This window comes from Lemur catta, chromosome 1 (genome assembly GCF_020740605.2).
Source record: "Lemur catta isolate mLemCat1 chromosome 1, mLemCat1.pri, whole genome shotgun sequence".
Classification (NCBI taxonomy): Eukaryota; Metazoa; Chordata; class Mammalia; order Primates; family Lemuridae; genus Lemur; species Lemur catta.
In genome coordinates this window covers 118,956,313-119,069,059 of record NC_059128.1, presented here as the reverse complement: position 1 = coordinate 119,069,059, position 112,747 = coordinate 118,956,313, and the positions used below count along the sequence as shown (strand labels likewise).

Genomic DNA, 112,747 nt, shown 5'->3' with positions numbered 1-112,747 from the left:
CCACTGCCCTGTGCAGGACACAGGTATGAGGATGTGCCAGGGGCTTTGCTGAGAGCCAGCCTGGCCCATGGGGACCCTGGGGGGAGCCTGGCATGCCCTGTTCTGGCTGGGGGCGGGGCAGGCACACACCTGGGCATGAAGGCCACTTGAGGATTCGCTGAGATGCAGTGTGAGGAGCAGCCGCTGGCCGAGGCCCTCTGTGCTCCTCACATCTATCTGCCTCCTGACACTGTCGCTCTGGCCACAGGAGCACTTTGCCCACCTGTGCAGCCGGCTGGAAGTGCCAGGTCAGTGATACCCACAGGAGCCCTAGGGATGCCCACTGTCGGACATTGTCCCCGGGCGGGAGCGCTCTGAGGCATGAGCTCTGTGCTGGCTCTCCCAGCCTGCTTGTTGGTGCCACCTACAGGGCCCTTTCTCTCCCTGTCTCATGTCCCCACCCCCACCAGGGCTTCCTGGGGTCACCTTGTCTTGGGGTCAGCTCCTGGGGGCTCCCAAACTAACACAGGCCCCAAAGCTACTACTGAATACAAACAGTGACTGAACGACACACCACGTGGCCTGGATCCATTCATTCTTTCAACAGTTACTTTTTAGTTTTTAATTTTTTAATTTATTTTTATTTTTTTGAGACAGGATCTCATTCCATCACCCAGGTTAGAGTGCAGTGGCATCATCACAGCACACTGCAACCTCAAACTCCTGGGCTCAAGCAATCCTCCTGCCTCAGCCTCACCAGTAGCTGGGACTACAGGTGCCACCATGCCTGGCTAATTTTTCTATTTTTTTTGGAGAGATGGGGTCTCATTATGTTGCCCAGGCTGGTCTTGAACTCCTGGACTCATGTGATCCTCCTGCCTTGGCCTCTCAAAGTGCTGGGATTATGGGTGTGAGTCACTGCGCCAGGCCAGTCATTTAAAAAGGAATCCATGCCACCTCGCACACACACGCCTGGCCAGGCCCACCCTGTCTCCAGAGCATTTCGACCCCCCCAAGCTCAGCACCATCACCCTATGTCACAGTTGCAGAAACTGAGCCCAAGGTAAGTGGCGGCCAACACAGGCCTGGCTGGAGACCCTTCCCCACTCCCTAATTCTTCCCAATGGCCCAATTTGTGTGGGGCTCAGGGCCTGAGTTGGGGGTGAGGTGTCTTATGGGGAGGTAGGTAGGTGGCACTGAGGGTAGTCAGGCCGGCCTGGGCTTGACTCCAGGCTGGCACTTCATTTCCAGATGGTTCTACACTCCCTGGCTGGGGAAGACTGAAGGTTGGCTTGTGGTCCACCATACTCATTAAACTGCAGGGAAGTAAGTCCCAGTTCCCTCCTGCCCTGCCCAGCCCCTATAGGGAAAACCTTCTAGCAGGAGGAGATGGGAGAGCCCCCCTCTGCCTACCCAGCTCCCCCAGCCCCTCTGCAGCAGTCTGCTCGTCCTCAAAAGCGCCAAGCACATCCCAGCCTCCCGGCCTCACCTGGGCAGGGCCCTCTCCTCTGGGATCACCTTACATCTGCCCAAGGCTCTGGTCCTAGCCTGTAGCGGCCACAATAATGTCCAAAGAGTGAGGGTGGACCAGTGGGGTGACTGAGTAGTTGTTGATACTACGAGAAGGAAAAAAATCCCCATTTCGAAGCATCTACTCTGTGCTGTCTCCACACCCAGACCTATGATGCGCCAGAACCTTGAAGGTCCATTTCACAGATGAGGAAACTGAGGCTCAGGGCTGGTTCCTGCCCCTCCCCAAGCCGCCAACTTCTCCATCAGCCGGTCCTCCCCAACACCTGCCTGTTTCCGCCTCTCCTCTCCTGGGCGAACTGAGGGAGCGAACCCAAACATTTCTTGAGCATGGGCGGTACGCCGGGGGCTCCACCTGCATCCCCACAGTCGTCCTCCCGCTGGGAGAGGGCTCACTGAGGCACGGCGTAGTTAAGGCACTTGCCCAGGGCCACACAGCTGGGAAGTGAGGGGGTGGGTTTTGAGAAGGGGGCTTGACCTGCACTCATTGCACAGAGGGGAAAACAGGTTCAGAAAGGTGAAGTGCCACACCTGGGATCACACAGCAAGGACACGCCGCCCGCAGGGCCAGGTTTGAGGGCGAGGCTAGTCCTGCGTCCACCGAATAGAAGGGGAAGGTGAGGCACAAAGAAAGTCAGCGAGGTGTCCAAGGCGATGTAGCGACCAACAGTGAGGAGTGGGCTTGAACTTGGGATAGGCCTGGTGGGGCGGGGCGGTCCTTATCGAGGGGGCAGGGCCGGGGCGGAGGATGGGCTTCGGGGCGTGGCTAGAGGCTGGGTTGCGCCTTGTGGGCGGGACGGGGCGGGCAGAGCGGTGGAAGAGCCCGCTGGTGCCAAGCGCTCAGGAATAGACGATGGGCTGCGGTGCCTGTAATCCTAGACCACGGTCCAAAGAGCCTCCCCGCTCCACAGTTTTAAATCCTGATCGTTCTACAAACAAATATAAACCTGGCCTGTACCTCCCCCGGTGCAGTAGGATAATTGCGAATGGACCAGAGGTGTAAACACATACCCTGCAAATACTGGAAGAGGAAGTATGCACGTTCCTCTCTGGTCTGGGAAGGCAAAGAGCTTTCCTACCGCTCATTCGGAGCACAGGAGCAAGAAGGGAAAGGATGTGTGCCTTCATACATGTATGTGTGTGTGAACATGTGAAATAAAACTTTTGCATGTCCGCAGACATCCTTAGCGATATAAAATGATAAATGATGAAGTGAGGAAAGTACAACTTACATTACAGAGAAATGATTAATGTATCTAATATATAAAGAGTTTCCAAAAATAAAGAAGAAAATTGACTATCCTGTATAAAAATAACAGACAAGAGATCACAGTAAATAAATGCAAATAGCCCCTGAAAACCTGCCCCACCTCTCCTTAATAAAAGAAGTGCAAATTGAAACTACATAGAGGACATCCTTTTTGCTAGTCTCCTGATCCTTTCCTCCTTCCTGCCTAGAATGCAGATGGGATGGTTGGAGTTGAAGCAGCCATCATGGGCCATGAGATGTTAGGCATGGCAGCCAAGATGGAAAGAGGCTGGAGCCCAGAGGACTTTGGAGTGGTTATCATGCCTGCCTTAGATCATCTACATTTGAAGTTTTATAAGATAGAAATTAAATTTCTGTTTTGTTTGAAAAATAATACATGAAGATAGAAGGGTGACCCTACATCCTTGGTGAGGCTGTGGAAAAATGATACTCTTGTCCGTTACTGGTGGGAATGCAAAATAGTGTGACAGCATGGTGATGGAGAGGGATGTGGAAGTATCTAGCAAATCTACATGTTCACTTGCCCTTTGAACCAGCAGTCATACTTCTAGGGATCTATTTCAAAGAGATGTGTGTGCAAAATACATTGTAATAACAGAGACTGGAAGCAACTTAGGGGGTCGGTGGAATGAACCACCCATCTGTCTGCCCAATAGAGCACCACACAGCTGCACAAAGCCTGTCTGAGCTCTATATTACTGGAACAATCTCCACGGAATGTTACCAAATGCAAAGCACAAGGTAAAGTGCATATAACATGCTATAGTTTATCTAGGGAGAATATGAATGTATGTTTATTTGCTTATATTTAAAATGGAAGAATATAAACCTCAAAATTTAAAAAGAAAAGCAGAATGAAAGCCACAGACTAAAATCCGGACATGTCTGGATTTATCTTGTTTCGTAAATGTGACTCTGGAAAAATGTAAATGTCTTGCACGGTTATAAAACAAAGTTAAATGAGAGAGAACCAAAAAAACTTGAAATCAAAATGAGACAAGTGAATCTATTATATTTTTTGAGTCAATGGCTTAACCACATTAACAGTTCTTTCAGGTGACTTTAAAACAGTGATTTGAACACAATACATTCCTTGGTGAAATTTACTCCAAGGACAAAAAGAATTGCAAAGAAATCTTAAGATGTTTTTGACAATCATGGTGCTAGTAATAATACCAGCGTTGCTGTTCTGAAACTATTATATATATTTTTGGATAAAGCAAATAAGTGATGTTGTTAGTGTTGTTAGAAACCAAGATTCTCTGTTAGAAGAAAGATGTATAAATATAGGCCAGTTGCATTGGCTCACACCTGTAATCCTAGTACTTTTGGAGGCCCAGGTGGGAGGATCGCTGGAGCCCAGAAGTTCGAGACCAGCCTGGGCAACATAGCGAGACCCCATCTCTACAAAAAATAGAAAAATTATCTGGGTATAGGGGCACGCGCCTCTAGTCCCAGCTATTCAGGAGGCTAAGCCAGGAGGATTGCTTAAGCCCAGCAGTTCGAGGCTTCAGTGAGCTATGATTCTGCCACTACATTTCAGCCTGGGTGACAGAGCAAGACCTTGTCTCAAAAAACAAAAAAAAATACTGAGAAGGAAATGGGGGATGGTATGGAGAGCATCTGGGGGTGGAGGCTATATCTCTGGGATGGGCAGGGAGGCCCTCATTTCAGCTGATACCCAAAAGAGGAGAAGGAACCAGACATGCATAGAGATCAGGAGGGAGGGGACAGCACATGAAAGGCCCTGAGGGGGCAGCTGGGTGTGTCTGAGGACGGTGCTGGGGGGAGGGAGGGGGAGGAGCACCTAGGGAGATGGGTAGCTGCTGCAGGGAATAGGAGGGAGGGTCTACTGATATTGCAGGATGATGGTTCTATTGTAGGAGGTTCTATTGTAGGAGCCACAGGTGGGTTTTGAACTTGTGGTTGTTAAATTCTGGAATGCTCCCATGGCTGCCGTAGGGAGAAGGGTCTAGGGGACAGTGGTGCCAGAGAGACCCAGGATGATCTGGGGCAGCCTCCAGGGAGCAATGGGCTGCCTGGGGGAAGGGGGCATGAGAAGTTGGCCAAGTGGGGGAATGTTCTGGAGGCTGAGGGAGGAGACTATGGAGACTACTGGATTTTGCGAGTGCTTGACGGAGCTTCCCCTTGACTTGGGAAGACTTGGGGAACACTGGGAAGGTTTGAGAGTAGCCTGGGAGCTTGGCTATGCCCTGCAATCCTGACCCTTTGGGACAGACGATCAGGTTGTGGTGCCAGGCCTGAGGTTGGGGCAGTTCTCCTGGTGGATTATCTCCCAGTGGACAAAGGCACTGGTCGTGGGTATGAGCTTAAACTTCCCTTGGCAAGGACCTCCCACATGGGGAATGCACACACACAGCCTTCTCCCTTGGAAGAAGGCAGGAAAAGGAAAACAATATTAATATAAAAAGGTGGGGTCACGGTGGCAGCAGACAAAATGGGACATGCGGCCATTCATGCAGGAAGGAAGCTTGGAGCTGACCAGTGCCTTCCACCCTGCTTCCTCTGGTAAACACTTGTGACTTTAAAAATATTCTGTTTTGCTGATGTGGCAAAGCATGCTCAGCTGCCTGTTAGGACAGGCCCACTAGGGACTTGGGGAATGTTCCAGATTGAATCCAGTGGATATGGCTGGAATCCCTGCTATGTCTCCGGTTATCTGCTTGAGCTTGGACAAGGATGGGCTTTTCAATATATTGTTCTGGAGCAACTGGATGAACCTTGATCCCTACCTCACGCCATATACGAAAAAAATTCAACATTGGAGAAAGCCCTTTCTCATTGTGAGCATCCTCTGGGAAATGGTCCTTAACTCACAGAGTTGTTATGGGATCGGGTCCCAGCAAGCCTGTTGAACACCTGGCAAAAAATAACTCCAAGCTGGGTATGGTAGCTTGTGCTTATAGTCTCAGGGCTTTGGGAGGCCCAAGCAGGATGACCACTTGAGGCCAGGAGTTTGAGACCTGCCTGGGCAACATAGCAAGACCCTATCTCTTTAAAAAATGAAAATAAATTAGCTGGGCATGGTAGTGTACACCTATAGTCCCAGCTCCTTGGGAGGCTGAGGCAGGAGGATCACTTGAGCCCAGGAATTCGAGCCTGCACTGAGCTATGATTGTGCCACTGCACTCCAGCCTCAGTGACAGAGCGAGACCCTGTCTCAAAAATAAAAATAAAAATAAACAAAATATTGCATATTGAAAATAATAGAAAACAGTAAATATCATTTTGTAAAGAGGGGAAAGCCATGATGAAGATATTCATAATAGGCCGGGTGTGGTGGCTCACGCCTGTAATCCTAGCATTCTGGGAGACCGAGGTGGGAGGATCGTTTGTGCTCAGGAGTTGGAGACCAGCCTGAGCAAGAGCTAGACCCCGTCTCTACTAAAAATAGAAAGAAATTATCCGGACAACTAAAAATATATATAGAAAAAATTAGCCGGGCATGGTGGCGCATGCCTGTAGTCCCAGCTACTCGGGAGGCTGAGGCAGGAGGATCACTTGTGCCCAGGAGTTTGAGGTTGCTGTGAGCTAGGCTGACGCCATGGCACTCTCTCTAGCCCGGGCAACAGAGCGAGACTCTGTCTCAAAAAAATAAAAAATAAAATAAAAAATAATAACTTTAGCACAGAGATTTTGCTGATGCAAGATACAATGAAAAGATGAGAGCATCTGAATCTGTTAATACTTTTTTTTTTATCTGTGCAATAAACCCTTCATGTTTTCCTGTCGTGGAAGGTACACCATCTGTACATACACTCACTAAATTCACCAAATTCAGTCCAACTTTATAACATTTATTTTGAAAGTTGTTGAAGATATCTATTCCCTGAGTTCTGTTTGCAAGAGTGCCAAAAGTGAGTGACTCTTTGTAGCAAAGAAAATCTTCTGTCATGACCCGAATGAAGTATAAAACCTGCACTGAGTCAGTAGTCTCAGTTGATTCATCCAAAGCGATTGAATAATATATATTTTCCTTCTGAAGTATTGCATGAAGTTGATCTGTTAAGTTGAAGGCTAATTCGCGCTGCTGATCAGTTATGGGTCTCCTTGAAAGAGGCAGTTGTTTGTACTTTGAAACATTATTGGGGTCTACAACTTCAACAATGCATTTTTTTCACCATTTCTACATCAGTGAATGGCTTCCCCCCCGCCCCCCCCCCCCGCAGTATACAAGCTAGTTTATAAATTGCTTCAGTGGCATTATTTCCCAGTCTTCTCGATGCTTGAAAGAATGGCCTTTGGTTTTGCTTTTCATCTTTTAATTTCTGCACTACAACCTTCTGTGCCTCTCCCTCTAATCTAAACTATTTGTGGTCCTTATGAGTTATAATGCTGATGAGCATTGAATTTCTTTAATGTTGATATTGCAGTATCACAAAGCAAGCAAATCAACTTATCTTTAGCAGAAACAAGACAATATCGCAATTTCCAATCCTCATGAAAAAATCTGTTTCCTTCCTTCAGTGTTCTCCTGGTCTTCTTTGACATGATGGGCTGTTCAGCAGACAGAATTAAAAATTACTGTCGAGCTGTACAACTATTCACAAATTCTACTTCAGACAGAAACACAGTGCACTGTTGTCAAAAGCTGGTAATGAACTGGTGTACTTGACCCCGATAAACTCTCACCAACCAGCCTCATGTGGCAGTGGTGTCAGTCAGGTGGGGGAAGTTAGGTCTAAATCACGAGCGTAGCAGCCGTCAACTTAGCCCTTACGGCTTACTGATGTTCTAATTGTGCCGGTCAATCTGGGAGGATTATTTTGTTGAAACTTATTTTATTCTTTGGTATTTAGAATACATTCATTTAAAAAATAAAATAAAATATAAAAGACGAACAAAAATGTATTAATAAAAATAAAAAGATTTGTTCTGTAAAATTTGGATTTAGTCAAAAGGCCACCCTTAATTAAGAACCTAGAAAGCCACATGTGGCCTTAAGGCTGCAGGTTCCCCACCCCTGGATTAGTGTCTGCATGACAGACCATGGTGTGCCCAGGGGAGGGCTGGAAACAAAACTATCCACACAGGTAGGAGACCACGCCCAGAGTAGCAACTCCACTTCTGGGGATGCGCCCAACAGAAATGTGACCTTCGTTCACCAAAGGACATGGACAAAAATGTTCACAGCAGCACCATTCATAGTCACTCCAGCTAGAAACCACCCAAACGCCATTGAATGAGGACAGAGATATTGTGTTTGAGTGATACTGTGGAATACTCTACAGGCATGAAAAAGGGCACACCGTTGACCCATGACAGTGACATTGTCCTCATGGTCATTAGGCCAAGGAGCCAATGCTTCCATTTATATGAGAGTCTACTGTGGGTAAAACTAATCCACATACAAAAATTGATTGATGTAATATACCACCTTAACAGAATGGAGGAGAAAAACCACACCATCCTATCAATCGATGAAGAAAAAGCATTTGACAGCCGGGCGCAGTGGCTCACACCTGTAATCCTAGCTCTCTGGGAGGCTGAGGCAGGTGGATCGCTCAAGGTCAGGAGTTCGAGACCAGCCTGAGCAAGGGCGAGACCCCGTCTCTACTAAAATATAGAAAGAAATTCTCTGGCCAACTAAAATATATATATAGAAAAAATTAGCCGGGCATGGTGGCACATGCCTGTAGTCCCAGCTACCCGGGAGGCTGAGGCAGGAGGATTGCTTAAGCCCAGGAGTTTGAGGTTGCTGTGAGCTAGGCTGATGCCACGGCACTCACTCTAGCCCGGACAACAAAGCGAGACTCTGTCTCAAAAAAAAAAAAAAAAAAAAAAAGCATTTGACAACATTTAACACCTTTTCATGGTAAAAACATGCAACAGGCCAGGCATGGTGGCTCACACCTGTAACCCTAGCACTCTGGGAGGCTGAGGCAGGAGGATCCCTTGAGCCCAGGAGTCTGAGGTTGCTGTGAGCTAGGCTGACGCCACGGCAGTAGGTGACAGAGCAAGACTATTGCAAAAAAAAAAAAAAAGACTGTAAATTTTAGGTGATGTATATTTTACCATCAAAAAAATAAAACTAAAAAATAATAATAATAATTCATAACAGTAAGGTACCAGGGCACTCACATCAGGATCTACTAAGGGCTGCCCACACTGACCACTCACAAATCTTCTCACTTGGTCTGATGACAGTTCCTCTTGCTCAGGTAAGAAACACAAGATTCGGTGATATGTCCTATAGCAGGTTGGCACAGAGTCCTGGCTGGGACCCTGCTCTCTCAGCCCCATCCCCCAGACCCTTCACCCCTGAGGGGCACCTTCGGGCAGACCTGTCACCCCTGGTCTCTCTGAGATCTGACATCTCCTCTGTAAGGTGGGCCCCCCACTGTGGCTGCTGGGAGGGCCATAGCATGACGCCCGGTCACTTCTGAGGGCAAGATCCTTCCATGTCATCAGTGCAACCTTTTGGAAGAACTCAGGATTTTCCAGTTGCCATCACTCCTGCAGAGTGACTGAACATCAAACAGACAGAACATTCTGGGAGGAAATGAATTCTCTGCAACATGTCCCAACGACTCCCTCTCACTCACATGGGGCTTTTAAGCCTTTTCACATGCCTTGGGTGAGAACTGTCAAATCTAACAAATCATGGAAGAATCACAACTCCTAGGAGAATTCAGAGACGCCTTTTGAAGGGCGGAGTCTGCAGAAATCTAGTCCCAACTGCAAATGGAAGGGACATGCTTGGGAGTTACATGGCAGCAGGGGAAAGATAGACAATCTCCAGTCCCTGTGGAAACATCAAAAGGTCTTACTGAAAAACAGGACAGTGCACTCCAGGGCAGGGTCAAAGGGGAGTCTGCCCCAGCTCTCCATGGCCTGACTTTCCAGTTACATGTCTGTGTAGTTGACAATCTGGACCAATACCCCACGTGGAAAGCAAGAGGGTGTGACTTGGAGTGTGACCCTCAGACATCTGACTGCATGATCACCAGCATTAATGATGGGGTGTGTAATGTTCTTTTCTTTAGAAAAGTGATGACAATGTGGTCAGCCCTTCGTAGGTGACACCAGGGCCTTCAAAAAGCCCTCAGCCTTGGGGAGACAGAATTGGACACAGACACTCTCAGAGGGGAGTAAGGGCTCAGTCTAAGAGGAAGGGAGGGCTTTTCAGAGGTGGGGCCATTTGAGTGGGGTTTTGAAGAATGAGTAGGAGTTCCCTAAACACAAAGGTGGAGGAAGAGCAATCCAGGCAAGGGAACAGCTTCTGTTTGGAAAAGAGTGAGCAGTGAGAAATGGACAATTGGCAGAAGGGCTGGAATGTTCTCCTGAGGACAGCTGGGAGCCATGGAGAATGTGAGAGCAGGGAAGGCTCATAGCCACAGTTGTGTATTTAAAAAGATTCCTCTGCAGGCTGCTGTGGAAGATGGATGGAGGCGGTGAAGGTGGAGGCTGCAGGGATGATGGTCTAGACAAGCCATTTGAGGACCAGGACAGAAGTGGGTCCAACGTCTCCACAGTCCATCAAAACTCCAAGCTAGGCCGGGTGTGGTGGCTCACACCTGTAATCCTAGCAGTCTGGGAGGCCAAGGAGGGTGGATCGTTTGAGCTCAGGAGTTGGAGACCAGCCTGAGCAAGAGTAAGACCCAGTCTCTACTAAAAGTAGAAAGAAATTATACGGACAACTAAAAATATATATAGAAAAAATTAGCCAGGCATGGTGGCACATGCCTGTAGTCCCAGCTAATCGGGAGGCTGAGGCAGGAGGATCGCCTGAGCCCAGGAGTTTGAGGTTGCTGTGAGCTAGGCTGACGGCACGGCACCCTAGCCTGGGCAACAGAGCGAGACTCTGTCTCAAAAAAAAAAAAAGAAAGAAAAGAAACTCCAAGCTGAGAAGGGGAAGTCATCCCTGAGTCCAGCGTGATGGCTTAAAGGGTGAGAGGATGATGAGAAGGAGACGCAGCTCTTTGTCCATTCACTTGACAAACAGTTACTGAGAGGCAGGCGTTGTTGGAGGAGCTGTGGATGTGGAAGTGACCAAGGCAGGAAAGAATCCCACCTTCACAGCCTCCACACTGCAGAGAGGGAAGCACACAAGAAAATAAGATCGTTTCAAATTCTGGTGGGTAAAACAGGTGATGGCGCACCGACTGAGCAAGGTGGAGAAAGAGCTTCCTCTAGGAAGCCACGGGGAAGCTGAGCCCTGGGGGACAAGGAGGAGCTGGCCGTGGGGAAAGTGGTGGGAAAAGCATTCCAGGCAGAGGGAACCGCCAGTGCAAAGGCCCTGGGACAGGAAGGAACTTGGTGTGTTCGGGGAATGGAAAGATGGAGCCCCTTTTCCCTGCCAGGCTGTCTCCAATCAGCAGCTCCCAGATGGTTGCACAGGGGACCTATGGGGTCAGCCCACTGACTTGTGTAGCCCAAGGCTGTCACCCTGGATGGCTCCTGGGAGACAGTGGAGGCTTGCACACAGTGTTCAGAGCTCAGCGCAGTGGCTCAGGACTTCACACTCGTACCTCTCAGACTGACCCACTCTGCCCCTGGAACCTCTTGAGTCTGTCCTACTCCCATCCCTGCAGCCCTCGGCCCAGACCTTGCCATTTCCTGTCTGCACTCAGGCCCTGAGCCCCACCACCCTCCACCTGCGGGTGCTGACGGGCCCATAACAGCCAACAACAAGTCCTGCAATGGTTCCTGAACCTCGCTGCACCACTCCTCTCCTGTTCTAATGCCTACCATGGCTCCCCATCACCCCAGAGCAAAGTCAGGCTCCTTGGCTGGCCTTGGAGCCCTCCCTTGGTGACATCACCTCTGTCCTCCCACAGGTACCTTCCACCTTGTCTGCCCTGTGTGTCTCCCATCTGACTCCTGGGTTTTGCACTTGCTCCCTGTGTGTTCTTTCACTTGGGATGGGACACATCTCCGAAGGCCTCTTAGAGCACGTGGGATTATAAAGGTAAGGGGACAGGGACATATATGGGGATGGCTAAAATTTATGTGTCCATGTGGCCAGGCTACCGGGGCCAGTTGTTTGGTCACATGCCAGTCCAGATGTTGCTGCGGAGGTATTCTGAAGATAGGGTTGCCACCTCCAGTGAGTTGACCTGAAGTACGGGAAGCAGGAAGTTCTCCTCTGTATCCTACGTGTTCCTTATCTAATCAGTCACAGGCCTTTAGAGCAAAAACCAAGCTTCCTGGAGAAAAAGGGATTCTCAGATCTGCAACTGGGAACTCTCCTTCTGCTCCCGGCCTGCTGCGGTGCCCTGTGGACTTTGAACTTCCCAGCCCCCATGATTGCACGCGCCAGTTCCTTAAAATAAATCTCTTCATAGATGTGGCATACAGGTCTCCTGTTGGTTCTGTTTCTCTGGCAAACCCTGACAGATATGGCACCCAGAGGCCCAGGTGGCAGAGGGGAGGGAGGGCTAGTTTTTCTGTGCGGACTCAGGGAACTCCTGAGATAAAGCAAGAGCTTCCAGCGGCAGGACCTCGGCACTTACCTTGGCCTTTGCCCACTGGACACAGGCCAGACACCTGCAGGCCAAGGGCACGTGTTAGAGGCCTTGGGTGCCAGGCAGGGGCAGGCCTAAGATGCTGACTAAGCTCTCTAACCTCGACCAAAATAAACCCAGGCCAAAGCGCCACTCCCAAGCCCCCATGGCCTGAGTCAAGCCACGGATCTGGGGGTTGCCAGCCCATGGACAGGAGATTCAAAGAGCATGTTGGATTCAAAGAGCAAAAATGGCCCCCTTCAGACATGTGCGGGTGGGGGCAGATTTCAAAGCCTGCGGGATTCGATCTGGCATCTCCTCAGCCCGGGTGACTATTCAGCCACAGTTTAAGAAGTTTCAAAATAAGCACTAGAGATTTACCGACACTGCTCAGGGAGAACCCAAGAGAAGGGCACCCACATCCACACAAACACTTGTCCGTGCATGTCTGTAGCAGCTCTACTCACACTTTGCAAAATGTGGAAACACTCCAAATAAGTGTCTATCAACCAATGAGTGGATAAACAGAGATGACACAGCTGCACCATGGAATATTACTCAGCCATGGAAAGGCATGAAGCTCTGACACCTACAACATGGATGAACCCAGAAAACACGATGCTGAGCAAGAGATGCCAGACACAAAGGCCCACATGGTATGTGAAATGTCCAGAACAGGCAAATCCATAGGGACAGGAAGCAAACTGGATGTTGCAGGGGCAGGGAGAGGCGGAGGGGAGAGTGACTAATGGGGACAGGGTTTCTTTAAGGGGTAATGGAAATGCTCTGAAATTAAATAATGGGGATGGTTCACATCTGTGAATAGACGAAAAACACCATTGAATTGTACACTGTAAATGGGTGAATCAAATGGTAGGTGAATTATATCTCAATAAAGCTGTTTTTTAGAAATTTCCCCCCAAACTCCACATTTACTGATTACCTACTGTGTACCAGGCACTAAACTGAGTGCTTGAACAGACCCCAAACTGGGAGAAATGGTCATAAACAGAGGATCATAGTGCCAGGGCATCCTTGCTCTTACAGCACAGGGAGGCGAGAGATGTAGCACTTGTGTGAACATGAGAAGGATGGAGGACAGAGTGTGGGCGTTGGGTTTTGAAGGATGAATAGGAGTTTACCAAACTGAAGAGTTGGGGGCTGATCATGAACTTGACTTTATAGAATCTAATCAACAGAATAAAATCAACCTAATCTTCAAAATTAAAATGAAAGCGAATGCATCCTCAATTGTCTGCGTGAACTGAAGGCGTGTTTCTAGGAGGACACTTCACAAGCCAGCCTGAACCATGCCTGGCTCGTGGTGGCCAATTCCTCTGTACAGTTGCTCATGTTCGCTACAGAGATGGCACTAAAAACAGAATATCAATTTCTTTATTCATTAGCAGAGAAATCGGAAAGCTTGGGCTGCCAGAATTCCTCATCGCTGTCTATGAGGATAAACAGAAGGTGGAAATCTAGGCCTGACTGAGAACCTCCCCCAAAGACTCACTTTCTGGAAGGCAGGTTAGATTCTTTCTGGCCTCCTTTCTCCCACTGTGACTAGCCTGTGGCTCTGGCGGGTGGCCACAGAGAGTGAGGAGGATGGACATTCTCATCTGAAAATAAACTGTGGCCCTGAATGGATAAACTAGAAACTAGGGCAGAGGAGGGAGCCAGGGGGTGCTGGGTGGGGAGAGCGAGAATTGTGCCTTTCCTTGGAAGAGGAATGAATGCCGTTGTTGTTGCTGGCAGCTGCCTGTGCCCCAGCTGCTCCCAAGTGCCTGGTACCCGCCACACCTCTCCTGCTGAGTCCTGACCTCTGGGTCTGCTACCTCTCCCAGCTCGGGTCCCACTGTCAGTCACAAAAGTCTTTCCCTTGCTCTTTAATCTGCATATCACTTTCTGTAAACCCAGTGTGACCCTTGACCATTCACTGAGTGCAAGGTGTTCCTGATGACCCATTTTACAGTTGAAAAAATTGAGGCTCCGAGAAGGGGAAAGAGCAGGGACTGGGACTCAGGGGTCCTGGGGTCCCAGGGGTCCTCCTCAGGCCTGATTGGTGGCAATTTTGAAGCAGGAGGTGTCTGAAAGGGTGAAAGTGCCTAGTAAAGCAGCTGAGATCAACATAGCTCAGGCGTGAAGGCCTGAGTTCTAATCCTCGTTCTGCCCACCTGCAGAGTCCCTTCCCGCTCTTTCTGGGAACAGTGTGCTTAGGCCTGGCCTTCTCCCATCTCAGCAGAGGTAGCCAGGCCCACTGTGATTGGTTCTGAGATGGGCATATGCCCCAGACTGAGTCCGTAAAACACAGTCCTGGTGTTCTGCTACAGCCATCAGAAAACAGAGCTCCTTTTATGTCTCCTAAGTGGACAAAGGTCAGCTTGGAGTTGCTGGCTACCATCTCACCTGCCTGGGAATGAAGGACAGCAGAACCAAGAAACAGAAAGAGATGCTGCCTGGGGATGTTGCTTGAGTGGCTGGATCAAGCTAGGCCTGCAGCCATAATTTCTCATTCCATTAACCAATTAAATTCCTTCTTGGCTTTATGTTGCAAAAAAAGTTCTCATGGATACAGCCCCTTTTGGTGGTGTGGTAAGGGTTCTTAATCAACCTCTCTGCGCCTCAGTTTCCTCATCTGTAAAATGAGTTGTGATTGTCTACAGTGAAAGGAGGATGGGTACTGAGTGCCCTGAGCCGTGCCTGGTGTTATAAAATGTCCAGTGCCATCTAAGGATGCCCCCGAGTGCCTGCCTTGGGGTCCTAATTACTTGGACACAGGAAGGTTTGCAGAGGGGTGCGATTGAGCCCAACCATCCCTGCCCATTGCAACAATCCACCAAGAACCCTGAGGACCAGAAGGAAGGAGGGAGTGGATGTCTTAGGACAGAAACAAGGAAACTGTGAGAGGCTCCAGCATGGGCAGGGGGAGAAGAGCCACTTCCAGGAAGGGCAGGTTGGCTCTGGGTCCTTGGAAGTGGCCTCCCTGGGGCTGAGGGCTGGGGTGGAGCCTGCAACGTCGTCTACAGCCCTGTTTCAGACAACTGTCCGAGAAGGAGGCTGTTCTGATGCAGCCTTGGTAAGACAGGGGCACCGATGCCTGGAGGGAACTGTCGTAGGGAAGACGTCAGACTGTTTTGCCAAGCAGCTGTCCGGCATTCGGGGTCTGTGTCTCTATGTCTCCTGGCTAGGGTATTTGCACCCCACCCTCTTCAGCCATCAGAGTGGCCCTGGGGAATGGCAATTCTGGGCACTTCTGAGTCCGGTGGGCATTCAGGCAAAGGGCACTTCAGCAGCCCAGGGTAGCTGAGACAAGCGACACAGGAGCCTGCTGTTAAATGGGGGAGGGATCGAGCGGTGTAGATGGAGCAGCTTGGAGCCTGCTTCCATTCCCGAACTTCTGAGCTGCTCTTTTACAAGTATCAGTCATGGGCTGGGCTCAGTGGCTCACCCCTGTCACCCCAGCACTTTGGGAGGCTGAGGTGGAGTTCGAGACCAGCCTGGGGAACATAGCAAGACCCCATCTCTACAAAAAAAATAGAAAAATTAGCCGGGCGTGGTGGCACCTGCCTGTCATCCCAGCTACTTGGGAGGCTGAGGCAGGAGGATCTCTTGAGCCCAGGAGTTCAAGGCTGCGGTGAGCTATGATTGTGCCTCTGCACTCCAGCCTGGGCGACAGAGTGAGATCTTATCTCAAAAAATAAAGAAAGAATTAAAAACAAAAAAAGTATAAATCAGAGAAGCCAGACACAAAAGGCCATCTATAGGACTCCAGTGACAGGAAATGTCCAGAACATGAACACCCACAGAGACAGAAAGCACATTGAGGGCTGCCAGGGGCAGGGGGAGGGGGAGTGGAAAGTGATTGTTAATGGGGATGGGGTTTCCTTTTGGGGAGATGGAAATGTTCTGGAACTAGAGGTGATGGTTGTACAGCACTGTGAGTGCACTAAATGCCACTGAATTGAACACTTTAATTTTATGTAATTTTATGTTATATAAATTTTGCCACACATAAAAAAGTGTACGTAGGGCTATGTTCCTACTGTGCTCTGAAGCCTCCCATGGCTCCCCATTGCCCCAGGACAAAATCCACACTCCTCCCCCAGCCCAGGAGCCCCTTTGTGGTCCCACCCCAGAAACCCCCCTGCCCTGTTTCTCTCTCTCTCTCTCCTCTCTGATAGCTGCAACTCCTCCAACAGCCAAGTTTATTCTCACCTCAGGGCCTTTGCACATGCCATTCCCTCTACCCAGCATGCTCTCATTCATCTTTTAGGTCTCCAGTGAAGCCTCACCTCCCAGACCCCCATTGTCACCTTCAAATCACAGACTGCAGTTTATCATTTCGTTATGGTTTTAGATGTCGGCTGGAAAATTCTACCAGGAAGAAGCAGTTAAGTACTCCTCAAATGTGAATGAATGAGTGAATGAATGAATGAATGGGTGAACAGACAGACGGATGAAGGCGACAGAGGCTCTGCCAGGGAAATGCTGGAGGGATATTCACCATAGCCTTGAAATAACAGCCCTGGGAGGAAGCGATGCTTATTCACGCATTTGACACAGGAAGAAACTGTCTGGGTTCAAATCGGATGCTTTTTTCTCCTAAGACTGCAGCTGCCTCCGAAACAAAGACCGACAATTGCTGCCAGCACGTGCTTTGGCATTTTTACTTCCTTTAAACATTCTTCAGTGGATTTTCCTTTCAAACTGCTTAGGCATGTGTTCTCGGTGCAATGAGGCACATGGCTGGCGGGGTGGGGGAGACCCCACCCATTTCCCCATGAGGTGGATGGCTTGGAGCAAAGCCATCTTCTTTGTGCTCGAACACAGGCCAACATTCCCATATTTGGGGGTTTGTCTACGTTTTACACAGTTTTTACAAAATCACACCATGCTTTGCAACTGGATTTTCTCTTCCAGGGTCTGGCTAATTTCTTAAAAGCTCAGTCATATTTCAGATCTGAAGGCCTTTAACATATCCCTGTCTTTGCTTTGTTCCCAAGATTCTGCCTGTGCAGTCAGGGCTCCAGATGCAACTGTGGACGCAACTTATGTCTGGGTTTTGGCCTCAATGGGTTTGCCTTTGATCTCAGTAGGTTCAGTGGGCAGAGGAACATAAGCTGCTATTTATTTATTAGTTTAAATTTTTTATTATTATTATTTTTTTTTAGAGACAGGGTCTTGCTCTGTTGCCTAGGCTAGAGTGCAGTGGTGTTATCATAGCTCATTGCAGCCTTGAACTCCTGGGCTCAAGCGATCCTCCTGCCTCAGCCTCTTGAGTAGCTGGGACCACAGGTGCAACTATAGGCGCGCGCCACCATGCCTAATTTTTTATTATTTTTTAGGGACACGTTCTATCTATGTTGTCCAGGCTGGTCTCAAACTCTTGGCTTCAAATGACCCACCCACCTCAGTTGCTGGGATTACAGGTGTGAGTCACTGCACCCGCTATAACTTTGCCAATATTAAAAACATTGGCCCAGATTGGTTTGCAAAATGGCTGGAGTATGGTGCAGCTGCTTTGCAAAACAGCTTGGCGGTTCCTCAAAAGGGTAAACAGTTACCCTATGATCCAGCAATTGCACTCCTGAGTATAGATCCAAAAGAATTGAAAACAAGTATTCAAACCAAAACTTGTACATCCATGTTCAAAGCAGCACTATTCACAATAGCAAAAAGGTGGAAACAACCCAAGTGTCCATCAACAGATGAATGGATTTTTTTTTATTCACTCCTAATTTGCAAATGAGGAAACTGAGGCTCAGAGAGGCGGATCACCTGCCATAGGCCACATGGCACGGTGAGGACATGTTACGACTAAGGATTCAAATACTCAAGGTTTGCTTTGCTCCCAGCAAAAGTAAAGTTATCACAATGTGGAAGCTGAAATCTTGCAGTTGAAACTCCCTTTCCTCACATTTAGACCAGGAGTCCAGCCTGGGGAATCAAGAAAAGTTCAGCTCGCGAGGTCCCCCTTCTGGGATCTGAAGGAAGCAGCTGGTGCCAGAGTCATGGAGCTGCAATTCCTGAGAATGTCAAAGTTCTTGGGACCATGGGCTTGGTGAGAAATGGAAACCATGTGTGTGTAGACAAGTGCATGTGTGCACATGAGTGTGCATGTGTGCGTGTGTAGGTCTCTGTGCGCACACGTGTGTACATGTGTCTGTGTGCACGTATGCATGTATCTTTGTGCACGTATGCATAGGTGTGTGCACATACGCCTGAGTGTGCATGCACTTATGTGTATGCACATGTGGTTTGCATGGGGTGCATGCATGTGCACACACACGTGTGTTACATGGGGAGCTTCTAAGCCAGATGAGAACAACTGGAAATCCTGGTGTTTAGAATTGGAGCTCTCGGCCGGGCACCCTGGCCCGTGCTTGTAATCCCAGCACTCTGGGAGGCTGAGGTGGGAGGATCGCTTGAAGTCAGGAGTTCCAGACCATCCTGAGCAAGAGCAAGACCCCCGTCTCTACTAAAAATAGAAAAATTAGCAAGGCATGGTGGTGTGCACCTGTAGTCCCAGCTACTCAAGAGGCTGAGGCAGGAGAATCTCTTGAGCCCAGCAGTTCGAGGTTGCTGTGAAGTAGACTGACGCCACCGTAGCCCGGGTGACAGGGCAAGAACTCCTGGCCTCAAGTGATCTTCCTGGCTTGGCCTCCCAAAGCGCTGGGATTACAGATGTGAGCAGTGCACCTGGCCCCTCTATTTTTAGATGAGATACTACCCAATTCATGAATTGCAAATAAAAGCCAAGGAAATCATTGAACTGAATTTGTTGAAATGTTGTCTTTTGACGGTACGTTGGCAAGAGCCACCTCATGCTTTACCATCTAATGTTCCAGATGAGGGAAACCAAGTCCCAGAGGGGAAGAAGCTTGCTCAAGGTCACCCACTGTTGTGCCCCAAGCTGGGCCTTGGTGGCCTGGACCTGTCTCTCTGCTCCAAAGCTGGGTCCCACCCATGAGGCTGAGACTTCAGACATTTTACAATGTACTTGGTCATTGTCCTTTCATCAAACATTGATTCAGTGTTGGGGACTTACAGGTAAGATCCAGGCCCCACCGGCTGAGACAAAGGTGGATGTGGACACCCCCAGCCCAGGGTGGCCAGGGAGAGACCTGGGGAAGCCAGAGGGGGAGCTGGGCATCTTTCTAGGGAGAGTAGGAGGGCTGCCTGGATGAGGGGGCATGGGAGGAGGTACCTTGATTGAAAGGAGGTCTACATGCATAGTGGGGCATGGGGGGCATCACCCTCACCAACAGCGAGCTGGGCAGCTAGAAGCCCCCTCAGCACTTGACACTCAGGCATAGGAATGGGTACTTGACTCCCGGGCTCCATTTTAAGTCCCAATGCTGAGCTAGAAAGGTTGCTGCCTGCTGCAGCAAGGTGCCAGGCCATACCCAGATGGGGAAACTGAAGCTCTGGCAGGCTCCCTGATTTTGAAAGAGGGCTTTGAAGGACGGAAGGGCATCCGACTGACTCACTGTGCAGCCTGGTACCCAGCTCTTCCTCTTTCTGTTTTCCTGTCTGTACAATGGGGCTCGACAGCTGGCAGTTGGGCAGAAATTTGGCACTGGCCCCAGCACTGACTTATCATCCCCGGTTTCTCCCTGCCACCAGCCCCTAACCCCCCAAACACACGGTGGAAGGACAGAGTACCCCTGTCCCCTGGACCCTCTGTCTCTGCTCCTCTGTAGGATGGGGCAGTGTTGGGGGGGGCGGCCCCATCCTTGAGCTGGCTTGCGGGGGTGAACAGGGGAGCCAGGGAGTGGTTTGGGAATCCCCACAGGCCACGCTCACCTCACGGGGGTGGGGGTAGGGGGAAACTGGGGCCCAGAGAGCGGGATGTGGAAGGACCAGTCACAGTAACAAGACCGGTCGCTCTGAACCCTGGGCTGCACTTCACTGGAGGAAATGGAGGCCCAGTGGGTCCCACTGCCTGGCCACAACAGGGAGGGTCGGCTGTGGCATCCCTGCTGCTGGTGCATCTCTGGCCCTCACGCCCCCACCCCTACTGTGGGTGGGCATCTGGGCAGTATTTGGACAGAGGGGGAGATCGAGGCCTTGATGGCCCCCCTCCTGGGGAACACCCACAGCCAGGGCAGGCTCCCGGGCTGTCAAGGTGGGGAGCGGGGTTAGGGCAGGGGTGACAGGGTCAGATGGGGGGATCTGGAGGGGACAGGGATGGGTGGTGGCCCGGTCCATGTCCTGAGGGGTCAGGGGCCAAGTGGGGTGCAGCTGGCAGCAGAGCCCACCCTGAGGGTACACGAGAACAGCTGTGCTTACCCTCGTCAGCAACCCCCATGTGACCCCAAGGGAGGGCAGCTGGGGAATCCAGGCACCAACAAGGTCGTCCCCAGTCAGATCACACACGGACAATGTAGGGGAAACCCTTGGTCCCAAAGATGCCATTTCATGGGCTTTACCCACAAAGATGCCTGTTCTAGGATGTAGGGGCCAAAGTTTGGGGACAACTCAAATGGCTAGGGATGGGGAACTTGTGAGGTGAATGACATCATATATATATAAGTATATATGTAAATTTATTTCAGAAATTTTTTAAGTGAAAGAAAGCAAAGGGCAGAATAGAACGTGCAGCAAAGTATAATTTACATTTTAAGGATTCTATATAAATTGTGCTCGTATTTACAATCGTCTGTGCGTGGAAGGGGACCCAAGACCTGCTCTTTCCCCACGGGCCATGGAGACTGCTGCGATCGCCTGTGGCATGAAGAAGCCAGTCCCAAGCGGCGCGCCACACAGGAGGGGGAGGGGAAACCTGTGTGCTTTGTTTTGCACACATCTGGGTTGGGGTTTGTTTCTTTCACCTTTTACAATGAACATGTGCGCACATGTTGCGTGAACGTGCACGTGGGAGCATCTGTACACGTGCACGCAGCCACAGCAAAGACACCTTGCTTCTGCCACTGGAGCTTCCCGGCAGTACCCTCTGCCTCTCACTGGGGGCTGCTGAGGGGAGGAGGGAGGCTGAGAGAGGCATATTGTGGTTCCAGTCAGCACTAAATGACAAAGTAGCAGGGGAAATTTTACCTTCCAAATGGGAGAAATCCTTCCCAGTTTGCAGAAGAGAAACTGAGGCCTGCGGTCCAGTGGCCTGCCTGGGGTCAAAGCCAGGACGGGCGTTGTGGGCTGGAGACCCCAGCCTCCTGTCCCAAGTGGCCTCGTCAGCCCCAGGGCGGTATGAGGAGCTGGGGTGCCGCTGCCAGACAGCAAATGCCTGTCGGCTGCTCACTCGCCACGGGGTGGGGTCGATGCAGTTCCAGACGACTTTCTCAGGAGTGGCACTGAAGCTGGTGGCCAGACACCACTAAGAAAGTAAATGTGTTAAGAGTCTTAGCTGGCAACAGGGCCCTTGCCACTCCTGAGTGCCCTCCAGGATGCTGCGGGGAGAAGCGAGGCTGGGGTCCTGTGTCAGCTTCCTGAGGGGCCCTGTGGAGTCTCTCGCGCGCTAACCCGGCCACTGGACTGTCCTGAATGCAGACTCACATGCCCTGGGAACCCGGGCACAGCGCCCAGCCTCCTACCTGCAGCCCGGCCCCTCCCCTTCACACTTGGGTGGGTGAGGATCCACAGGTCCCACAGGTGCGGGCTCATTCCCCGCTGTGCCCTCTGCACCCTTCACCACACGAAGACCAAGGGGCTGCCGGCGGAGGAGTCCCAGGCAGGCTGGGCAGCACCTGGGAACAGCAGGGAGCTTTGACGATGCCTGGGAAGCTGCTCCTCAGGCAGGGGAGGCCCAGGCGGGCTGTGGCCTTACTCTGGCAGCTGGAACCCCAGCCCTAGGATGGGGTAAGGCCTGGGGGGACATGGGCAGGGGGCAGGGCTCCTTCTTCCTTCCCACCTTCTCAAAGGCAGGTTTCTGACTCAGTGGTACTGTTCTTCTTCCCCAAAAACAGAAACTGCCCTCCTCACCGTGCTAGGCTCTGATCGCTGCCTGCTGTCTGGCATCCTCTGGGCCTTCCCAGTGATGCAGGGACTGGGGTGCGCCAGGCAGGAGAGGCATGCCCCGGGAGGCCGCACGTCTGCACTACCCCCTACATGCGCTCAACTGGTCTGATGTTAAAAAGCACATCAAAGGAGACCATGGAAAATTGTGTTTCCTCTACATTTATTGCAACTGCTAAATGATTAACAACACTCACAACTTCTTAGATTTATAAAACAAAACTTCCATTTTGTAACATCACAAATGTCTTCTAGGTTTTACCAGGGACCAAAAACACTAAGATTCTCTAAGTGATTTCCAGTGATGGAAACAAGCCAGAGACAGTAAGCACCCAAAGTGGTGAGTTAGCACTTTCCGGATGCCTGTCGTCCTCATGGAAGAGACCCTGGAACTAGAACGACAGAAAAGATGCTGTGACTTTGACAAGGCTGTGCCACTACACATCATGCTTGCACGCAACATCTCTGCACGGCGGCCTTTGCGGGCAGCAAGCACAGTCTTGGTTAAGAGAGATGGGGGAGGAGGACACGGAGGGCCAGCAGCATCTCGTCCCCAGCCAACAGCTGGAAGAAGGGTGCACTGCCCGCCCCCCCCCCGCCCCCCGCTCTGGCTCCCAGGAACACCTTCACTGCCTTGACATTGCATCCACAGGAAAGGCATCCTCTGAGGGCTTACAGGACTTTCTAGGCTCAAGAAGTAGGTGTTCCCTTTGATACCTGCCACTGGCTCCCAGAAACCATGTCAGCTTAAACCGGGACGTCCCCAGGAGGAATGGCAGGAGGCTGTGCGGGTCAGTGCCCACACATCAGGAATTCCTAAAGTACTTGGCTTTTTCATAAATAGAAGTGGAGAAAGTCAAGAATAAGCATGACGGGACAAGGCGCACACAGCACTCGGAGCTGTGCTATAGCGGAAGAGCTTGATCCTCCCACTGGTGGTATGTGCACCTCACTCAGTTCTACCCATTCGCCTGACCCACAGCCAACATGGAAGCTGTTGGAAGGGCTGGGAAAGAAAGATGAACCCCTTTACCTGTGGCTCCCCCCGAACCATTTTCACCCCAGACCACCAGAGGCTAGCTCGTTTGAGAGTCGGGTTGCAAACCCCAGACCCATCCGCAGTGCCGGCAAACGCCAGCACCTCCCAGGGCCATCAAGATCTTCTGGTTGCCAAAGCAATAGAAGAGACCAGAAGCGAGCAGAGCCTCGGGGGCTGTGGCGCTGGGCAGGGTCGGGGGTCAGACAGACCAGAGAGAACCCGAGGAGCTGGGATGACTGGCCTGAGAGGTCTGCGGCTTAAAGCAAGCAAGGATTTCTTCACAGCCAACAAAAGTGGCTCTTCCCACTCAGTTCTGTGGCTGACACCCTACCCCCTTGCTGTGTCCCCCAACACTGGAGTGTCAGCAGGATCCCAAGTCTTCTAGTTTTAGCAGGTATTTAAAACTTCAACACTGCTGCTTTATGAAGAAGGGATGAGATTCCCACAGCCTGAGAATTTCACATGTAGTTACAAGCAGTGGGGCTCTGGGGACTGTGGAAGGCAGCAGCAATCACATGCCTTGAAATAGCGGGCAGCTGCAGAGCCCACCCCAAGAGGAGCCTTTCTCTTCTTCACAAAGGCTGCAATGACACAAGTCTTTACATGGCCACACGTGCAGAAAATGAAGAGTCTTGGAGGGTTTACAACCCCCACCTCTTTGTAGGGAGACTCCATATGTGGTTTTTTAAAAAAACTCATTGTAGTTTGCTTACATTGTGGATTCTAAAGAGGCATAAATTTGAGGAAAGTTTAATTTGTTGAACGATTACTCCCACTGAATACACCTCTACTATACTGTTGCTAAGATTTCATCAAGTCTCTCAGGACGTATTGAAGAGATGAGACACCGTTCACACGTTCATCCAGTCAAGTATCTCTGACCGTTCAGAGTGCTTCGGAGCTCTGGTGCCAGAGTGCAGACTTGGCACTTATTGATGTCTCCCCCCCGCAAGCTCTGGGGAACAACAGGCAAACACCATCTGTAAGCGTTTCCGCACTATGCTCGCTAACAGCACTTCTGGAGAGCAACGGCCCTCAGACTGGAAAATCGGCCAGAGGAGCTGGTCCTCGGCACTTACAGGCCAAGGTCCCTGTCAGGGCAGCACCACCTTCTGAAGAGGACCCAAGACAGACCTGGAGGGATTTGCTGCTAAAAGCATTTGGAAGAGAGAGGAGAGGCAAAAGCATATTGAAAATGGTGCATTCTTTTTCTTTCTTTTTTTTTTATTTCAGCATATTATGGGGGTACAAATGTTTAGGTTACGTATATTGCCCTTGCCCCTCCGGTGCGTTCTTTTTCTTTAAGAGAAAGAAAAGCCAGCAAAACCTGGGCCCCAGAGACCGCAGAGATGTTTGTTTTCATGTACACACCAAACCGTACTTGGGCACTGGCTCCAGGCAGGTCCAGACGGGGAGGACATTTTAAGGGTAATTGCTGCTTCAAGGCTTATCTTTCTCACCAGTGATTTTGATCTATTCAGGAAGAGAACAACTCTTCAAAACTGTGAGAAGGGCAACTAAAAAAGAGTAGAAAGATGAGGATATAGGCCTGGGGCCCTTCACAATGAAAAGGACTTGAAGACCCTCAGAAAGGTGGGCAGCCAACTGCCGTCCTTTGTAGCAGTGGCTTCCGTGTCCACCCTCATGCTGGCACAGATGGCAAGCCCACTCTTGACTAGGGAATGGTCTGTTTGGCCATCCTATGTAAGAGAAAACTCGAGCAAGAGAGGAGTCAGGTAAAGAGGCTGCTGCCGGGGCAGGCTGGGCAGCTGGCACAGATGCGCCCGGCTAGCGGGAGGCTCGCTCCTTCAGTGATCCTGGAAGGTGAGAAGTGGGACACATCCACAGCCAAAGACCCTTCTGTTTCCCTCACAAAATTTTGTGATTGTTTTTTTGGGTAGTGTTTTGACATTTGTTTTTAGGGGAGTGCTCATGCGTGGGCTTGTGAACATACCTATTTGTTGGCCCGTTTGTGCCTGTACATCTGCATCATCCTCTGCCGGAACACGTCGAACGTGTCTTCTTTGTGCTCCTGCCCATCGGCACCCAACCCCTCCCCTTCCGAGGCGGTCCCCCTAAGGAGCAAAATGGACAGTCAGTTGTGAACCTGAGTGCAGGGCCTGGCACATCGTGAGATGCAGGTACTCGGGACACACAACACAGACATCCGAGAAAGGGAACATCAAGACGGGATTCACATGGAAAACAAGGGGTACTCACCGCGGAGAAGCACTGGCTTTCTGAGGGGTGCCCAGGAAGCCATGATCACAGCAGAATGCCTCACCCGTAAGGGCTAAGTTCAGTTTTAATGACATGCCTGCTGGATGCTACTAATAGGGTTTCATCAACTCCGGGCCTGTGATCCCTACCCTGGCCGCCTGCTTATGGATTCCTGGAAAAGCGAAAGTGGTTCTAAGCTAAAACTACCCAGAAATACCACTGGCTTTTATGACGATGATAAACGGCCGAAATGACCAGGGCCAAGAAGCTGGTTAAATGGTCTACCCAAGTGCAGAAAGGAGCCGTGTAAACACCTGCGTATGTAAACGACCAGCTTCTCATCTGAAGACTCCTTTTGCTAAAAAAACAACCTAATTGCCAGCTTTAAGCCATCTTCAATGTGAGGGGAACCAAGACTCAGGCAGCAGGTCAAAGGACAGGCCAGAACCCGCCCGCCCAGGCCACAAATGCCTGCTGCGTACACGCTGACAGGCTCCCGGATGCCTTTCCCGAGGGAGCCCAGGCCGTGGCCCTCCTTCCAGCCCATCTTCTGCAGCATCTGGAAGCCCAGGTTCTTGTCAGTCAGCTTCTGCTGGGTGAAGTCAAAGTCCTTGGGTTTCTGCGGAGAGAGGAGAGTCCGGGCACACGCGCCGCAGAGAAGTGCCTGGAGCAAGGGTCTGTCCTGGCATGCACCTGGACAAGACCCCGGCAAATGCCCTCCTTACTTCCCAGATGCTCAGGATCAAGCTTTGGTTATTTCCCTAGTTCCCTGAAACATCCCCGGGTCGGGGGGCACTTCTCAAGGTCAGAGGCCCCCAGCCTGAGGTTCACCCCTAAGGCTGGAACTTGATGACTGGCTCTTGGTCCTGCCTCTCAGGTACACTACAGCCCTGCACTAAGACTGTGAGAAAAACTGGGTATGGGACTGGCAGGTCCTGGGGCCAGGGGAGTCAGTAGGAAGATCCCTGAGTGGAGACTGGATAAAGAAGGATGGCCCTATGACAATCCGAGGGTACAGCCCAGGGCAGGGGACACCAGGGCACAGGCCTGGAGGTAGTATAGCAGAGGGGCCAGACAGATGGTAGGTGAGAATTAGTTGGTAGAACCCTTCCTGAGCCTTTATTCATTGCTTCATCCACTCCCTGGCTGCCTTCCATGTCTGTCTGTCTGTTCCAGAACTGGGTTCTACTTGGTTGCTGGGGTCCGTGTCTAGCGCAGAGCAGACCTTGATGAGGCTGGTGTGGCTGAGAAGGGGCCTTGAGGTGGTGGGGAAGCTCAGCACCCTCTGGAGGTGGAGCCTGCACAGCTCTAGTAGAAGGACTATCCATTCACTTATAAATGTATATGAGCACCCCCAACCCCATGTGAGGGAACCTAGCTGGGCAGCCCAGCACCCCGCCCTGTGTTTCTTTCTTTTTCTGGCTCCTCAGGAAGTTTCTCTCTTTCTTTCTCTGTAGAGATGGGGTCTTGCTATGTTGCCCAGGCTGGTCTCGAATTCCTAGGCTAAAACGATCCTCCTGCCTCAGCCTCCTGAGTAGCTGGGATTACAGGTGCACACTACCATGCTGGCTTTTGATATTTTTCTTTGAGACATTAACTAAACTACCTGGGGAGACTGAGAGAGCCTCACATGCTTGTTAGTGTGAGGGAGGGAGGCACTGAGGAGGATCAAGCAAGGCAGCCGATGCTGGGGGTCTGAGCAGGGGACAAGTGTGGGCACAACTAGGAGAGGGCTGGATGACCCTGTGTGCAGGAACTAGGGGGAGGAGGATGTGCTGAGCGCTGTGAGCTCAGGGCCTGGGGCAGCCTGCCCTTACCAACTCAGCGACCTGCCCCATCATGTCCTGCAGGCCTCATGAGGCATGATTCAAGCAAAGGACAAGCCTCCCTCCACCTGCATTGAGATGCCCAGGAAACAGCTTCCCCAACACCAAGGGCACATGGGGGAGGCACTCTGGAGACAAAGGAGCTCAGAGGAGGCAAGGCAGAAAAGGCTGGGCCTGGGGGGCCCAGCACCCACCCTTGAGCATGGGACAACAGGGAGAAGGGAGGTGAGCAAAGGGAAGTGAGCACAGGAACTCATGACAGAGGGAGGGAAGAGGGAGTGAGTGCTCCCATGAGGAGGGTCTGGGCCCCAGGGTTTGCTGGAGCCTCAGTGTCCTCACCCTGGAAGGGGACAAAACAACCTGGAAAGATGCTGAGAGTTCACTGACATGAAGTGAGATGTTAGGGCTCAGAAATCGATACCCCAAAATACAGTGCTTTAACATGTGGGACTCAAGAAGCAGCCTCAAGTTCCCTCTGACACCCACCTCCTGCCTCTCCCCAGGCATGGGGGAGGCTTCTCTCTGAAATTCCCTTGGCTACCTAGAAACCGAATGTAATCGCCTTCAAGTCCTTCCCTGGAATTTCCTTAACCAGAGATTAAAACTCACATCACAGAGGTGGCGGCTGAACATTAACCACCACATCCAGAACTGGCGGTGGCTGCTCTCCCATCCCATTCAATTCTCAGAGAGAATGGTTTATAAGACATTTGCCTCCAGGGTCCGTTCACCTCTCCTAAAATCATTTGCTTCCCCTCTGCAATTGTCCACAGGCCCCACCTGCCCTCTCCCCTATGAAAAGGATAGTTTAGCTTCAACCTTTTGAGTTTTCATATTGTTTTATTATTTTCTTTTTTATAAAATATACGACTCAATTCATATTGTTTTATGTGGCTTCTATGCTTATGCAGGTTAATAATTTTTTTCCTGTTAACCTACTGTCAATTCATTTTGACAGACTTAGACTCTAAGCTTCAGAGAAGAGAAATTCCCTTTGCCCCTTCAGAGGTGTCCAAGGTATAAAGCAGCTGTGTGTACGTATGAATCTCCGTGTACATGTGCATCTGTGTGCATGCACCTGTGCGTACATGTGCAGCTGTGTGTATGCATCTGTGTGTATCTGTGTGTCTGCATCTCTGTGTGTACGTGTGCATCTGTGTGTACTTGCATGAATTATTCAACACAGGCAGCCCCTTCCAAATGGCATGTGGTGGGCTTGCCAAGGTGGTATGGGCAGAAGTCTCTCTGCAGGATGGCCAAGGAGGGGAGGCAGACAGCAATGCAAAGACATCTTGGCAGGCCAGGGGAACACCAGACAGGAGCTGCTGCAATGGGAGGCCCCTTACCAACAGAAGTGGCCTGGAGAACAGAGGAGGCAGAACCCGCGAACTGAGATGAAAAATGGCGATCTGTCAGGCCCTCCTGGGAGATACCCACAGCCTGGGCCCTGGGATGGAGGGTGGGGAAGGCAGGGGAATGGCTGGCCATCGGGGGCCAGGGGTCCCCAAACAGCAGGCCTGTACCCCTTCCCCTTCAGGAAGGCTGCTTGGGGATATAGTGGGAGGAACATGGGCCGGCTTGGCCTGGAAGGATTTTTGTGAACGTTTGATTTGTGTTTAACAATATTGATGTCTGGCTTCCTGGACAGCTGGAGGAAAGCAGTGCCCCACGTGTCAGGGTGAGGTGTATACAGAGGAGAGCTGCAGCCACCACGGCCTCCTTCCTACCTGCAGTCCCCTTGCAAAACAGGACAGGTGCAGAGCCCCAAGGAAAGAACAGTGTTTGTAGGACACCAGCCAGGAACTGGGTTAAGTTTAATCTCACAGTACCTCCTACCTGAAGGGTAGGTGTGGCACCCCACTTTACACACTAAAACCTGTGGCTCAGGAGTTACATGCCAAGCTTATAAAACTGCTAGGCGGCAAGGCTGAGCTTGAATCCATTTGTGACTGACTCCAAGGCCCAGCTGCCCCCTCACCTGGCTATGCCCTTACCCAGGCTACACAAAAGAGTACTGGGTGCTGGCTCAGCTTAAACCCAGCACACCAGTCAAGACCATAAGCTTTTGACTCAGGAAGGTCACTCCTACCTGCTGTAATTGGGGTCAGACTGACCTCTTCTGAGGGGCACTTGGAAGGGGTCTGAAACACCACAGCACTGCCTAATACCAGCAGAGAAACCTCTCCTGGCTTCCCATCCTTCTCCCTGACCACTAAGGACCTGCAAAGTCTTTCTACATGTGTCCCAGGTAACCTTGCCCAGCCTCAACTGGCCCACTACCCACCAATGTATGCCCCTGTTCATCTGGAGTGCACCTGTCCCCTTCCGATTACCTACCCCCATGTCAGCAAACTGTAGCTCTGTCCTCCTAACTGCCCAGGCTGATGACCCTGGGGCTACCTGGACTCTTGGTCCTCACTCTTCTACACTCAGCCCACCAGTGAGTTCCACAGACTTCACCTTCAGCCCTTCTCGTTGCCTTCCCATGCCCTGGTCCAACTGCCCTAAGTCTGAGCCTTCTCCTGGTCCCCTGCTCTGCTTGGACCCCACCCCACAGGCTGCTCTCCACCAGAGTGGCCACATCTTCTGCCCAAACCCCTGCCATGGGTCCCTGAGGACCTCCCTAGGAGACGGGGCTGACTTCTGTCTAGTCCCTCCAATTCCATTCTTGTCACAAAGGCCTCTTGCTGTCCCGGGCCTCTGCCCAGGCCATGCCTTCCCCAGGTCCCCATACAGCTCCTTCTCACCTCTTCCAGGCCTGTGTCAACATCACTTGCCAGGGAGACCTTCCTTGACCTCAGCGGCACCCCCACCCCACCTCTTCCCCCCTCCCCTTGCTTTGCTTCTTTTTGCCCACAGCACCCCCATGACTGAGTCACACCCTTTTCTTCTCGCTGTCAGCCCTGCTCACTGCTGCCTCCTGGTGGGCAGCTGGGGCCTGGCGCGCAGGAGGTGCTGATGGATGAATGAACACACACCATGCTCTGCTTGCTAGGAGATTAGTGCACTCCCTTAACCACAATTAGAGGCCACTAAGCTTGAACTTCTTAATGGCCAAGACATTACCTTGTTCATCTCTCAAACCCCACTGCACACATCAGTCCACAATTTTGTGTTTAATGGACTATTCACTACCCTCCTATGTTCTGGACAAGGGCCAAACAATTTTAAAAAGTCCCCTGAGGGAAAAGTCTCTGTTTGTTGCGTTTTGTACATTAAATCTCAGTTTGAAATACAAGTATAGCTTAATCATAAACTGCAGCATCCTTTAAAACTCCAACAAATTCTGACCAACTATATCCTGAGTGAGGGCTTACAAATGATTAAGCTCACCTTCTTTTTGGACATGGGACGACCCCGAGGCCTGTCATAAGCGATTCGAACTGGTTCATGGACTGGAAGACAAAAGAAAGGTATACGCATACAGACACACATTCCCCAGATTACTCAGAGAGAGACTGGAGGTGCTGCAGAGTTGTGGCTAACAGTCTCTCTGATGGCAGAAGGTGCCCTGCGCCTGCACAGCAGCCACTGGCCATGGCTCCTCTCATGAATGGCTGTGACCCACGGAGCAAGCAGAGAGGCTAGACATGCCCAGACTAGGTAGCTTGGGCCATGGTGAAGGGCTCACTGAGGTGTGCCTTGCTTTGGGAAAGCCCATCCAAACCTAAGACTTGCCACATTTATAACAAACGACCCGGCCGGGCAAGGTGGCTCATGCCTGTAATCCCAGCACTCTGGGAGGTCGAGGCAGGAGGATCACTCGAGGTCAGGAGTTCGAGACCAGCCTGAGCAAGAGTGAGACCCCGTCTCTACTAAAAAATAGAAAGAAATTAACCGGACAACTAAAAATATATAGAAAAAGTTAGCCGGGCATGGTGGCACATGCCTGTAGTCCCAGCTACTTGGGAGGCTGAGGCAGTAGGATCGGTTGAGCCCAGGAGTTTGAGGTTGCTGTGAGCTAGGCTGACGCCACAGCACTCTAGCCCAGGCAACAAAGTGACACTCTGTCTCAAAAAAAAAAAAATATATATATATATACATATATATAAAACAAAGGACCCAATACATGGATTAATTTCCATGACCACAAGAATATATTTTGTTTCAACAAATGAACTACTTACAATGCCTCACCCTCCTAGTTTACCTGCAGCTAATTCACTGGGAAAGAATTAAAGTCCATCCAGATCTTTCTTTTTGTTTTATTTTTTTGAGACAGGGTCTCACTCTGTCGTCCAGGCTAGAGAGCAGTAGTGTCATCATAGCTCACTGCAGCCTCAAACTCCTGGGCTCAAAGGATCCTCTTGCCTCAGCCTCCCAAATAGCTAGGACTTTAGGTGCCACCACCCCTGGCTAATTTTTCTAATTTTTATAGAGATGTGGTCTTGCTATGTTGCTCAGGCTGGCGAAGTTTCTCATAAAAAAACCATGCTTCCCATACAGAGTACTGAATCACATTATTATTATTTTTTTGTTTTGATGAAGGGGGAGATCAGCAGGGCTTGTTTTTGTCTCATCAACCACCCAATCAAAGAACTGAGAGCTTCCAACATAGAAATAAAGAAATCCACTTCCCCCTAAGGACATATGTGACAAGCACTTGATAAGCCATCTGCTGTTTACGAGAAGTTCTGAAGGATGGAAGGGTTACAGCAGAACGGTCAGCAATTCATTGCAGCCCCAAGGTTTCTAAACACCAATCCCGAGGACCACTCCAAAGCAGAAGAAACTATAAGGACACTGTTGCCTGTGAATATGAGCGTCTTAGTGACGGAGAACACACAGGTGACTATTTAATGCAGTCCTATCATGGGCACCGTTCACTCCAACAACTTCACACACAGGTTTGCAGCAGCAGCATATGAGAAGCACAGCCTGGGCCTGACCTTGTGGAGACACCTTGGTTGGACGGGGGGCACAAGGAGCAACCTGGGCCATGGCCAGCCCATCAAGAGGCTGCATGCGGTGCGATTCCACCACATTTTCTAGGAAAAGCAGAAACTCAGGCCTAGAAAACAGTCAGTGGTTGCCAGGGCTGGATGGGGGCAGGGGACTGCAAAGAGACAAGAGAAATTTTCTGAGAGTGGGCTTTAGCTCTGCTGGACTGGGAGGTTCCTGCTTATGCACATTTGCCAAAATGCCTCAGACTGGCCACTTGAAAAGGGTGCATTTCACTGCTGGTAAATTGTACCTTAAGAACGCTAATTCTTCCCATAGGAGAGCTGGGGATGGCCTCCATAGTCAAGGCAGGCAGAGCACAGAGCCCACAGGTCCCACTGACAGCTGCCTGCAACCACCCCCTGTGTCCCCCTACCTCACTGTCATGACATGAAGCAGGTGTCACTATCCTGAGCCTTCCAGAGGCTCAGAAGGCTGCCTGTCCCACAAGGTGGCGGCAGGAAACAGCTGAGATGACCCAGGTCTACCCACTCCAAGGTTAGGGCCTTCCGGAATCTGGGCAATAAGAGGAATGCCTAACAGCATGTGGAGACTACAGGCCACAGACTACCCAAGAAGCATCTCCTTAGAGCAACGATTTCAGACCAACTAGACACGTGAATCTTACACTGACATTTTGGAGTGGTGTGCAAAACTATTTTAGAACTATTTAAGATTAAGCTATAAGACCAGAGAACCCCATGCTGTGTTGGCCACTCTGGGGACACACCCACCCACAGACTCCTGGGGGTATGGTTCTTGGTTGGTGGGCCATGGAAAGTAGTGGAGGGATTTTGGGGAGGTATCATCCTACCAGAACACTGAGGTCACCTACAAGGCTGGTGGGTGTGATGAGAGGCAGGAAGGATAACCAGGGCCACAGGGTCAATCGTGTGGCTGAGCTAGGGCCAACAGCAGGTGCATTCTTCATCTGGTCAGGCCACGTCTCCACTACCTTCCATGGCCCACCAACCAAGAAGCTTGCTGGGGGTGGCTGTGCTGACAGGCGGGCACTCACCTTTTGGCTCCTGGATGAGACACACTCTCTTGGGAGCTGGAATCATGCCAACCTTCAATGACTTGCTGCTGATCCTCTTCCGGGGGAAGCAGGTGCCTGAGGAGGCCTGTGACAAGGCAGGCACTCCAGCTGGGTCGTCCTCGGCAGCCTCGCCGGGGAGGCCATCGGCCAGGGTGCTGCCCTTGAACTTGCCGGCCCCTCCGTGAACAGGGCCCTCCTCTGCCCCGTCTCCGTCATTGTCGTCGTCGTCCTCCTCAGGCATCACCTCTGGGCTCTCCAGCTCAACCTGCTGCTGAGGGGCCTCGTCCTCAAATTCTGCTTCCCCTTCCATGTGGTCTAAGGGGCTCTCCTGAGAATCTGCACTCTCGCCGCCGGCATGGAGGTTGAGTGGAGATGACGTGAAACAAATTGATGGGCACAGTTCAAACACTTTCTTCCGGTAGAATTTGAAAGCAGCACTATTTTGGTCATGGAGAAACCTGGGAAGTAGACAAAATACACTGATTAACCAGAGGGAATCTCTAAACATGGTTTTTTTGCTGAAACTGCCTGGGATGGCTCTAACGAGGCTGGGGGTGAAAGAGTAGAATGAATAACCTGATCTCTTTCTGTGCAGCTATGGTTTGATGGCACAGCTTCTCAACGAGATAGTATGTTTGAGGAGCAACTTAACAAGGAATTGGAACAGAAGAGGCCTAATTGCTTTTTTGGTGGAGAGAGGTGGAGGAACAAGGTATACAGGATAACCCGGGAACATGCTGGAACAGAGATCTGGCCTGGGCCCCACCTCACCCCTTCTGGTTACTTCACTGGCCTATGGGCCTCCATGTGCCCATTTTGATTCTCTGGTTCATTTTACACTCCCAAGTGTGAGACACATGGAGGCAGTGCACAGCTACTGCTGGAACTATAGCCCCGAGGAGCTGTGAGGTACCCCCAGAGGCATGCAAGGTAGCTCATTGCCTGCAGCTATATGAATGCGGCAATGAGGCCTCTCTGTCCCTCAGGAGTCTGGTGACCTCCTTGACTCCTAACCACAGCTGTGGGGCTGTGGTTGGTCTGAGAAACTAAAACTCTCCTGAAGGCACCCAAGTCCACCTGGACCAAGGGAAAGACAGCCCTTGTTCTTGGATAGAGCAACTCAACCTCATATAGGTGCCAATTCCTCCCTAATTAGCATATAAACATAATTATTTATTAGCAATAAAAGCAATTTTTTCTGGATTAGGACAAGATGATTCTGAAGTTTATTAAGAAAAATAAATATACATGAGTATTTGGGAAAACTCTGAATAAGACCAATAAGGAGTTCCAGCCCCACCAAATACTGCGAGGTGCCATAAAGCCTCTAGAGTTAAACAGCGTAGTGGTCCATAAGGCAGACCAAGAGAATGGAACAGAAACACCAGAAACACTGCATTTGATGAAGGTGGCTTCTTGAATCACTGCAAAAAAGGTGGTCTTTTGGGTGAATGGTATTGGAACAACTGGACAGCTTTTTAGAAAAATAAATGAGATCATGCCATACCTTCTGTACCCCAATAACCCTTACATAGACTATGGGTCTAAATGTACAAAGCAAAACCATACATGTTCTAGAAGAAAATATGTAAATCTCTTTATAAGCTGAGTTTGTGGAAATTCTAACTATTACTCAATATCCAGGTGCAATAAAAGAACAAAATGATGTGACTACATAAAATATTTCTGTACTGCAAAACACACCAAAAGCAAAGTGAAAGATAAATGACAAAGTAGAAGGAAATATAGGCAACCACGTCACAGATAAGAGCTCCTAAAAATCAAGAAAGAAAAAGTCCAAAAACCCAATAGAGAAAAGGTCAAAGATTATAAACTTCTGACTTCCAAAAGACATTGCTATAATGAGAAGTCACGGGCTGGGAGAAAATATAAATCACACATCTCTAAAGGACGAGAACATGTACTAAACTCTCAAAATTAATTAGTGAATAAATAAAAGACCCAATAATAAAACTGAGAAAGACCTGACTGTAGACAGTTCATTAAAGAAATACAGAAAGCACACAAACACATGCAAAGATGCTCAGCGCCATTAGACCTCAGAGAAACACAGATGAAGGCCACAGTGAGGATCCCTGTCCACCCCCCAAACATACACACTGGGATGGCTGCAGAGGACAGTGCTCAGCTCACACAGTCAGGTCCCAAATGCTCCATCATTTCCCATAAATGCTGAGAAATGTAAGTTTTCAACTATATTTTTAATTAGACTAAAGTACCACTCTCCAGCAAGTTGGGAATAGCACAAGGAGTCCAGAGGCCCCCAGCAGGGCTATGGCTCAGTAACAGGAACACATGGGCCCCTAGGCAGCCTCTCTCTGAGGGGGCACTTCTACGTCACCCTTGGGAAGAACCCCAGGGACAGAGCTGGCTCCCAGCCCCAGTTCTCTTGTCTACAGGCTACATGCTGACACCCCCCACTCATTGGAGGAGTGGAAAGGGCAAGGGTGTCCCCTCCCAGCATAAGGATGCCACGCCACCACTGTGTGGAAGTGCCTGTTGTCTGGACCTAGGCAAGGACCAATTATCACCACATGAGCAGCAAATCCTCATCTCTTTCTCTTCCTCTGGACAACTCTGACTGGGCCTTTGGATGCAGATGAAATGTCCCTCTAGGGAGGCTTTTCCTGATGCCCCAGATGAGGGCAGGTCCCCCCTGGTCCCTCAGAACAGACACTTCTTCCTCACAGCCCTGGCTCAGCTGAAGTGAAGCTGTGACTTATCCCTGGTGTCCTCCTGAGGCAGGAGTGCATGGGCCAGGCTGCCCTGCAGTCTCTCAGGACATGCCTGTGGGGTGAATACACTCAAATCAAAAGGGTGTGATGAGACCCAGGGGGTACGTACCACAGTTCAGGGTTATCGATGCTGTTTTCTATGCTGAATTGTTCTATCTCTGGTCCCACCTGAGCAACAAATCTGGCCAGTTTCTCTGCAGTCTCCACTGTTTTCATGTCAACTACAAAACATAAAGCATCCGTCATGCACCAATTCTGAGCTGCTGCTTCTTGCATGAATGTTGTGGGGCTGTGGAGACTGATTATAAAGATGGCCCTGAGTGTCTCCCCCCCTGCAGTCTCACCCAACACCATGTGACTCTGCAGCTCTGTCCAGCAAGAGGTGGACTCTGTTTGCCCCCTTGAATCAGGGCTGGCCGTGGAACTCGAACTGGCTATACAATGTGGTGGAAGTGCCAGTTGCCAGTTCAAAGCCTGGGCCTCAGTGGCCTCAAGCACCTCGACTGCCTTTTCCGGAGCCCCAACCCTGACCCTGACCGTCAGGTGAACAACCCTGGGGTGACTGCTGTGGGTGGAGACAGGCTCATGGCTCAGCCACCCCCATTACCTCAGCTGACAGACCCAGAGAACCTGCCACGGCCCACAGACACATGTGCGGCCCAGATCAGCAGATGCCCCTGCCGTCAGCAGGCTCAGAGCAGTACCAGACACCTCCTGTTTTAAGCCTCAGCTTGGAGTGGCTTGTGACACAGCAACAGCTAGAGAATGCAGCCACTGTGGAGATTTCTTTGCTGTCTCCATTCCCACGTAGTGCTGAGTGGGAAGGGCTGGTCAGAGGTCAGAGGGCAGGCCTACTGTACCGAGGGAAGGTAATGGCTAAGGTGACCAGGAGAAACGGAAGGGGTTAAGTCAGTTCAGAAGAAGTGGTGCAGGTCAACTAACCCTGAAGAGACCTTGGGGAAGAGGAGGTAGAACCTGAGAAATGTCAAGGGAGGCAAAGCCAAGGTGAGACATGGGATCCCAAGCACAGGCACAAGGCATGACTGTCCCAGCACCAGGACCCTGTCCGGGAGCACGGAGGCTGTGGGCAGCACCTCGTGCCAGCTTCACACACAAGAGAGGAGGAAGGGGCAGCAGGACTCACATGTGACCCTCTCAAGGAGGGAAGAGAGAAAGTGTCTCCACATGCACCTATCCTGGCCAGGTCCCTGTAGCTGCTGCCTCACCCAGACTGCTGAGCCCTGGGCTTCTGGAGAGACCCTGGACATGGGAGAGTTGGGACTGGGGCCCAGAGGGGGGCAGGAGTGAGCACCCACCGTCAGCAGATGGGCAGGGAGAGGAGGTCCGAGGGGCTTCAGAGATGTCCACTCCTGCTGGCTTGGGGGATGGGCCTGAGGTTTCTGGGGTAGGGTCACAAGGAGAGGGTCTGGCAGGGTCTGGTGGGCAATCCTTCACAGCTTCGTTCCTGTCTGACAGTGACGGCTTTGCACGCAAGGGGCCTGGAGCCTGCCGGCTGTGGTGCTTCAGCCTTGTGCCCAAGGACAAAGGGGTCTGGGTCCCGGTGCTCGTTCTCCTTGCCTTCCACCCCCGGAGACCTTGCACACGGAGGAACCCCCGACGCTGCCACGGAAGCAGTCTCTTCTTGAGGCTGCGGACTGCCCGGGCATACAGCATGGCCCGCACTGCACACTCCGCTGAGGTTGGCTTCTGATCGGCTCCTGGTAAGGCCTGGCTTATCCGCTGCATTTCTGCCAATTTCAGCTTGTAATATTTATATTCCAGACTATTTTCATCAGACAAAAACCTATATGACAAAATAGGCATAAGAGGACATTTGTGAAAATTACTACCATGTACCAAATTGTTACTGCAATCACAAAGCCATTCTAAGTGGTGGTCTCCCCATTGTCCTCTGCTGCCCACTGAGGACCCAAAACGCCCACCTTGCCGAGAGTGGCTGCAGTGCAATCAGGAGTTCTGACTGAGCAGTATTTGAGTTCCTCCTTGATTTCCATCAGCAGCAGCCATGAGGGAGTGTACAGCTCAGCTCATGGTCACCTCGTAGCACAAACCAGTCACCCTGGAGCCACAGCACCCTGGCATGCAGAAATGACGCCCTTCAAACAGCCCAGTCAGGCGGAGCACTTGGTGAGCTTTCAACTGCTTCGTTGAGGCAGGTGTGATGGGACCCATAAGAGAATGGTAACCGAGGAGCCTGTGCCCATGCATGAAATCTTATGATAGAGTCGTCATGATGAGAACCATACAGAAAAGAAAAGGTTGAGCTGTATCTCCTAATGTAAAAAATCCATAATATAGCCAGAGAAAACAGCAAGCAAGGAGACCTACATCGATATGTATCATCTGAAACTGCTCTGTGTACATACGCACTCCAGGTATATTTGCTTTTTTCACACAGATTGAAAGAAAATAAGGCAAACTTAATAATTAGCTGTGGAGAATGGAATAGAAAGGTGTGGAGGGAGATTTTCATGTTATTTATATAGGTGTATACATTTTTTCTCAAAGAACATTACTTTGTTTTTAACTTTATTAACATCTTCTTTTATCTGTTAATCCTTCCCCTTCTTGTGTCTTTGAACTTTTGTCATCATTTTCCTTCTAGCTTCCTCAGTTGAATGCTTTTTACCTCCATTCTATTTCTAATAAATGCACCTAACTTACTTTTCTTCCTAAGTATTGTTACAGAGGCATCTGGTATGTAGTGTTCTCCCTCCTACTTCCCTCTAAATTGTTTCTAATTTCAGCTCTAATTACCTTTCACTCAAAAGTTATTTATTAATAGAAGCGCCTTTTATTTTGGTTGTTGCTGGTTTCTAGTTTGTTGCATTGCACAATGTGGCCCCAATCGGGGATGTGCTATGATTTTCTCCGTGTTCTTAGACATAACAGACTTTTGTGAATGTTTGATTTCAGTTTGTGTTAAAGAAGGAATATTGTTTGGTGAGTATGGCAGTATTTCAGGTGGCTTTCGGGTTGCTTGATGTTAAGTGACCACATATTAGGTATTAAATGAGCTTCTAGATTACAAATGACACCGAAGCCGAATGGAAGCGAGGTGGCCATGTGTTGCAGGGTGCTGGCAGCGCTGTGTGATGCTGGTGTCCCTGGCCTGCAGCTCCATACTAAAGCTCCTGCTGACATTGTCAAGATCTGGCTGAACCTGAGAAAATAGGATGTGGCTGGCTCCATGGCTGCCCTGGCCACTCTGTTAGACTGACAGCAGCCTCTTGCAAGATTGCACCCAAACAAGCAATAGTTCCCGATTAAGAGAATGCTGACCAACATTGGTACTCTGGTTCTCAAGTCAAATGCAGGCCCAGCTAGGGCCAGCAAACTTCTCATCAAGGGCAGACAGCAGAGTCAGTGCCAGGTGACCTCACAACCCCAGTCACCCATGGCTCTGACAGATTCCTTTTCCCCTGGATGGCTCTGATGCTAAATGCAGTCTGAGAATGTCAGCCTCAAATCTATGTCCCCAAGTTCTAGTGGAATATAACATCACAAGAACACTCACAAGCCAGCCTGCTGGGTTCAAATCTCAGCATAGCCACTTAAGCTGTGAACCAGTCTGTGCCTCAGTTTCTTCATCTGTAAGATGGGGAGGATGACAAGAAGCAGCTACTTCATCATGTTGTTGTAAGACTTCAGTTACATGCATTCACCATGAGGCAAATGCTGTGAACACTTCCTAGCAGTCATTAATTGTTCAACAAATATTAGCACATTATCTCTGTTTATGCTCTTTTACTGTGTCATTAAATCGTCCACAGCTTTATTTGGATTACATCATCTACCCATTCCAGAGAAACACTCACATCTCCTACTATGGTAATGGACTCATCTGTTCTTCTTTGCATGGTTTTTGGATTTAAACTATTTCTAAATGTTGTTTATCTACACAGTTCTAAAATGTGAAGTTTAAGCATCAAGATTCATTATTTATGTTTGTGACGACTTTTTCTTTTATCAAAAACCTCTTTTGCCCGTTTTAATGCTTTTCTCCTTGATGTCTATTTTGTCTGAACTAGTATTTCTTTTTTTTGAGACAGAGTCTCGCTCTGTTGCCCTGGCTAGAGTGCCATGGTGTCATCATAGCTCACTACAACCTCAAACTCCTGGGCTCAAGTGATCCTCCTGCCTCAGCCTCTTGAGTAGCTGGGACTACAGGTATATGCCACTGCACCCGGTGAATTTTTCTATTTTTAGTAGAGATGGAGTCTCACTCTTATTCAAGCCAGTCTTGAACTCCTGAGCTCAAGCAATCCTCTCACCTCAGCCTTCCAGAGTGCTAGGATTATAGGCATGAGCCACCACACCTGGCCTGAATTAATATTTCTCTGTCTCCTTTCTTTTTGGTAGCATTCACCTGCTCTGTAATTTATGAGGATTCAGCCAGCCAGTGCTTAAATGAGTAACATGCTCAGAATACTACCAAGTACACAGAAAGCATAAATATTTGTTAAATTAAAAGTATTCAATAAATGATGCTGGCACAATTAGGTTATCTGGGGGATTTTTTAACTTTTAAGTTATATGTCTACCTCATTTATTTATTTATTTATTTATTTTTGAGACAGAGTCTCACTTTCTTGCCCGGGCTAGAGTGAGTGCCGTGGCATCAGCCTAGCTCACAGCAACCTCAGACTCCTGGGCTTAAGCGATCCTACTGCCTCAGCCTCCTGAGTAGCTGGGACTACAGGCATGAGCCACCATGCCCAGCTAATTTTTTTTTTGTATATATATTTTTAGTTGGCCAGATAATTTCTTTCTATTTTTAGTAGAGACGGGGTCTCACTCTTGCTCAGGCTGGTCTCGAACTCCTGACCTCGAGAGATCCACCCGCCTCGGCCTCCCAGAGCTAGGATTACAGGCGTGAGCCACCGCGCCCGGCCTGTCTACCTCATTTAATACATGAAAATTATCCAGATAAACTCAAGAATTTTGTAAAAATAGACCAGGAGCGGTGGCTCATGCCTGTAATCCTAGCATTCTGGGAGGCCAAAGTGGGCAGATTGTTTGAACTCAGGAGTTTGAGACCAGCCTGAGCAAGAGCGAGACCCCCGTCTCTACTAAAAATAGAAAGAAATTAGTCAGACAACTAAAAATATATAGAAAAAATTAGCCAGGCATGGTGGTGCATGCCTGCAGTCCCAGCTACTCGGGAGGTTGAGGCAGGAGGATTGCTCGGGCCCAGGAGTTTGAGGTTGCTGTGAGCTAGGCTGACACCACGGCACTCTAGCCCAGGCAACAGAGTGAGACTCTGTCTTAAAAAAAAAAAAAAAAAAGAATTTTGTAAAAAATAAAACTATAACAAACTCTAACCCTCCCCCAGGTAAATCACATTGGGTAGGAACAAAGCTCTGCTACTTTTACATGGATATTTATGCCTTTCAAGCATCTTTAGTAATTATTAACAGCAAAAATACCGAGTCCAGTATGGGTACAATTTTGAACCTGCTGAGTGGCAGCAAGAGTGTCAATTGGTACAAATTACCCATGGAAAATATCTGATGGTAAAGATCAACGGTCTTGGCCAGGTGCGGTGGCTCATGCACGTAATCATAGCACTTTGGGAGACAAAGGCGGGAGGATCACTTCACGTTAGGAGTCGAGACCAGCCTGAGCAAGACCCTGTGTCTACAAAAAAATAGAAAAATTAGCTGGGCATGGTGGTGTGTGCCTGTAGGCCCAGCTACTTGGGAGGCTGAAGCAGGAGGATCCCTTGCGCCCAGGAGTTTGAGCTTGCAGTGAGCTATGATTGATGCCATTGCACTCTAGCTGGGGCAACAAAGTGAGACTTGGTTTCTTAAAAAAAAAAAAAAAGATCAATGGTCCCACTGGGGGCAACTCTGAGCCCCCTAGGGGACATCAGGCAATGGCTGGAGGTATTTCTGGTTGTTACAAGTAGAGGAGTCTACTGGCATCTTATGGATAGAGGCCAGGGATGCTGCTACACAGCCTATGTCCAGGACGGCTATGCCATGACAGAGAGTGATCCAGTCCCAAATATCAATAATGCTGCAGCTGAGAAATACTGATGCAGATCAAAAGCCTCTAATAAGAGCTTTAACCCAGCAATTTCAATCCCAGATATTACCCTAATAAACCACCAGAAATGTAGACAGAAATACAAGCAAAACATTGATCATCATAATGTGATTTATAGTGGGGAAAAACTGGATATGACCTAGGAATCCACGAATGGGCAATGGTTGAGTAAGGTATGGTACCTGTATACAATGGAATATTATGCAACCATTGGTAATAAAGACAATTATAATAAATGACAATCACAGGACACAACTCTAAAGTACACACTGTGGGGGAAAATGGCAGAGCTCTGAGTGACTACATCTTTGCCTTTTTACTTTCCCCTATTTTTACAAAGGGCACATGCCACTTTTATAATTTAAAAAAGTTAAATTTTTAATTTTCCACTCCTAGCCATCCAATCTAGAGATAATCCTAAACATGCAAGAAAATGTGATGCATTAAGTTATTTACTGATGCAGTTTAAAACAGCATACGATTAAAAACATTCTAAAAGTCTAGCAAGAGAGGAATGGGTAAGTAAACTGACCACCTACCCTATGGACTAGTGTTTGTGGCTGTCTAAAATAATGTTTACAAAGAGTAGGTAATACAAGCATTTCCTCACATTACTAAAAAGAGCAGGATCTTTTACATCATAGTATAATCACAACTATGTTAAAAACAAAAAACCAGGATGAGCGCAGTGGCTCATGCCTGTAATCCTTGCACTTTGGGAGGCAAAGGCAGGAGGACTGCTTAAGGCCAGGAGATCAAAACCAGCCTGGGGAACATAGAGAGACCCCCATCTCTACAAAAAATTGTTAAAATTAGCTGGGTGTGGTGGTGTGCACCTATAGTCCCAGCTACTCAGAAGGCTAAGGGGAGAGGATCCCTTGAGCCCGGGAGTTCAAGGCTTCAGTGAGCTATGATCACACCACTACACTCCAGCCTGGGTAACACAGCAAGACTCTATCTCTAAAAAAGGGAAAAAATCCAAACAGCCCATGGTGAGCAGGAAGACTAGAAGCAAATACATGAAACTGTCAGCAGACATCAGCAAACAGGAGAGTTTCTTTACTTTCTGTTCTTTATGTGCTCTAATAATCAAGTATTATATTTAGGATGTCAACAGTAATTTTAAAAAGTTGTTGTATTCACAGGAAGAGGTAGTAAAGCAAAAGACAACAGTTTAACAATATTAGACATAAACACCAAATGGCTGTGACGCATTACTTATCTTATTCCTCTCACTCCCTGCTTTTTGCATGCACATTTCATTGCACCTTAAAATAGCACTGCAGGGACTCTGAGACACATTCACAGGAGAGAGAAGGCCACCCACCCAGCTGGCCTGCCACTGGTCTGCAGCAGAAATTTATAGAAGTTATCTAGAAATTTACCCAAAAAAAAAATTTCTAATTAAAAAAAAAAAAAGATCCATAGTCTGTTCACAGAAAATATCTGCTGAATATGGCCGGGCGCGGTGGCTCACGCCTGTAATCCTAGCACTCTGGGAGGCCGAAGCGGGTGGATCGCTTGAGGTCAGGAGTTTGAGACCAGCCTGAGCAAGAGCGAGACCCCGTCTCTACTAAAAATAGAAAGAAATTATATGGCCAACTAAAATATATATAGAAAAAATTAGCTGGGCATGGTGGCGCATGCCTGTAGTCCCAGCTACTCGGGAGGCTGAGGCAGTAGGATCGCTTGAGCCCAGGAGTTTGAGGTTGTTGTGAGCTAGGCTGACGCCACGGCACTCACTCTAGCCAGGGCAACAAAGCGACACTCTGTCTCAAAAAAAAAAAAAAAAAAAAAAAAAAAAATCTGCTAAATATATAAAAAGAAAAGATTGACCTGAAAATAAATATCCTACCCTCTGCTCTCAACAGCATCAGTACAACCCACACTTCCCCACATGCTCTGTGGGAGGGGTTTGTGGATTGGACATTTAAAGACCTACCAGTAAGCAGGGTCCTCCTTGAGAATGGCACTCTCTTTGGGAGACAGGCTGCCTTCGATGACATGTGTGACAAGCTGGTCAATGGTGTCTACCACCTTGTGATCCGCTCGCTGGGGGACCGCTGGAACACATGGAATGGCTTTATTGAAAAACATGCCAAACTCGGGTCCTGGGAAGACCAGAACAGTGAGTTCGGGGCTTAGCATTGAACCCAACTAGGCACCAACAGCTGAAATCCTCATTCGCAAGACACCAGTGTTGAAAAGAGGAAAACGATATTTTATTCTAGAAACAAATATGCAAAATCTCCTCCTAAAAAATATAATGGCATGACCACAGGACAAACAGTCACAGCTTACGATAACTGGACAGAGCAATTTATGTACATATTCTAGAAAAAGAAATGATATATAGCAATTTGATATCATTTTCATGTATCACTGTATGTAATAACCTGAATGTTCATAGTACTAAAGTGGAAAACATAAAGGTATAAAATGTATCTAGATATAAATACATTAAAAGTATCTGGATTATTACTCTCAATATAAAGGTGGGAAGACAAGATACATAAATACAGATACATAGAAAAAAAAAATTAGAAGAACATATACCACAATGGTAACAGAGTTTATCTATAGGAGATAGATTTAATCATGGATTTCATTCTCTTTGTGCTTTATCTTTAAAAAATAAACACACATGTGTTTTATAATCAGAAAATATATATATATGCCAGGCACAGTGGCTCATGTCTGTAATCCTAGTGCTTTGAGAGGCTGAGGTAGGAGGATTGCTTGAGGCCAGGAGTTTGAGACCAGCCTGAGCAAGAGCAAGACCCTGTCTGTCCAAAAAAAAAAAAGAAAAATTAGCCAGGTGTGCTAGTGCACACCTGTAGTCCTAGCTACTTGGGTGGCCACTGCAACTCCAGCCCAAGTGACAGAGCAAGACCCTGTCTCCAAAAAAAAAAAAAAAAAAAAGAGGAAATTACCTAAATTTACCAAAAAATTTTTCTCATTAAAAAAAAAAAAGGTCAATAGTCCCAAGTTACGTGTTCACAGAAAATATCTCTTGAATACATAAAAAGAAAAACATTTTTTAAAGTGTGAAACCCCTCCAATGTGACTGTTTATATTACCAGCAACACAGAAGAGCATGTTTCCTCAAGTGATAAGATTATTTAGTTTCCTGATATTTGCTAGTTTTAATAGCACTATTTGTTCAGTCACTCAATTAAAATTATCGTTGAAGAGACTCTCCGTTGAAGTGAAGAGATTCTCCAGTTTGTTCTGTGAATGACTGCGTGATCCTGTCCTGGCCTATGTCTGCGTTGCAGCACTGAGTTTATTTTAAACACCAATGTGAGCTCCTCACACAGGGTAAGCCAATCCTTCGACTGTCATGTTATTACAAGTATGTGCCCTATGAAATTGCCGTTTTTTCCCCTTGGGTCTCTTTTTACAGACCTGCTAATCTTACACAATTATACAAAAGAATCTAAGTTTCAAAGTCAGATGCGTTCCAAGATAATGAAATTTGGGGATCCCTGCAAATTTGGTCATCTCTAGCTAGGATGACCAAAAGTAAGGACCAGAAAATGGTCACAGCTTCGGCCCAGCAATTCTATTCCTGAGGATATATCCTTTAAAGGAGAATTTTAAAAGAAAAAATAAAACTAACGGTAATAACCAATACACTCAACCAAAGACACCAATCATCCTAGTGTCTCTAACAGGAATGGCAGCAGTGGTGGTGGGGAGAGGGAGACAGCCCCATGAGATGTGGGCCCTGTTGCAAGCTATCCAGACACAGAGCCAAGGCCTGTAGATGCCAATTACATGTGAACCCAGCTCTGTTTGGCTTCAGAAGCCTCTAGTAAAAGGCAGCATGAGTCCAACATCAAGGGAAAGGTGAGGTAATTTATGTTAGGGCGCTATCATAATGTAGCAAATGCTGTAAAACACAGAAGAGGGACTCTGGACAATCATCTAAAAGAACAGACGGTAGCATTTTCAGTCTAGCACACCAGGATCTGCAGGAACATCTGCGAACATCACAAGATTGTGAGAGAGTGGGGAGCCACTTTAGGTTAGGGGTGATGTTTTCCTCCATCATACAACATTCTTCAGTACCGTATCACTTTGCAGGGTGTAGGGAGGAGGGTCCTAAAGCCCTGAGCCTGCTTCTGGAAGAAACCGTCTCTGAGAAGAGGTGTGCCCACCCGTATGCAATGGGACCTATCCAGTGCTTGGTGTAGTCGGGGCTCCATGAGGGTGGTGAATGAGCCAAGAAAGCCAGAGATAAATGAGGCTTCCCTACTGGGCTGGGGGCAAACTAAAAACCATGCTGGGGGAAATCAAGGGAGTAAGAGACGGAACACGGCTACTGTGTGCTCATGACCTCTGGGATATCTGGGTTGTGAGAGCATCCATTCTGGGAGCTAAGGGGGAGGAAAAAGGGAAACCAAACAGCCTATTGTTTCTAGTCCTCTTCCTTGGCCTTTTCTCTTCTCCAGAAAGTCCATAAAATGTACCTAAGTAATCTGTCGACTTTAGCCAATCTAGACAAGTAAGTGGTCCCAAGTCAGCCCAAAGAGAAGAAAAAAAAAAAAGAAAAGAAAGGTAAGTGGGGTGAAAAGGTGCCTCCACCTCCTGGAATGACCTGGCTGGTCCCTGCACATCCTCAGCACAACTCAAACACAGCCTCCCCAACTTCCTAGGGTTGGCTGGGGCCTCCCAGTGTCCCCCTGATTCTAGCACACGGTCGACTGTTTTGTTTTTAAGAGATAGGGTCTTACTATGTTGCCCAGGCTGAGGTGCAGTGGCTACTCACAGGTACCATTATAGCACACCACAGCCCAAACTTCTAGCCTGGAGGGATCCTCCTGAGTCTGCCCCCCAAGCAGCTGGGCTCATAGGCATGCACGGCCACACTTAGCTCAGGAATGACTGGTTTTTGTGATTTCTTTTGGACCCTGAAGACTGCTCAGAGAGTGTCCAGTGTTTCTTCTCCCTTGTAATAATACTTGGGGGACATGTTGGAACAGGGGTTCTTAACCTTGGCTGCAAGAAGGCATAGCCCCCCAAGAAAGTGCAGGTAAAATTGTGCATGAAGATATGTGCATTTTTCCTGGCAAAGGCCACAGCTTTCTGTCAGATTCCCTAAGGGGTCCGTAACATCGAAGTGTCTTCTGTGGTAAACAGAAGATTCCTAATATACACTCACAAAATGAATGGCAGGCATACATACTGGCCAATGTGAGTTTACTACTAAAATCCTGATTTGTTCCAAATTGGCTAAAGAACTTCTATGTAAAAAATCTCAAATAGGAGACATTACCAACAAACACGAAAAATAACAAATAGAAACTTTTGCTGCTTTCCTTACCTTTACTCGGACCACTCAGAGCCTTGGCCTGAATTTCTAGTTCCACAGGAGGAATCATTTTTGCTTTGTCTCGTGTGGGCCCTGGTTCGGCTTTCTTGACCTGGAGGGGACACCCGCTGCTAACCAGCCAGGCCTTCAGGTGATCTATGTATTCTCTACCAAACAAAGTGGAGTCCTCAAAGTTTGGAAAAGCGGCAGGAGAGGGAGCTATATCTTGGAGGCCGACGGCTTCTAAGATTTTCTCTTGCCTGAATGAAGAGGCCAAGGAGAATGTCTGTCCCAAAAGGGCCAAAGACTTCCGGCAGAGAGAATTGGTGGTCTCTAGGGCAACAGCCAAGTCCAGGGGGTTACTGAGGGTCTTCATCTTGACACTCAGCTCATAGGCATTGCAGGCCATGAGCAGAGGAGTGACACTCTTCAGAAGACGGTCTTGAAGTCTCATTATATACTTATCAAAGGGCTTTATGATTTCAAAAAAGCAATTTTTGGTCTTCACAGCACCTTTGTCTAGAAGCATGTTTAAAAATTCATTATCAACTCTGGGTGTTTTCAAAGCACAGTGCTTTAAAAATTTGATAGTAAAAAAGCAAAAATCTCTGTGCTCTGGTTTTAAGGAGCATTTGAATGAGGCAAGCATTTTAGCACAAGTTTCAGTTTCAAGTTCAAAGAGAGTCTGGAAAAGCTGGGAAAATTTAACATCATCTTTTATGGTATGAAATCCTGCCCATTTGATTATTTCTATACCAAATCTTGAAAAAACATCAGACTTATCTATGAGGTCAAAGCTCATCTTTCTTCTGGGGAGGCGAAGATTCTTTAGATCCAGCCCCAAAGGGATCTTCTGAATGGGAAACTGGATGTCTTCTGTCCCTGGATTTGTCCCCAGGGTCACATCAGGACTTGGGGTGGTTTTCTGGATTTGGTTAGTGCCCTGAGTTTTGGGAGTAATACGATTTATAGCAGGTACTTTTTTTGTGCTCACACTTCTCAGTGTGACAAGTTTCCCAACACCACCCTTAGCTGTGAGCAGGCCCTGAGTCTCCCCCTTTCCTAGGAGGGCACCTTCCTGATCAACGATGTTTAGAGCTCGGCCTCTGGCCTGGACTTGACCACTGCCCCTGAGCACAGAGTCACCCTCCCCTGGATGGTCCACATCATAATCCCGACTCTCCTTCTCCAAACACTCTTTCTCAATTAGCCTGGAGGAGCCAAAGTCCCCCAGTACTGCAGAAGGACCAAAGCTATATTCCTGTGACCAAGAGGACTCTTGAGAAACTGACTGGCCAAAGTCTTGCTCCCAAGAGCCACGGAGCACAAATTTCCAGTCCTGAGAACGGAAATGTCCCAATTTCCGGTGGCCAATAACCTGGTCCCGGGAGTCAGGGTGGGAAAATTCTAGATCCCGGCCACATTCTTTGCGAAAGTAGTTGTCATCGCTGATGGAAGGGTTGCTCGATCTGAAGGAAGGCCCTGGAAATACATCACCTCTCAAGCTTTCTCTTCCCGTGTCTCGAGAGTGAGCTACAGATCCGCTGAGGGAGTATCTGCTGTCGCTGTGAACATCGTCATACATATCTGCTCTGGATCTTGGGACCACCCTTAAGAGATCTGAAATAAACGATCCAAAAAAAAAAAACAACATATAAAAGGTACTTTAAGTCAGTGGTTGCAAACAGCTGGTCCATGAACTATCAGCCAGCAGAAATGCTTTATATGCCTGAGGGCTTTTTGCCAATTCATATTTGTTGCCAACATTTAAAATGTGTGTGGTGTCACTTAAAAATCTGGATTGACTTCTTATTAAAACTGAAGACTGGATGGGCACAGTGGCTCACACCTGTAATCCCAGCACTCTGGGAGGTGGAGGGGGGAGGATCATTTGAGGCCAGGAATTAGAGACCAGCCTGGGCAACATAGCAAAGCCCCATCTCTATAAAAAAAAATTTAAAAATGAACCAGGCATGGTGGCACGTGCCTGGTGTCACAGCTACTTAGGAATCGGAAGCAGAGGATCATGTGAGCTCCTCTCTTTAAAAAAAAAAAGAGAAAACAAACAAGCGAAACTGTAAGCACTGGGCCTACCTTTGCCCTGATTGACAGTCCACCCAAGCTGGGCAACAGCTGCCCCAACAGGTGAGACATGGACTCTCCAACTTGTCACCAGTGTCCCTCACCCATTCAGATCCCCTACCCTGACTTTACAGCCATCTGAGTTTACAATTCTTTTCTTTTTTTTAGAGACAGGGTCTCACTGTAGCCCAGGCTGGAGGACAGTGGCACAATCATAGTTCACAGCAGCCTCGAACTCCTGGGCTCAAACAATCCTCCTGTCTCAGCCTCCTGAGTAGCTGAGACTACAAGCATGCACCACCATGCCTGGCTAACTATTTTGTTATTTTTTTGTAGAGATGGAGGCTCGCTATGTTGCCCAGTCTATTGAATTCCTGGCCTCAAGCAATCCTCTTGCCTCAGCTTCCCAAAGTGGTGGGATTATAGGTGTGAGCCATCGCACCTGGCCTATAGTCCCTTTTTTAGACTGAGGGAAGGGTGTTCGTTCCCCAAATAACCTGGACTTTACTGCAACTGGAATCCTTCTGTGTTTCTACTTCTATCTCACAGCAGACAGGTTTTACGCAGGCTGCCACCTCCAACTCCCTGCCCACAGTGCCACCATGAGGCTGGAGCCATGCTGATAGTACCCACCACAGCAGACCCAAGGCTGGCCGAATCAATACCTTAAAAAGGTCTGCCAGGCTAATCAACCCCCTCTCTGGAGCTGAAAAAACAGAGATTCAGGCAGACAGGAGGGAAGGCAGGAGCTAAAGAAACCATATCAAGGGAGGCCATGATGGAAATTGAACAGTGTCTACTTTTGTCATTGGTGTAGAAAACGGGAAACATACTTACCTTTGCTATTTACATACAGAAAAAATGTAAGAAGCTAGAAACAGAACTGAAGTATGGGCCTATGGGAACAGTAGGCCTCAGGGAGACTTCTCATGGAGTGCCCTTCTAACTTTCTAGCTTTTGAATCAGAATCTATGACCCAGTTAAAAAAAAATCAAATAAAAAGGGAAAGAGAGGTGCCAGGAGGCAGTAATGGGTTAAGAGGCCAAAGGAAACCAAAGTCCTGTGCAAATGCAAGTTCATTTCTTCAACAAGTACTTATTAAGCACGTACTTTGTGCAGGCAACTTTAGACACTAGGCAATGAAATTACAGCAAGGAAAGCAGACCTCTCCCAGACTTCTCAGTTGAGGGAGCCAGATATAAAAATATATCAGGTGCAAGTAAGTGGCAAGAAAAAAATTCAAGCAGGTGGAAATGTGAGATGGGAATGCCATTTTTTTATTTTTTAGAGAGACAGGGTCTCACTATGTTGCCCAGGCTGAAGTGCAGTGGCTATTCACAAGCATGATCAGAGCACACTGCAACCTCGAACTCCTGGGCTCAAGTGATTCTCCTGAGTCAGCCTCCAGTAGCTGGGATTACAGGCACGCACCACTGCATGTACCACTGCACCCAGCTGATGCCATTTTTAGACAGACTGGTCAAGGACAGTAGCTCTGACAATATGGCAGCAGCAGCGTGATGTGAGGGGCCAGACCATGTGGTTGTGGGGGGAAGCCTTCCAGGCAGAGAGGACATGAGGACAAGGCCCTGAATTAGGACCAGGAGGGGGCCAATGTGGCCAGAAGGGAACAGAAGGAACGAGAAGCAAAGTGGTAGGAAGGTGGCTCCCAAACTCTGTTACTGGAGTCCCCAGGGGACCCTCTCCCCAGACTTTATCAATTAATTAGGATGGAGAGTGACCTGGACATCAGGATTTCAAAAAGGTATTGAAACCCTTCTGTCCTGGCCCCTGGACGATGCTACTGTGCATTCTGGGTGAGACAGAAAGCCACTGAAGGGTTCTAAGCAGAGGGATGACCTCATTGGCTACAGTGTAGGGAACAGATTGCAGGGAAGAAGAGTGGATGTGGATGTTCCAGCAAGGAATCCACTGTGATAATCCAGGTATTGATTATTGGCACTGATGGTATAATTAGGGTGGGAGCATTAGAGACAGACAGTGGTGGCTGGATTCTGCACAAGAGAATTTTCCAATACCCTGGTTTACGAGGAAAAGGGAAAGTTCAAAGTGGATCAGACACAGAAAAAGGCTGACCAATAGACCATGCAGCTTTGTGACAAAGAGATGTTCTACAATGACCTAACTTCCTGCTAGGTTTCTAGTTCCCCATTCCTTCCCCCCAATCTTTCTTGAGGTAACTAAGATATGTTACCTTGTGAGTCTCTAGGTAAAGTTAAACCAAGATTTAAATCTTCATCTACATAAATACCTAAGTATTCCGAATTATGTAAATGCATCATAAAAGAACTTGAAAATGCACAAAACACCACAGATATAGTTACCTCTGAGGGATAAGAAAGCAGTTAAGAGAACTTTTAATTTCCTCTTCTTAATTGTTTCGATCTTTATAATGAGAATGTTTACATGTAGTATTCAGGTAATTTTTGAAAACTCAAAATCTAGAGACAGCTTCTGAGCCTTGGTTTTCCAGGTCCAAGGTATGTTTATTATTCCTACTCCAAAAACTTAGACTTACTCAGCCAACACTGAGGAAATCTCTAGCCCAAGGCTGGTGCAGCTGGGAGCAGCACTGCATAGAGGAGGCAGGCCCAGGACAGAGAAGTAAATGGTATACAGTGTACTTCCCCGAAGTGGGGAAGTACAATTAAATCAACCTCAAGGTCTGCTGAGGCTTCCTAGGGAAAGGCACTTGTGAGTCTGAGTCTTGGCATCTGAGAGAATTAACCAGGCAGAGCTGGGACAGGAGGGACTCAAAACACAGACAACAGGCAGCACAGTAGTACTGAAAGGTGAGTCCCAAGGCAGGAGGTAAGGAACCCTTCACATCATCCTGCAATCTGCATAGGCATCGTTTTTGATTCTGCTGGCATGGTGTGTCAAAACTTTCCAAAGAGAATGTTTGCAGGCAGCACCTACGCTCAGCAGCTGTACAGGCTCCCCATGCCCTTCTGTCTTGCACATACCCTATGACCTGGCTGCTCTTGTACTCATCTAAGGATGTAACCCTGCAATGGGGAGCCCCAAGAACCCAAGAAGGGCAGTGGCCCAGTGAGGTTGGCACTAATAAATCTGGAGAGCAACTATATGAAGGGCAGATTTGAGAGGAATGAAGCCAGAAGCAGAGAGACCCTGCAGGAGGAAATTGTTGCAATAATCCAGGTGAGAACTGGTAAGAGTTTAATCCCGCACAGTAGTGGTGGGATGGGGCCAGGAGAGCAATTCAAGAACCTCTCTTAGGTGGGGAGGATGCCTGGTTAGGAGAAGCTCCAGATAACGACAATACCACATTCTATACCACGATGTGACAAACAAGTGGGCCCAGAGAAAACATTATTACAAAATCCTTATTACAAATAAGCAAAGTAAGGATCAGAGGAGGATCAGAGGAGTTGCATAGTTTGCCCAAGGTATTGAAATCCTCCTGCCCTGGCCCCTAAACATCCTCCCCTCCCTCTGAAAAAAATTTTTACCTTGAGCTTTAAACTGAAGAGTTTCACCTACAGCCTCACCACTGGGGTCTATGTGATATCGTTTAGCTTTTTCTTGTAAAACAGAATCAAAAGTCTCCTGAGCAATTCGTCTTGCTGCCATGTTTCTTTGACCTGTAGTTAGAGAGAAAAAAAAAACCACACTAAGAATTACAACTCATGTTCATAGAGCCCGATCACTCTATTTTACCTAGTCCTCAAAGTAACAAGGCAGTCATCCATATCCTGGCATGGTACTTCAGAGGCAAGCCGAATCTTTTAAGGGGGCCTCTGCCCACAAGAAGTTCACAGATGTGTTGGCTGAGAAGGAGCAAGACAAACCTCTGAGTCCACGTCCTCAGAATCCATTAAAAGAGGCCCTGTAAGAGCAATCCTGAGCCAACACACAGTAACTGAGAGTAATAGCAAAGGAAATGTGAGAGCACAATCCTCGCAAATGGGGGGTAGGAAAGACATGATCATTCTTTTCCCATTTCACAGACTGGGCAAAGAGGCTCTAAAAACTTACTTCCCCTCTGAGAGAAGCCTCTTGACCAGTGAGTGGAGGAATCCCAGACCAGTGACAGAGCTCACTCCGCGCTAGGTCCTTGCATGATCTCCTTTGCTTCTTGCAACACCCCCCTGAAAAAGGGGATCCTATTATGAATGACATTATACAAAAGAGGAAAAAGGGAGACTCCGGATAAGTGACCCATCCAAGGTCAGACAATCTGGACTTGAACCTGGCAACAGGGCACTGGTAGTGAAGACAAAGCCCTGAAGAATGAATAGGAAAAGACTAAGAAGCAACATTTAGGAGTCCAGTGGCCTGTCACCTCCAACTCAAGATGCAGGCCTGTCCCCACCTTACAGTCATGCCCTATAACCATCTCCCCCATCAGCCCCTTCAGCCCTTTTCCCGGGGCGCCCCCTTGTTCTCTGCTGGCGAAGGGCAGGGTCTCCGAGTCAGGTGACCCGGGTTCAAATCAAATGACCTAACCTTTCTGCGCCTCTGTTCCCCACCTACGAATGGGAAGCTAACAGTGGGGACTGCTGTGGGGACTGAACCAGTTCCTAAGAGGTAAAGGGCCCGATGCGGCCGTTACCACCCCAAGAGCGGAGGCCGCTCGGGGCTGAGGCGCAGTGAATGAACAGGTGAACCAACGAGCCCTTTGCGGATGTGGCTCGCCTTCTCCCGGCCTCCGAGGACGAAGAAACGGGGGTGCCCGGCCCTGGAGGCCGCAGCCCGCCCCTCAGGCCAGTCCAGCCGGGACGCGTCCGTCGCCGCAGCCTGAGGGCCGAGCCCGCGACGCCATCACCGACCCCGGGGCACCCAGGGCTGAGCCCGAGCCCCTACCCTAGGGCTCACCCGCCGCCGACGCCAGCTCCCGAGCCTCACCCCGAGCCCACCGCGCGCGGAGCCGCCCCCGCCGACACTTCAGGCTCCTCACCCGCCGCCACTGCGCGAGGCGGGGACATGCAAATGAGCCAACGGTCTCCGCAGCGCCGCGCCGCGCAGGCGCAAGCCGCCGCCGAGCCCTGGTGCGCAGGCGTAAGCCGCCGCTGCCGAGCTCTCTTGCGCAGGCGTGCTGCCGGCTTCTTCTGGGTAGACGTTCCCAAGGCGAAAAATTTCCCTGCTGGGGGTGGCGACAACAGTGAGAGGTCCGGAAAGGGCGGCAAAAAATGCCTCCGACGCGCACCAGGTGGCCCTCTTGGCTTTACTCGTGTTCGCGGCCACCCTCGGTTGTCCACGGAGCCGTCCGGGGGCGCTGAGGGAAGCCGAGACGAGGAGACGCCACGGCGCCTGCGCGTGTACGGCGGCCGGTAGGGGTAAGCGGCCGCACCGGGGGTGACAGCCGTGAACCCCACCCTTTCCTCACGTGGCCGCGGAGACTCGGTGAGCAGCGGCGGCCACCGAGCCCCGTCGCACGCGGAGAGGGGAGTGGACACCGCGGGGTCGGGGTGGTGGCTGTGGCGCGACCCTAGGGGACTTGGTTTTGGGAAATGAAAGAATCTTACAGAAGCCGCCCGGGGACAAAAATCACCCGCTTCGTGGCCCGCCGCTTTCATTTTATTTATTCATTCAGTACCTGTGTGCTGAGCTCCTGCTGCACGTTGGGCCCGTCCTAGGCAGTGGAGGCAAGGAGGCTAGACGATACAAATAAGTAAACGACGTAAGAGAGTGATGGGATCGGAGCGCAGGGGCTGCGTTAGCCTGAGTGGCGTCGAAGGGTGTTCCTTGGGTAGCTGGGAAGGATGGGGATGAGGCAGGGAAGCACAGGTGGGAAAGTCTACATAGGGAAAGTGCTGGAAAGGAGACTGGGTTTTGTTCTGAGTGGGTTAGGAAGCCACTGCACGGTTTTGAGCAGGCGAGTGAGGTGGTGTCTGTGGGTTTTCAAGGCTGCTGTGTGGGAAATGGAGGTGCAGGGTGCGACAGGGAGGAGGCTGGTGCATGAACCAGAGTGGGTGTGGCTGGTAAAGGAAGATGAGGGCATTAATTCAGGGTCCCCGCATGTCATGTCACTGTTTTTTTAATGAGCAGAACTGTGGCTTAGGGAGGGAAACTGGCTGCCAGCTGGGGGCCTTGCTAATCTTTCATCTTACCCCCAGCACACCCTGGATGCATTCTGGGGACTGATAATGCTGTTTTTCCCCCTCTCCTGGCCTGGGCTGTTCCCCAGGTGGCTCCCACATGACCATCCCCAGGTACCTTCTTTCTCATATGTTCCAGATCTGTACTTTCCTCTTCCCACCCAGCCCTGTGCCGAACATAGGAGGATTCTCTTCAGGGGTGATTACAGAGCCAAACCTCCCCAACTCAGTGAGCTCAACACTGGGCAAAGAGAGGTTTGTGGGGTGGAGCTGGGGCCAGAGAGCATGAGATGGCTCTGTCTGAGTGATCAGGGAAGGTAGCAGCCTGGAAGGGCTGGTGGAAGCTCCTCAGAGGACCCCGGGCAGGGATGATGTTACTGAGGCTGTACAGAGTGATGGGGTTCTGGGCTTCAGATTCTTCATCAGTAAAGTAGGTGTGATGACATTCCCCTGTAGTGTTATAGTCCAACAGCATTGTGTTGCCTGCTGCACAGAGAAGAGCCGTTACACTGAGACAGCCAGAGTTGCAGCAGAGAATGAGGTTAATATCACAGAGCACCAAGTGAGGAGATGGGAAGAATTTCTCAAATCTGTCTCCCTGAGAATTTGGGAGGAAGGGTTTTTGAAGATAGTTTGCTGGGCAAAGGGTTAGGCCATGGGGTCTGCTGATTGGCTGGGTTCGGGGTGGAACCATAGGTGTGTAGAAATTCTCTTTGCTGAGTTGGTTTTTGAGCAGGGGGCGGGGGTTGCAATGCCAGTTGAGTCAGTTCCTTGTTATGGGCCACTGGTCTGGGTGGGTCAGCTGTAATGCAGGGCCCGGAGGATATCTCAAAAGCTAGCCTTAGGTTTCACAAGGGCAATGATGATCTATGGAGAGAATTAAGAATCTTTATGACCATCAGCTATGTGACTCCTGAGGAGTAATTATAGGCCAGCAGACTAGGGGACAGTAGTTGGTTGTTATTATTATTTTTAACTATGCCTGTGCCTTTGTAGAATTTAGGCCCCTACCACAGATCTCACGTTGCACCCCATTATTAATGGGCAGTTTAAGTTACCCCTGGGCTTGATTCCACCTCATCCCTGAGGTGTGGGCTAATGGGATGGAAAAAAGCAGAGACCAGTCTGGCTTCTTTCTGCTAAGAGAACAAGGGGCATAGTTGGGGTTGAGGCCAGGGTGAGAGGAATGAAGCCATTTTGCAGTTGTCTGCAAGTATTCATGGGTGCTGGGTTTCAGATCTAAAATTTTCATGACAGGAACATTAGTACTTTCATTTACAGCGTTAGTGCAGTACTTAAGTGAACTGCGGACTATAAGATAGATAATGAGCCTTAGGATAAGGAGTGAGAGTCCTAGCTTCAGGGGTCCCTGCAGAACTGATCTGAAGTTCTGAGAAATCCAAGTGAATAATTCCAAAAACCAGTCAGGTGTGGTGTCACTAGTGGAGACCTGTTATAGCCACACAGCTTGTTGGGAAGTTTTTCTATTCGGGTTTCAACTTCTGAGGTATTTGTATAGATACAACAGGTAGTGTTTAACACTGTACAGACTCTCCCTTGTTTACCCAACAGGAAGTCTAGTGCTGCCCGATTATCTAGGACTTCCTGAGCTAGCAAGTTGAGGGAGCTTTGTTGAGCCCTAAGGCTTTTTGTAGTTTCTTCTGTGATCAGTCGTAGAGTCGCAGACAGACAGACTTCTAATCATGTCTCTGTTGGCATATACTCTGTAAATAGGGACTAATATTCCCAGCAGGCTTTGCCACCAGGGGTCCTGGTATCCTCTGACAGCCCTCTCTTAAGTCTATGGGGCAGGGGGAAGAGACTCTGATTGTTAGGGAGGGTAGTAAAAGGACTTGTGAAGTGACCTAGCAGGCAAGAGCCTCTGTGCAGGCTGTCTGTATAACAGTGGGACCACCCCAGTGACGGAGGGTCAGACCCCATGCCACAGACAAAAATATATCCCAGGCCCATGCATGTAATGTCTCCGAGGGAGTATTCATTTATGGGTTTATTTATAGAGAGTTTAGACAGCACAAAATCAAACAAAGGGTCATGATATTCATAAGCTTTCTAAAAATCTATCTACGTGTTATTTCAGGGGTATTACCTGTTGGCATAAAGCTGACAATTCCCTGTCCAGTCTTGGTTACATTTGTTAGTCTAATAAGCTGAGGATTGAGGTGGTCCCGTGGACCACTGTTCTCTGCCGATCTTGAGGAGTTGGGACAAGTCAAAACATAGAGGTAGGGGTATCCTGATGGGTGACCAACTGAACTTGAAAAGTAGTTAAGGACAGAGGAAGATCTAAGTGGGTGGTCACGTCAGGGACGTCTACAGACTCAATCATAGGGGTCACTGATAACAGATGTTTGTCTTGATTGGATTTGGGAAGATGCCAACAAATCCAACAATCAGACAGATTTCCCCCTGTGCGATATTTTGGGATAGTTTAATTACTGTGTTGTCGTGCCATTCTAGGCCATGTGACAAAAGAAGGAGGGATAAAAGGGTGGCTAAGGTCACAGCCCCAAAAGGTGGCATCCTTGATAAGCCTAAGTGTTCAGGATGTCTAAGCAAAGGTAAGCAGGGAACCATTATGGCGTGGCATAGACTAACCCAGATACAGATAATCCCCGTAATAATGATAATTAGGGTGAAGATAAAATAACCGTATGAATTGATCATCTTTTTCTCGGGATTCAGGCAGCACAGGCTTTTTTCCATCATTACCTACTGAATCATAACCTTACACCTTTTCTGCATTGACTTATTTTGCCAGTAACATAAAACACTGCACATAGGGGATCTCATCCCATTTTTCTTCCCTTCTGCAGTATAAATCTAACTGTTCTCCTGATCCCAGCAAGTAGTGTGGCCAGTGTTGTAAAGAAAGACTGTTTGCGGGGCAATGGGGAAAAGCTGAAGCAGTTCTAGCTTTTGAGAAGGCATCCTAGCAGGCTACCTTCTGGCATGGTGGGTGCCTGGTTCCCCATACTGTTGTTGTGGTACAAATTCGTCTCCAGCTCTCAAAAGGGAGTCTCCAATAGTTTGTAGGGACACCCAATCTGCTGGATTGGACCCAAATCAGACTTTCAATTTTCTTGCTCTCATAGGAAGCCCAAAGTGGCAGAGAGAAAACAGTACAATAGGCACAAGTGCAGCCCTGCAAGATGGATCAAGGCGGCCCGCTCCTGCTGAGTAATGCCACGAGATAATGCTTCCCAAAGCAGAGCTCAGTGGCATTTTTAGAACCCATGCTCCCACTGTGATACAGAGTCCTGTGATCCCTGCATAGACCCCTTCGCTGTCCAGCAGTTGTGAAAAGGCTGAGGTGACCTGGGAGCGAAGGTGCACTTCATTCAACCCTTTAAGTTTTGGCTGAGCAAGCCCAGACAGCCCCCGCTATAGTGGGAACGGGGCCTGTGGGGGTTCCACTGGTCTCCCAGTGGTATAGAACGAACACTGCCACAGTTTCCCAAGCCCTTCCCCTCAGCTCTGGAGGGGTGAGTGGGAAGATACCCAAGATGAAGTGCAGGTGAGGTGCAAGGACACGGAAGGGAGCCACCATCAAAGTAAAGTGGATACCACACACACACACACACACACACACACGTGCACTCGTGTCAAAGTTCAAGACTGTTTTTCCAGACAGAACTCCTATGAAATAAGACTCTTCCAATAATGTAGGGACAGCCAGCCAAGACCTGCAAAGTAGCCACAATGCCTCCAGCGAAGCCAGTAATCAGGAGAATGAAGGGGGTGCAGGATGTATTTCCAACACTCACCAGAGACATCTTCTAGTTCCAGAAACTATTTCTCCACTGCAAACAGTTCCAAGCACTGTGGGTCAACAATGTCCCACTGGTAGGGAGAGTGCCAGAAATGGCCCTCAGTCCAAGAGAACTGAGCGGCCACTAAGGCGCATCTCTAAATCTGTGCCACTGGTGAGAGGCTGCTAAACCACGGGAAAGTGCCCACAAGGGCTATCCCGGATGAGGCCCCAATGTTTTACAGCCCAACCGGGTTGTATTGCCTGCTGCACAGAGAAGAGCCAGTACGCTGAGACAGCTGGGGTTGCAGCAGAGAAAGAGTTTTACGTAGCAGAGTGCCAAGCGAGGAGACAGGAGGAATTTCTCAAATCTGTCTCCATGAGAATTTGGCTGGGTTCGGGGTGGAACCATAGGTGTATAGAAATTGAGTCAATTCTTGGGTGGCAGGTGCAAAACCAGTTGAGTCAGTTCCTCGGTGTGGGGTCACTGGTCTGGGTGGGTCAGCAGTTCCACTGGAATTCAGGGCCTGGAAGCTATCTCAAAATCTAGGCTTAGGTTTCATGAGGGTCATGTTATCTGTGGGAGCAATGAAGAAAGCTAAGAATCTTTATAACTCCTAAGTTGTAAGCAATTATAGGAAAGTAAGCTAGGGAACAATGGCTGGTTATAGATATATTTTCCCTACCAGAGTTCTCACCTTGTGTCCCTTTATTAATTTTATAAAGGGCCGTTTCACCAGGACATTATTAATTAAGAGGTAATTTGGCCAGTTTATGCAAGGGGGTTAGGGCACCAAACCCCACACCTCAATCTTTTGCAGGTAGGTCCTCTCCTCTGCCCCTAAAGAACAGGGAGCCCTTTAAGGGTTGCTAAGGATTTCAAGGTCAAAGGTCAGGGAAAACAGTAACAGAATTTCGCTGGGCCCAATTGCTCATGCTTGTAATCCCGGCACTTTGGGAGGCTAAGGCAGGAGGATTGCCTAAGGCCAGGAGTTCAAGAGCAGCCTGGGCAACATAGCAAAACTATCTCTACAGAAAATAAAAATTAAAAAAATTTCTCAGTGGGGTGCTCAGGGTGGTACTGGGTGGGGTGCCCTGGTCAGGTCTGAAGGGCAGGAGCTTCTGGGCTGGGTGCTACAGGACGAACTCTACTCCCACCACCCGGGCCAGGCTTCCACTCTTGTGCGAACGGGGAGTGGCTGCCCTGTCACAGTGGCACAGTCCTACTGAAACTGCCCTTTATAAGTTAATAACGAGGTGCAAGGTGAGAACTGTGGTAGGGGCCTAAACTCTACAAAGCCACAGACATAGTTAAAAATAATAACCAGCCATTGTCCCCTAGTTTGCTGTCCTATAATTGCTCCTCAGGAGTCACATAGCTGACGGTCATAAAGATTCTTAACTCTTTCCATAGATACCATCACCTTGTGAAACCTAAGGCCAGTTTTTGAGATATGCTCCAGGCCCTACATTCCGGTGGAACAGCTGACCCACCCAGACCAGTGGCCCCACACTGACTGAGGAACTGACTCAACTGGTCTTGTGACCCTTCTGCAAGAACCAACTCAGCAAAGAGAATTTCTACATACCTATGGTTCCACCCCGAACCAGTTAGCAGACCCAGTTGCCTAAGTCCTTTGCCTACCAAACTATCTTTAAAAACTCTTCCTCCCAAATTCTCGGGGAGATGGATTTGATAACTTCCTTTTGTCCCCTCAAGTGCTGGCTGCAATATTAACCTCTTTCTCTGCCTTAACGCCTGCTGTCTCAGTGTATTGGCTTCCTCTTGAGCAGCAGGCGTGGGCAGTGAACCTGGCTGGGCAGTCACGCTGGTATTACTGAATTACCTCTTAAGCAGTAAAGGAAAGGAACAAAGAGCTAATGTTTACTGAACTCCTGCTCTGTGCAAATCCTGTTCTAAAGGCTGTATGGGACTAGTTGAATTTTCACTAGTGTGTGAGATGGGTTCTGTGTTTTTAGCCATTTCCCACATGAGGGAATTGAAGAAGAGTGGAGGGTCTGGGACTAGAGATCCGCAGGCTGGCCAGGGAGCTGGTCCTGCTCCCCCAGGGCGGTGTGCAGAGTGCAGTGTGTGGTGAGTGTCTGCGTGGACACCGGTGGAATGCTCTCCATGGCCTGTGCTGCCTCCTGCCGAGAGAAGTGTAGGCTAGAGTGCCCTGTTTTCCACATAGCCCAAACTTACCCTGGGATTTTTATATTTTTATTATTTTTAATTTTTAAATTTTGTTAGAGATGGGGTGTCACCACATTGCCCAGGCTGGAGTGCAGTGGCTGTTCACGGGTACAGTTGTTGAGCACTGGAGCCTCAAACTTCTGGGCTCAAGCGATGCTCCCACCTCAGTTTCCCAGGTACACACTGGGATTTTGCCAGATCCCTGTACCACTGTCCTAGTGTTCCCTGTGCCTTTTTCTACCCTCCTCCACACTTTCCATGTGATATGTGATTCTAGAATGCATAAAGGACAATATTAAGACAAATGAGAAAGTTGATCATGGACTGTATGTTGGGACTATTTATTGTCTCAGTGTTAAATTTCATTTATGTTATGGTTGTGTAAAAGACTGTCCTTTCCATGGGAGATTCATGCTGACGTCTTTAGGAAAGAAGGGGTCCAGTGCCTGGAACACACTCAAAGGGCACACATGCACACACACCCCCCCATAGGTAGATGTGGCCAAATGTTAACAGTTGATGATGCTAGGTAATGGGCATACTGGTGTTCTTGCAACCTTACTGTGTGTTTACAAAGTGATATATTTTCAGCCGGGTGCAGTGGCTTACACCTGTAGTCCCAGCTACTCAGGAGGCAGAGGTGGGAGGATCACTTGAGGCCAGGAGTTCTAGTCTAGCCTGGGCAACATAGTTAGGGCCCATCTCAAAGCAAAACAAAAAAAAAGTGACATATTTTAAATGGAAACTTGATATCAATTCCAGAATGGAAGTTTGGTATTACTGTAATAAACATTGTAGATATAATAAAACAATTAAAATGAAAAAAGTTGTTAACCTTTGTTAGGCTCTGGGCCTAAGGCCTGTTTCTCCCTTTGTTACAAAGGAAGGTTGGCAAACTTTAGGTGTTAGTGACCTGCTTGCACCCTGTAGAGACTTTCATGTTGAGATCCTATACACTGTGGAAAGGGAATTGCTGTTTTTACTGAGGGCTTTGTTTTGTTTAACATGACCTGTCCCCAACCTTCCAGAAGGGAAGGCTCTGCCCAAAGTTAATGGGCCATCTAATTACTGCAACCCTTTGCCTGGTTTCCAGAGTTTGCCTTTACTGCATACTGGGTTTTATTTGCTTCTTTTTTATGAGATTTTTTTTTTAAAAATGTATGTGTATACACACACACACACATATTTTTTTTAGAGATGGGGTCTTGCTATGGGCTAGCCTCGAACTTCTGGGTTCAAGTGATCCTCCCGCCTCAGGCTCCTGAGTATGTAGGACTATAAGTGCACACCACCATGCCCTGCTAATTTTTTTATGTTTTGTGCAGACAAGATCTCCCTGTGTTTCCCAGGCTGATCTTGAACTCTTGGCCTCAAGTGGTCCTCCTACCTCGGCCTCCCAAAGTGCTAGGATTACAGGCGTGAGCCGAGCCACCGTGCCTGGCCCCTTCTGTACTTTTAGAAGCTCTAAGGATATCGGGATGTCACACTTTTCCTGTGATCTAGGTGGTGAGAATTTTCCAGAGTGGTCACAAATTTTCAGTTCCTGGTAGATGCATCCTAAGTGGCATTTTCATCTCCGCAGGGGACGATGGCCTCCAGGTGTATCACCCAGGAGACCTTTGACGCAGCTGTGCTTGAGAACATTGAGGAGTTTGTGATGGGGCCCGAAGAGGCAGTGAAAGAAGCTGTGGAGCAGTTTGAATCACAAGGTAGGGTGGTGTGACTGTCACCTGCCATGCCTGGCTCTTAGATGCAGGAGAGAAGGGGCCCTCCCTCCCTGGTGGGGCCTGCCACAGCCCTGTCGTGCTTGGCATGGCAGCCGAGCACTTGCTGGTCCCCATCCCCTCCCCACAGTGCCCCAGGCAGACCTGCCACCCTGCTCCCACCTCATTCCCACCCCATCTTTGCTGTCACCTCACCCAGGTATTTATGGGGCTGGAGCCTTCCTGTGGGTCTCATTTTAATTGTGACTTCCTTGGAGAAGCTTTCCCTGACCCTGGCTTGGGAAGCAAGACCACCTGCCTCCCTGCCCCACCTGCACCCCACCTTGGGCTTACGGAGACAAAAGGGAGTGTCAGTCACCAGCCGGTAGAAATAGGTGGCATCTCCACACCGGGCCATGGAGGAGAGTGGTCATGAGGAGGCTGTTTGCAATGGTGTGTGCAGGGTTAGGAGACCCCCGCTGGCCACAATAGGGACCCCAAGGGCCATGGCAGAGAGCAGGAGCTTTGAGCAAGGGTTACCTGGCAGGTGACAGGCCCTCAAGTAGAGGCAGAGAGCAGGGAACGGACACCCACATACCCCTCCTTCTGTCTCCGATCTCAAGTCCAGCTCCCCACTGCAAAAGCCCAATAGCCAGAGAGCAAAGGGCGTCAGGGGCCAGAAGTCAGAGGTCAGCCTCCCAGGCACAGAATGGGATGTAGGCCCTGGACAGGGGCTGGTGGGGTGACCAGAAGTGTCCAGCATAGTGGGGGCTTCCCGTGGGGGTCCCAGCAGGGGCAAGAATGCAGCCAGGACGAGGAGGGATACAGTTCCAAGGGAGAAGGCTATGGGGTCCCCTCCCCTGTCTCAGCCCACCAGGCTGAATGTGCCACCGCACCACACAGACATGGCATGTGATAATGCAGCCTTGGTTGGCGATGGCCTCATTACGACTCTGTTCCTGTTGGCTGGCCCAGTGACTCATGCCTGTAATCCTAACACTCTGGGAGGCCAAGGCAGAAGGCTTGCTTAAGGCCAGGAGTTCGAGACCAGCCTGAACAAGAGCGGTAGCACATGCCTGTAATCCTAACTATTCGGGAGGCTGAGGCAGGAAGATCGCTTGAGCCCAGGAGTTTGAGGTTTCAGTGAGCTATGATGACACCATTGCACTCTAGCCCCAACAATAGAGCAAGACTCTATCTCAAAAAAAAAAAAAAAAAAAAGGCTTCCAGAGTAAAGTGTTCCCAGCAGAAGGGACATGAGTTGTGACTCCAGCAAGCCCACAAGGTTGACAATTGTCACTTGTTTTCTGACTACCCCCCTACCCCCTGACCCCTGGCAGGGGTTGATCTGAGGAACATTGTAAAGATGGCACCTAAAGTCTCCGCTGACGGACTCCAGGAGCCCACGCACGACATCCTGCAGGTAGGAGCGGGTAGCCCATGCAGCAAGTCCTATGTCACCACTTGACAGTCTGTGTGGGGGCACCTCTTCCCTATTTCCCAGATGACAGAACCCAGGCTCCGAAGGTTAGAGGACTGCCCGGCATGCACGGACAAGCTTAAGTTTGCAGCCAGGTCTTCCTGAGTCCATGTCTGAGGGCAGCACGCCTTGCGGGGCGTGGTTGGGGGGGCACTGAGCTCTATGTGCCGCATACATTCTGAGATGGGAGTGGACGGCATGCTCTTGGTTGTCCCCGGCACTGGGAGTCTGGGGTCAAGGGCACCATAGAGAAGCCTCTCGGGCCTGCCAGAGAGAGACAGGAATCCCAGGAAGAGAGAGTGGATTGTAGTAAGGCATCACGTATTGAGGGCTAGCCGTTTACTGGCACTTGGTAGCGGGTTAGTTAACATTAAACTCACCTGACTTAGTGATGCAGAAATGGAGGCCGGGAGCTGGTCACCTCTCCAGTGACCCAAACAAGGGAGGTATAGCTCACAGAAGTTCAATGCTTTCCTTAAGGTCATCCACCAAACTTGGTCATATGGTGGGAGGCTCTAGCACTTGTTGAGAACTGACTGTGGGCCCAGTTCTGCATAGGCACTTTGTTCCCGCCATCTCAGTCATTCTCCAAATATCGCCTGCAAGGTTGGGATTATGATTCTCATTTTACACGTGGGGAAATTGAGATCCTAAGAGAAAAAAATGACTCCCCTGGGAACTAGGGAGTGTAGCATAGAAGAGGAAGTTGGAGGAGACAGGCCTGAGCATGAACCCAACTCTGCCTATGGTGAGGAGCTTACTTCTCCCTGCCTTGAAGAGGTCTTAGGAAAATTGCCTCCTTAGGGTTGGGTTTTTTGAGGGTTTTTTGTTGCCGTTGTTGTTTTTGCTTTTCTTTGCCAGTAAGGATGAATGTATTTTATTATTTTATTTATTTATTTATTTATTTTTTTTGAGACAGAGTCTCACTTTGTTGCCCGGGCTAGAGTGAGTGCCATGGCATCAGCCTAGCTCACAGCAACCTCAGACTCCTGGGCTTAAGCGATCCTACTGCCTCAGCCTCCCGAGTAGCTGGGACTACAGGCATGAGCCACCATGCCCGGCTAATTTTTTTGTATATATATTTTTAGTTGGCCAGATAATTTCTTTCTATTTTTAGTAGAGACGGGGTCTCACTCTTGCTCAGGCTGGTCTCGAACTCCTGACCTCGAGTGATCCACCCGCCTCGGCCTCCCAGAGCTAGGATTATAGGCGTGAGCCACCGCGCCCGGCCCAGGATGAATGTATTTTAAAATGAATTTGTCTTCTGGTCCTTTTGTATTGGGTTATTCATCTTTTCCCTATTGATTTGTAGATGAACTTTATATGTGAAGGATATCAATAACAATAGTCTCTCACGCTCATTGCATAAGTACTTAAGTGCTCAGCATTGTGCTAAATTCTTAAAATGTGTTCTGTCAATCTGTGATTAACTCATTTTGCTGATGAGGAATCTGAGACTTCCCAAGGATCAGCGACTCACCAAAGGTCACAGTCAGAGATGGGACCTAGATCTAGGTCCCAAGGAAGCCACATGTTGAAGGACTATGCCATATTCTACCAGCAGTTCAAGAAAGTCCTTGTTTGTTTACAACCTTTGCTCTTTTTTCTTACTAATTCTACTTTTTATTTATTTTTTATTTTTTGAGATAGAGTCTCACTGTGTCGCCCAGGCTAGAGTGCCGTGGCGTCAGCCTAGCTCACAGCAACTTCAAACTCCTGGGCTAATTTCTTTCTATTTTTAGTAGAGACGCGGTCTCGCTCTTGCTCAGGCTGGTCTCGAACTCCTGAGCTCAAACGATCTTCCCACCTCGGCCTCCCAGAGTGCTAGGATTACAGGTGTGAGCCACCACGCCCAGCCTGCGTTTTTAAATGTGGACTTTAGTGGCATTAAGTGCATTCACACTGTTGTGGAGCCATCACCACCATCCATCTCCAGAATTCTTTTCATCTTGCAGAACTGAATCTAACTTACAATTCTTCTTCCCCTCAACCCCTGGCACCCACCATTCTATTTTCTGTCTCCATAAATTTGACTACTCCAGGGTGGAATCATACAGTATTTGTCCTTTTCTGACTGGCTTATTTCACTTAGTATAATGTCCTCGAGGTTCATCCATGTTGTACTATATGTCTGAATTTACTTCCTTTTTAAGGCTGAATAATATTCCTTGTGTGGATGGACCACATTTTGTTTATCCATTCATTTTGTTGATGGATACCTGGGTTACTTCTACCTTTTGGCTATTATGAATAATGCTGCTATGAATGTGGGTGCACAAATACCTCTTTGAGACTCTGCTTTCAATTGTTTTGGGTATATACCCAGAAGTGGAACTGCTGGATCATATGGTAATTCTATGTTTAATGTTTTTTAGAGATGGGGGTCTCACTGTATTACCCAGGCTGGTCTCAAACTCCTAGACTCAGGCTATCCTCCTGCCTTAGCCTCCCAAGTAGCTAGAACTACAGGCACACACCACTGCACCCAGCAATTCGATATTTAATTGTTTGAGGAACCTCCAAACTATTTCCGACAGCAGCTCCAGCATTTTACATTCCCACCAATAGTGCACAAGGGTTCCAATTTTTCTGTATCCTTTGCCAACACACTTGTTATTTCCTGATTTTTTGACAGTGGCCATCTTAATGGTTGCAAGATAATATCTTGCTGTAGTTTTGATTTGCCTTTTCCTAATGACTAATGACCTTGAACATTTTTTGTTTAGTGGCCATTTGTATGTCTTCTTTGGAGAAATGTTTATTCAAGTCACCGTGCTCTGGTGTTAACTTGTTTTTTGATATTCTGTTGCATCATAACATATGCTTGGTTAAGTCCACAAATCTGAGCTCAGCGAGGGTTGGCCAACAGGCACCTTTGTTTTTCATGGCAGTCTAAGCCAAATCAAAGCTCTTTGGGCTGATGGTTTGTGTGGAACCACCCTTACGGGGGCTGGGTGCAAGTGATTTCATAAGCTCCGGGCATGCGGATTCATCTTTGGCTCATGCCAAGGCACATGCTAAGGTCATGTAGGTGAATGGCAGCTAAACTGGTCTGCCCTGTTCAAATTGTTTTCTCTCATTATTTTTTCCTCTAGAGCTTAGAGTTGAATTTAGGTAAATCAGCTCTGTGTATAGTATAGTTTTATTTGGTGGGTGCTCAGAAAATATTTGTGGAGTGAATTAGGGAGACAAAAAGGAGACATCCAGGATGAGCAGGTCTGGCAAAGGTGGCTTTTCTTTCCCTGGTTTTGCCTGTTAGTTTTGGCTGCATAACAAACAACTTAAAACGGTGGCTGTTTTGTTTCCTATGATTCTGCCTGGTTGACTGGGCTCAGCTGAATGTTTCTTTTGTTGGTCTCACTTGGGGCCTCTTGATAGCAGTTAGGGCTGGAATATTTCATAGCATGAAGCTCCTTGGCAAGGACACTGAGGTGGCTGAGTCTCTCTCTCTCTCTCTCTCTCTCTCTCTCTCTCTCTGGGTCTCTCTCTCTCTCTCTCTCTCTGGCCTCTGAAGTTCAAGGCTCCTAGAAGCACAGCTGTGGAAGCTGCCAGGGATGGAACGGGCCCCACATCACTTCTACCACAGGCCCAGATCCCAGGGGAGGGAAGCCCAAAAGGGTGCAGATGCTGTCATCAAAGCCCTGGGGTTAGCTGACACTGAGGTTTCTTTTGTGTCTCCCAGGCCTTGGATGACCTTCAGGAGTCAGTGGATTGCTCTCGGCCCCAGGAGGTATTGGCACACCTCATCCGCTTCTGCGACCAATGTAAGCATGACAAGGCCTGCCGCTTCCTGGCGGCCCAGAAGGGCGCCTACCCCATCATCCTGTCCGCTTGGAAGCTTGCTGCAACAGGTGACCAGGGCCTCCTGCTCCAGGCCCTCAATGCCCTGTCAGCACTAACCGATGGCCAGCCAGACCTCCTGGATACCCAGGGCCTACAGCTGTTGGTAGCCACACTGGCCCAAAACACCAGTGCAGCCGATGTGACCTGCTCTGGGATCCGCTGCGTGCGTCACGCCTGCCTGAAACATGAACAGAATCGGCAGGGCCTGGTGAAGGCCGGTGTGCTGCCCTTGCTGACTGGCGCCATCACCCAGCACAGCTGCCACGCCGATGTGGTCAGGGAGGCCTGCTGGGCTTTGCGCATCATGACCTTTGATGATGACATCCGTGTGCCCTTTGGCCATGCCCACGACCATGCCAAGATGATTGTACAGGAGAACAGAGGCTTGAAGGTGCTCATCGAGGCCACTAAAGGTAGGAGCTGGGGGCCAACATGAGCCCGTGAAAGTAAAGTGGGCAGACAAGCTGTGGCAAGAGTGAGAGTCGGGGCCTAGGACTGCTTCAGGTATGGCTGGCTCCAGGCTCCACTTGCAGTCCCACCTACATAGCAGCCCTATTGGAAAACCATCCTGATGCTCCCCACTGGCTCCAGGAGAGTTCCAGGGCAGCACTCATTGGCCAAGAACAGGTCCCATTCCTATCTCTGGAGCTGTTTGGGGAGGGTTCTCATTGTGTCCAACCACACAGAGTGAGAGTGTGGCAGGGGGAACTCCTCAAAGGGAAATAAGAGGAATGGGGAAGTTTGGCTTGCACTCACCAAAGCAATCTTCCATGGAGGTTTATACTTTTGATCACATTCAGCTACAAATGCTTGTGCATGTACGTGCGCCTGGCTCCAGGGTGACCATCGTTAGCCATCCAAGGGAGGTCACACCCTGACCCTTGGACCCTAAAGCCTCTGTCCCTACTCCCACCCTGTCCATTGCACCCACCAGAAAAGGTCTGCCTGAGTTTCAGCACACAGAAGGTGCTAGAAGAATGAGTTCCCCTTCCCTGCCTGTAGCTCTTGCTCCATGGCCAGGCCTGTGTGTGGGATGCCAGCTCTGTCTGCCAGGGAGGTGGGCCTGCCTCAGTCTCCCTTCCATACCTCCAGAGAAGCTGGAAATGGGGCCCAACTATCTTCAAAGTCAGGCTGCTTTTTTAGGAGGCAGTTTGCATCTTTCCTATTTGTTATAAGAGCTCCAAGAGCTAGAGTTTCGCTAGAGAGACAGGATATGTATATATGAAGGGACTTTTTTGTTTTGTTTTGTTGTTGGTTTTTTTTTTTTTTTTTTTTTTTAAGAGACAGGGTCTCACTCTGTCACCCAGGCTGGAGTGCAGTGGCGTGACCATAGCTCACTATGACCCCAAACTCCCGTGCTTGAACGATCCTCCCACCTCAGCCTCCCAAGTAGCTAGGACTACAGGCCTGTGCCACCATACCCAACTAATTTTTTTTATTTTTTTGAGAGACGGAGTCTTGCTATATTGCCCAGGCTGGTCTCTAACTCCTGGCCTCAAGTGATCCTCCCTCTGTGGGCTCCCAAAGTACTGGGATTATAGGTGTGAGCCACTGCACCCAGCCTCGAAGGGATTTTTTTGTAAGGAATGGGCTCATGCAGTTGTGGGCGGGCAAGACTACAATCTACAGAGCAAGCTGGAAACTCCTGGGCAGTCCCAGGTGGAGTTTCTTTCTCAGGGAAACCTCCGTTTCCTGCTAAGCCTTGAGCTGAGTGGGTGAGTCCCTCCACATTGTTCAGGGTCATCTCTTTTACTGAAGGACAACTGGCTGTGGACACACAGACAGAACACCTCCCTGGCAGCACCCAGATGAGCACTGGATGGAATTGCAGAAGGCCGCAGCCCAGCCAAGTGGACACATGAACTGACCATCACAGGGCTCTGTATAAATTATGGATATTTGCTTAGTTGGTTTCAGCGCAGGCATCTACTTCCTGGTGCAGTGCCTCTGAGCTCTGTCTGTTATTCCTGTATTCGGTTTTGCCCACGTCAACCCGGTCCATATGTTTCAGAGTTTCCTGTTGCACTTAGAAAAGCCATTCCTACCCCAGATCATAAAAATAGTCTTGGATGTTTTATTTTGGTGCTACTATGGTTCTCTTTTTTTAGGTGCAACCATCAGTTGGTCTGGAACTTATTTGGGGCATGATGGAGGAGGGAGGGCACATTGTCCCGTCTTCCCCAGCAACCAACAGGGGGCACCGCAGGCCCAGGCAGTGCTCCCTGGTGTTCCTGGGGCCTTCCTGGTGCAGGTGCGGAGGGCTGGACTCCCCCAGTGCAGCAGGATCCACGTGAAACCCAAGGGCGCTGGGCTGGGTCTCTCCACTCTCCCTGCTCTCCGTGTCCCCCTCGCCCCTGACTGTGCACTTCCTCCCGCCCGCAGCCTTCCCTGACAACCCCAGCGTCCTCAGCGAGCTCTGCAGCACCCTGTCCCGCCTGGCTGTCCGCAACGAGTTCTGCCAGGAGATTGTCGACCTCGGGGGCCTGAGCGTCCTGGTGACCCTGCTGGCCAACTGCAATGACCACCAGGTGGGGGTTGAGAGCCGTCTTTGGGTGCAAAGCCCCCCTGGCCCTATACACTCTGCCCCGCTGGGTCCCAGCCAGCAGGACAAGTCGCAGTCTGAACAAGCTGGCCCTGTCTGCCAAGCCCAGAACCAAAGTACAGTCTTCTCACTGACCCGTGGACAGGAACCAAAGTTGGGAGGAAAACAAACCCACCCACCCTGCTGTTAGTGTCCTTCTGTACTAGGAGTGGGAGGAACAGGGCTAGGGGTGTTGGCCAGCACTGGGCCCTGACCCTGGCACATAATGCATAGGTGAGGCCCCACCCTACCCTGCCTCAGTTTCCCCATCTGCAGAACAGGGTGAGGTCCTCTACTCGCCTCCTTCATTTAGCAGCCACTTATCAAACCCCTTTCCGTGTACCCTGCTCAGGGCAGGCAGCAAGCCAACACGTACCTGCACAGGTGTGATTGCAGGAAAGGCCCCCGGGGGCACCATGGTCTTCTGCCCCCAAGCCCCGCCATGGACACCAGCCATGGGCCTGTGCAGGTGGCAGAGAGCTGAATTTGAACTGGCTTCAGCAAATGGGGGAATGATTTTGCTTGCAGTCCTGGGCAGTTGGGGTTGTGGGCCTCAGTTTCCCTCTCTCTCTCTGTTCTGCCCCCGACTGGGGTGGTCAGCAGTTCCAGCAGCATCTCGTTGGGTGTCCCCAGTTCAGGCCAGTCAGTGCCCACCCTGAGCCTGCAGCCATAGCCAGGGGCCCCTGTGCTCTGATGCTTGCCCGAGTCACATGTCCCCTCTGTCCCTACAGGAGATGGGGGTCAGGTCACCCAAATGGCACATCCTAGACAAAGGCGACCTGAACTACAGGCGTCTACCTCTCCTTCCTTCTCTGCGCAATGGGTAGCAACTCTGCAGTCACACCTCACCTGTGGGTCAAATAGCACAGCAGGCCCAGACCCTTCCTCTGACCTCTACCACAGTCCAGCAAACAAGTGGCCTGTGCCCAGCACAGTGCGGGAAAGAAACACTGGCTGGGGTGACCATGCTTTGCTTTCATGCAGGACCTCATGAAGCAAGTGCTGGGCGCCCTGCGTGCCATCGCAGGCAACGATGACGTGAAGGATGCCATCATCCATGCTGGCGGGACAGAGTCCATCGTGGCCACCATGACCCAGCACCTGGCCAGCCCCCAGGTAACCACCTCAGGGGCCACACAGGGTGGAGGATGGCTGGAGTCCAGGCTCAGTTTCCATCTCTGTGTGAAGCTCTGTTCTCAGGGCCAGGAGGTGGGTGAGGTGCCTGCACCAGCTCCCAGATGCCGACCCTGTGTGTGCATAACCCTGGTGTCCTGCAGTTATCGCCAACACCTAGCAAAGATCTGACCAGGGCCAGTGCCCTCAGCACCCCTAAGAGTTCAGTCAATGTTTTTGTCACCCAGCTGTCATACTGTTACTATACATGAGCTGACAGAGACCCATTGAAGGGAGGTCACAGGGCACTCACCAGGGGATGGTGGCCACAGCAGGCTGACGGGATGTGGGGGGTCTGTCTACTGCAACTCAGCTGTTCCGTGACTGACCCCTGCAGGTGTGTGAGCAGAGCTGTGCGGCCCTGTGTGTCCTGGCCCTGCGCAAGCCGGAGAACAGCCGGGTGATCATGGAGGGTGGCGGGGCCCTGGCAGCCCTGCGGGCCATGAAGGCGCATCCGCAGGAGGCCGGCGTGCAGGTGCGCAGGGGACAGACTGGGGGCAGGTGGGAAAAGGGTGGGGCATGTGAGCAGGTGGGGCATGCGGGCAGGGGGCAGGGCACAGGCTCTCCTTGTCCCTGTCCCTGGCTGAGCCTCATGGGGCCTCCTTCCTTCCCATCTTCCAAAATGTGCTGAATGCTGCCGGCACTGTCCCCTTTTCTGTTCCTCTACTCTTTCTGTGTCTAATCTTCTCCTTAACGGTCCCTCCTCCTTGGGCTTCTAGTCTGAGTTCCAGGCATGGGACGTGCCATCCTCATCTCAATGGCTGTGTGTGCCTCCCTGAGCCCAGACTCCGCCCTGCCTCCCCCTTCCCAGTACAGGGTCCTTAGACACACCAGGCTGGGACCCCCAGAAGCCTTTGCTCTTGCTGCTCCCTACTCTGCAACACCATCCCCTTGACTGGCCTGTCGCCTTGTCTGCTCCTGAGCACCCTGGCCAGCAGCTCCTCACTGCACACCTGCTTCTCATCTGCTCTCTGCTGGTGGTGGAAGCCATGTGGGACGCCTTTTTTTTTTTTTTTTTTTTTTTTTTGAGACAGAGTCTCACTCTGTTGCCCGGGCTAGAGTGCCATGGCATCAGCCTAGCTCACAGCAACCTCAAACTCCTGGGCTCAAGCGATCCTCCTGCCTCAGCCTCCCGGGTAGCTGGGACTACAGGCATGCGCCACCATGCCTGGCTAATTTTTCTGTATATATTATTTTTAGCTGTCCATATAATTTCTTTCTATTTTTAATAGAGAAGAGGTCTCGCTCTTGCTCAGGCTGGTCTCAAACTCCTGAGCTCAAACGATCCTCCCACCTCGGCCTCCCAGAGTACTAGGATTACAGGCATGAGCCACCACGCCCGGCCCCATGTGGGACACTTTAAGGCAGCATCCTGCGTCCACCCCCAGCAGAGGCACAGGGCACAGATGTCCACCAAACTAGTAACCTGTTGACAAATGGACCCCGTGCACAACCCCCCTCTTGCCACAGCCTGACTACCCCCCTCCCCTAGCTCTGTGCCAGCCTTGGGGGACCTAGGGTTGCCACTTGCCAACTTGGAGGCTGAAAGTTCCACACCCATGGGATCAGTCCCAGATGCTGCCCCCCGTGCCTGTTTCTCGCCTGGGAGATGAGGGCTTTAGCTCTGCCTCCCAGGGCTGCGGAGAGGGTAAAGTAGGGAGATGGGTCTAGACTGGCACAGCATAGGCACCGTGGAATGCCAGCCACAGTCATCCTCATCCTCATCTTGTTATGATAAGGACCCCAAGGTCAGAGTGGACCCCAAGGCCCTACCTGCTAGCTCACAGCTGCTCTTTGCTCCAGAAACAGGCTTGCATGCTGATCCGCAACCTGGTGGCTCGCAGCCAGGCCTTCTCGCAGCCCATTCTGGAGCTAGGGGCCGAGGCGCTCATCACACAGGCCCGAGCAGCCCACCGAGACTGTGAGGACGTGGCCAAGGCCGCCCTGCGAGACCTGGGCTGCCGCATCGAGCTACAAGAGCTGTGGACAGGCCAGAAGGGTGACCTGGCACCATGACCCCAGGCCGAGTCTGGGCCGTGACTCTGGGTGAGTCGTGTGACTCAGCAATTGGGGGACAGATCCATATTCTGCTACTCTCCCCCGCCAGGTCTGTCCCTGCCACAGCAAGAGATCTTTTCTGACAGGCCCTAGGTAAATGCTGGGGGGAGGGGAGCTGGGGGAGGGGGTATCTATAAGGCAGAAAGCAACCCCTGGGCCCTGGTCTTCCCTGGGTCCAGGCCTTCCCTTGCCAGCAGGCAGCATTGACATGATTGTCCTGCCCTTCCTCCCTGACCTGAGTCCCTTTCCTGCCACAAGGAGTGAAGGGCACACCCCACTGCCCACTGCCCTATCTGAAATTTGGGAGCTACTGTAGGCCAGTCTTAGAGCAGGGCAGGACATCCTGGCAGAGTTGGGATCCCTGGTGCCTGCTCCTACAAGTTCAGGCCTCTGTTTCTCATTTTTCTTACCTGTAAAATGAGTCTCAGATGCCTTGCTTAGCTGGCCAAGGGCCAGAGACTGCGGCTCATCTGTCCCCAGGTCCCAGGCCAGCCGTGGTGCCTGATAATAAAAGATCATTGGATGAACATTGGAGGGGTCTCTTCTGTAGCTCAGCTGGACGTCAGGCTGTGGCCAGTGGCCTTAGAGGACAGGGAGGGATGGACATATGGGGAGGCCGTCGGGTCACTGAGGATAGCAAAGGGGTTATATGATTGTATAGCTAGGATATGTGATCTGCTGTCACCCTGAGAGAAGCACGCTGCTGAGGCCACGCTTGGGGTCGCTGTTTCCGAGGGTGCATCCATCTTTGGGGGGCCAGAGAGCTCAGCATCCAATCCTCAATCAGCTCTGTGGCCTTGAGCAAGTGACTTAAGCTCTCTGAGCCTCAGTCTGATCCTCCTAAAATGGGGAGTAGGGCAGTGACGGATCCCTCTCTGAGAGGTGATGGAGCCAGCCTGGGCACAGGAAAGACACCTGATTGTCTGGCACCCTATCTGAGCCTTATTTTCCCATCTGTAGGATGCACATCACCATCGCTACCCTCATGCCCACCACACCCCCCAAGTGTTCTGTGGGTTCCCAAGCAGCTGTGGCACTACAGACCCCACCTCTCCTGCTCTGAAGTCACACTCAGAGGTCACACCATGGTCACCAGGAGGCTTGTGCACCTTGTGTGGCCCAGCTGGGTGGGGTAAGGGCAGCCTCAGAACCCTTGGTGGTGCCTGAACATCAAGGGCCTCTCCTCTTTCTGACCCTGCCCCCACCGCTTGTCACGTGCCTCCCTGAAGCCCAGGATAGCCTGAGCTCAGTCCTTGACCTTGGCGAAATCTCTTTCCCAGAAGGCTTCTTGTTTCTGTGGTAATTGGCTGATACAAATAGCTGGGCTGTGGTGGGGGGCATCGCCCTGGTTTCACCTTCCTGTAGTGTCCCCATCTCCTCCACACCCCGCGGGAAGAGGTCTGCCGGCTCAGCAAGGCTAATGTGAACCTGTGACCCAGTCACTAGGGACTCCCCAAGATGTGGGAGAAGGATCTGGAGCCTGCTCCAGACTGCCCTGGCTTGACTTCTGGGTCATCCACATGTGTGTGACCTTGGGCAGTCCCATGACCTCAAGCATGTGTTCCTCTGTCATGTGGCAGAGTGGATACTATTGGCAGCGCTGTTGTTCCTGCCCCAGCCTTGGTCTCAATCTGCCCATGGCTCCTCATTGCTCGCCACATAAAACCAAACCACACTTCATGCCCCACGGGCCCAGCATGGCCAGGGCCCTGCCCACCTCCCACCCTCATCTTCCTGACTGCTCCTCACTTGCCGTTCTAGCCACGCTGGCCTGCTCACCCAGGGCCTTTGGACACATGCGCCCTCCGCCTGTAGCACCCGTTCCTTGGCCCTCCCCATGGCTGGCTCCTCCCAGCACCAGGTTTCAGCTCACACATGGCATCCTCAGGGAGACACCCAGCACGTCACCCGATGACTGTCTCTGACCTCTGGCTCCATCTGGGGTCACCTTGTTTGTGTCCTCTGCTGTTTGTCTTGCCCTCACCGTCTGCAGGCTCTCTGCGGGCAGCTTTCTGTCCCCTTGCTGTGCTCTGGCTTCCCGGAAAATGTGTTTGAACGTGCACCTGAATAAGCTGAGCAGTACATGGGGTGTTTAGAGGGAAGGCCTTTGCCAGGCAGCCCCAGCGTCCTCCCCTGGGCTTCCACCCAGCCGCAGGCTTCTTCGGGAAGGAGTAGCTTGACTTTATCTGTCCTTCCCACCTTAGCCTGAGGAAATGGGTGTACTCAGAGGGTGCAGCTCAGCGTGTTTGGACAGCCCCAGGTTGGGTGGGGCCCCACACCTCGCTGAAGACCCCACATTTCCCTGGGGTTGGTGGCCTGGGTTTCCATTCCTGCTCAACCACCTTGGCATGTCACCTCCACTTTGTGAGCTTGGCTTCCTCATCTGAACCCAGGTTGGGTCTGTCACTGTGCAGGGCCACAGCCCCCAACAAAGCCTGGCTCAAGAGATGCCCAGCACATGACACCTGCTCCTCTGACAAGCAACCGTTCCTCTAAGGAGCACTTCCCGTCCTTGTTAATGATATCAGGATATGGGCCAAGGGGGAAACTGCTGCAAGGTGGCATGAGCACATTCAGGCTGTGCCTCTGCTGCTGTGCACTCTTGGGTAAGTGGCCCGACTTCTCTGAGCCTTGGGAGGTGAATGAGACCACTTTGACCCCAGTTAGGCTTGGTGGTTGTCACTGTTGTATTCAGGACATCCCCCTCCAGCCAGATATGGTCTCAGGCTCCTGAGGAACACAGTTGCCTTTTCATTGTCAACACACATGTCTGAGAGGCTGGGTTATGATTCCTATTTTCCAGATGAGAAATAGACTTGCCTGCATTTGAGTGGCTGCATTGGGGTGAGATGCCAGCTCAGCCTGCCTCCACACCCCTCCTCTTTTGCCAACGTTGTTAACCTGACCTTGGGCAAATGGCTTTCTGGCCTTGGGTGATTAGGCCCTAATACTGTCAGGGTCTGGCTCACAGCCTTCTTGTCAAATGATTCCTGGAATCCCCGAGAGGTAGAGGAAACCAGAGGGCAGACAGGCAGTGTCCTGCCCAGGACCAGCCAGGCCAAAACAGAAGAGCTGGGATCCCAGGCATCCTAGCTGGGCTCAGAGGAGGCACACATGGCGAGGGGGTCATTTGCTGTTGCCAGGGGGTATTGCCTGCTGTTGTTGGAATGTGGTAGGGAGGTTGGCTGGCGCCAGCCTGCTAAAAAATGAACAAAAGCCAGAACCCAGCCAGCACCTCTGGCACCATAGGGAGAGGCAGCCTAGTGCTGGGCCACTGCCCGACCCTTGCCTCAGTTGGCACTGTCCCCAGGGGCACAGCGGGGCTTTCCAAGAGCTTTATTACCTCCATCCCATGGCCTGGCAGGTGGGCACTGGGAGTGGGAGCTCCTCCAGCATAGATACCTCTCTCTTGGCGTGGCAACCCATCCCCATAGTTAGTCTATGTCCGTGAAGTGTTATTTACAGAGAGGAAACAGCCCCAGAGAAGAACAATATGTCACCAACATCCAGCAAGTGCTTACTGTGGACTAAGCTATTTTAAGTATTTTGCTTCCATTTCTTCAATGCTCCCATCAGCCCTGGGAGACAGCTGGGAAACTGAGGCAGGGAGTCTGAGTCCCTTGCTAAAGCTCCTGTGGCCAGTAAGTAAAAAAAGGCAGGGATTCGAACCCAGCCCTGGATCATTTCACCAAAAAACACTCTCCACGAGAGGCTCAGTTTTCTCTTCTGCTAAGTGGGCACTGTCACCTCCACCCGGAAGTGAGGTCGTGAGATGGGGTGGGGGAAAGTCCCAGCCCAGCAAGGACTGGGCGCTCAGTGTTTAATGGACCTCAGCTTCCTCCTCTTCTCTGGAGGGCAAAATGGGCCCAGGTCCTGGGAATTGCAGGAAAGCAAACCACAGGTGGGAGGTATGTGAGAGGAGGTCCAGGTGGGAATATCAGGAGTCGGACGGTGGCCTCGGACTAGTGACTCCAAGGTGAGTCAAGTCCTCCCCGTTTGAAATGTTGTGGATCCAGCTCTTAGCAAGGGGCTTCCTCAGCCCTGAAATGTGAGCCCTTATTAAGACCTGTCTCAGCCTTACTCCCTCCCAGAATTCCCTGTTTCTGAACTTGATCTCCACCAACCTGAACCTGCACCTAGAGGAAACAAGAGCCGATACATGGGAATGTCTGGAACCCTCTCCGCCCTGAAAATTAAGGGTGAGTCAGAGAACAGGGTGGGCTCGGGGGAGGGGCCAATGACACAACCACCCACAGGACAGCAGGTGTCTCCCTAAACTGCTGGCATGTCTGCAAAGCAACCTCATGATCTGCACTTCACAAAGAAGCTGAGGCTCAAAGGCCGAATGTGACCTGCTTAGGGTCAAATGTTTTCCAAGAAGATTAAAGCATAGCTGGGATGTAAATTCTTCTAGGGGAACAGCCTTAGAGAGGAAAGATCAAGGTTAAGGTATAGGAATCATTTTTTCCACTTTCTAAGTGAGGCCTCACAAGCACTTTGTCCAAGGTTGTGTGGTGGGCCAATGACTGAACAAGGATTCAAACTCAGGTCACTCAGGCCTCCAGTGGCTGTTCTCTTGACACTCCCTTTCCAAAAAGCAGGCTGCTCTAGATTCATGTGCTGATTTAGCAAGTGAAGTGCTGTGTAACCTTGGGCAAAGAGCTTGACCTCTCTGTGCTCTGGTTTCTGTAAGAGGGCCAATGGCCCCTTTGCCTCATAGGATTGAGGTTAGGGTTCAGTTAATTCACAAAAGGTTTAGCAGGAAGGAGGCCCAACAGGGATGTCACTGGATTCCGCGGTGGAGAAAGCTGGGACTCGAGAAGTCTGACATTCAGAAAATCACAGCGCGTTTGAGTAGGATTCTACCTCTTATTTCCACATCTTCACACCACCCCGAGATGAAGAGGACGGCCGTGAGAGTGACCTCCAGCGAGTCTCTACCCTCGTATCGTTTGCAGTGGATAACTTAGGGAGTAAGGGGATGGAAAATTATCCTCGAGTCTTTGAGCCTCTGTGGTCCAAATTCACAGGCGCTTCTGCCCTGGGTGGCCAGAGAGCAAACTTCCCCAGAGGCCTCAAGGAACCCTGCGCACCAGACGTCCGAGGACACCTCCAGCCGCAGTGCTCCAGGCCAAACTGCGCCTTGCACGTTCCAGCCCTCCCTGTGGGCGCACCGCCCACACCCCTTGCGACTGGTCTCGGGGCCTGTCCGTCTTAAGCTGCGCAGCCAATCTCTGTCGCCCGCCAGGATACGCCCTCCGATCCTCTCGCCTCCGTCCCGCCAGTCGCGCCAGCTTCCTCGTAGCCCCGCCCTTTCTCACTAACGATTGGCCAACAGATCTGGCTGTTTTCTGCTGGGGCTCCAATCCTCGCCTGCCTCCAGGCTCTCGCCTCCCAGCACCTAGCACCCTATGGACTACTGGGGGATAGAGGGCCTCTCCCAGTAGCCCCGCCTCTTCCCGTTAGCGATTGGCTTTAGGGGATGTCCATCTGCTTAATGCTCTCCAATCACTGAAGCCTTCACTACTGATTGGTCAGGGAGCAGCCAATCGGGGCGTGGCGTGGACCTCTCCCGTGGCGCGCGCTGGGGGTGCGTGAGGCGGGGCCGTGGAGTCTGGAGGTGGCGGCGGCGGTAGCGGCGACGCGTCCGGGCCGGTGAGGGGGCGCAGGGGGCGCGGGGCGGCGCAGGCGTCGAGGGCCCGTGCTCGTCGGGTTGAAGTGAGGCGGGGCACGGGTCCTGTCAGGGGCCCCGGGGATGGGGGCGGACGAGGCGGGGTGTGACAGCAGCGTCGCGAGGGCAGGGAGAGGTTAAAAACCCTCATGACCCCCACACTCCAGGTCTGGTGCCCTTGGGGGCTCTCACAGCCAAGTCTGAGCCTCCTCACCCACAGCCCACGCACATTTGACACCACGTCCCTTCTCGTTGACATCCCAGCCATACACCCGAGACTTCTTGCTGACATCCTCCACACCCCCAGGGCCGTGTCCCGCCGCGCCCCACACAGTTGGGTCTGACATACTCCTCACACACCTGACGCCGCGCCCCCGCTCATGGACACTCCTCACATCACCTGAGTTTGTCCCTGTCGATGACATCCCCCCACTATGGGACCCACCCCCCACACACACCCGAGCCCATGACTTCTCACTCAGGGTCTCCCCAGTCTCACCTGGAAGTGTTCTGTCCTCTCACGACCTTCCATATGTCCAGATTTGTGCCCCCCATACTTCAGCAACGGTGGGTGAGTTCCATCAGGTACTTCCCCTCTGTCACCTGCCATGTGCTTCTGGCGGCCCCACACCTTTCTATCTCCCAACTGTGCTTTCTTACGAGTGCAGCTGTGTCGTGCTCCCTATGTAATAGTCCTTCTGAATCTCCCCAAGTCCTTCAACATTCACCCAAGCAGGGTACCTCAGGATCACTGCAGCTTCCCCTCCCCAAACAAAAGGCCACCCAAGTGTTCTCTTTTAATTTCTAACAGTGCTTACAGTATAAATTGATTTCTGGACCTTAGAATAATCTCATCAGCCAGACAAAACCAGAATTATCTCCATTTTACCAGCAACAAACCTAAAGCTACTTGAATGCTAGAGGCAGAGCCCACCCCTTCCCGGGCATTGCTGACCCTCCTCTGTATACCCCCCCCCCATTTTTGCCCTTCTGTTGTATTTACCTCTGAGGGATTGGCCAGGGAGGGAAACCACACTCCACCCCCTCAGGCTGTTCTCAGGAGTCCTGACTTTGACTGGATTCGGAAAGGCTTAGGTGGAAGGGACGGCCCCTCTGCTGAGCCTATGTCTCTGGAGCCCTTGGCCAGGGTGGGGGTGGAGGCACTGCTGGAAGAGGGCAAACAACATCTGGGGTGCCTCTGGCCAGGGCCCTACCTCAGGGCTCCTGCACACCGGGGTCCCTCTCTGAGAGTACGTTGGGCCCTTGAAGCCGCCAAACAGAGAGCAAGGAAACAGTCTTCAGAATGAGATGATCTAATATTTCAGCTGCTTAAAGCTAATATGCAAAACCGGAGCCTGGTGTGGTGCTGGGAATAATGATTCTTCTGGAACTTTTCAAGTTCCCTGGAGTCTGATTTACAAGTGTGCAGCTTAGGAGCCTGGTGGCTTTGTTATTGAAAAGCAATAAAGTGTTGTTTCCTGTAAGGCTTGTAGAGAGCCTCTTACCTCCCCACCCCACAATCTCTCCCTTCAAAGATGGTGCCAGAATGTTCCAGAGGGTCGTGTCACCTTCAGCTTATCTTATGGAAACTGAAGCCACTGGGGTTTTCTGCCCAACTTTGAAAGGGGTTATTTAACGTATATATGGGCATGTATATCTGTAATTTATATATGTATGCATGTAGGTGTGTGTTGTACACATATGCACTTATACATATGTGCATATACATATTTTTATGTATACCTATATTGTGTGTGTATGTGTGTGTATATATATAAACTTTGATAAGGTAATTGATGTATATAGTAAAAAAAAAATCAAACAGTACAAAAGGGCATACAGTAAAAACCAGGCATGTACCCCATCCTCTCCGGATGCACATGCTGTTAATAATTTCTTATGTTTTCTTCTAGAGGTAGCCTATGACTGAGGCAGCAGAGAGGGTGGATAGGGGTGGGCAAGTGTATACCCCAATCCCTTTTAAACCACTGCTGAATTCTCGCTGGACTTTATTGAACAGACATAGGGATTCTATGGCAAGTCCCTTACTGATGGCTATTTAAGCTGTTGCCTATATTTTGCTTTGACAAACAGAGCTGCAGTGAATAGATATAGATTCATGCATCAGCAAATACCAAATACATAGTGAACGTGTGTGGGCTCTTCATGGAGTTTACATCTGACTACAGGGACTTGTTAGCAGTGGCCAGGTCAAAGAACATGTCCATTTAAATGGTTAACATCCCTCCTCCTCCTCTCAGCTGTGAAGTTGGAAAGCCTATTTCCTCCTCTGATGCCAACTCAGTTATTACCAAGTGTTCTGGTCTGTCCAATCTGATATGTTAAAAATGGCACAAGAGATTCTTTTCAACATCACTTCTGTGTGTCCTACCCCTCCCTGCCTTAGGAGTTGTGGCTCATGAGGTAGGGTTTAAACATCAGACTTGTTTCTTCCACAATCAGACTAAAGTTCAAGAAATATTTGAATCCCTCCTCTGCGAAGCTCATCCTGGTGGCAGGGGGCAGTGGTGGCGCTGAGATTTTGGCACAAGGTACCTTGGCAAGAACAATTGGCTAAAAGAACTATTTAGCTGTTGCTGATTTTTTTTTTGACTTGGATCTAGGCAAAGAAAAATGAAGGTATCATAAGAGATTGAGACAAATCAGATGTTAAATCTGTTTGGGACACTGTTTTGAAGGTCTCTCCGGTTGTCTACAGTTTCTCACTAATGGTGCCAGATGGAGGGTGTCGTCATACTGAGGTCAGGCTGCTTCCCACCTGTCATCTAGTGTTTTGTCCATCTCTTCTATTTTGGCAGTTAGACATTTGGAGAGGTTTTTTTGTTTTTGTTTTCACAAAAAATAGGAAAAATTAGCTGAGCATAGTATCATTGCTTTTTTTTTTTTTTTTAAGACAGGGTCTTACTCTATCCCTTAGGCTGGAGTACAGTGGCATGAATGTAGCTCACTGTAACCTTGAACTCCTGGACTCAAATGACCCTCTCACCTCAGCCTCCCAAGTAGCTAGTAGCTAGGACTACAGGCATATGCCACCATGCCTGGCTAATTTTTTTTTTTTTTTTGTAGAGACAAGGTCTTGTTATGTTGTCCAAGCTGGTCTCAAACTCCTGGCCTCAATTGATCTCTCACCTCACCCTCCCAAAGTGCTGGGATTACAGGTGTGAGCCGCCTCACCCAGCCTACATTTTTTATTTTAAGTATGAAATACTTCTTCATAAAAAGTATAGCATGTACACATGAAAAGAAAGAAGATACAAAGAATAATAAAACTAACACCCAGCTCAAGTAGAACATTGTCCCCCAGAGGCCCCACCCTGGTCACTGTGCTGTTGTTATTTTTATTTATTTATTTATTTATCTTGAGACACACTCTCACTCCATCACCCTGGGTAGAGTTCAGTGGCATCATCGTAGCTCACTGCAACCTCAAAGTCCTGGGCTCAAGCAATCCTCCCACCTCAGCCTCCCGAGTAGCTGGGACTACAGGTGCATACCACGACACCCACTAATTTTTCTATTTTTAGTAGAGATGGGGTCTTACTCTTGCTTAGGCTGGTCTTGAACTCCTGAGCTCAAACAATCCTCCTGCATCAACCTCCCATAATGGTAGGATTACAGGCATGAGCCACCACACCCAGTCAACTGTGCTATTTTTAAAATAGACTCGTCAACATTTGTTTTCTTCACTGAGCACCCCTTGCTCCAACTGTCTTGGGCCGAGTGCTCAGATTCCAGGGGCTCGACAAAGTTCTACAGAAGCCAGATTTTCTACTGAGGACTCTGCCAGCAAGACAGCCTGTGCAGTCCCGAGAGGGGGGATGGTGGCCTCAAGGCCATGGGCAAGTCACTAGCCAAGGGACAGGCCAGCACACGGAGGCTTTGTCTCAGATTCCTTCTGTATTTGTTTCCTGTGGCTACCATAACAAATTATCACAAACCGAGTGGTTTAAAAAACAAAAAAATTATTACTGGTGTGGAGGCCTAAAGTCTCAAATCGAGGTGTCAGTAGGTTGGTTCCTTCTGAGGCTCTGGGAAAGGATCCATCCCATGCCTTTCTCCTGGCTTCTGATGGTTGCTGGAGATCTTTGGTGTTCCTTGGCTTGTGGCCGCATCACTCCAACCTCTGCCTTCATATTTGCATGGCCTCCTTTCTGTTGCATGTCTCTATGTCTCTGTGTCCTCTCCTTTAGAGATAGGGCCTTGCAGTGTTGCCCAGGCTGGAGTGCAGTGACACAGATGCAATCATAGCATACTATGGCCCTGAATACCTGCGCTCAAGTGATCCTGCCACCCAGCCTCTCCTCTGTAGCTGGCACTACAGGAGTGCGCCACCACACTTAGCTCTCCTCTTATAAGGATACTAGTCACTGGATTTAGGGCCCACCCTAAATCTCAGGATGAGTTCACCCCAAGATCCTCAACTAATTACATCTGCAAAGACCCCATTTCCAAATAAGGCCACATTCTGAGGTTCCAGGTAGACATGAATTCAGGATAACACCATTCAGGTCCTACACTTGCTGGTCCAGCATTTCCATCATAACTTTATTCAGGGACGCACTTGTCTTCCAGGTGCCTCTGCTGTTTCAGGAAGAAGAGGCCACTGGGGTGAGAGCACATTTCTCAGCCCCTCCAGATGGCCCATGTGGGCATCCTGTGCCCTGGCTCACCCCCTGCCTCCCTTTTGGAAGGTGGAAGCATCTGCTCAGAGCTAGCACTTACCTGGATTAGTGAGTGTGCACATCTTAATTTTGCTTTCCATTACTCCTTGGCACGTGCTTTCTGGGCTATGAGCTTGGTCCTGTGATTATCCTTTTGTTTACATCAGGGTAAAGAAGGGTGGGGGCCATGGACACACGTCAGACCATCACCAAGTGTACTTGGTCAGTCCTGAGAAAAGGGTGGGGGTGCTGTGATCTGATTCTGGGGGCTGAGGCAGGCTCCAGGAGATCCGAGGCTAACATGGAGTTAACTATTAATAAACAGCAGAGGGTTTTGAGCAAAGGACACACTGTGGGACCCAAGAAAAGGCTGTGGGGCTGGGCAACACAAGAGGGGTTCCAGGGACCTGGTCTACAGTGCTGGTGCAAAGCCCATAGAGAGGGGCTCACACCAAGGTGGCTGTGGGCAAGGCACGGTCAGCAGACCTGAGCTCAGAGCCTTTGATGGGGACCCACCTGACAAGCACTTGTGAGGCTTCCAAGATAAAATGTCCCAACACAGAGCAAAACTCCCGACACATGTCAAAGCTGTTGCTCCATCTCCAGGCCATATGCCTTTGCCTTAAGTTGAGTCCAAAAAGTGAATGTGTACATTTCAATCAAGTCTGAATTACAGCACTAGCCCAAGACCCACCTGCTCCACAGTATTTGTTAGTGCAGCAAGCCTCATCCTCATACTGCCTAAAGGCCAGGTTCCCAAACTCCATCCTCTGGCAGTCCTGACTTATTGAGTCTACAGTGGGGCTCAGGAGTTCTGCACAAATGTCCCTGCAGATTCCTGGGGCAGGTGGTCCTAGAAACACCTGGAAGAATGGCTCAGCTCTAGGGGAACAAGCAAGACCTTGCCTTTCTCCTGCTGTGGGCAAGTCCCTTCCTTTGTAGGGTTGTCTCCTCACAGGGCCACTGGTGCTAGGGTAAGGGGATGGGGTGGCAAGCCCCACTTCTAGCATGATCAGTGGGCATGAACTTTTGCCAACTAGGCCTTAGCAAGGTGGCTGGTTTTGCTCAAAGGTGGGGCCTGCCTCAGGCTAGGGAAAGGGCACCTTTGAACCAGGCCTTGAAGAATGGGTTTGGGGTCAGAAGGTGTCCCCAGGCAACAGAATAAAGGCTACAAGGCAAGACAGGCGTGTGTTTGGGGGCTTCAAGCAGCACCATTTGCCTGGAGCTCGTGGGTCAGAGCTAGATGACAGTGAACCTTGAATGTCAGAGTCAAAGTTGGCAGTTTCCCTTGCACTAAACGGCAGTGATGGCATTGGTGGTATGCTTGGTGGGCAGGAGGTGCTTTTACACCATGCCTCTTTGATGAGCAGTGGGACAATACCATCCAAGTTTTTTTTCACACTTTGGGGAGATTAACCTGGAGAGGGGAGGGGCGAGGGATGGATGTTCAGGGATGCAGGCTGAATGAGGGTCTCCAGGTAGTGAAATCAGGCAGCTGGAGAAGGGGTGTGGAAACATCTCAAAGGCATTCTCAGTAGGGCTGGATAGTGTTAAGTGGGATTCATCCCAGCCCCGTCTGATTCCTTATTAGGGAGGAGGATGCTTACCAACACCTGTCACCCACTTGAGTGGCACCAGCCTGAGAAGATAGGGACAGATGAGGAAACTGAGGCACAGGGAGATTTAGTGACACATCCAAGGTCATGTGCTAGACCCCATCTTCCCACAGCACTGGTGTGTCTTGGCAGGGAGCAGAGAGTGATTGAAGAGATACATTTGTGCTTCTGTGGAGACGATGCCTGGAGGGCAGGAAGATGGGACAGCAAAAGGCAAAAGCACTTGTCTGCAGGTGTCATACCTCTGGCTTCTTGCTAGACATGGACACTGAGTGTGACCCAGGCCCTTGCCTTCCAGGGTCCCTCAGGCTAGTGGGACAGGCAAATGGAAGTGGCACCTCACAGTGCAGCAGGGAACCGTGGAGTGCTCAGTGCAGGGCAGAGCAGCTAACTTTGGGCGAGGTAAGGCCAAGATATTTCAGAGGACTTTGAAGGATGCAGAGGAGTTTGCCAGCATGGCAGAGTATAGCCAAAAGCAGAACTTGGCATGTCCAGGGAATTAATTCACTCATCCAACAAATAATTGTTGAAGGCCAACCACGTGCAGAGTGCTGTGCTGGGCTCCGTGTGGCAAGAACTAGGGCTTTCAGAGTGAGGCCCAGTCACTGAAGTGCACCCTCTTAGTGGAAGGGTGTGAGTGACACTCAGTGCCATGGTTTGTTTTAGATCACATCTAAGGGCCTTTGGTGATAGGTGTGGGCAGCACTGTCTGCAAGGATAGAGGACAGTGATCGACCATAGAATTTTTTTGATCTTTCAGGATGTGACTGTCTGTGTGTTTAACCCATAGAGACTGCCACAAGAGGTGTAGTGACCAAAGTTTGTCTGAAAGGCACACAGAAGCAAAGGCAGCTCCCCACATGCAGAGCAGCCAGTCCTGTCAGGGTTAACAAGAGCAGCCATTATGTAAGCTGCACCCAGATCCCGCAGGCAGTAGTTAATGCCTATTAACTAGAAAACAGCCTTTATCGATGGACAGATAGGATGTTAATTGGCTTTCGTTTACCAAGCGATTACCGGATCCATTTCATGGCTGCTTATAAACTCCATACACTGAGAAACTGCTCTTCTGTTTGTGGAGATATTGCGCATCCCACGGGGTGGAGCCGGTGGCTGTACAGGGGCCCCGCCACACACCAGCGTATGTGGGGTCCTGTCTCATGGCTGGTTGGGGAGCTCCCGAGGGAGCGGGGCGAGTGTGCGGGTGTGTGCGTGTGGATGGATGAGGACGGCCTGCGCATGAGGGGTTTATAGCACGCTTGGCGCACACCCTGGACTGGAAATTGCCCTATTCAGAGCAGAACCAGCCTTCCCTGCCCCTGCCCGGTGCTCCTATTGCTCTGGAGGTTTTTATGCCAGAGGTGGTGGAACCAAGGGTTGCCTAAGATCCCACATCCTGGTTCGCATTTCCTGGATGATGCGGTTCAGTAAGTCATATTCACCATCACCGCCGGCCACCTCTCGTTGCTTTCTGTTTGACGAGTAGAAAGATTGCCTGAACAGAAGTAGCCTGTGAAAAGGTAAACGTTTGTTATTTGGGGCTAGTCTTGGAATCCCACCCTGCACCTGGCCTCTGGCTCTCCCCCTAACTCAAGAGAGATGGTTCCCTCCCTGGCACCCAAATTCCAGTTCAGAAAGCCCCAATGCCCTAGGTACTTGTGAAAGGTACCCAGAGAGAACACAGTAAGCCGGAGCCTCCTGGGGCCACAGGACGCTGTCACCCGTGGTTGGAAATACGATACAGGGCTGGAGGGGTATAAGGGAAACAGGAACCCCAGCACTGCGGATGAGCCAGGACTCTGGGAGGTGCAAGTGGCAGAAACCCAACCCACACTGGCTGAACTGGAGCGGTGCTTCTCCGGCTCCAGGACAGCAAAGTCCCTGTGCTTCCAGCACCACTGTTGGATTCCAGACTCCCTCCTCCCCCCTCAAGTATCCCCCTGCCGGCCCTGCTCTGCCCCCAGTTCTGTGTCGCCTCTGCCCTGGAACCTCACACCTTACCCACTTCCCTCCCCTGAAGAAAGAGGACTTCTCTGGCACAGTGGTTCCCTCAAAAGTCCCTGGTCTCAGTCTTTGGGTCCAGCACCCTGAACCCAGGGAAGTGTGAGCTCTCATTACCTGACCAGGGTCACCTTAGTGTTGAGGGGAGGGTCAGCCCCACTTTCTCCATGGTAACAGAGAGTGAGTGGTGGTTGCTGTCCTCAGAAGGGGACCACTGTGTGTGGGGACTGCCTTCTGGGCTTAAATGTCTCCTAGGGACTTTCACTCAATTGCTAAAATTACCAGCAGGTGTTCTCTACAGATGGGGAGCTGAGCCTGTCCCCTTCCTAAAGCCCATTCATTCCAGCCCCCTGTGCCTGGGTCACCCCCAGGCTTGGATCAGTTGGCCTGGGAGTAGCTGGGCAAGGTTTGGTTTTATTTTCACTGTTTGAACTTTTTTTTTTTTTTTTGTAGAAATAGAGTCTCACTGTGTTGCCCAGGCTGGTCTCAAACTCCTGGGCTCAAGTGATCCTCCCGCCTCAGCCTCCCAATAGTGCTGGGATAAAAGGCATGAGCCACCACGCCCAGCCTGTTTACACACTTTTTATTGAGGCATAACTTACGTGCAGTAAAGTGAATGAACCCTAAGTGTACAGCTGGGTGGGTTATTGCATCCGTATTTGTCTGCGTAACCAGCTCAAGGCACAGAGGCTTCAGGCCCCCTGTTGGCTCCTTCTTGCCCCTTCCTGATGTACCCCACCAAAGATACCCACCATTCTGATCACCACAGATGTTTTGTGCTTGAATTTTTTAAATTGTGGTAAAATACATGTAACATAAAATTTACCATTTTAGCCATTTTTAAGTGTTCAGTTCAGTGGCATTAAGTACATTCACACTATTGTGCAACCATCACCACCATCTGTCTCTAGAACTCTTTGATCTTGCAAAAGTGAAACTCTGTCCCCATTAAACACTAACTCCCTGTTCCCCCTCCCCCAGCCCCTGGCAACACCACTCTACTTTGTCTCTATGAACTTGACTACTCTAGGGACCTCATATCTGTAGGATCATTCGTCCTTTTGTGACTAGCTTATTTCACTTAGCATAATGTCCTCAAGGTTCATCCATGTGGTAGCAGGTGACAGAATTTGAATGCATATACCACATTTTGTTTACTGTGCTTGAATTTTATGTAGGCAGAATCATTCAGTACATGCTGGGCAGGTCTTCAGAGCTCCCAGGGGACTTGAACATGGCTCTAGTGCTGTATATGGGGAGGCAAGAGGGAGAGGCCTCTACAGGAGACTAGTTGTTTAAAGTGAACAATTCAGTGGCATTTAGTATAACATACTGATTTACGACCACCACCTCTATCTAGTTCCAGAACATTTTCATCGCCCAAAAGGAGACCCCATCCCCATCGGCAGTCACTCCCCACTCGCCTCCCCCAGCCCCTGGCAGCCACTAATCTGCTTCCTGTCTCTATAGATTTGCCTGTTCTGGACATTTCATATAGATGGAGTCACACACTATTGTTACAACTGGCCTTTTGTGACTGGCTTCAAGTTTCACTAGGCATCATGTTTTTGAGGTTCATTCACGTTGTAGCAGGTGTCAGTGCTTTATTTATTTATTTATTTATTTTTATTTATTTTTTGAGACAAGGTCTCACTCTGTTGCCTAGGCTGGAGTACAGTGGCATCATCCTAGCTCACTGCAACCTCCAACTCCTGGGCTCAAAAGATCTTCCTGCCTCAGCCTCCCAGAGTGGTAGGATTACAGGTGTGAGCCACCTTGCCAGGCCCCTTTCTTTTTAATGGTTTTATTTGAGAGTAAATAGGTGGTCCTTAAGGCTCCCCTTGCCAGGACGATCACCCCAAGTGTCAGGACCAGAGGCTTTCAGGACCTCCTGCCCTGCCCTCTCCAGTGGCATCATTCCTACTCTTTCAGGGCTTCTCATACCTCATGAGCTGAGCATGTGAGCGAAGGCGTGAATTGGCAAACCCCTCAGTGCCCACAGCTCAGGGAGTGAGTGTCGTGGAAGCAGTGAGGATGTGGAGCAGAGGTGCAGTCCCTGCAGCCAGAGCAGGGGGCAGAGAGCCCCAGGAAAAGGGAAGGGAGCCCCTCCCCTGCACACCCCCCACCCTGCTGCTCTTGAATGTACTTCCCCACCCCCCTGCACACACCATCCTGCATCACGCCGCCCCCCATCCCCCGTACACCCTGCCTTCCCTCTGCATCTGCACAGTCCAGTCTTGGGCCCACAGATGCATTGGCACCTGTCCTTAAGGTGCATCTGTTCAGCCTCTCCAGCTGCCTGGGTCTTTTGGGCAAGAGTCATCATCCACACAGTCTCCATCCACCTTCCCTCCCCAAACCCACTCCTCTACCTTGGGCGGTGGATGTGGAGCATCACGGAGCATTTGGGCTTAACCCAGGGTATGAAGCAAATGTGCATGAGGCCCATCCAGATAGATATCAATGACTGAAAAACAGAGACATGGGGAAGGAGAGACAGGTGTTCCTGGGGAAGAGTCCTGTACATTGGTCCTCCTCCCTCTGGGAAGTGGAGCATAACCCACCCCTCACTGGGCTGGTTCTAAAGGGTAGAATAGGGAATGGGAAGTCCCTTGACAGGGGCAGCCTGGACCCAAGAGGTCCAGGTGGGTCCTGGGAGAAGCGGCATGCTGTCAGGAACCCCCATGTGATGTAAAGAGGAGGGCACCTCCGCTCTGTAGTCCCCCTAAAATCCCATAGCCCCAGGCTAATCATGAAAAAACACATCAAACAAACCGAGCTGGGGGCAGGACATGGGCCTGTCCTCCTCAAAGCCACCAAGGTCGTGGGCAACCAGGCAAGACCAAGGAGCTGTCACAGACCAGCAAGGACTGGGGAATAACTGGTAAAAGCCAAAGGAAGCCCGGAGCTCTGTTGACAGTCATGATGGAATCACAGTAATGACAGTCACACCGACCAGGTCAGCCCAGGCCACCTGGCGGAGCCCCCTTCACTGCTAACACTTGAGGGTCCACCTCCCTCTGTGGGGTCACTGTTCTGAGATCTGCAGGCAATGACAGACACTTGATGGCGGGCTCAAGAGGCCCCTGCTTTTTTATTTCATCAGGTACCGCCCGCCATACGTCACCATCCACCATACCTAATTCACTAATTAGCCACTGCTGGGGAACCAAGAGCCTTGAAAATGCTGAGGAACATTCCACCGGAGGCCCCATGTCCAGAATGTGGGGTAAAGGTGGTGGCTGGGGCGCGAGCCAGCTCCGGGCTCTTCCCAATCAGGTGTCTGGTTGGCATTTTCAGACCAGGCTTCTGCCAGCCCAGCCTGTGTCTGGCAACGCTGAGCCCTGCAGCCCGAGGCAGTATCTCCTGGTCTGCTGTTGTTTTCCTTGCACGTGATGTCTGGTCTCCTCCTGTGCCTCATTATCTTAGGCTGAGTCCCAGATATTAGATTTTTTTTTAATCACACAAGGCCCAGGGTATCATCTTCTCCCAGATGTGATTTCCACTGGCCTCTTCCAGGCCCTCAGGAACCAGCAGGCCAGGGCTGACTTCTTCCAAGTTCAGAGCTGGAGGTTCCCCAGCCCCCAGACACCACCGGTTGCAGTCCCTCAGGGCTGGCTTTCTCTTCCACCTTCCTTCTACCAGGCAGCCCTGTGGCAGGAGCCCACGGCGGGGACTGGTTAACCAGAGTCCTCACCTCTGTGGTCTGGACTTTGACTTCTGTCCCCTCCCTTGATTCTGCCAAATGCTCAGGTCACCTCTTCCAGGCTCATGTCCTGAGACAGAGTCTCCCTGGGCACTGGACTCAGCCCCCAGGGTTTCTGCCCCCCAGGATCTCAGCCCAGGAGTTTGAGTCATCCATTTGGCTCTGAAGTTTGTGTTCCAGCAGCTTTTAGAGTTGCCATCTTGAGTTCAGCCAGACTCTTGCCCTCTGCATCCTCCTAACTGGCTGTTCCTTTGGGTTAAGGAAAGTCTTGATTAAGGGGCACATTGCTCTCTAGGAGAGACATCCAGGATGAAATGATGTTGAAACTGGCCTTGGTGGCCGTGGTCTGCTTGAGGGGGGCCAGGGCTCAATGGAGGAGGACCTAGCCATGGCTTTGGAGTTCGCACTGGGTCCTGAGCGCCCTCTGCCCCTGGACTGAGCCAGGCTTCGCCATGTCTCATCTGCAAAGTGAGAGGCAGCACCTGCCCATGAGGGATAAAGGAGCAACTATGGTACCCCATCGTTAGTGTGGTGATTGTCACCGTTGTCCTCAGCCCAGCCTGGCCAGCACTAGCAAAGTGACCTTGGCCTCAGGCAAGCACCAAGCCTCAGCTTCCCCAGCTGTAAAGCAGAACTGAGACTCCTCAGTTAATGCTGGGCAGATTCGAGCACTCGGGCAAAGGGATGTCATGATCACTAGCTAATAGCTTCTATGCGTTGAGCGATGCATATGTATTCACCCCGTTCTCCCCTCCACAGGCAGAGGCAGGGACAGACCCACCCCAGTGAAGGCCCCAGGGAGCTGCAGAGGTCGTGGGTCAGAGTTCTGTGGTCACAGAGTCTGGCCTCCATCCCTGTGTCCATTCTGCCTCATACCCGAAGACATTTTTAAGGAACCGTTCCAGACTACACCCTAGCACTGCACACAGATCCAGTCCCCCCATAGATGAAGCAGCACCTGTTCTTTCTGCACCACCTGAAACAAAGTGGGTGCTTCCTTTAGAGGGAGCTCAACTTACGCTCTGAATTTGAGGAATGTGCAGTTGAACTTTCCAATAGCTTCTGTCCTGGAGTGGGAGCCACTGAGCAGTGTGCTCAGCCCAGCGGCTGCCCAGGTATCCTTCACGGTAAATACTGACAGAAATAACTTCGCAGACGTAAAGCCGTTGCTGGTCCCAGGATGTTCATGAGCTGCAGGTGGAAGCTGGGGCACTGAGAGTGATAGCTGGTTTCCCCAGGGAGACTGGACCCTGCAATGTGGGGATGGACAGATGGGCTCTCAGGCTGAACTCCAGAGATCCTCAGGTAGACGATGTCACCAGCACACGGGGCAGGGTGCGTGTCACTTGGGCAGAGTTTGCACGGTGCACACAGCATCACAGGTGCTCTAAGATTCTAACAAATGAGTGGAGGAGAAAAAGGCGTTGCAGTGGGAATGTCTGCCCCACTGGGGTCGCTGGGGCGAGGCCAAGGGTCAGCGCTCCAAACTCTCCTTTGGCTCTTTCCAAATATTGGTTTTTTTTAGGAGCAAACGTTTACAACTGGCCTAATCTAGTGTTCTATCCCACACTTGCGCCCAGATCCTGTTTTATATAAATACATCTTTGAGCTGGTGGGTGAGTTACATTTTCAGAAGGCAAAGTGTGGCCAACAGTCCACGTCTCCCCCGCAGTCAACACCTGGGAAGTACTGTCGAGTTTCGCCTCTTCCTAAAAGTCACGGGCAGTTATGCGCTTGCTTGTTTGCTAAGCAGCAAAGGCGCCACCACTCAACACGTGGCTGCCCCATGCAGGGGAGGAAAAATATCTTTCCCTTGCTTATCGTAGGTCCACGGTGGAGGCCCCAATAACTAAATACAGATTAACAAGAGCAAAGCATACACATTTATTTAATACAAGTTTTACATGACACGAGAGCCTTCATAAGGAAAGGAAGACCCCAGAAACAGGTAAACCTGAGTGTCTCCGTGTTAGGTCTGATTGAGAGTGGACAGAGGGTCTGATGTAATGGTCATAAACTGGGGGACTTGGCCCGGCCTGTTTGTTCTTACTCTCCTCCAGGTATAGGCCAGGCACCTCTCACCTGAGGCTCTGATCACCGGCTCCAGGGGAGAAGGGTGAGGGAAAGGTGGAAGTGACCTTCCTAATTCTGCTGTTTTCCCAAAGGCCAACGTGCTGTATTTGGGGGTAGCATGTCCTAAACCCCATCCTGCATTCTTGCCGTGGTCCCCAGGGCCAAGGGTGTGACTTGGTGGCCAGGTTGCTTTTCCCTCTTGCTTTCTTGAGCCTCAGCAAATGTGAGTTACTCTTGACCAGACAGCATGCCATGACAAGAAACCTGAGGTGTGACTCCTGGGCTGGTTTCCACTGAATTCCTGGGGAACCTCCTCCCCCCTCCCAGTTCTGCAGTCTGCCCCACCCCATTCTAGAATTCACTTCGTGTTTGTCTTTTCTAACTTAAATTCATATAAAGGACATTTTGTACCACTGCCTTAAAAGTAACTTCAGTACTGCCAGTACCAAAGGGAGGCTGGGAAAAAACAAGGTACGGTGGAAACAAAAGGATTTTAGGAAACCCTGGGCTCTCTTGCTCTGGAGAGAGGGAGGGAAGCAGGTGGGCATGGGGCTGAGACTCCCTCCTTGGTGTCTCCAGTCGCCAGAGGCTCTGGAGGGGGTCAGAACCAGAGCAGGCAGCTCTTGCACGATGGGACTGCAAGTACTAGCTGCGGTCACCCATCACAGCTCTGGCCTTATCCTCAGCCTTCCCCTCTGCGCTGTGTCTCTTCTGTCTCCTAAGAGGACAGCAGTCATTGTACTCAGGGCCCACCCTAACCCAGGACGTTCTCATCTAGAGATTTTACCTTAATGACATCCGCAAAGACCCTTTTTCCAAAAAGCGTCACGTTCACAGGTTCTAGGTGGACAGGTCTTTTGGCTGCCACCATTCAGCCCCCTCTAGACACCTGCCCCAGCCTTGCCCCAGCACCCTGTCACCCACAGGGCCCAGCACACTCATGTAGTTCTGGGCAGTGTGTGTAGTGACGTTGTCCATGTCCACAGGCACCACACCAAGGCCCGTCCAAGCTATCTGTGCAGAGATCCCAGGGCAGGCTCTCACCCTGGCCAGTGACTGAGCAAAGGATTGTCCTTGGGCACCATCACGAGCAGCCCTGGCTGTTCACAGGGGAGGGAGGGTCTGAAGCCACACTGCCAGTCTGGGGAAACTGTTCATCACAAAACTTGCGGCGCTCTGAGCAGGAGTCTGTGGGTTGGGGGAGCCGCACTCAGCCACGGCACCCCACTACCCAGGCCACGGCGCCTCACCCACATAGCAAATGTCTGGATCCCCAGGAAGGCGGCTTCACAGCATGCGTCCACACTCAACATGCCCAGGCCACCTGACCTGGCCCCTCGCTTCTCAGAATCTGCCGTAGAGAGGCCGTGCTGTACTCGCTGAGCACCCAGGTGCCGAGGTGTAGGGGAGACCGCCAGGGTCCTTGGGGTCGGGGATGGTGCTGGGCAACAGTCTTACACCACCAATGTCCATCGGGAATGGGGTGGGTGAAACACGCAGTGAATCCCACGGACTGATGATCAAAGGAAAGAGACTTGGAAAGGTGTCTAGGGCCTGGTTTCTGTTTGTTTACTTAGAGTGGTTTTAGATTTACATAAAAATTGCAAAGGTCATGTGTACAGAGTTCCCCTGCAGCCCACACTTCCAGTGTCTCCTCTCCATAATGTCTCGCAGTGGTGTGGCACACTGTCACAACTAATGAACAAATACTGAGACATTGTTATCAGCGAAAGTCCACACTTTATTCAGATTTTCTCCATTTTTCCTGAATGTTCTTTTTGTGTCCCAGGATTGCACGTGACATTTAGGCATCATGTCTCCTGAGGCTCCTCTAGGCTGAGACACTATTGCAGACTCAGACATTCCGTGTGTTTGATGACCTTGACAGTGTTTTGAGGAGTAGCGGTCAGGCGTTCTGTGGAATGTACACCCATTGGGATGTGTCTGATGTTTCTCTCTGTTAGACAGGGTGATGGGTCTGGGGAAGGAAGACCACAGGCCTCTAAAGTGCCCTTCTGGTCACATCATATCAAAGGAACACACTGTCGACGTGACTTCTCACAGCTAATATTGACCTGGACCTCCTGGGTGAGGTGTCAGGTTCCACCACCGCAAAGTCACTCTTACGTTGCCCCTTCCCATGTTGTACCGTTTGGGAGGAAGTCACTATGTGCAGCTCACGCCTAAGGGGTGGGCAGTCACATCCACCTCCTGCCGGGAGAAGTAACTGCGTAAATTATTTGGGATTCCTCTGTGTGGGAGATCTCTCTCTTCTCCCCTGTTTACTCATTTCCTCAGTTGTTTATTTATATCAGTGTGGACTCATGGATGTTTATTTTATACTTAGGATTACAATCACGACTGCTTTATTTGTTTTGTTGCTCAAAATGTTCTGACTTTGGCCATGGGGAGCTCTTTCCGTCGGCTCCTGTGACTCTTGTCATACCCCCTCGGTTTTGGTTTCTATTTTTGAGCACGTCCTAACTGCCTGGCACCTCAAGGTGCTCTAAGTTCATCCTTCCTTTTCTGCCCCATCTTAGAAGCAGCTGTTGCTCCCAGCGCCAGGGCCATGGGCCCATTTTCAGTAGGAAAGAGTTGGCCGCAGACAGCTCGTATAGCAGAATCTCGTTTGTGCTTTTTGCAAGGTTACTCGCCGACACTGAGGCCTGTTCTGGGGGCCTCTGTGTCATTCGCACTGTTTTGCAGTAACACATTAATTTATTGGGTAATTTTAAAGCGTGAGAACTGAGGCCTCAACAGAACACCCAGTGCACGCTGGCATCTCGGTAGAGCTAGGTCCTTCATCCTTTCTTCCTTCTGGGACCCTCTGGCCTGGACAGTGGGACTGTCCCCACAGTTTGCTGAGTTTGGGATGTGTTTCTACAGGAAGGTTCAATGTAGATTTCCACAGAGGACTCTGATTAGGCCCCCTGACTGTAAGCTTTCCTGCAAAGAGCAGGCAGCTGTGCTGTAGGAAGATTAATTTTCTGAAAGTATTTCAGTGGACAGAGAGTCTCTGGTTCAAGGTGACACAGGCCCACTGCATGTTTGGTCTGGTGGTGATGCTGGCCCTGAGCAGCTCTGGCCTCCACACCCCAGCCATACCAGCCCTGCAGCACATCTCTACCTCCCGCTGTGTGACCTTGGCTGGCTGTTTAACCCCTCTGAGCCCATCTGCTCTGCTGGTACCAGATTTTAAAAAAAAACAGACTTTTTGATGAGCTGACAAGAAAGCCTTTTGTAAATGATTAAGCAATCCACATGGGACAGTGGCCTCAGAACACAGTGGAGGGCATCCTTCCCCCTGCAGGAGGCAGGACAGGAGAAGGCCACTGCCCTGGCCTTGGGCATTCTGGTCCTGATTTCAGGGGACTTGTGGAGGAGTCACAGGCCCGAGCCTGCTGGCAGGAGGGGGAAGCCACCGTCTGTGAGGGTCTCGCAGTATCTCATCTGCCCCTCTTGCTCCCCCAGGACCGAGTCTCCCGCTGACCCGAGCAGGCCTGGTATGGGTAATGGTGTGAAGGAAGGCTCGGTGCATTTGCGTGAGGATGCCGAGGCCGTGCTGTCCTCGCCCGTCTCATCGAAGGCAAGTACCCCCTGGCCTCCAGGGATGGGTGTTCTCCCAGGGTCCCTCCCTAGTCGGCCCCCCACCCCCAGCCTCTGGGCCCCATTGCTCCCTCTCCTGTATTCCCCAGACTGTGTGATGCACCCATCTCCCTCTCTGCTGCCCGACTGAGGGCAGAGCAGCGGCAGGAGCCTCTGTCCGCTCCACAAAGTTGTGGGGTGGAAGTCGCCACATCTCTCCCGCTGAGAGCACCACTTATGACACGAATCCAGCCAGCCCAGCCACCTGGCAAGAAGCCAAAACCGCGCCTGATGTGGTTTGGAGGCTGGGATGTCAGAAGGCGTCCTGGATCCTCCTTTCCTCCCTCAGGTCATTGAATACTAAAGAATGAGCCAAACTCAGGGATGGTCCTGGAGGGTGGGTGTACTCAGGGTTTGCTCCACATTCCAAAGGTCATCTCTGGTGTCCACACTTCAACTGAAGAAAAGATATTCCCTCTTAAATCAGGTCAGCCCTGTCATTGTTCACGGTAGAAGCTGGAGCCTTCACTGCCCTTGAAGTCCTCCCCGCTGAGCATGACACACCCAGACCAACCCAACCCTACGTAGGAACCAAACCTCATTCCCAGGGTCCGACTCAGGTGCCAGCACAAGCAGCTCTCAAAGTCCACTGGGTCAAAAGCTGAGGTGATGTCATCTTTCAGGCCTCCTGACCTTTCCCCAAATTCCAGATGACATCAAGGAGCACCAGGTGGGAGGACTCGTTTGCCAGGGTCACCATCAGGTGGCTGAGGCACAGGACAGGCATGAAGTTCAGTGAACTTCCCAAAAGAGCAGGAAGAACACCTGGGCCAGGTGTGGTGGCTCACACCTGTAATCCCAGCCTGGGAGGCTGAGGCAGGAGAATGGCTTGAGTCCAGGAGTTCAAGGCTGCAGGAAGCTATGATCCCACCCATGCACTCCAGCCTGAGTGACAGAGCAAGACCCTGTCTCGGTGGGAGGAGGAAGAACAGCTGGACATAGCTGTCCCTGGGCACACCAATGAGGGTGTGCTGGGCGGATCCCACCAAGTGGACAAGCTCAAGGCTATGGCTATGCAGAACCACCCTGGAAGTGCCCAGGTACCACTCATTCACCAGACACCATACACAAGTGCCCATCTTCCTCTGTGCTGATCAACCCTGATGACATCGATCTTGGTCCACTTGGCCAGCCCCACGGTGGGGAGGGTCAGACTCTGTAAAGTCACTTCTTTGGTTAAGAGGCTGAGCATCTTCTTATGGTGTTTACAGCCAACGTAGATCCCACCTGTAGTTTGCCCGCTTTTTATGTGTCAGTGCCTTTGCCTGGTTCTTCATGTGTGGGACCTCTCCATTTGACTGATATTTTGAAACTTCGACCCTTCGGTGTTGCCTTTGCTGAGCTCTTTGGACAACACACTTTAGTGTTCATTAACAAGGAGCTGGAAGTGCCGGGCAAAGGTGGTGACCTCTGCTGAGCAAGCAGGTCCCCCAAGTGAGGCTGGCGGCTACCTCGAGAGCTGCAGTTTGTGGATATGTGTTCCTGATGCAAAGAGTTGGTGTAATTTTGAGAACCACAAACTTTTTTTACCAGCCTGAGCAGCATAGCAAGACCCCAACCCTACAAAATGTAAAAAGTTAGCCAGGCATGGTGGCATGTGCCTGTAGTCCCAGCTACTCGGGAGGTTAAGGCAGGAGGATCACTTGAGCCCAGGAGTTGGAGGTTGTGGCAAACTGTGATTGTGCCTCTGCACTCCAGCCTGGGCAACAGAGCACGACCCTGTCTCAAAAAAAAAAAAAAAAAAAAAAAACCAACCTACAAACTGCCTAGGAGATAACGTGATGGAGGAGATGGAAGGAAAGGCACATCCACAGCACCAGCAAGGCACGTGGAGGGACGCTCTGTGGACTATTCCATCTGCTCACAGTGGCCCACAAGGGGAATGGTTGATCCGACTGATTCACAGAGAGGAAACTGAGGCCAGCAGCTGGTCAGCCTCAGAGCTGCTGCTGAGACCACCACCGAGCACCCACCATTTCTCAGAGCCCACAGAACCACACATCCATAACCTTGCTGTGTAACCCACAAAAGACAGGGGACCCCAAAGGCAGGCCTCCAAGAAGTGAGAAGATCAAACCCCACACCCAAGTTCAGACTTGGAAACGCTTTGCAATCTGTTCCTCTGAGGAGGAGTGGCTGTGCAGTGAGGAAACGAAGCTTGAGCCCTGTGGGATGAGGCTGGGGTCAGGCCTCAGGGTAATCCAGGACATGTGGGAGTCAGACCTGGGCCAAGAGTTGGCCCTTTGCTGTTTCAAAGATGAGGACAGGGAGGCCTAAATGGTCATCCCAGTCCCTGTGGTCAGTCTGGGCAGAGCCCGGGCTCAGGCCAGGTGTGTGGACAGCACCAGGCCCAGCCCTTCACCCCTGAGCCCCTGCTGAGCTGAGCAAACATGGGTGCAGACGTAGCCACACTCAGTCAGACATCGGCTGCCAGGTGTACCCCAGAAATGCCCCTGTGTCCCTCTCCCCACAGCCTCCCCCAGTTCCAGCCTCTGTCTTCTCTTTCCTGGGCTTCTGCAGGAGCTGCCTCTGCTCTGGTCACAGTTAAAGTGGCCTGTCCACCCTCCGTGCTGCTCCGTGCTAGGCTCTGTGGGGTCTGGCCCCTGCCTGCCTCTCCTCTCTTCTCTGGGCTCCCTCCATTTCCCTGTGCCAGTCAGCCTGCCTGCCTTGTGGTCCCCCAGGACCCCCTGTTCATTCTCACCCGGGACCTCTGAGTATTTGTTCTTCTCCCTCTAATCTTGTGACACACACCCCAAGTTTCCTGTTCCTCATCCTTCAACCTCAGCCCCTCAACCCCAACCCCAACTTCTCCCAGAGCCCCGAGCTGCCTCCTCATGGCACCTTCCAGATCTCCAGATCAGTGGCTGTGTGCACGTGCACGTGCCTGACAGTTCAGTTCTCGTCTGGCTTTCCCTGTGGACCGGCAGCACCACGGAGGTGGGAGGGGGCCCGTATACACCCCCAGCCTGCACTGTGGGTCTCCAGGCCCCTCAGGGTACCAAGGGGAACCCCACGGAGTCCTATGAATCACTGCACAACCTGCCCCACGTTGCACTCAGACCACATAGCGCCCTGGTGCAGACTTCCCCAGACCACTCCCCACTGTGACCCAGTGAGAGTCTGTGGCTGAGTCCACCAGGGAGGTGGAGGCGGAGGCTCCTACCTGCTGAGCAGGTAGCTTCCCCTGGCGTGACCTTAGAGTCGTGGGGCAGGGACCTTGGGGAGCTCCAGAAGATTCAGGAAAGCACTGGTTCCAGGGCTGGTCACAGCACTTGGTGCCACCATCATTGGTGTCACTGTCACCCCCTTGCCTGGAATGGATGAAGAGTTGAAGACATTGACCCCTAGAGTCCTGATCTGAAGTTGGGAGAAGGGGATACGCTGGCACAGAGTCAGGGCCTGCTTGCCTGACAATCCTTGCATGCCCCCCAGACCCCAAAGGTTCCTTGTGACCGTTTTTGGTCCCTGTGTGACTGAAACACCACAGTTCAGTAGTCAGGTACAGGCCGGGCACGGTGGCTCATGCATGTAATCCTAGCACTCTGGGAGGCCGAGGCTGGAGGATCGCTTGAGGTCAGGAGTTTGAGACCAGCCTCAGCAAGAGCGAGACCCCGTCTCTACTAAAAATAGAAAGAAATTATATGGACAGCTAAAAATATATATAGAAAAAATTAGCCAGGCATGGTGGCACATGCCTGTAGTCCCAGCTACTCGGGAGGCTGAGGCAGGAGGATCACTTAAGCCCAGGAGTTTGAGGTTGCTGTGAGCTAGGCTGACGCCACAGCACTCTAGCCGGGGCAATAGAGTGAGACTCTGTCTCAAAAAAAAAAAAAAAAAGTAGTCAGGTACACACAGTGGTGGAGGAACTAAGCTTCACACATGGGGCTCATCAGGGGTGACTCTTCTGTTTGGGGAACGTCCCATTGTGGACCCATCTCTGAGAACACAGAACCTCATGAGACAGCCCAGACAGCACCTCACCTTTAACAAGGACAGTCTCTGTTATCCCGGGAGGTTTTCAGTTCTCGGCAGGCTCTGTGGCCACTGAACCCGCAACTGCTCACCCAGGACCAAGCAGAGCCGGCACACTTGGCCACTGTGCATGTCCCAGCCCTGGCCCGGAGGGTGTAAGGAAGGCTCTTTTCTGGGGCACAGTCTCCTGCAGAGTGGACCCTCCCCTGCCCCCTGACAACCCCAACCATGTGTTTTGTTGCAGAGTGACCACAGGCAAGTGCTCAGCTCCCTCCTGTCTGGGGCCTTGGCAGGCGCTCTCGCCAAAACAGCAGTAGCTCCCCTGGACCGAACCAAAATCATCTTCCAAGGTAAATGCTGTCTGTCTGTCTGTGTCCATGTGATCGAGAAGCTGCCAGGTGGTCACCTCCTCCTCCATGGCCCCCTCAAGCGGTGCTTCAAATTGATTTTTAAAATGCGTCTGTAAAGTCCACTTAGACACTGCATGGGTGTCCTGGGGCTGCCATCACAAAGCACCACAAACCAGGTGGCTTAGAACAGCAGCAATTTATTCCCTCACGGTCCTGAGGGCCAGAAGTTGGAAATCAAGGTGTCCACAGGGCTGCGCTCCATCCAGCGGCTCTAGGGGAGGACCCCTCCTTGTCTCTTCCAGCTTCTGGAGGCTCCAGGTGTTCTTGGATTGTGGCCACATCAGTCCAGTCTCTGCCTCCATCTTCACACGGCCTTCTCACTGTGTGTCTGAGTGTCTGATTTCTCTTCCTACAAGGACTCCAGTCATTGGAGTTAGAGCCTACTCTAATCTGGTACAACATCACCTTAACTGAATTACATTTGCAAAAACCCTGTTTGTAAATAAGGTCACCTTCACAGGGATTAAGGGTTAGGATGGAGACACATCTTTTCAGAGGATCCAATTTAACCAACAACAGAAACGATCTCCTTCCTTCCCTACGGTTAAACAGTCACAGAGTCCTCTGAAGATTAAGCCTGTCCCTCCTACAAATAGATACCAGTTCGTGCCCAGGGCTGGCAGCAGGATGGTCACAACCCAGGCCCCTCTACCCCTCAGCTGTTTGGGGAGGGACTACAGGCTTGAGCCAGGCCCTTCCCTGAGCCTGGAGCGGGTCCCCTAGCCTCCCTGGGCCCTGTTTCCTCATTACGAAAATGGGGCATTGATAATCGCCCTCCTCCCTGGGCTGCGTGAGGACGCAGCTTGCTGACAGGTTGAAAGGAGCAGGTCTGTGGTTAAGCACGAGCAGGGTGCCGGGGTTTGATTGTGGACACAGCAGGCACCACGTCACAGACTGGGGGGAGACTGCCAGGCCTCACCAGAGGCTGCTGATGACTGTGTTTCTGGATCCCACCACCGCTCAGATCCTGGGTGGCCACGGGCACCAAAGGGTGTGGGAGAGCAGTACGGGGTGTGCCCTTGGGGGCTGTTCTCACTCCCAGTTTCCAGACCAGACCCTGGTGGGGGTGTCACACATACTGGGGGTTCCATCCTTTGCATCTCACCGTCTCTATTGTGCTTTTGTTTTTTCCAGTGTCTTCAAAAAGATTTTCTGCCAAGGTGAGGTACTAGATCATTGTCCCCTGGCTTGGGGGCAGTCACCCCCACCACGCTCATGAGGCTGGTGGTCCTGGGAGAGACTGGGAGCGGGGACAGGACCACTGGTCCTCCCACCCTGAGCTCTGCCTGGACACTGCCCACCATGGGAATTCACAGGAGACTCTGCGTATCCTTGGGTGATGGGGTGAGGGCACAGGAGAGCTCTAAACCACGTTTCTGCGTTTGATTTATTGTTACCCAAAGAGCAGGTGTTACCTTCTCAATAAAGAAAAAAATAAAGAGCACGTGTAAAAGCCAGACTACCCAACACCAACGAATGGCCCTGCGCAGGGTTCTAAGCTCGCTCCGCAAACCGGGTTCACTTTACAATTCCAGGGTTGGAGGACTGGGGAGGGCTCGATAATGTCGCAGGCTGGACCAACCGAGGTGCGGCACTCACAGGGTGCGTGTGGGGAGGCGGAGGAGTTGGCTGTGCATCCAGCAGGGGTGGGGCACCCCGACCCAGCCTCGGGTTCAGGGATGTTCTGCAGGCCAACTGGGCTCGCGGGGAGGGCAGCGGAGTCAGAGGGATGCTGACCTCCCTCTTTCTCCCAGGAGGCCTTCCGGGTGCTCTACTACACTTACCTCAACGAGGGCTTCCTCAGCCTGTGGCGAGGGAACTCCGCCACTATGGTGCGAGTGGTGCCCTACGCTGCCATCCAGTTCAGCGCGCACGAGGAGTACAAGCGAGTCCTGGGCCGCTACTACGGCTTCCACGGAGAGTAAGGCCCGGCCTGGCCCGCCCCCTCCTCCCACGCCACGCCCCTCCTCCCACGCCACGCCCCTCTCCACCCTGGCCCTTCCCCCACAAAACGCCAGGCAGTTCCTCACTAAGACCCTCCCAAGTGCGCCCCTCAACTCTGTCACATCAGCCTGTTCTGTTGTCAGAGCTCCTCTCGGTTTACCCATCTGTTTCCTTACGCCCCCTTATAAGTGCTGGGGGCGCAGGCCACTGTGCCCCCAGAGCCGTAGGGAAAATACACACATCATTCGTTCATCAGGGGGAAAGGGAAGGCACCCTGCGAATCTCCACGTGACTCCCACTCAGGAGACCGCAGCGCACCTGGTGTTCCGTGGCCGTAGCCACCCCCAGCTGGGACGTGTGGGGACTCCAGCTGGGCTCCGGCTGGGCCTATGCGCATCTCAGCCCCTCACTGGGTCTCATTTCCCCCCACCCGCTTCAGAGCCCTGCCCCCGTGGCCTCGCCTTCTCGCCGGCGCACTAGCTGGGATGACCGCCGCTTCACTGACCTACCCCCTGGACCTGGTCAGGGCGAGGATGGCTGTGACCCCAAAGGAAATGTGAGTCCTACCTTGGTGACGCTCTCACCAGTCACAGGGGCTCCCAGGTCAGAATCCCTCCATCAGGCCCCCGGGTTTGGGTCTGTCCCCCTGCGTTAAGAATCCAACATGCTGGCCGGGCGCAGTGATTCACGCCTGTAATCCGAGCACTCTGGGAGGCCGAGGTGGGAGGATCGCTTGAGGTCAGGAGTTTGAGACCAGCCTTAGCAAGAGTGAGAGTGCATCTCTACTGAAAACAGAAAAATTAGTTGGGCATTCTGGTGTTTGCCTGTAGTCCCAGCTACTCGGGAGGCTGAGGCAGGAGGATGGCTTGAGTCCAGGAGTTTGAACTTGCTGTGAGCTAGGTTGACCCCATGGCAATCTAGCCCGGGCAACAGGGCGAGACTCTTGTCTCAAAAAAAAAAAAAAATCCACCATGCTGACCCCGCCTGGTACAACAGAGCAGGCCTGGTGTCCAATTCTGCAGCTGTTCGAGAAAGGCAGTAATTTGTTCTCTTACCCTGGGGTCAGTTTCTGCTTGGATCAAACCAAGAGTCTTCGTTTTGAATTGGATGCAGATGCATTAGAATGTGTAGGAATAAAAGGCAAGGGCTGAGCCCACTAAAGCGACCCCATGGTGAAGGTGGAGTTTGGGCTTGGGCCTGCCTTTCCCCGGATTCCAAGGCTTTTGCAGCATGGCTGTATCTCTCAAAGAAGGGAAGCAGCAACATGCGCCCAGGCCCAGGCCCAGCAGGCTGCGGCAAGAACCGAGAGGCCGCATCCCACCTGTTCCCGCTCTGTTCTGGCAGGTACAGCAACATATTTCACGTCTTCATCCGCATCTCGCGGGAAGAGGGCCTGAAGACCCTCTACCACGGATTTACGCCTACAGTGCTGGGGGTCATTCCCTACGCCGGCCTGAGCTTCTTCACCTACGAGACGCTGAAGAGCCTGCACAGAGGTAAGGGGCGTGGGAGGTCCGGGAAGGGGCGGCACCTCTGCCAAGGTCACGCAGACCCGGAGGCAGGACAGGGAAGGACAGAGAGTGAAGTAACAGCACTGACACCTGCCGCCCGTGTGAACAGGTGTGAGCACGCTGCTGTCTTGCTCCTAGGTGTTTTTTGTTAAAGAATTAAAATGTTGTGGGTAAAGTTGAGGCCCGGACTCTCCCTCCCGAGGGCTCTTACTAGAAGTGTGGGCTGCATCCCTCCGGACAGCTTTGGAAATATGAACAGTACCTTGTCACATTCCACGGCATAAATAGTGCCCCAGATGGAGTCGGCTCGCCTGGGCGTGCAGCTCCCCTTCGGCTGGTTCGGGGTCCATCCGCCTGACATCTGTTTCTCTGCTCCACCCTGTTAGTGGCGACACAGTGTGCCTCCCCCTCTTGGGGGGTGTTAGGCTGTTTCCAGATTTTCTGTGATCAGCCCACATCCGGGACTCATCTCCTTGTGTGAGTGTGAGACCCCGTTTTCAGGTTTTCTCCCTACAAAGGGCCTCCCAGTACCCAGTCCCCACGTTCTCACCCCACATGGTGCCGGCAGACCGTGTGTGTTTGCCCATCTGGTGCAATCAATGGATAGCAGTGTCTCCTTCTCCCTGTTTTGAATTCCTAGTTCTAAATTCACTGCTACAAAGGTTTAAAGAACCCCGGTCAATCGGTTGCGGCTCCTTCCTCCATCACGTCTACACGTCCTGTGTAGACTCACGCAACAGTGCTCTGTGTGGTTCACGGTCACATGTGTCGGTTCTTGGAACCACTAGCAAGGCCCTCCAGAGGGGGCCGGTGGGCGACAGGGCAAGGTGAGGATTCTGGACGCGTTATTTTGCTAGACGCTGAGCTGACCCGATTGGATGTGAGCAGTGGCTCTCGGGGTTGGTTGTATGATTCCTTGTGCTTTTCTGTCTTTTAAGAAATTTCAGGCCGGGCGCGGTGGCTCACGCCTATAATCCTAGCACTCTGGGAGGCCGAGGCGGGCGGATTGTTTGAGCTCAGGAGTTCGAGACCAGCCTGAGCAAGAGCGAGACCTCGTCTCTACTAAACATAGAAAGAGATTATACAGACAGCTAAAAATATATATAGAAAAAAAAATTAGCTGGGCATGGTGGCGCATGCCTGTAGTCCCAGCTACTCGGGAGGCTGAGGCAGTAGGATCGCTTAAGCCCAGGAGTCTGAGGTTGCTGTGAGCAAGGCTGACGCCACGGCACTCTAGCCTGGCAACAGAGTGAGACTCTGTCTCAAAAAAAAAAAAAAAAGAAAGAAATTTCACTCCCGATTTTGATTAAAAAGGAGTGACTGGGAGGTGAGGACGTGGGGCGCGGGGGTACAAGTGCACGTGCGCGTGCGCTGGTGGGCTGCTCACGTGGGCGGGGGGTGCTCGCCCCTCCCAGCGCGCTCACGCCCCTCCTGGCCCCGCCCGCAGAGTACAGCGGCCGCCGGCAACCCTACCCCTTCGAGCGCATGATCTTCGGCGCCTGCGCCGGCCTCATCGGGCAGTCGGCCTCTTACCCGCTGGACGTGGTGCGGCGGCGCATGCAGACGGCCGGCGTCACCGGCCACCCGCGCGGCTCCATCGGGTGCACGCTGCGCACCATTGTGCAGGAGGAGGGCGCGGTGCGCGGCCTCTACAAGGGCCTGAGCATGAACTGGGTCAAGGGCCCCATAGCCGTGGGCATCAGCTTCACCACCTTCGACCTCATGCAGATCCTGCTGCGGCACCTGCAGAGTTAGGGGCCCTGCTGTCGGCTGCTCTTGGGATGGTGGACCGGCGACCCCTTTGGTTTTCTGAACCCGTGGAATACGGTATGCTCGGTCCCACCACGGGAACCACGTCAGGGACTTTCTGGAACAAGCAGTCGGGCCTGGGGGCTGGGGCTGGCAGCCCTTAAGGTGCAATGTTGGGGCAATGGGCTCAGGGTCACCGCCACTCTCCTCTTCCCTCCTCCCCAGGGGCTGCACTGCCTCGGGAGGTGTCGCCCAAAGACCCTGAGTCAGGAGTGGTCAGCTCCACCTCCTGGCCCTGTGTGTCCTCCAACATGCTGCTGATTCGAGTGTCCCTGTCCCCACTAGGCTCAGGGCCACACTCGCCTGTCCCTTCTGACTCTGCCTGCGTGCCTGGCCTCCAACCCGGGCAGGCGCCTTTCCTGGCAGCCGGCCCCTGTCCAGGATGGGACAAGCCTCATGCTCAGTTTGGCCACAAATGCAGAGCCTTTTGCCCACCCAACCCATCCTGCCTTCTTTGTCATTTTCCAGAGGGCAATGACTCCTCCATCCCCAGAGCCTTCTGCTCAGGAACAGCCTTCTCCTGAGAGCCCCATCCTAGCCTCTGCTGTGAGTGTGGGACCCCTAGCTGCCTGCCCGGTTGTAACCTTCCCAGGAAGGTCACGCATCCTCCGCACGGCAGGGTCTGAAGCACAGACCATGACATGGAACCACTTCAGGTTTGGGTCTGACCCCCCACCTGGGTATATCTGCTGAAATCTGAGCACCCAGCCACCACCTCTAGGCCATGAAGCTCCTGCTGGGTCCCTGACTCCCCAACTTCAGTGGGCACTTGGCTGAGGCATGGAGCAAGTTAAGGCCCTCAAGGGATGTCTGATTTCCATGAATGGAGCACACAGAGGTGGCTGGTGGCATTGACCCTCCCAGAGTGGGAGCCCCATGGCAGTGGATGGCCCGGGTTGGGAACTGTGGAAGAGCAGAGGCACCCCAGGGAACCCCCAGCTAGCTGGTCTCTCAGAGAAGTCCCCAGGGCCGCCAGGTATTGGGGCTCAGAAATACCCAATAGTGATGTTTCGGGTTTCTTGGTTTTTTGTTTTGTTTTGTTCTTCAAATTGGCCAACCCTGAGTTTATTCACATCAAAGCCCTGACTGGTCCGATCTGGTTCCAGGGCGAGGGGGACCTTGAGGGCTGGTTTCCATAGCTGACTCAGCTGCCACACTGTGTGAAGGGCTCTGAGCTGGTGCCCCTGCCCTGTGTGCGTTTCCCGTCCCCCCTCTCCCCCGGGTGTGAGGACCTCTCTCTGGCCTCAGCCACCAGCCATCCCTGACATCCCCAGTGGCCCAGGGAGCCTGAGATGGCTGTAAGGGGCTGTCCTATTGGGCGGGCATCCCTTGCCCCGTACTAAGACTCAGTGGGAGAGGCCGGGGCAGCCCTCACAGGGAGATGGGGGACCCAAGCCCCCCAACCCCTGGCAAGTGAGGGCAGCAGGGGCTGGGGGTCCACCAGGCGGGTGAGACAAATAGGTGGTTGGGGAGTGCCCTCCTCTGGGCCTCAGGCTAGGTAGGAGAGACGAGGGGTGGGAGGGGCCCCAGGTCCTGCTGGCACACAGCGTGCTTCCCCTGAGGTGGCTCCTGGCTGAGTGGGCTGTGGCAGTGCCGTCCCCCACCCCTGCACACGGCCGGGCTCTCTGGCCGCTGCAGTCACCCGCCTCCCTGCTGATCGCTGGTCCCGGTCTGGAGTTATATTTTGATGCCATGAAGACACTTTGTTTATACATAATGTTTATATATTTTAAAGATTTGTGCCAAGAGAGTATATTTAATAAAAATTGAAATGACTTCTGCTCATGTCTTGTCTTCTTTGGCTCTGAGCACCTCCTACCCTCCCCCAGGAACCCCAGAAGAGAGTTGATGTTGTTTTGATAAATTTGTGAATAAAGTTTTGAATAAAAGTCTTGAATAAAGTTTTTTAATTCAATTGTTGCTGTTTGAGTTGTTAATACACAGCATGATTTTCCAGAAGACACCAACTGTGCAAAAGGATTTATGATAAAAAGTAGGCCAGCCTCCCAGTTCCCTCTGTAGGTGTGTCTCCTCCTGGAGAGATTCTGCGCATACACACTTGTCCCTTTGGGGAACCTATGTGGCTACCCACAGTGTCAGTCAGGATGGGCTGCCTCCGGCTGCAGCTAGCACAGCCCCAAAATCCACTGGGATTGAACAAAGCTTTCTCTCCCCAGATCCCTGTACCCTAAGACTAGCTAAGGCATCAGGCCAGAACAGTCACCTCCTGCAGGCCAACAGAAAGGGTCTTGTAGCAGCAATCCAGGCTCACCTTGCCGGGAGCCCATTGGCCAGGGCGACCTGCAGGGCCCGCCCCCCATGAGGCTGGACGTGGCAGCTGTGTGCGCATGCGTATGCACACTTGGTTAGGGCGAGCAGGTTCCACTGACCCCCACCGCTTTGCTCCATGCTTGTGAGTCGGGACCCCGGTGGCTGTCTCATTGTTAGCAGTTGCAGTGCTCCCCCAGGACAATGCCCACTGATAAAATTTACCCATCCATCATGAATAGGCAACTAGATTGTCAGTGAGCTGTTGCCAAGACGTCGTGGTGACTCAGTGGAGACCACAGAGCTCGTCCCCAACCCCCACCACATCCACGCCTGATTTCTGGTTCACGTTCCAGGTCTCATTCCAGCTTCTACGCCGTGGTCAACGCCTCCCCACTCCCACCCTGCACTGTGGTGTCCCCTAATAGTATAGAGATGGGCTCATGGCCCTGTCTGGGCTAGCAACAGTGGGGAAGATGTTTGCTGGTTGCTTCTGAGAAAACTTCAGGAGGCACTCTCCCTCTCTCCGATGGCCTTGGGGGAAGAAACCCCAGCCCAAGCGGGTGTTGGGACCACCTTGTGAACACCAGGAAGGGACTAACCCCAGGGTGAGGCTGACACTGCAGACAGTAGAGCAGAGATGAAGAGAGAAGCTGAATTCTTGGTGATGTCTGGGCTGCTGGATCTAGCTTTACCTGAAGCTCAACTGACTCTCCACTTCCAGCAACATGAGTCACTTTCTCTGCTTTATTTAAGACAGAGTTGAGTCTTCTGTCACTCTCTGAAGCAAATATTATTTTATATATCTCTTTGTGTTCATGTACTAGTGTATCTATGGTATAAGTTACTAGGAACAAAATTGCTGGGGCAAAGGTCAAGGAATAGCAGGCATGGTGGCTCACACCTGTAATCCTAACACTTTGGGAGGCCAATGCGGCAGGATCCCTTGAGGCCAGGAGTTTGAGAATGGTCTGGGCAATATTGAGAGACCTCCCTATCTAAAAAAAACACCCATCTACAAAAAATTTTTAAATTAGCCAGGTGTGGTGGCACGTGCCTATAGTCTCAGCTACTCAGGAGGCTGAGGCAGGAGGATCACCTGAGCTCAGGGTTTCAAGGCTGCAGTGAGCTATGATTGCACCCATGCCTGGCTAATTTTTAAAAAATTTTTTGTAGAAAGGGGTCTCATTACATTGCCCAGGCCAGTCTTGAACTCCTAAACTCAAGCAATCCTCTTGCCTCGGCCTCCCAAAGGGCTGGGACTATAGGTGTAAGCCACGGTGCTGGTCAGGTTTTGGTTTTGAAGATGAAGCTGACAGGCTTCCCAGTGAGCTAGATATGAGGAGTCAGACAGGGAGGGGTCAAGGTGCCCCCAAGTTATGGTGTGACAGGACAGATGGGGCTGAGGTGACCAGGGGGGGCTGAGGAAAGGTCAGGTGCTGTGGACACACTGGGTTGAGCCATCTGAGATGCCCAGGGCTGCAGAAATCAAACTGGGCTTTGTTGGCAAACATGCGGTGCCTAATTAGTGAGGACAGCAAGAAAGAGAGGGGACCAGCAGGAACAGCCAGGGAGGTGACAGCTGGAGGGAAAAGAGGCCTGAAAACTGGCTTGAATTGGAGAAGGGTGAAGTCCCAGGGACCTTGATGAGACTCGCTCTGGAGGTGCAGTGAGAGGACCTTAGACTGAGTTTTCAATTTGTGCCAATTTTTCCTTGTAATGTTGTTGACGTCTCTTGAGCTGAAGGTTGTATTTGCTTTGGTTTTTCTTTCTTCCTTTTTTTTTTTTTTTAATTCTTTTGTTTGTTTCTTTCAGCTAGTTTGGAAACAGTACATTCTGTTTTTTCTACCACAGCGTTCTCAGCCTCACACTGCTGACATCTGGGGCTGGATCACTGTCTAGGGCTAGGGTGTCCTGGGCACCGTAGGATGTTGAACAGTGTCCCTGGCCTCTGCCCACCAGATGCCAGGAGCATTGCCCCCCTACCCCCAGTGGTGACAATTAAAAAATAATCTCCAGATATGGCCAGTATCCCTTTGGAGCTGAATTACCCCCCTCCTTTGAGAGGCACTGATGTGGTTATTTTTATTTAGTTTTTTGAGACAGGGTCTCACTATGTTGCCCAGGCTGGCCTCAAACTCCTGGCCTCAAGTGATCCTCTTACTTCAGCCTCCCAAAGTGCTAAGATTACAGGCGTGAGCCACCACACCCAGCCTATTTTTCATTTTTATCTACGTAATGGAAGTGCAGTTTCAAAAGTCAAACACTGTTCAAAGGAAGGTGAGGATGATGGCATTTCCAACTCCTCCTGACAACTGTTCTAGGCGTCACCGAGTGTCAGTGCTTCTGTGGCTCTCTGGTTGTGACCTCACTTTCCTAAGTGGAATGATGCCCCCTTTTGGTGGCAGTTGTTAGTTTTAGACACATGCCAAGTCAGCAGGACAGAAGGGGAGCGGCTTTACCCTGAGATGGTGCAGACTTGGTACAGGTCAGGGAGTTCAGAGGCTGTGAATGAACAAGTGGTCCCAGCAGGGAGGTGGGTCATGCTTGTCACATGACAGGGCAGCAACAGCCCCACATTGGGGCCGGTCACTAGGCCTCATGCTCTCACCCTGGCAATGGAAATGGGTGACTCATTTGTTTTATTCTCAATACAGATGCTCCCTGGCTTACCATGGGGTTAAGTCTTGATAAACCCATCTAAAGTCAAAAATATTGGCCTGGCGTGGTGGCTTACACCTGTAATCCCAGCACTCTGGGAGGCTGAGGCCAGAGGATCGCTTGAGGTCAGGAGTTCGAGACCAGCCTGAGCAAAACTGAGACCCCGTCTCTACTAAAAATAGAAAAAATTAGCTGAGTGTGGTGGTGCGTGCCTGTAGTTCCAGCTACTCGGGAGGCTGAGACAGGAGGATCGCTTGAGCCTAGGAGTTTGAGGTTGCTGTGAGCTAGGCTGACGCCACGGCACTCTAGCCTGGGCAACAGAGTAAGACTCTGTCTCAAAAAAAAAAAAAAAAAACAAAGTCAAAAATATCATAAACCAAAAAT

The 112,747-nt window shown here is 51.0% G+C and overlaps 3 protein-coding genes across 14 annotated transcripts; 2 read left to right on the top strand and 1 right to left on the bottom strand.

Moving 5' to 3' along the window:
• Positions 1-22,364: 22,364 nt before the first annotated feature.
• On the bottom strand, positions 22,365-54,769 carry SUGP2 (SURP and G-patch domain containing 2). 6 transcript variants are annotated; one of them, XM_045551548.1, is made up of 11 exons: positions 54,453-54,767; positions 53,005-53,136; positions 47,441-49,048; positions 44,054-44,174; positions 37,356-37,843; positions 36,149-36,260; positions 33,263-33,741; positions 30,637-30,698; positions 25,960-26,096; positions 25,212-25,332; positions 22,365-22,610 (listed from the first exon to the last, which is right to left on the bottom strand). In XM_045551548.1, the coding sequence occupies exons 1-10, from the start codon at positions 54,478-54,480 to the stop codon at positions 25,212-25,214; spliced, it is 3,288 nt and encodes a 1,095-aa protein (XP_045407504.1). In that variant the 5' UTR covers positions 54,481-54,767; the 3' UTR covers positions 22,365-22,610. The 6 variants fall into 6 exon arrangements, with proteins under 6 accessions (XP_045407504.1, XP_045407523.1, XP_045407509.1 ...); XM_045551567.1 differs by having other exon boundaries at positions 54,401-54,766; XM_045551553.1 differs by lacking the exon at positions 22,365-22,610 and adding an exon at positions 22,617-24,774.
• On the top strand, positions 54,549-74,923 carry ARMC6 (armadillo repeat containing 6). Of its 2 annotated transcripts, none has more exons than XM_045551753.1 (8): positions 54,549-54,831; positions 63,139-63,265; positions 64,600-64,682; positions 68,422-68,995; positions 70,965-71,110; positions 72,148-72,279; positions 72,674-72,811; positions 74,140-74,923. In XM_045551753.1, the coding sequence occupies exons 2-8, from the start codon at positions 63,145-63,147 to the stop codon at positions 74,350-74,352; spliced, it is 1,407 nt and encodes a 468-aa protein (XP_045407709.1). In that variant the 5' UTR covers positions 54,549-54,831; positions 63,139-63,144; the 3' UTR covers positions 74,353-74,923. The 2 variants fall into 2 exon arrangements, with proteins under 2 accessions (XP_045407709.1, XP_045407698.1); XM_045551742.1 differs by having other exon boundaries at positions 54,550-54,898.
• A 5,039-nt stretch (positions 74,924-79,962) lies between these two features.
• Positions 79,963-109,217, top strand: SLC25A42 (solute carrier family 25 member 42). 6 transcript variants are annotated; one of them, XM_045551808.1, is made up of 9 exons: positions 79,963-80,049; positions 97,615-97,729; positions 102,005-102,110; positions 103,305-103,330; positions 103,706-103,772; positions 103,925-104,091; positions 104,554-104,670; positions 105,459-105,610; positions 107,073-109,217. In XM_045551808.1, the coding sequence occupies exons 2-9, from the start codon at positions 97,649-97,651 to the stop codon at positions 107,536-107,538; spliced, it is 1,182 nt and encodes a 393-aa protein (XP_045407764.1). In that variant the 5' UTR covers positions 79,963-80,049; positions 97,615-97,648; the 3' UTR covers positions 107,539-109,217. The 6 variants fall into 6 exon arrangements, with proteins under 6 accessions (XP_045407764.1, XP_045407746.1, XP_045407756.1 ...); XM_045551790.1 differs by having other exon boundaries at positions 79,964-80,049; positions 103,706-103,756; positions 107,073-107,512; XM_045551770.1 differs by lacking the exon at positions 79,963-80,049 and adding an exon at positions 87,815-87,883.
• The last annotated feature ends 3,530 nt before the right edge of the window (positions 109,218-112,747 follow it).

Excerpts from the sequence above, each read along its gene's own strand:
- ARMC6 (XM_045551753.1), top strand. The coding sequence starts at position 63,145 with ATGGCCTCCAGGTGTATCACCCAGGAGACCTTTGACGCAGCTGTGCTT. Across the intron at positions 63,266-64,599 it reads GGAGCAGTTTGAATCACAAG|GGGTTGATCTGAGGAACATT; the intron begins GTAGGGTGGTGT and ends GACCCCTGGCAG. Across the intron at positions 68,996-70,964 it reads GCTCATCGAGGCCACTAAAG|CCTTCCCTGACAACCCCAGC; the intron begins GTAGGAGCTGGG and ends TCCCGCCCGCAG.
- SUGP2 (XM_045551536.1), bottom strand. The coding sequence starts at position 54,480 with ATGTCCCCGCCTCGCGCAGTGGCGGCGG. Across the intron at positions 37,844-44,053 it reads AAGGAGGACCCTGCTTACTG|GTTTTTGTCTGATGAAAATA; the intron begins GTAGGTCTTTAA and ends TTTGTCATATAG. Across the intron at positions 33,742-36,148 it reads ATCGATAACCCTGAACTGTG|GTTTCTCCATGACCAAAATA; the intron begins GTACGTACCCCC and ends TCTACTTCCCAG.
- SLC25A42 (XM_045551808.1), top strand. The coding sequence starts at position 97,649 with ATGGGTAATGGTGTGAAGGAAGGCTCGGTGCATTTGCGTGAGGATGCC. Across the intron at positions 103,331-103,705 it reads CAAAAAGATTTTCTGCCAAG|GGTTGGAGGACTGGGGAGGG; the intron begins GTGAGGTACTAG and ends TTACAATTCCAG. Across the intron at positions 104,092-104,553 it reads TACTACGGCTTCCACGGAGA|AGCCCTGCCCCCGTGGCCTC; the intron begins GTAAGGCCCGGC and ends CACCCGCTTCAG.